Raw genomic sequence first — 144,179 nt, 5'->3', positions numbered from 1 at the left:
ATTTTTTTTTATTGCTGTTATGGGTTTCATAATAGATGTGGAATATGTCTACATAGTGTCCCATATTTAATAAAAACTGGTTTTTGGATATTTAGTTTGTTTCTGTTTTTTCATACTAAGACGAACATCCTTGAATATAAATGCTTTTATGCGTATCTTTCTGTTTCCTTAGGATATATTTTTAGAAGTGAAATTAATTAGGTCAAAGGCTTTGCACATTTTTTTAAAGGTCATATTGCCTCAAGAGATGATCCAGTTTTGTTTCTACCAATAGTGCAAAAAAGTCCCTGTTGCCCAACCCTTACCAACGTATTATTAGATATTTAATAACTTTTAATTTGATTGGTAAAACATTAGTGTTTGAAAGCTGGTGAGGCTAAATTTTTATACGTGTTTTTAACCATTTGTATTTCTTTTGTGCTTTACCCTTTGTGAACATCAATAGTTTCTGGCTCATTTCTTCCTCAGATGTATTCACTAAGTAGCTTTTAGGTTCAAGTTAGAGCCAAGTTTCTTGAGAACGGTTCTTAGGAGAGTCATGTGTGTGGTATGAGGCCAGGGTGGCAAACAGGAAGTGAAAGGGGCAGCTAAGGTGACCCAAGCCCAAAGAGATGTGTGCTAGAGGCCAGAGGAGTAAGGCTAAAAAGGATGGATGCTGCAACTCATGGGAAGGTGGGAGAAGAACCAGATTTCCAGGCATCAAGAAGACAGGCACCACCATGAAGCACGCAGGAACCCATACACACCCACGTGTGTCCACTCCAGTGTTCCCACCTGGATAGCAGTTGTGGTAGGCATCTTGTGCTCACAGAACCCACTTTCAAGTAGGGAGAAAAAAGATCTTTTCTCTTAGACCTCTCTTTCTCTCCTTCTTTTTTTATTTTTGGCACCAGGGCTTGAACCCAGGAGCACTTAACCACAAGTTGTTGGGATTATAGGAGTGCACACCACAACCAGCTCTAGACCTCTCTCTTAACAGAGGAAGAACTTTCCCAGAAGTCTTGGGCAGATTTCTCTCTACTTCTCATTGGCCCAAAGTGAGTCACATACCTATTACTAGACCAGTCACTCATAGAGGGGAATAGAATTATCCTGACTGGCTTAGACCAATCACCATTAAACCCCAAGGACCAGCCTGTGGTCACTTAAAACCAACTTCTGTTAGCAAGGCAGAAGAGATGAATGGCTATGGGGTGGGCAGTTGCCAGTATCTGCTACAGATCTGTTTTCCCTCCTTGCTTGATGCAGTGGATTGAGAGCTGATAAAGGGAGGAACAAGGACACCGAAAGAGTTATAAAGTAAGCGAAGCACACAGCCCCTTCAGGAAACTTATACCAGGGAATATGAAACCAAAAAGGAAACATACATGAGGATATAGAATGAGAAGACTAGGAAAGCAGATACAAGAAATAGAGGAAGGCAGTGGAGTGTAGTAGACTGAGTGTAGGCTAGGAGTTTGAATATTTTATGTTTTTATTTTTGCAGTGTTGGGAATTGAACCCAGGGCCTTGCACATGCTAGACAAGCAAGTGCTCTACCAGTGAGCTAAATTCCCATCCCTTGAGTACCTAATTTGATATGCATATAACTATGTGACTTTCAGCAAGTATGTTAATCTTGGAGTCCATCTTATCCTATGAAATGAGACTATAAGAATCACCATTAGAAACTAATGGGAAGGATAGATACGGTGGTGCAGAAGTTCAAGGGCAGTCTCAGCAACTTAGTGAGGCCCTAAGCAACTTAGTGAGACCCTGTCTCAAAGTAAAAAGTGAAAAGGGCTGGGGATGTAACTCAGTGGTAATGCACCCCTGGGCTAAATCCCAAGAAAGAAAGAAAGAAAGAGAGGGAGGGAGGGAGGGAGGGAGGGAGGGAGGGAGGAAGGAAGGAAGGAAGGAAGGAAGGAAGGAAGGAAGGAAAGAAGGAAGGAAAAAATAGTTTAGCAGTTCCTGAAATGGTTACATAGAGAGTTACCATATAATCCAGCAATTCCACCTGTAGGTATCTATCCATGATAAATTAAAATATATGTCCACATAAATCTTGCATACAAATGCCCATAGCAGTGTTTTTCATAATAGATCCCAAATGGGAACAATTCAAAGTCCATCAACTGATGAATGGATGAATAAAATGTTGTATCCACACCATGAATTCTTATTTGTCAATAAAAATAAACACAATACTGTTATATGCAATAATGTGAATGAACCTTGAAAATTTAATGCTAAATGAAAGAAGAAAGTCAAAAAGGACTGCATAGTGTATGATTCCATTCATGCAAAATATCCAGAATAGGCAAATCTACAACACAGCAGAGACGAGTGGTTGGCTAGGGCTGGAAGAAACAGGGAAAGAGAAAGATGATGGTTAAAGGATGGAGGATATCTTTTTGGAGTGTTGAAAATGTTCTAAAATTGATCGTGATGGTAGTTGCACAATCCAGAATTCATTGACTTGCACACTTCAGATGAATACATTCTGTGGAACGTGACTCACTATAAATCTATCAGAAAAGAAAAATAAGTGCATGTTGGAGCAAAACAGAGTAAGAGGATGTTTGGCCAGAACACCTGAGTCTATCTATGAGGTGGACATTTGTCATACTTTGGCAATGGTTCAGCATTTGAGGAGTGCCCCACACATCTTTGAGGATTCTTTTCCCATGAGAGAAGGTAGATATTTGTTTTCCCAGCCTCCCTTGCTACCAGGGAGCCTGCATGACACAGGCTCAGTCAGACACACCTTCCAGGCTCTGGAGTTGGTTCCACAGGAAGTAGGCACCATGTGAGTCCATGTAACTGGGAATGGCATCAGCCATGTTCACGTTCTTAGTCAATGGGGATGAGGCTCATAGGAGCATCCAGTTCCCCACACTGGGCTGGTAAGGGGTGAGCTGGAGCATCTGAATCTAGTAGTGGTGGACCAGCTGTCTCTACGGGGCCATATTTGTGGTGTGATTTGAGGTGTTATTCTTACTACCTCACCTCTAGGCCTGTTTCTCTGGTGCTCCCAGAGATTCTGTTAACTACCTACATTCTTTCATAAATCTCTCCTCTACTTAAATGAGCCAGATTGGGCTTCTCCTGTCCAACTAAGAACCATGGCTGATACAACTGGACCCTTTCTGCCTTGAGTTGCCTCTCCCTGTGAAAATAAGAAAGGAGAGTGGCCAGGCTATTTCCCAGGGAAATCAAGCTTCAAGCCAAGACTGACTTCTTTTTGCAGATTTCTTGACACAAGCGAGCCCCATCATAGTGGGGTGGGGAAAGATGGAGAAGGAAGAGAACAGGAGCCAATTTGGACTCAAGAAAGAAACAGAAAACAACAACAACAACAACAACAAAAAAAAAACCAACAGCACATATTCTGAGATTTTCAGCTGGGTAGAGTGACTAAACCGCTAGGCACAGTAGCCATTTAACACTCTCCAGAGAGTAGAGCTCCCCATGGGGCATAGAGTGGCCTGCTTTATTCCTGAGGGGACACTCAGGCTCTCTCAGAGCCAACATTAACTTTCAGGGGTGGCTTGGAGGGTGTCCTCCATGCAAGGAATTGGCATTGATTTAAAAATATCTTGATTTAATACTTACTAGGTGCCACACACTCTTCTGGGTGCTGAAACACAGTCTGGTCTGGTGGAAAGATAGGTAAACATACAAATATAAAATAAATTATGTCAAAGGTGATCTCTGGAGAAAAATAAAGCAGGGTCAGGAGATGGGAGTCCTGGGATGGGTGGCCACAGTATACTTTCCAAGAAGGCCTTTCTGAGAAGGTAGGTACGGAGAAGATGGGGGACTTGGTAAAGGGGTTGGTCATCATCACAGAGATGTTTTCTATGGCTGTTCTTTCCAACCCTCCTCCTCCTCCTTCCCACTGAAAACACTTGTCAGACACAAACATGATTGTGGGGACAACAGGGGAAATATTTGGAGGGAAACTCTGGATCATGTGGTTGTCTCACATTCTGGTGAGTGGGGATTAAGAGCTCCCTGGGTGACCTGGACCATTAAGCTGGATGGGGCCAACTGGGCAGGGCTACCCAGAGGAAGGAACTCTTCAAGACAGGTAGAGTGACCAGGCAGCCATGCTCACTGAGCAGGCAAAACTTCCTTTACAGCCTTAGGGACTTACTGAAGGCAGACACCCTCCTGGGTGTGAAAGGAAGTCTCATCGCTGTGTCTGAGTCTTTCGTCCCCTCCCCTGCAGTAAGTCTACAGATGGCACTGAGGACTTTTTCCTGGTCTCACTGCTCTGTTAAAACAAACACAGACAAATCCCCACTCTGGCTTCTCTGTCTGGGATCCTGATTCCCTCAGAGCCATTATGAGCCAGGCTGGCCCTTTGTTTCCTTTTCAGGCCAACTCTGCTTTTAAATCCAGCCAGTCTGGACTCCAGCAACTCCCTCGGATTCATCTACCACCTGCTGCCCCGCGCTCTCATTATCCCCATGACTCCTAAGAGATCTGAAGAAGAGAGACGCATGGGAGACATCTCCTGGAATGCTGATGAAAGCCGGAAAAGACGACGCCTGGGTTATTTGCAGATTTTTATTACTGAGGGACTCTGTGCCTTTGAAACTCTATATTATATGGTTTTATTGTTATCAGGAGCAATGCCTTGTACACACCACTGTACCTGGGGACATGATCTGACCCATAGTATAACTGAATCCAAAGTACCCAGTAGTGACTTGTAACCAGATTTTAATATATCTTCTCTCATTATCCAAGAGGAACCTTCCATCTGAGGGCTTGTTCAAGTCACAAAGAAATTCAGGGGAAGGATGTCCCTTTGGAGTAGGTCTTTTACTCCATCCCAGAGACTCATTTAAGATCTTCCCAGGTAATGTCTTAATTTCTTTGCCTTACACATGGTTATTGCTGGGGGACTCTGTCACTTGAAGGCCTTTTGAGAGGAACAGGAATTGAGAGGCAAATTGGTGTGATGTATCTTTTTTGCTTTGCAAAATTCTCATATGCAATCTAACTCAGTCATGCAAAGTAGCAAGATCTAAAGGCTTTGGATTTAGTATCTCAAGAGGACCAGGTGTCAGGTAAGGGAAAATGTTAGTAAATATTAAACTCCTGTCTACCAGCCTTGGACTAAATACCCATCAACATCAGAACTCATATTCAACTGATCAGCTGAAAAAATATCCATGCTTCCATCTACTGAAATTTATTGACTATATATTATGTAGAAAGGCTGCTGACCTTGTTTTTTATTTTTTATTTTTTGCTTTTGTTTTTGTTTTGGTACCAGATTGAACTCAGAGGGGATTTACCACTGACATCCCCAGCCCATTTTTATTTTTTATTTTGAGATAGGGTCTTATTGTTGAGGCTAGCCTCAAACTTGTGATCTTCCTGCCTCCACCTTCTGAGTTGATAAGTTTCCAGGTGTGCACCACCATGCCCAGCTTCCTTGGGATCTTAATCCATGTCCTCAGTGAGTTTTACATTTTGGCAAGAGAAGCAGGCAGACAACCAAGAAAGAGTGAAGTAAATGCTAAACAAAGAGGAAGAAGATGGGATTTCAATAGGTTGAATTGCTGCCTTCCCAGTCTTCCTGGTCAATAGAGAATGGCTGTCAAAGAGATGTGACCCACCTCCCACTCCAGACCAACAACACATTGGTGGACAATTTGTTGAGCACTGATTATGCGCCACACATTGTACTACACGTAATCATCTCTCCAATTTAAGCATCATGTCAGTTTTACAAATAGGTACTATTATTAGCTTCATTTTACAGATGAGGAAACTTAGGCTTAGAAAAATTACTTGCTCAGGATCACATAGCAAGTAGTTGCAGAAGTGGGATTTATAGCAAAGTTCAACACCAAGTTCTTAGGATTAGTATTCTGTGGCCTAGCTCTTCACTACTGCAAACCCAATTCCAGTGAAGGGCAGTGCAGAACAAGTGTAATTTGAACACTTCTTCTGGATGACTATTGTTGGTCTCTGGAACTGCATAGAACTCTCTTCCCCATGCCAGGGGTCCAGGGACTGAGGACCTGAGAAATAGAAAACAATTTTAAAGAGAATGAAAATGTTTATTTGCTATTCTTGCTCTGAATATAAGACTCCTTAAGACTGATGTTTGCTCCAACATTTCTGTGCTCCCATGTGGAGAGGGAAGGTGAGCTGTTTTGCAATAATTCTTTCATGTCTTTTGACTCTGACAACATGAGAAAAATATAAAGAAGCAGGACCACACCTTCCCCCTAGCGAGCTCAGCAGAAGATGAGCTCAGCAGCCTGCATTATTTTCTTAAAGGTACAGCTGCCGGATAGCCTCAGCTGCATTGGTTTGGAAACCCTGAAATGTGGGTCAAGACTCTCGGGCTGGTTTTGGCACAGTTGTTATTCCTGATCCCCTTCCGCAGGGAGAAGGCAGGTTGTGAAGACTGCAGGTGCAGGCTTTGGAGAGATAAGTACAATAACAGAGGATGGCACTGCCAAATTGCAGGCAGAATGCATGGGTGGCTCAGCTTCCTTGCTGCCTGTGTTCTCCTTTTGTACACCTCCCTCTCCCAGGCTCAGGAGGTGTCAGGAGGAAAGCTGCAACAGAGTTTTTAGCTCAGCTGTCACTGGGGCAACACCCAGAAGGTCAATTGCGGTGAAGGCAGGAAGTGAGACTGGATAATCTGAGGATGTAGACATCTTGAGAGCTTTCAATAAACCCTGTCTCTAAGGGCCAATGTCATATTTTATGGTCAATCTTCCACTGCCAGCACAGAAAAGGACCACGGGGCTTGTTGTTTCCTGTCTCTGGTCTTGCAGGTTTTATATTCTCAATGCCTAGCAAGGTACCTGGCACATAATGGGTGCTTAATTAATGCTTGCCAAATCTACCAAGAAGGAGGTACTTAGTGGAAGTTTTGAGGCCATTTGGATAATGGCCTTTTTGTTTTAAGGATTATGCTCTAGCAAAGGGAGGAGTTTCTAGATAGACTTGGGATCCACCACAAACCCTAGTCTGGGCCAGGTGTGGTGGTACATGTCCATAATCACAGTGGCTCCAAAAGCTAAGGCAGGAGGATTGCAAGTTCAAAGCCAGCCTCAGTGACTTAGCAAGGCCTTAAGTAACTTAGTGAGACCCTGTCTTAAAATTTAAAGAGAATTTTAAAAATGGCTAGGGATGTGGCTCAGTGGTGAAGTGCCTCTGGGTTCAATCCTTGGTACCAAAAGAAAAAAACCCCAAAACACTACTCTGGGTACTATCTCCATGGGAGATTTTAGGTGAACACAGAATGTTCTGGGGCTAGAATCTGTAAGGACTTTGTGTCAAGGTATGGAAATTCTACAACTAGAATTATCAAACCCTAGTACAATCTGGAGACTCAGCGATGTTTTCCCCTGAAAACTCAAATGATCTATATTGAGGCTCCAGTCCATTCATTCTGCCAGTAAACGTAAGGACTAGGGCACAAAGAGCTGGCCTTAAAGAATAGAATCAGAGCAGGAAGACGACTGAAGAAAAAATTCTGGAGGTTTCCAAGCCTTGTCCTGGAGAGAACACATCTGCCCAGCTGAGCAGCAGGTGCTATAAAAACACTCCAGGTGCTGAGGTTGTGTTCTCCCTTCTGTGTGACTTCTTTTAAGCTTCTGGCAGCATGATTTCTTTGTATCCTTTCTTCACAAGTACCTTAAAGGTGCAAGCTGAGTCTCCACCCCAGAATTCTAGGTGATTTAAGACTGACAGGTCTCCCAGGAAGAATAGCTTTCTTGTTTGAAGATTCCTATCAGGTCTCTGACAGTCCTGAAGTCTGATCTTGCCAGAGAGACAACTGGGTGAACCCTACCTGTGCTGCCTTGCACCACCTTGCACATGCCTTGGAGAGGACTAGCCTGGAACTTGCAGTGGAGCTGAGGCCTCTGAAGGAACTTCACTGTGGGGTTGTGCTGTTCAGTTTCCTGGAGAGAAATGCAGCCTGTTTGGAAGGTGTTCAGTGTACTGCTTCCAGCAGAGCACCTGGTAAAATTCTGACTTGCACCTGTGTTCAGGAAGGGCTTCTTCCTTCCTTCTTCTTTCTTATTCTCTCCACCTGTCTCCGGCCCTTCTCTTAGCCCCAAGTACACCTAGCCTTAACTTTGAACAGCATAACTGCCGCAGGGGAAGAAGAAAGTGCAGAGTAATCGCTCCAGGGACAGGCATCCCATTTAGTTTCACCACTTCTGACCTCAAGCAGATTCTGACTGCTGTAATGATTCCAGGTCTCACCGTCAGTTGCCCCGTTTAGACTTAAGATCTGGACTTCTCTTAAGTTCTTCCTGGCAGGGGAGCCAGTCTTGAGACCTAAATGTCTCCCTTTAATAGTGCTGAAGTTCCTAGGAATCTTGCAGCACTTTGAAAGGATAAAATCCTTGGAGGATTAAGACCACAATCACTAGTATATTAACTCATCTGAACCTTACCCAAGGTTCTCGAAGGAAGGGGCTTCTGGAGGATACTAGTTACCTGAGAGAGGGCCTAGCCCTAGGGAGAATTGCTCAGATGACAGTGACAAGCCTCCTTTTTCCTGGAAAGGTAGGCTCATTTCTACCTTTCACTCCCTGTCCTGCTTAAAGGCTCCTCTAAGAGAATGCCCCAGAAGCAGGCTGGTCCAGATTGCTTGGGTGTGGTTCCTCAGTATAATATTCCACCCTTGTGCTGGGGAGCGGGGTGTTGGACAGTTGAATCTGAGGTGCTCTGATGTAGAGGAGAGACTGCAGCATCCTGTAAGCATTGCCATCATCATTATGACACATTTCCCTGGAATTCATGGATTTGGCCTTCAGCATTCACTCATTTAATGTATCTTTTAAAAATCAAATATCTCTTCTGTGCATTATCTTAGGATAGGAGACAGAATAAGACAATGCCTCAATCTTTGAAAATATCTTGGAAGACTAAAATGGCCCCTGGTGGTTACTGTCTTAATCCTTGCAGGATATTATCCTTCTAAAGGGCTGGAGGATTAATGGAAATTTCAAAAGGGCTCACCTACCAGGTTGGGGGACATCTATAAAGCAATACTGATCACATAGGACAATTCTCTAAATTCTGACAGAGAAATCCAAAAGTGCTCTAGGACTATAGGTCCAAGGTCTATAGGTACCAAGGACATCTTCCCAGAGCAGGTAACCTTCATCAGAGTTTTGAAAGAATAATAGTTTCCCCAAAGATGGAAAGGAAGACTATTCTCAGGAAGTGGGATGCCTCCTACTCTTGAGAATATGGAGTTTGAATTGGTTGAACTTTACTCTTTCCTTCATTTAAAAAATCCTATTTTTAAAGAAGTAGGGAGTTATTCAGAGTATGTGAAGGGGAGGAGGGAGAAGTGAGGTTGAAATCAGACCTTCCCACCTTTTGGCCAGTCAGCCATGTTGTCTATTAATCCAACCTGCCAAATGCAATGACTCAGTGGCAGCTGTCAGAATCTGGGTCTTATATCCTCTGCTGTCAGTCCTTGTTGCTACCTGCTTGGCTCCTTCAGCCCAGCTCCTCATCTCTTTGCCACCCCTTTGTCTTTCTTTCTTTGCTTTTTTTTTTTTTTTTGGTACTAGAGATTTGACCCAGGGGTATTTTACAACTGAGCCACATCCCTAGCCCTTTTTATTTTTTATTTTGAGACAGGGTTTCTCTAAGTTGCTCAGAGCCTCCCTTAGTTGCTGAGGCTGGCTTTGAACTTATGATCTTCGTGCCTTAGCTTTCCAAGATTCTGGGATTACAGACGTGTACAACATACCTGGCTTTGCCGCCCCTTTCAACTGACCTCTCTGTCTTTAGCTTCCTCCCTGTCCAGTTCATTATTCATACCATTATTATTAACTTAGAAACATAAATTTCTTTATTTTAAATTTAAAATTTTTTAAATTTAAAAATAAATTTCTAAATTACAGGTCTTGTTTTCTCATCTTTCTGCATAGTGTATCCTAGTGCATTACCATTCAGGATAACCCTTAGAATGGCTTCTATGAAAGGCCCTTTGCAATCCTGCCCTTGCCTACCTCCTGAGTAGCTACCGTTCCCACCTGTACCTGCTTTGGACAAACCTAACTACAATGTGTCATGTTGTGCCCTGCCTTCAACTCTTTGGCTGTTCCCTCTCCCTGGAACACCTTTCTGCATCTTGTCCTCTCAGGAAATTCCTATTCATCTTTTAAACATGGACTCAAATATCACCTCCCTCCACCTTTCCATAAAGTCAATCATTGCCATTATTTATTTATGTTTCTATTGTTACTCCAGCTCTCCACGTTATGCTCTTCTGCAGATTCTGAGCAGCTTTAGGGCAAGAAGCAAGCTGATTCATTTTCACAACTCCAGCCCTAGCACAGGGCTGGGCTCATTATGGAGCTAAATGGAACAGAGCGAGCTTTGCTTTGCAGGGTGCAGGCTCCCAGGCCTGCTGCACATGACAATCACCAGAGGAGCTGTAAAAACACCCCAGACCAGTTCAACTGGAATGTCAGGAAGTCAGGGTGGATATAGGTCATTTTTTGGAAGCTCCCCCAAGAGATCCTAATGGGAAGCCAAGATTGAGACCTGTTGGGCGTGCAAAGCAGATGGAAGTGAAGATTGAAAGACTTGAAGGCTAAACACTGCCCCTGATTATTTTCACCATGTTGAGAAAATCAGTTATTTTTCTGGTCTCATTTTCTAATCTGTAAATTACAAGTTCTGAACCAGAAGATTTCTAAGGCCCATTTCACATCACCAAGCCTTCTCCAAGCATCATTAAATGTTCCTGGGTCAGAAGAGAGTAGTAAGTGCCTCCACCAAGGTTTGGTTCTAGTCTTTACCTCTTCCTGGATGGATGGCTCAGCCCTTCCTGCTTTACCCTGGGCTCCTTCTTCTCTCTTCCTTTCCCACAGGTCTGGGGATTTTCTGTAAGCCAACCTTGCCAGGAGCTGGGAGCAGTTCTGGCAGAAGACGACCTCTGAATGATGGTTGGCTCAGGATTTTGCACTGATAAACTGGAAAGGGATCACTGAGGGTCACCAGGTGGATCTCTTTCAGGACCCCGGAGCTGATGCCTTTCAGGAATGAACAGACTGTACCTATTGCGTTTTCTTTTCAAAATGTCATGCTGCATTTTTGAGAGCACATGTGGGAGTATATAATTAAAGTGTTAGCAGTAAAAAAATAAATACAAATGGTGCTTCCCTTGGACTTTGTGGTCTTATCTGTAGGAGCAGGATGCTGGTGGGAAACTCTACCACTGTGAGATCCATGCTTCCTGGCTGGGCATACGGAGATTCTCCAACACTTAGTCACAGCGAACAGGAGTGGCCTCTTTCAGCCCCTGCAAACAGTTTCTGTCACCCGCCATCCAATCTGTCCTAGTCATGGGCAAGACTCTGTCTTATGGTAATGAGCAAAGACAGAGCCCATGATGCCTCCATTTCCATTTGTAATAAATCATATCAGCCTGTCCCCGCAGTCAGTAGGAATTTGGTGCTTTGCAAATAAAAGCAGCTCTAACTTGAGCAGATACAATCCGTTATCCTGCCATCTGTTGTCCTGGTTTCCATATAGAGATGATGAAAAGATAGGGTTTTCTTGAAAGCTTGGCACTTTGGGAACAGAAGAAAACACCCTGCTTTGAAAGATATCAAACTGGCTCTCTCAGCTTAAATGCCGCAATCTAGCCGTCTGTCCGTATAGTCCCCATGTTGCTGAGCCTCTCATTTCTGCTATGTTGTGTTCTGCATGATGATTAGGAAAAAGCCACAAATTCCCCTTTGTCTCCTCAGTTACCTGCCATTTTTGAGGAGTATCCATCCCTCACTCTGATTGCACATTAGAATCCTGGAAGAGCTTTGAAAATATGCTGGTTCCAGGACTGTTCCCTCCTTTCAAGATTCTGATTTCATTGGTGCAGGGTGGGCTCCAAGCTCCTTCACCTTGTAAAGCTGCCTAGGTGATTCTAATGTGCCGTCAGGGTTGAGAAGTACGGGACCTAGCATTGTACGTGTCTTTATTTTATGAAAATTATTCGTTGAAGTTGAATATACTCTTGTGCATCTTCCAGACTCAACATTTATTGCACGTATGTGGACAGACATTATGTGAGATATGAGATGAACATAGCCAAATCCTTGCCTTCCAGAAATGATAATTTAAAATTGGTTTGTGTCATAATTTGTATATAACTAGCATTGATGTTTGTTCCTTAAAAATACCAATAAATTGGGTTGGGGATGTGGATCACGTGGTAGCGCGTTCACCTAGCATGCGTGAGGCACTGGGTTCGATTCTCAGCACCACATAAAAATAAAATAAAGATATTGTGTCCATCTAAAACTAAAAAATAAATATTTTTTAAAAACCCAATAAATAAATAAAAATTTAAAAACCCAACCTGAAAAGACTCCAACAAACCAAATAGAAATCAACAGTAACCAAAACCAAACCAAACCAAAACAAAATGAACAGCTCCCTGTGGTTATTTGGCAAAACTGCCTTAAGCATTTGCTATAGTGTGGATCTTACATATTCCCCAAAGGCCCATGTATTAAAGGCTTGGTTCTTACTTAGCATTTTTGGAAGGCGGTAGAAACTTTAAGACAGGGTCTAGTGGGAAGTACTCAGGTCACTGAGCGCATACTTTGGAATTGGTTATTGGGACCCAGACTCCTTCTCTCTCCTCCTCTTCCTCCTCCTCCTCCTCCTCCATCTCCTCCTCCTTCTTGTGGTTGGGCACAATATCTTTATTTATTTATTTATTTATTTTTATGTAGTGCTGAGGATCTAACTCAGGGCCTTGCATATGCTAGGTGAGCGCTCTACCACTGAGCCACAAACTCAGCCTCTTTCTTTTACTTTTTGGCAGTGATATTGAGCAGGGTTTCTCTGTCACATGCTCCCACCATGATGTGCTATCCCTCCTCCCAGACCTAAAAGCCATAGATCTGTCCAATCATAGACTGGAAACTCCAAAACTGAGCCAAAATAAATCTTTTTCTTCAGAAGTCAATTATCACAGGTTTTGTTACAGCAGTGGAAAGCTGACTAACAGTATTAAAATGGGTATACTTTCTACTGAAGAAATTCCTCTTTAGGAACTTATACTGAAAACAATAGAAAAGGTGTACATAATGAGGATGGTCATCAGAACATTGTCCTCCTTGAATCCTCCAGGGAAATGTTGGAAACTAGTAAAATGGTGAGATATTCATATCTTCTAGAACACTATGTATTTCTTAAAAATATAATGCAAAATATTTTTAATAGATTTTGGGGGAAGTTCACAGTATACTAAATGGAGAAAATCAGATTCTAAAGCAATATGTACAGTATCATCCTATTGAAGTAAAAGAACCATCATATATTTATAGAGGGGAAAAAACACTGAAATTGGAAGTATACCAAAGAGTTAACAGGAAGTGTCTTTGCACTGTGAGGCCACAGGTGATTTGACTGTTTTTCTTTTTTTTTCTTCTTTTTTTTTTTTTTTTTTAGAAAGATACTATAAAAGTAGACCTCGGAGAATTAATGAAGGCTGGCCAACTTTAGGAGTCCGAGGATTCTCTGAGGAGTGCAAATTCCTAAGTGTTGATGTACCACAGTGTGGGAGACCTGGGCTCTTACTCTGAATTTCAACTTTGTTCTTGGAGATAGCTATTCCCATGTCCCTGCAGTGCCAATGTGCAATCCTGGTCTGGCTTGAAACATGAGGAATGGTTACTTCAAACGGGTGGCTTCAGGAGGCTGGCAGTCTTGGAGGCCTTATCTTGGGGCTGAAAACTCCACATTCCTTAGATTGCATTCTTTCAATAGGCAGAATCTCTTTTTACAGGTGTCCTCATTCACATTTTATGTAAGACCATGAAAATATCAATTTTTTTTATGTTAAAGATTGTACCCATTATTACCATAATGTGGATTCCTGGGGAGAATGAAGAGATTGTGTTGGTTAGAGTCCAATCAGCAAATCAGAAATCACTCAGAGCATTTTATTTTATTTTTATATTTTGGATTAAGCCCAGGGATGCTTAACCACTGAGTCACATTACCAGCCCCTCCCTTTTTCCCCCCCACCGGCTGAAGGTTGAACCCAGGGGTGTTTAACCACTGAGCCACATCCCCAGTCCTATTTTATATTTTATTTAGAGACAGGGTCTCGCTGAGTTGCTAAGTGCCCCATTATAGGTGTGCGCCACCACTTCTGGTATTCATAGCATTTTAAATAGAGGGAATGTAATCTAACAAGTGTTAGATGAGATGGAGAAACCAACCAGAGGACAAAGAGACAACTAAAAGATTAGCAACAGCTGGATGCTACTACCATCCATAGCCTGGAGGGACAATGGAAGGGAGGAGGTGGGTTCCCAAAGCCCAGGGCCAGAAGTTACCTTAAATACAATATCTTTATTTATTTTTCTGTGGTGCTGAGTATCAAACCCAGTGCCTCACACATTCGAGGCAGGCACTCTACCACTGAGCTACAGCCCCAGCCCCAAAGAGTTACCTTAAATACACAGGTGGCCCTGCTGTAAGTGCAGCCCAAGGCAGAGGCAGATAAAAGAGTGGAAAGCACCCCAGCTGCCTTTCTCCTGCCTTCCAGTTTTGTGCTGGTCTCTTCCGTTGTCCACATGACTGTTAGAGAGTGGCACAGGAGTCTTCCTACCAAAGGAGCAGAGAATGGGGAAGGGGGAGGGATGGACCTGGGGTCACTCAGGCTGGGACTGTGTTATATAAATGAGCCAAGGATGGTGTCTGTGAATTGGCCCTTGGGGTTTATTTCTTCACTGGAGGTTGAGACCCTTTGGCACATAAGGGGTGCCAAACTAAAATTTTTACACATACAATTATTTTAAAAATTGCTCAAACAATTTTTAAAGCAATTTAGAGCCTACTTGCTTCGTATGGCCTATGAGAGTTCACCTGGCATCTGTTAGCCATTGATAAGATAGATATCTATGGTTATATGACCATAAAGGGCTATAGTCCTGGGCTGGGGATGTGGCTCAAGCGGTAGCACGCTCTCCTGGCATGCGTGCGGCCCGGGTTCCATCCTCAGCACCACATACAAACAAAGATGTTGTGTCCGCCGAAACCTAAAAAATAAATATTAAAAAAAAAAAGGGCTATAGCCCTTAAGAGCTCTCTGAGCCAGTGATACCCTGTCCCCAAGCAACTGTGTGACATCACCTGAACACGTCACCTCCCTGTCTAATAACCTTTTTCCTGGGATTTCCTTCTCCTTCTCTGTAAACCTCTGGGGAACAGATTTACCCTCTTGCACAACTCAGTAAAGAGCTGCTCAGTAAAGTTTGTGTGTTGCTGCTTCTAGTAGTTTCCTTGATCAGCGCCCAATCCCTTGAACTCCCTACAGACTGTCATGGAGGCTAAGAAGAAGAGCTAATGCCCTTGTAGTCTCTCTTCAGAGCCCCCATTATTTCTGAAGAATTAGTGGCATATGACTTCATGATACTACATAGGTAGAATCTAAATGGTAAGGAAAGAGCTGTTATTGATTTCTTTAAATTGAACTGTATGAATTCCCATTCCCATTTGCCAATACAAAAATGACAATTTCATATGGGTTTATCCAATGGTCTAAAGTTGACCTCTCTTTCCATCCCATGAGTCTTGAGAACTTGATTATATTCCTGTCATTCATTTACACATTCTATGGGTACATACTGTATACCTGCTTTGTGTGACAGGGTCTTTGCTTATGTGCTTCTTCACTTCTCTTCAGTACAGGCCCTGTGATCCCTGTGCCCAGATGATTACAATCTCCCTTTCCTTTCTGCTCCCGGAATCCAACTGTTTGCAAACTCTACTGTGCTCCTTAATTACCAAAGAGAGATTAGTTAAAATGCAAATTCTTAGATCTTCCTACTTCATTCAAATTCTATAGGTCCAGAGTGAAGCTCAAACACACTTCTTCATTGTAATAAGCATGAAGGGTGTTCTGATACAGGTGGGATGTTCATCACCCTGCAAGAAAGGCCATTCTGGCTTGTCGTTCCAAGAGCTGCCAGAATGATCTTTCTAGATGTGTTTCTGTGTCATTGTCCAGCTTAGAGTCCCATGATGGTTCCTCATTGACTACAAGATGAAGCCCAAATTCCTCAGCTAACAGAAAAGACCTTCCATGATCCACCCTTGGCCCACTTTGGGGGCTCTCCTCCTTCCACCCCACTTCTCCAAGAATACTTGCTGCTATTCTGTCGAATGCTTCCCTAAGTCACTCTGTGACTTGAAACTTTTATGTTCTGGGCCTGTGATTTTTAAGCCAGACCCACACACAGTGGCTGCTTCTGATAAACATGAGCCTGAGTCCTCTAGTTCTCCTCTTTGCACCTGTTCTGCCAGCTTCTGACCTGTTGACTTTGTCACCATCTGACCTGGATTTTGTCCCTATTGACCTCTCAGCTCTCTAAAGATTTGGCTGGTTCCTCTCTGGCTCTCCCCAATCCAGTTTTGCTTGCTTTTGAAGTTCCTGACCAGCTTGCCTGGCACATGCTCTGGAGGGGCCCACTCTGCCTCCTGGTGAGCAACAATTCAAGAGCTCTTGCTTTTCTCTTTCACCTGGAATGCCCTTTCCTCGCTGCTCAGCCAGGGGAGCTTCTCAAGATTTAGCTTAAGAGCCACATCCTCAAAGATATCCTTTCCAATGTCCCCAGGGAGAATTAGCTGCTGCTTTCTCTGGGCTCTCCTGGTCCTCTGTGCACATCTGCAAGGTTACCCTTAGCACATTATTGGTTTACAGATTTACCTTCCTCTTGGGACCAGAAACTTATCTTAGGTATTCAATGAATGCTTCCTAAATGTTCATGCTATGAAGAAGGGATTTCTAATTTCCATCTGCTTCAGGTTTACATTCTGGTTTTCATATGCTGGTTACCTAGAGGATGCTAACCACAAATTGTACCATTAGTAGCAGAACAAAATTTAGAAATGTGCAAAGCCTAATGAGGTCATGTTTCCCTCTTTCTAGGATAGGTTGTTCAAATGTGTTACAGGTATTTTTTGACCTTGTTACTAATGGTTGCCTTGTTATTCTATGTACTGCCTGCTTTGACATTCCTGTTTGACGTCACCTAACCCTAGGAATTAGTCAACCTTCTTAGAACTATATACTGAGTGGTATTCCCAGAGGATAATTACTAGTCTCTCTGCAACTTGTTAATAATTATAAATAGGAGGAAGCTTAACAATGTTTAGTATATGAATCCTTAAAATCTAATAGGTGATCCTTACAGATGAATGACATGGTTCTTATTCTCACAGATAGTTTTGACTTTTCCTATTTATCATTCACCTTACTAAAGGCTGACCTGTGAAAGCATGGGAATCTGTGTGGTCAGGTTAGATCTTTTTTAAGGCTTGTTTTTTTTTTTTTTTTTTTTGCTGGCTGTGCCCGGTAGAGCTCATTATAGGAGTTTTGCCTGTGACCTTGTCCCACAGCATGGCCTCCAAGGACAGTGCTAGGCCACAGTTGGGCTCCAGTGAATACTCCACAAAGTCACAAGGGGCAAAAAATGCATACAAAAGACCCAGGTCCTCATATAAGTTACAATACCCAAATGCCACAAAAATAGAAATCATGACCAGCATTATCTTTTTTTTTGCGGGGGCAGGGTGTACTAGGGATTGAACCCATGGTACTCTACCATTGAGCTAGATCCCTAGCCTTTTTAATTTTGAGATAGGGGCTCACTAATTTACTGAGCCTGTCTTGAAATTGTGGTCCTCTTGCCTTAGCCTCTTGAGTCTTTTGGGGATTATAGGTGTGGGCCACTGCACCTGGCCAGCATTATTATTATTATTATTATTATTTTGTACCAGGGATTGAACTCAGGGGCATTCGACCATTGAGCCACATCCCCACCCCTATTTTGAATTTTATTTAGAGACAGGATCTCACTGAGTTGCTTAGCACCTCACTTTTTCGAGGCTGGCTTTGAAAGTAGATGTTCCTGCCTCAGCCTCCCGAGCCACTAGGATTACAAGCATATGTCACCATGCCCTGCATGTTTTAACAGTTATTTGATATTCAGAAACTAGGACTAACTTTGGCTTAGAGATCAGGATATTGGCTATCTTTTCTCACCAGTAACCATGATGCCCACAAAAGAATTTCAATGACACTTCACATTTTATAGGCATTATTATAAACTCTGTTTATAGGCAAGGAGAACAAGATTAAACATTTTAACCAAGATCACAAGAAGGAACGACTTTGCAGGTAGGCACCCAGATTTAAAATCCAATATTTTATATGAAATGTTGGATTCTGTTTCTTGGGGAGCAGCTGGAGGTACTGGTTGGATTTTTGTGGACAAGGTCATGTGTTGTATGCACAACTGATTCACTTAGCCACAAGGAGAAAGGCTGTGTCCTTTCATCCCCACCAGTACACATGGTTTTATCAATGCATGTCATTGGGGTTTTAGGCAATTCAACTTTATTGAACATTTCCTATGTTACCAACTTTGTGCTTGGAGCTGGAAATGTAGTCTTGCCCTCAATCAACTCAGAATGTAATGGTAAAATCAAACACATAAAAATACTGTGATAAGGACTTTGATAGAGGCACACCTGGGCATGAATGGAGCCATATCTCAGAATGGGAGTTGGGGACCAGCAAAAGTTTTCAGGCATCTCCTGATCGTACAAGTCTTAACAAGTGTTTAGTTAGGGTAATTGGAACTAGCCAGGGGAAGCACTCTCCAGGAAAAGGAAGGAGAATGTGCAGACACACACTGTGGTAAAAGAGCATGTGATCCAGCATGGGAAGATTTCAGAGAGGTCAGTGAGAGGCAGGAGGGGCAGGCAGAGTCCAAACTGAGAAGGGGTGTGAGACCCACACTGGAGTTCCACTTTATCTTTATAAATTTAATGAGCCATGAAGGACTTTAAGTTGGAGTGGGGATATATGTTTTATAAAGCTCCTCACCTATTCTGATCAATTGCAGCAGTTCCTTCTTTGGGAGGTTTGTGCCAGGCTGCACCTCCACCCACTTCAAGGGGCTGTAGTGGGAGCAACCCTATGACAAAGTGGACCAAGATGCTGCTCCTGAGGATTTAGGAAACCAGAAGAGAATGGAGGGGAGGTCCTCTTTCCAGTGGATGAAATAGAAACTGCTGGTGGCCAGGGTTTCTGCCACTGGGAGAAAGCTGGACTTCAGGGAAGTAGGAACTTGAGCTCTTGTAGGGAGAAGCAGAGAGTGGCAGAGACGAGGTCCCTAGTTTTAGTTGTTTGTGAGGCTCAAATGTATCCCAGCCTTGCTTAAGACTGGATTCTCTGATTTTTCCTTGAATTCTACAAATGTCACTGGTATCCATATAGGACAAATCTTTTATTTGTTTAAGCTAGTTTGAGTTTAGTCCCAATTCATCAATTCCATCATGAATCCTCTAAAGAGTAATTGGCTCCTAGTTACAAAAACAGAATGACTTGGGAGAGATAAAAGGTAGCCACTAGGTGCTAAGCCCACCTCGGTATAAACAACTACACATAAGGAATCAACGAATAGGCAATATCTCAGCAAGAGAAAATGTTTGTGTCAGGTCTGTTTGAGACTGTTTTCCAAAAGGTTTATCTATCTTAGATGACTCATTGGTCTATGTAAACTGATTGGTAAAATGGGTTGACCGCTTCTGGCTCTCTGTGTTGTAGTTAGGTATTTGGATGAAGTGGAACTTCAGGGAGGGCTTGGTAACTACTCTTTCTTGTTATAACATTGATTTATCTTCTATTTTCATCCAACCCTCCATGTGGAAAATTAGCACTTGTTCATTAGAGGTTGGGGGTTGAGTCTTGCTGGTGCCCTGATATTGGAGTGTGGTCACAAGGCAGCTCCAGAGATAGTACAAGCTCAGTAATGAGAGCCATATGTGACAAGGGCCCACAAACAAGATGCAAACCCCAAGAGTCTCAAGCAGACAACAAAAAGGAGCTAGGGATCAGAGCCAGGTAGAAAACAAAGGTATGCTACCTAAAACCATGGCTGCTTATGGGACTGGCAAGCCCAAGACTCTCTCGTGTTTGTCTGTGACATGTGAGCATAGATGAGTCTATTTAGATGAAAACATGGGTTACAGGCGGACAATTCCAGCCACCACTCAAAAATTTGGTTACTGAATATTCAATAAACCATGGCCTTGGTACTGGACCTGGTCCATGAAGGCACAGAGGAAGGCAGCAGATTAAGCAAATAGATCTTTCCACAAATCCCCACCCCCAGGATGTCCTTTCCTTCCCTTTTTTCTCGGCTGTGGGAGTCACATAGCCATGAAGTAGAATACAACCCACAAGCTTTCCACTTCATGTCAATTTGTGTTAAAGCAACAGACAGGGAATTTCATACAACATCTTTATTTATCCAAACATTTGGTGAGTGTGGGTAAAGATAACAAGCATTATCTGGGCTCTCTGCGGAGGCTCACCATAACATAAATAGACATAGTTGCCCAAAAGCATGATTTTTGTTCTAATAGCTGTCTGGAACTCATCGGTCAAAGCAGTTGAACAAAGTGCTTCTCTCTGATACTATCAGGCATAGTGTCTGCATGTCTGTCTCTTCCCACAAAGAGCTTTTTTTTTATTCCTAGTGCAGAATTTTCCCCCTGCTTTTTGGCACTATGGGATTGAATCCTCATCCTCACACATGCTAAGCAGATGCTCTCCCATAGAGGTACACCCCTAACCCTCTAGAAATGGTAGTTGAATCAACAAGCCCAGGGGCTCTGCGGTGCTTTCCTGTAGAGAACTGAGTAGAGAAGGAAGCAGAAAGTGACCCAAACAGTAGAGGGAACCATGCTGGGCTTTGGGAGAAATGGCCATCAAAGGAAGGTCAAAGCTAGTTGGCGGGAGGTGGAGGAAGAACTTACCCAGTGAGCCCTCACTTCCTATTTGGGAAGCGGACCCCTGCAGTTCAAAGCTTAGCTCCTTTTGTGTTTCCCTTTGCTATAGACATAGCTATTTTATAAGTTGAATTAGGAGAAGGTTAGATCCTATTTGGAAGGCAAGATTTTTGTACTGTCTGTAAATTGAGAAGCATCCCTTTGTTTTAAGGGTGTGAACAGTGCAAAGTGCAATAGAGTCCGTGGACAACTCCATCCCTGTCAGCTATGGGAAAAAAAGTGGGTATCTGGGGATTCAACAGAAGCCTAAAACTTTCTTCCCAAAGCAGGATGTGGTAGAGGTGATGAGGAAAGATTTTTGATCTTTGGAAGGTCACCACTTACCTGGCAACAGCGCCACATGACTACTGCACAGATCCTTCATCCATTAGATCACATCTCTGGGGCTCCTCATTTGCTATAAGACAAGGTCTATACTTCTAGATGATACTTGCTGCTCTCCCCAGGGAAACACAAAAGGAGCCATCTGCCCTTCCAACTTTGGATTCCAGGTCCAGTGGTAGACAATTCCCAGATCACAGAAGGCTCTTCCCCCACATGCTTGCATGCAAGCTATCTCCCATAGCTGGGTTGCTTCTTGGTCCACTTGATGGAGATCCATGCATCTTTGTCTTAGTCTGTTTATGTGGCTATAACTGAATGCTATAAAGAATAAAGGTTTATACAGCTCACAGTTTTGGAGACTGAGAATGTCTAGGGTCCAACAACCACATCTACTGAGAATCTTTTTTTTCTGGGACTCTGTAGAGTTCTGAAGTGGCATAGGACAACATGTGGGTCTTTCTTTTTCTTCTTATGAAGCTACTAATGCAATCATGGGGATCCCATTCTCATGATCTCATTTTCTGATACACCATTATATATCTGTGGGTTTGTCTTTCCTACTAGAATGTGTGCTCCATGAGGGCAGGAACAGGCTTTCGATTCATTTTTTATATCCCTGAAAGAGCAGTATCAGTAATTGATAGGTAAATGGGTGGAATGGATGAGTGCCACTCAACAATGACATTAGCTTTGAAAGACACCAGCAAGTGATTTTTGAAGACATGCCAGACTTCTATGTCTTGGTCCCCTTTCTACCTCCTCCCTGTCGGCTCTGAGACTTCTTGCCCTGGCTCCCTCCTAACCCAGCTCACCACCTCCTTCCACGGGCCAGGAAGGGCTTAGCCCAGTGTTCTGCACCTTTGGCTGCCCATGAGAACCTCTGGGGAGTGTTAAAACATACTAAGGCCTAGACCCCACTCCAGACCAACTCGACCCTGTGTGTGCAGCTAGGGTTGTGAGCCTCCACCCCCAGGCCACAGAAAGCTCCACATCACATACTCTGAGGCAACAGGGTTTTCAAAAGCATCACTCCATGTGTACAGCTCTCCAAATCTTCCCTATACATGGAAAAGTCCAGAGGAGAGTAATAAAAAGCAGGGAGGGAGTGAAACCTATCTTCACATCCAGGATAAGCGCTGCCCTGTTGTAATACACTGGGCAACTGTATTGGGAATATCTACTGTGAGGTACTAGATGTACTTCTGCCCTGGAACTTCGGTCTTAAAATCAACTGTTGCCCAATCTCCCATGGACATTTCACCCACATCACTGTCACAGCACTCAGCATGTGACCAGCCTGCCTAGGCTCTACCGGCTCGTGCACTACAATCTACTATTGACTTACAGTTCAATGAAGCCCAGGCTGGCTACCATCCTTGTCAAACCCTGGCGACCTCTAGTTTAATTGGCATTGGCCTTCTCCCAGGAGGTCAAGCTGAGGTTGTGGGCTGATTACCCAAGGGCCTGTACCCACTCCAGAGGTCAGCCGGATAACTGCATAATTGCTGGGACCAATCCGTCATGCCCTGAGGCTGGGCCCCTGGCTTCTGAGCACACTGAGCAACCCAATTTTGACTTTTCTGCGGCTGTGAGGATCTGGAGCAGTTTCTATTTGAAAATTTACCCATTAGCCCTGTCTTCATTGGCTGTCTTTTCTCCAACTTCCCCTCTGCTAGAAGGCAAGAGATTTCATTAAAGACCCCTTAACCTTCCTTTAAACTTTTGGTTATTTTAATGGGAACACTTGAATTGGGTTCTGCCAGGAGAAACCAAGTCAAAAAAGCAGGAACTTATTATTTCTCAGGATCACAGAGTGTGAAAGAAGGAGTCAGATTTCAGCTATCATAGAGAGTCTTATGCCTGGCAATCTATTAGAAACACATGCAGAAATTTAAAAAGAGCTGATGGCCAGGTGGACTTATTGAGGCCCATCTCAGAGGTGGGCCTCAGATACTGGCATTTTAAAATCCACCTTGTGAGGCTAATAGTGGTTAGGGTTATGAACCATTTGCTAGTTAAAGTTCCTTTATTTTTATGTGAGAAAATTAGGACTGGAGTGTTTGGGATGAATTCTGAGCCATTAGCCATGCTTGGGTGTCCAGGTTATCTGAGGAACCAGAACTGTAATTAGTGACAATAATGTTCTGCTCTTTTCTGCTTGTCATATCTCTCTGGACTACTTGCATGTTCTCTTACCTTCCTCCCACTCCCTAATTTTCCATTTCTAGGTAAAATCTCAGAGGTTCTAGAATCTTCTTTTCTTTCTAAACCCCTGATTTAACTTTCACTGAATCGGTAGATAAGCTAGAGTACAGGATACCTTGCCCTGGGTTACCCAGCAAGTGACTGCGTTCCATTTTTAGTCCATAGTGGCATAGTGGGCTCTCACCAAGAGGCTTCCAGAAGGATTGATCATATTCAATTATTTTTCAAAGACGGATGTTGGCTCATAAAAATGTACCAAGTATAACTGGGGGGAAGGCAGACATTTTGGGATTATCTTGGCTCTTAAACAATTTGCAGGTGTTAAATTATTATGATAACACGAGGGTGGAGTGGTGAATAAGGAACAGGTAATCAGGCCAGGACTTGAGTGAGGCAAGCAATAGATGGAGGTGCCAACATTGAGGAGGCAGGTGCTCACTCTCAAGGTTGTGCAAGAGCCTCCTTCCAAACTGCGTCCTTGGCTTTCACATGCCTCACCCTAAACCTGTCTCTGAGGCAGGAAGAAGTGGGGGAGAGAAAGTGGAAAAATTCTACTTTAGCTGAAAAGTTAAATCTAGAATTTATTCCAAGTTAAATAGAGTTGGAATGCAAGTACACTAGCTTTAACCTTCCTTGGGCACCAAGTCCTGTGGAGACCAGAGGCCTTGCAAGCAGAGAAAGCCACAACTGGAAGCCACCCCTTCCCCAAGGTGCCAAGGAAGTCCTGAGGAAACTTCAGCTTTTCTTCTTCCTTTCTGGGACCTGTCTGCTTTACCAGTCTCATGGAGACTGCAGGTGAAGGAGGCCCCTAGAAAAGCAAAGAATAGGCATCCTCATAAGATGAATTTAAATAGTTAATTTATTTAATTCCTCTTGCTTGAGAATTTGTTTCAGAAATAAGCCAGAGTCCTGAGGCTTTATGATTGTTCCCACAATGCAGACCTAGTAGTGTGATTGGGAGAGGCTGTCTTCTTAAGCATGGAAACTAAACCTATGGGTCTTCTCATACCCAAGAGTCCAAAGTTAGAGCTTTACACCCTTTATCTAATGTAAACTGCAAATTCCTAGAGTTAGCACATGTATCAGTCATTCCTGAGAGCTGGAAGGTGTGCCCCACCTGCACCCCAGTCTGCCAGGAGCCAGCAAGGCATCCCTCCAGGGCCAGCTCAGGTCCCATTCCTTCTGAAATGATGTGCACCTTAGCCTCTGACCCAGGAGGATGCTCTTTTCACTGTCTGAATCTGATAGTTAACTGTCCTTGACATCTTCTCTGTTGACATGAAAATCTACGAATGTTGCTTGGAAGGTGGGCTCCTGGCATAAAGAACATTACTGGAAAAATCGGTCAAAAGTCTGAATGGAGTCTGAAGTTTAGTTATTAGTATTCTACCAATGTTAGTTTTTCTTGGTTTGGACAAATGTACCCTGGTTGAGTAAGATGTTAACATTAGGAAAAGCTGGTGGGGGGTCGGGGGATTATACAGGAACTCCATGCTCTACTATTTATCTTTTCTTTAAGTCTAAAATTATTCCAACAAACATTTTTTTTAAATGCTTTCATGTTTTGTCCTGTAGTGGAGTTGAAAGACTGAGCTTTAGAGCAAGAATCTTGGCCCAACCACTTACTAGTTGAGAGCTGTTGGGAAAATAAGTGAACTCAAGTCAAGTTTATTTGGCTATGAAGGGGCGATAATGCCTGTGTGGTCAGGACTGGTACTTGTCCACTAATATTGGTCCTCCACACCTATCAGTCATAGAACACGGTTGCCCATCTGGGCTATTATGACTATTTTGGTCTGGTGACTCTCTGGAAGCCGGTGATGGAGCTGACAAATACTAGATATATCACTACAGACAGGAAAACTCACATCTGTGGGAATGTGATGGAGCTTGGATTAGAGCAGTGGTTCTTTAATCCATTTTACTTCATATTAGATTGGCTGGGGAGCTTTAAGAAAATGTAGACCACACCCTTGTACTAATCAATTAGTATTTATGAAGGTAGGACCCAGGTATAGATTTTTTTTCCCCAAGTTCCCCAGGTGACTCCATTGTACAGCAGACTGAGAACTAGTGGATTAGATGGTCTTTAAAATTCCTTCCACTCTCAATCTTCCGGATATTGCAAAATCCATGTTTTGGCCTTGGAAATGGGTTTCTGTGTCAATTAGCAATGGGTGGATTTGGGAATTCAAAACACTGAGCAAAGTCAGAAGGCACATTCTGAAGGACTGATTTAGGGGGATTGGGAAGTTATGTTTCCTCTTTGTGATCCCCTTCCAGCCCTCTCTCTCTCTTCTCAGTGTGTGAAGTTAGCATAAATTTTCAAATGAAGAGAATCACCATGCTACAGAACCATCTTGTTCCCAGATTAGGGAAGTGATTAAGTAGACTCCTAGTAATTTAAGGCAATAAAGAGAAAAGAATTAGTAGGGTCAAGAAAAATTTGCCAAAACAAATGTGACTAGAAAAGTACACGTGCTAGTTGTAAACATTTGGTAAATATAGAAAAAAAAAAAGCAGGGCTGGGGATGTGGCTTAAGCGGTAGCGCGCTCGCCTGGCATGCGTGCGGCCCAGGTTCGATCCTCAGCACCACATACAAACAAAGATGTTGTGTCCACCGAGAACTAAAAATATAAATAAATATTTAAAAAAAAAAAGCAAAGAATAAAACCTACATCACTCATAATACGACTTTCAGAGACAGAAATTATTAACATTTTAGCATATTTAGGTCCATCCTTTTATTTTTATAAAAGTGGGTTGATAGTTGTTTTAGTCAGCTTTTTATCATTGTGAAGAAAATAAGACAAGAACAACTTAAAGTAGGAAAGTTTTATTTTGGCTTATGATGTCAGAGGTTTCAGTCCACAGTGGCTGGCTCCATTGCTTTGGGCCTGGGTTAGGGCAGAACATCATGGCATAAGGACATGGTAAAGAGGAGATGCTTGTAACCATCAGGAGGCAGAGGGAGGGGGGTAGAGAGCCAAAGAGAGGAAGGGGAAGGTGCTTGGGACAAAATATATTCCCCAAGGGCACGCTCCCAAAGATTCACTCTCTGATCCCACCTCCCACAGCCTCCACCACCTCCCAATAGTCCATTCAGTGTTCAATGGATTAATCCACCTAAAAGACTAGAGCCTACCTGATCCAATCACTTCTCAAAGCCCCACCTGTGAATATTGCTGTATTGGGGAACAAGTGTTCAACCCATGAGCCTGTGGGGGTTACTCTAAAGTCAAACCATAGCAATGGTGAATATAAAGTTTTTTTATCCTGCTTTACCACTTATTATTAGTTTTACACTAAATATTGTTGAAACCATAATTTTAATAGCTACATAACATTTTATCACATGATTATTTCATACCTTGATTTTTTTGGATCATTAAATATTTTTCCTTTTTCAATTCACTTTAACTAATGGATATTTTTGACTCAAATGATTTTTGTGGTGTGTGCGTGCCCACAAGTATACCTGTCCTTCAGATAACTGAGGGCTTGTTTTCATATGAAGTAAAAATCTGCTCATGCATATTGTTTGGGAAAGTCTTGTTTATTTTCTTAAGGAGGTCTGGAGGCCCTAACAAATACCTATGGCTTCCTTCTATTCATTTCATGTATTTTGTTCCAAAGATTTCATAATTCCATCTCCACCCCTATTATTCCCTAGGGTTATGAGAGAATAAGAAAAATATTTTTCATAGACCAGGAATTGTATTCTTTTCTTGGCATGTCCCCTCCCACAAAGCACCTTAAGTCTCTATATAAATAAATGACACAAATAAAGATCTTGTCGGGTCAGGGAGCATGCCTATTGCTTTTCTGAGGCCCAATGCAACAGTATTGTTCATATGTTTATGAATCGAGGCTGGTTTGTGCTATGAAATAGGACCAAGTAGAGATGTAGACACATGACATATTGATTTTCACACATAACCCTTTCAGGGAATTTGAGGAAGAAACTGAAGAAAGATGAAAGGGAAAAGAACAAATAGAAGATGAGGTAACAAGGGCCCTGAAAAAAACTAGAGCTCTATCTGATGCTCATTTAATTTCCAGCAGATCCTGTCCACATTCAGATTCAAATTCAGTGGGTCTGCAGGAAGGACCTGAGATTCTGCTTTTCTGAAAAGTCTGCTTGTTGGCAATGCTGCTGCTCCATAGACCTCACTTGAGAAGCAAGGGCCTAGCATGGGTTGCACCATTTTAGCAACAGTGCAAAGGCACACCCCCTCATTGCTGCCATTATTTATTTATTTGTTCTGATTCTCTGACACCTGTTATTGCCTGGTTCACTGGTGATGCTTTTTTTGTGTGTGCTCATGTAAACAATGAGGATGCTTTTACAAAGCTCTCTCAATATTGCACAGGACTCATCTTCTCTCCCAAGTTCCCTCCAGTAGCTTCTCCTTCCCTCTACCATGGTTTTTGATTTCTTGAGCTCATTTCCAGGCTTTTCTTGGCTTAGATGACTCATTCAATCAATTTTTCTGTCCTTTCTTTACACAAACTGGTTTTATTTTTCTAGAGATTGCAATGCACAATCTTTGCACCAAAACAGCCTTCCACCTTTTCTTTCTGGTTCCACCTAAGAATAAAATTACAAATGGAATCTCCCAACAGTGGATGAGTTTCAACTAGACTCAACTTAATACTTACAATCAGCTCCAAGATTACTTCCTCATGAAAATGGTTCACCACAATATATGGTTTCCAGACAGATGGGAAGGAGCACTGATGTTTTTCCTAGAATGCAATTTCTATGACACTGTGGTAAACAGGAATTTTCAGACTTGCAGTCAATGAGTGTCTTTAAAATTCTGTTTGGATGAGACTAATCCCCACGGCTGCCCAACCACCGTATAACCCAAATGGTTGGTTCTCTGATCTAAAAGCAATGATTTGGGTGTGAATCACTGACCACAAATTGTAATGCCTGACATCATCCCTCCAAACCCACTCAGGTCAGTAAACAGTGATTAAGCCGACAAGCTGCAACAAACCTTTCTAGCTTATAAACTAAGTATCCATTTAACTCATGCAAACTTTAAGCTATTTTGGTGACAGTCTCATTAGGTTATTCTGTAGTGCACAATTAAAAAATGACACAAAGTGGTAGATTGTTTGCCCAGCATGTACCAGGCCCTGGATTCCATCTCTAGCAACACACACACACACACACACACACACACACACACACGAAGAAATTCACAAGTGATGTATCTTTAAGAAACTATTTACGTGCCATTCTATTAAATGAAACTTTCTATTAACTGGCATCTGCACAGATGTATGGTGTAACCATGAAAGATGATCAGTCACAATGAGCCTGAAGCACCATTCTAGTACCTTCTAAATCATTAAAGACAGCTGTGACTTTCGTTTAATGCTTTTTGGTGTTAGATCTATTTGAAGTCCATTCTTGGGAAATTGATCTTCTGTGCCTTATAATAATTTATATTGGCAGAGTGTTTTCTGGATTATCCAGCATTTTCAACAAGAAAACGTTATAATCCACATCTTAAAGCTGAAGTAATTAAGGCTAAATGATTCGCCGGAAGTCCACAGGAGGTAGTGAGTAGAAAAGCCAGGACAAGAATTCAAGTCTTGGGCTGGGGTTGTGGCTCAGTGGTAGAGTGCTTGCCTAGCACGTGTGCGGCCCTGGGTTTGATCCTCAGCACACATAAACAAAGTAAATGAATAAATAACATAAAAGTATTGTGTCCAACTAAATTTAAAAAATTAAATATTAAAAAAAAAAAGAATCCAAGTCTCATATTTGGCTCACTATGGCTGCTTTATGATGGTTTGTTATTTGATAATTAAAACAATTGTATTACTTCTCTAACAACCACTGAAGAACAAGGTTGACCAGAGTTATCCTGGGTCTAAAGTATGACTTATAAACTAAAGAGACAACCTTGGTACAGCACATAGAGGTATGCATTGACAGAGTTTGCATGTCCAAAATTCACATGGAAGTTCTTCTTTAATTTATCTGGGGATACCAAGCATTATAACTCCATTTTTCTTTTCAGATATTTTGATGAGTCAACCAAGAAAAAAAATGGCTTGCTACCTTAGAATCATAGCCAATTTCAATTCTATTTGATTCAACAAACATCGGTTAAGTATCTTTATGTGCTTGCATACTGCTGGGCACTGGAAATAGAAAGGCTGACAGGACACAGTCATTTATCCTTGGAGAGATTCACAGACTTGTTAAATGGTTACTGAGACTACTGGAGCAGCCCAAGAAGAAAATGGTCAGCTGGAGGAAGCAAGTTGGAGAGGGGTTGTGGGGGAACAGTTGATTCTTAAGGATGAGAATGCAATTCCCAGGCATATGGCAGGCAGGTATTATTCCAGAGTCAGGAATGCTGAGGAGTAGTCAAGTAGGCCAGCAATCTGGACGCCTGAAGGTGAGAATTGGAGGTCATGTCAAGAGACAGGGTTGAGTCAAACACGGTTTTTCACAATAATGAACAATACTAATTGGAGTTTACCCATTAATAAGTGGAAACCAAAGAAGAATTTTATGTAGGAGAGTAACTGTGGGTGTACGTAGCAACTCCAGTTTTTGAACCACACAAGGGTTCTTTCTCTTCTCTTGCTAGTTACCCTTGCCCTCGATGAGATGTACTTTCTGCTGTTCAAGTTAATAACCAGACAGCTTCAGCAAAGACTCCAAGACCCATCCCAGTCAGGGGCCTCACATGCTCCCACCTCGTAGATGGCATGGTTTGGGGTCCTAAATCATATTATGCTTGATGACCTACTTTATTTACCTAAATGGTCACTCACATTACTTAAGAGTCAAGATAAAGAAAGTGAGGACTTCCCATGAATCAGAACAAAGTGTGAATCTCTGCTCCAGGTGGTTAGATAGCCTAAGTTTTGGGCTGTGCTCTTCTAGGTTCTCTAAGAAGAGTGAATTTTAGAGATCAGTAGATGGAATTAAGATTCCAAAAGAAAATCCTTACTTGCTTTCTGATCAGCAGGTAGACTAGCATTAAAAACAGAAATGTCTTCAGTTTCCTCTGCCCGTGGGGGTTCTGGTCTTCTTGAATAAGCTCCTAGTGGGGAAGAAACATGCAGTTCCACTTAATGCCTAAATGGCTTCCTTCCTGGTCATGCAAGGCCATAGAGCCTTTATTAAAAGCAATTTCCCATCTCTGTTCCTACATCTATCTTCCTACTTGGCTTCCCGAGTGTCCAATCCAAGCCCCTGAAACTGCTGCCCACCACCTGCTACTCCATTTACAATTATCCTGGTTTGGCATGTGTGTCCCCTCCACCCTGAGCACAATGCATTCAGACAAGGGACACCCCACCTTCCCTCAGACTCTCACAGTCAGCTCCTGCCTGGCACAGCAGGAAAACAATCATGGCATAATTTGCAAACTGTGAGAAAAGTAACAAAAGCATTCTCACTCTGGCTCAATTGCTTCATATTTGCTTTGTGCTTATTTGAGGATAACTCAGTATATTAGTCAGGATTCTCCTAATAAACAGAACCAATAGGGTGCATGTATTTGTGTGTGTGTGTCTAACAGAGAGAGAGAGAGAGAGAGAGAGAGAGAGAGAGAGAGAGAGAGAGAGAGAGATTAAAGGAATTGGCTCAAATGATTATGGAGCCTGACAAGTGCCAAGATCTGAAGGGTGATTCAGCAAGCTGATGACCCAGAAGAGTGGATGGTATAGTTCCAGTTCAGGTCTAAAGGACTGAGAGCCAGGAGAACTGATGAGGTGGTTCAAGTTAAAAGGGTGGTAGGCTTGAGACCCAAGAAGAACCCAAGTTCCCTGTTTCCATTTGAAGGCAGCCAGGCAGGAGGAATTCTCTCTTGCTTGAAGAAGGGCCAGTCTTTTATTCTCTTTAGTCCTTCAACTAATTGGTCGATTCTCACCCACTGTAGGTAGGGACATCTGCTTTATTCAGTCTACCAATTTAAAAGTTAATCTAATACCAAATACTCTTATAGCAATAACCAAAGTAATGGTAGATCAAATACTTTATTATTTAAAGACTGGACTCTATGGTCTAGTCAAATTGACACATAAAATTAGCTATACACCCAATATATCAATAAAGTTTATATACTGTGAAGTCATCCATGATTTGTGCAGTACGTAGAAAGTAGATTTATTTTACATGCACTCAGGGTTATGTAAACTTTATCATTTCTATAAGTTAAGTTTGTCAAGTAGACATGTTTTTTTTGAGACAGCATGTTTATTTATAATTTAACTAATATGCAAATACAACTTTTATCTACCAGTACCTTCACTAATATTTTAATTATCTTTGATTCTTTCTTTGAAGGATGAAAATTTTAAAAGTACATGCTTCATATTTCTTTCGAGCCTTTTATCTTACACCTTTCTTGCTTTGTAGATATTTTTAGGGAAATATATTAAAAACTGTCATTCTCAGTTCTAGTGGCTCCTAATGGAAAGGAGGGAGCTAGTTGCAACTGATACTGAATTAGAGGTGGAAGAGAGATAGCTAGAGAGAAATGGCTACAGACCATTCCTCCCCTGGGGAGGAGGGAGACCATGGTCCAAACCACTAAGCTGGAATAGAGCAGAGTTTGGTCCAGGCTGGCCTGGGCTGTGGGGAATTCTATCCAAACTGAACAGGCAGGGCACAAGATGAAATTTCTAAGAAGAGTTCAGATGCCATATTTGTGTTCAACATATTTATTCAAGAACCTATCTGTCTTAGGGATAAGACTAGAACAAATGGGGCTCTAGTCAATGTCTCAGAGTTTATGGATAGGCCCTAGATTCAACAGGCAGATGGAAAGGGAACAAAATCAGAAGCCATGGAAAACAGTAAGACAGAGGCCATATTCTGTGGCTTGTGATAGGGGGCTATAGTTCCATGGTCCTATCACTGGGCATGGGGCTTTTCTGGGTTGCCCTCAGCAGGAGAGAAGGCTCCATATACACCACAAGCTTAGCTTCACATCTGCTCAAGAACCAGGAAGAATGAGTATGAGCTTGGAGTTCCTCTCCATAAGCCGTAACTACCCACAGATATTATTGTCTTATATTTACTTTACAGTTTATGTAAGGGAAGTTTCATACATACTGCCTCAAACTGAATCTGATTCTATGTCAAGAAACATGAATAGATGGGGAACTGTTAGAGATGAGGAAATGAGGGTCAAGTAACTTGGACCAAGGTTACCTACAGTTAATACTGGTATTTTGCTCCCCACTCAAGTGCCATCTTTCCATATTTGGAAATCAGGTCCAAGGCATCTACAGGAAGCTTCTGGATTAAAAAAAAAAAATTGATGGTTCTGGATAAAGACACACTTGTAGTTCTGCTCAGGTTTGCACTGGGCCCTGGGAGCCTTATGCAGACAGGTTCCATGGGCCTCTGCTTCTTTGGCTCCCAGTCACCTAACTAGGCTTGCTCCAGATATTGTGATGTGTTTGTCTCCGCTCATCAGACCTACCTGCTCTCCTCCCTTTCCTTGAATGACACATCTAGATGTCTAGATTGGACTTAGATCCTCACAGTTTACCTGCAAAATCCTTACCTCACTCTTTATGGAAGGAAATGGTGAATTAGTTATCTCAAGATCCCTTAGGGTGAAGGTCTTGGAGAGCAGATACTTATGAAATTCCTCATGAAAGGGAATAAAATGTAGTTCAGGAAGGAAATATGTATTTCCTTCCTGGAAATACGTAATAGGTATTTAATAATAAGTATTATTATTAAGTAAGTAATAAGTATTTATTAATAAGTATTTTCTTATTAATAAATAATAAGTATTTCCTTCCTGCACTACATTTTATTCCCTTTCATGAGGAATTTCTTGTGTGTCCTTTAGATGATGTAAGAATTATGTCTCTTGTGTGGATGGTGGTCTTGCCCTTACAATGATCCTTGTCAGAAAGTCGTTGCTGTTTGTAAAATGGGGAAGTAAATCTCCACACCTATGCATGGAAGTGCTAAAAGGCGATGATTAATTTATTTAAAGCCATGAACCTAGTTAGAGGCGAGATAGGACAGGGCTCTCAATCTCTTTGCTCTGGATCTCTCTAAATGACAGGCAACACTGCAAAGCATGGATTCCTCTTCTATTCAACCCGCACAAAGAACTAGTTATAAATCTCCTGTAGGTAGAAAGTGACAAGAAAATGATCAAAAGAGACATGATGGTATTCTTCATTCTTTCCTCATCCTTTGGCATCTTTCTTAACATCTAAAGCAAAATATTTTGAGACAACACAAAGGTGATTGGTTACTGTGGGGGTTTTTATAAAATAGCCAACAATCTCCTCTTTAAACCTTCCAAGTGCCTTACACTTATTCCAAAGGTACATATGATTTTTATGTAGTGTGTATTTTTGTAGTGCTGGGGTTCAAATGCAGGGCCTTGCATGTGCTAAGCATGCTCTCTACCATTGAGCTACACCTCCCACCAACTCCACTTATAATCCTTAATCTGTAGACTTTGTCTGGGGCTCAGGATGAGTCTCAGACCAGTTTGCTGGTCATAGGATAAATATACACATCTCTGTAATAGCCTAAGTGTTGGCTTCAGTGGGTCTTGGAGACTCATAACTTTCTGAGTATCAAAGTGGACCAGACAGGCTTTGGTATAGGAAATAAATGGCACTTTTCTGATAACTCTGTGTCTTAGCTTGGACACCCTAAAATCTGAGTCCTAGATGGACTCAGATGCACTTCAGAGAGTGAAGCAGGATATGACAGGAAAAGGAATTAAGCAAGGATGTGATCTCAGGTGGAATCTAACTTTGGTATGATCCCAAAGAAGAAGGAATTGTACCACTGAGCTGGTCCCACCTTTTGGAAGGGGTGCAGCTTTTTGTATAGGGGACCACTCCCCATCAATCAGGCAATGCGGACTGTCTTGGAAGAGGGTGGTGTTGTAAACTTCAGGACCAAGGGCTTCTGTGCAGTAAAGGCAACTCTCTAAAGAAGGAGCAAGCTGTGAGCCCTTCACAGCCACTCAGGAGGGACACAGACAGGGTCCATCTACAATATGGGCTAAATATCAACACAGGGCATTGGCAAAGCCAAGACAATAGAGATGCCTGTGAAATTCCGGGAAGAAAATGGCTCCCTGGAATTAAGCAGAGCAGGTATTACTAGGAGATAAATCCAGGTTTTCAGGGTCCTAAAGCTTGTTAAAAATTGAGAAACTCTTTCTAAGGAGAAGAACACAGCCCATGCACATGAGGTCCTGAAGCTGAAGCTTGTCAGCTTCATCCATCTGTAGGTATTTTAGTTTCCAACACAGAAGAGAAAACTGGGTTCAGAGTGTAAGTGAAATTGACCAAGGACATCAATCAAGGAAGTAGCTCTGTTTCTGGCTCATAGTCCAGCATCTGCTTTGTGATAACAGTAGCCATACCCACCGCAGCAGACTTCTGGGAGAGCCAGGAGATAACAAACATGCTTTGTAAGCCCTCCCTGAAATGCCATGTAGCTGTAAGGCATTAGTATTAAATGGACGATTGATCTGTGAGGTGAAATGTTGCCAACTTGAATAATTTGGTCAAAGGGGATGTGTGTGTGTGTGTGTGTGTGTGTGTGTATTCCCCCCACCCCTCCTGAGTTTGATGCAGTTCTTCCTAGGTTTGTGCAATGCTTTTTTCCCCCCCTCAGCATCCCTGGCTTGATTCAAATTTGCAAACTTCCAAAGTTGGCATAAGTAACAAACTGATAAATCTTCCAGGCTCAAGGTTATTTGCCTGAGCATGGAAACAGAGAATGGAGGCTTTATCATAGAAAACAAGAACACACTGCCTCATCACCCTACCAGAATAAATAGTTGAGGAACATTCAACAGTTCTTAAGAGGCAAGGTTGAGGAGCTGAGAGAAGGAATGGTGGTCTCCTGAATTCTGATAGAGCAATAAATTCCTAAAAATAATTCTTGATTCAAAAACTATGGCCAATTGGCACAGCTGACTCTAAGTCCTGGATATTACAATTTGTGCCCAATGAGTTTTCCCTCATCCAAATTTTCATCATTGATAGGTTGGAGGGGTCTCTCATCCCCTGAAGGTAAGTGGGCGTCATTTAGTTCACCTTCTTTTCTGTAAACTGAGCAGCTCTGTTGAGTTGTGGGACAGGAGCCCACTGAAAGAGTTGAACAGCTCTGTTGAAAATAAATAAATAAATAAAAACTTTCTTTTAGAAAGTTCTTATTCTTTCTCTTGAAGATAGGATTTAAGAATGCAGGAGTACAGAATTGGAACTGGCAGAGAGTGCTATGTGGGAAGCTCCTGTGGAATGTTTCTGGCAGGTGGTCAGCCAGCCTCCAATCAAACCCTTCTAACAATGGGGACTCACTTCCTGATGACTCTTGCCTCAAACTGGGAGTTCAAGATGGCTCTTCTTACTCCACCCTGTAATCTGACTTCCTTTTACTTCAAGCCCCTGATGTTTTACCCCTAAAGACTCATTCTGTAACCTCAGGAAATAAGACCCATGACTTTGTCTTGCCTCCTTTCTGTACCTTGCAAGGATTTGTTTCAGATCTGTCTTTCTTGCTACGCTGTGCAGACACATTTGACTTCTCTAACACCTATCTCAGTGTCTGGCACATGGTTGGTGTGTGGGATATATTTGTTGGATAAATTAAAGAGTGAATGAATGAAATCCATTTCTTTTACATTACAGATTTTAAAATATTAAAAGATGGTTATTAGGCTGTTCCTCTTGTTTCCTATCTTGTCCTTTTTTCTAACAGACTAATTATTTTTCAATAGTTTCTTGCAATTTCAGAACCACCTGGCCTGTCTCCTTCCCTTTCCTTTAATATTCCTATTAAATTGTGGCTTTTACAAGTATTTGAAATACCACAGAAAAAGCCTTAGTAGCGTGCAGTAAAGTGGGATCATCTTGTGGGCACAATGATACTTTATCTGAAAGAAGGCTCCATGAGTTCTTTTCAGAGATAATGAGATAGGAGGAGATTCTATCCCCTGACTCCTACTCAAGCAAAGGAGTATATCTCATTTACTGGATTGGAGTCAGACATATGTAAGTTTGTGCTGGAATTCTACCATTTGAAACTAAATATACCCTTGGGTAAATTACTTTTCTGTACTTTAGGTTCAACATTATACTGTGTTGAACACTGGAGATAATTGTATAAGTTGTGGAGATAAAATGAAATTATGTATGTAAAGTTCCTGACACATTTTCTGACCCATACACGGTAGACAAGACATGAGAGCTATAATTATTTTTCATAATCTCTGATTAGGGTAATATTATGGGAGTCAGATATAGGCCAGATTTATATTTAATTAGACTTCATGGTGTTAAAGTATGATAATAAGCAGAGACTCTCAGAACTTTGGGTACAAAAAATAACCAATAACATATTTTTCATTCAAAAAGCAATGTGTATGTTGTATAAGATCACTTAAAGGCAATATGACAGTAACCTGAAATTTCCCAGAAATCTTTATATAATCTATAAAGTCCAGGTAAGCCTGGATTCATCCAAAGGGATACATGGGCAGGATAGTATATAAGGTAATGTATACCTACTAGGTTTTTCTGCTCCTATGAGCTACGAGATTATAATACTGTCTAATGTAGTTTCTAGTTGACAGGAAGCTCAGGATGCAGCACCAATATCAGTCATTGAAAGAACAGACATTGTGAATCCTTGGAGAATGCAGAAGTGTGTTTCCTGGAACTGATCTTTTCCTTTTCCATTACAATTGAACATAGACCCAAATTCATGCTCAGAGAGCTCTGCTGAGTACTTGCAGAGGATACCTAGCCTTGGCCCCCTGATCTTTGCTTTGGAGCACATGGAACAGAAAGAATTGCTCCAAGTTTCAGGCTGCAGCAAGATAGTGGATGTTTTTAACTACTCAGATCCTCTGCTCCAATGTACCTAACTCAGCCAGCTGAGAGAGGCTAACTCTTGGTTGGTCTGTTTGATAACAGAGGACATTCTATATTCACCTCATTTGTCCTGTAAGATCAGTAGAGAAAAAGGGCACAAAGATTTGGAAATCAGTCCTCTTCTATTTATGTCACAAGCATAACTATTTTGCATGAATGGAAATTACAATTGGCATGCTATTTATTCATCATCTCTTACCCCTTCTTGGTTTTCATACTGCCTGGCCTTGGAGAAGGCTATTTAGGGCCAGAAGGGGTTGAGAAGGATGGAGAAATGGCTATGAATGTGGGTTCATGGTATGATGAAGCACGGAAGGAGAGAAGAATGCGTTTTCACGATCATGGGATTTTAGAATCTTGTTGGCTTAAAATATGGCTTTCATTGCCATATTTGATCCCTTGAAACAAAAGTGGGTCAGGCACTGAGGCTGAGACATGAACCAAAGAGGGAACCCACTTCTTTGGAACCTTCCCAACTTTCCTTCTTTTTTGTACATTCCAGGATTCTAGGTCAAGGCCTGCAGTTGACAACCACTTAGATGTTATATTTAATGAGGTACCACACTAAGAATTTTAGAAAATAACCACAAAACTGTTTGTAAGAAATTCCAAGAATAGAATAGTGTTGTTCAGACCTTTGTCCATGGCAGGGGACACTGCTTACTATAGCCAAAAAAATAATAAAGAAAAGCAAATAGGGCTGGGGATGTGGCTCAAGCAGTAGCATGCCCGCCTGGCATGCGTGCGGCCCGGGTTCGATCCTCAGCACCACATACAAACAAAGATGTTGTGTCCGCCGAAAACTAAAAAATAAATATTAAAAAATTCTCTCTCTCTCTCTCTCTCTCTCTCTCTCCCACTCTCTCTCTTTAAAAAAAAAATTTAAAAAATATTAAAAAAAAGAAAAGCAAATAGATTTTATTATTCTTTTGAAACAATGGAACAATAAAGGATAAGAATTAAAAGGCTTGGAGTTTCTGTCTGTGCCAACTCTCTAACTTTGGCCAAAATACAAACCACTCATATCAGTAAAATTGAAAGAACAACGAGTTACCTTTTCACCTAAATCTGGGGTGAATGTGAGGATTGTGATTAGAACTTACTGAGATGGAAAAGAAAAAAAAAAGGCTACTTAGATTTTTTTTTCCCCTATTGGAAACATTAGGATTTGAGGTGATGCACTTAGGCATGGCCTCTATGGATTGGGAACATTTCTTCTCCCTATATCAACATTTTGAACACTGATCCTATGGAAACAGGGTGAGTAGGGCAAAATTCCCAAAACAAGAGCCCTTCTCCTTGAATAATAATAGAAGTAGCAAGAATCAGTGTTTATTGAGCATGTGCTGTGAGCAGACACCATGGTAAGAGCTTTCTCAGTATTATCACTTGCTTCTCACTTTAAGCATCTGGATTATCATAATTTTTTAGACAAGGAAAATGAGATTTGGGTTCTCACAGAGCTAATAGAAATGTAATTTTTTCATTTTCTCTAAAGTCTTATTTCCTCTGATTCATATCTGCAATATTTATGTGTATGTGTATATATATGCAAACATAAACATATACATATATAACATATAATATACAATATTTTATTTTACATAGAATTCTACAAATTTGTCTTATAAATTTATTTATATGAAACACACACACACACACACATTTTTTGCAGTGCTAAGAATTGAGCCCAGGGCCTCACACATGCTAGGCACATACTCTACCACTGAGCTACATCCCCAGAGCTTTATGTTTAATTTTCAAATTGCACATAATTATATGTATTTATGGAGTACCGTGCAAATTCAATACTTGCATATAGCATGTAATGATACGATCAGTATAATTGGCATATCCATTACCTCAAACACTTATCATTTCTTGAAAGTGGAGACATTCAAAATCCTCTCTACTAGCTATTTTGAAATATACAATTAATCGTTGTCAAACATAGTTATCCTACTAATGAAATTTCAACTTTAGCTAGCTGCTAATTTCACTAGCATATGTACAAGTTTAAGTGCATCCAGTGGGATAAATCCTACTCTGTTGCAAACTCTGTTAAGAATGAGGATTTTTTTAAAAAATTAGCTTACACATACACCAGAAAAAAAAAAAAAAAAGAATGAGGATTTTTACCTGTCGTGCTTACAGCTATGTCTTCCATTGTAATAGGAATTCTATATGTATATGTCATATGAAAGATTTATTATTGAATATGTGATAGGTCCAGAGAAACTCAAATCTAGGGATATGCTTTTGGGCTGGGATCAGGCCTCCTGAAGCTCTTAAGTTTGAGTGGGCTGTCCATGGGAAGTGTTCTTTGGAACTTGGTGGAATGGGCAGGGAAGTTGTCCCCAGGTCAGACCTAATGGACTACAGATGCAGTATCCATCTAGAATATGTGGCTGGGTTCTGAAGACTAGCAAGAATGCATGAAATCCCCAAGGTAGCATAATTGTTTGTTCAAGAGAAGTATGTGTACCCTGGATATTAGGACCAGAATAAAACTTTTCCCGAGGCTTCTCATACACACTCTCTTGCATAATGAATACACTGTATCTTGAACACATCTGTAAGAGAGATTTTATGCTTTTCTGTGGCTGCTCTCAGTAAAGGTGGATGACAGTTTCTGGACTACAATGACATTATCAGGCCCACCCTGGGATGTCATTGAAGAGAGAGCTCCTCCCTGTTTTAACCATTCCTTCTCTTCTATGACTCATTGTATGGGATGCACTTCTGGAGCAGGTGGGCACCCTGGAGACACTTCATTCTTGGATTGTTCCAGAAGCAGCACTAGGAATTTAAACACATCCTCTGCTTATTCACACACACTCTGCGCTTCCTCTGTGGCCCATTACTCACCCCAAAAGACACTAGATTTAAAAGACCATTTCACTTGGAGAAAACTCAAAGGCATGAAAAAGGTCTTGTTATTTTCTAAATAAGATGATGGAAAAAATGCAAAACAAACCCAGCAACAGCCACCCAGTTTGATGCTGGTGCCCTTTATTTCAATGCAAATTTAAGACATCCACAGCCTAACAAAGAGAAAGGGTCCACACAGGACCTGATCCCCCCATCCCCATGCAAAATTTCATTCTTTCTGCCATGCACCACTGGTGTGGCAGAGCATTGAAAAGGCCAGTTACCCAAAAGGAGCACTTCTAAAACTTTTGAGCCCACAGGAAGTCTTATAATTTTCTCCAGAGTCACAAAATAAATTTCAGACATATCATTTTGTCACTGAAAGTCGCCAAATCTAGGGCCAGAATGATTAGGAATGCTGGCAGAGTTGCAGGAAAAAGCCCTCTCTCCCAAGGCTTTGTTCTGTTTCAGGGAGCCTGCCAGTTCTGCCTGCTGTCCAAGGCCAAGATTGTGTAATCCCGAGGCCCCGGGAGCCTAACAACCCTGAAGGAGCCTGCCTCCTCCTTCAGCCTGGCCTGGCAAGACCTGAAAACAAAGAACCACTTCTTGTCCATAGGACCAGCTTGGACCACCGTGTGCTGGATTTAAAGCTCTAATCTACCCACCTACCTGGCACAAGTAGCCCTTTGACTCATCTAAGTCAGGATTTCTGAGTGGTGTTTGGGTTTTATGTTTTCCATTCCCCTCATTTATAACAAAAGAGAAGACATAAAGGATATAGAATCATGAGAAATGTAGGCTACATTAAAGGAAGAGTCCCTCGCCTGGGCAAGTGGCAGACACTAGAAATGAACGCTGCTCCCTGAGACTGGTATAAGGGAGTGGGGAAGCTCCAATTTCCCCTTTAAACCACGTCAGGTAGACTGAACTCCCTCAAACTTAGGATCTCAAAGGAATCAGCCAGATCCTGTCCCCAAGTCTTTATCTTTTATATATTTCCACAGTTTCTATTTTGTTTGTTATTAAAAGCTGTTGGGTCTTAAAGAGTATATTGTTTTTTTTTTTTTTTTTTTTTTTTTTAAAGATAGAGTGAGAGAGGGAGGGAGGGAGAGAGAGAGAGAGAGAGAGAGAGAGAGAGAGAGAGAGAATTTTTAATATTTATTTTTTAGTTCTCGGCGGACACAACATCTTTGTTTGTATGTGGTGCTGAGGATCGAACCCGGGCCGCACGCATGCCAGGCAAGCGCGCTACCGCTTGAGCCACATCCCCAGCCCGAGTATATTGTTAAAATGTATTTACCTTGTGGGGAGTTTTGCCTGAAGTGTGACCAATTTTCTAGTAGGGACAATGACTAGCAAGGAAGGAAAAGCTCTGAGGAGGACCACTGTGAGGGTCAAGGCTTAGATTGGGTGAGAGGAAGAGAGGCTTGAAAAAGAAGGAAATCTTTTGTCTCCAGATGGTCCTGCCCCTAAGGGCTCTAGCAAGACAAAAACCATACCTGTGCCACGAGGGTGCTGAGGACATAGGCGGTTCTGGGAAGGAAAAAGAAAGAAGAGAGGAGAAGAAAGGGGGACATAAAAAGACTTCAAGCACCGGGAGGGAGGGTTTAGCCTCAGCAAGTTGGTTGGAGGGGCCATGCCCACTTGCCCCAGCAAAGGGCTGCTGACCACTGGCTCATGGATGTGTCTTGGGCACAGGCAGAGTGGTGAGGTGGAAGTGGCACTGTCCTGGACTGCAGAGGTTTAAGTCCTTGTCCTGTAGCAACTGGCTGTTTGACCTCTGGAGTTTCTTCTTATCTATCACAGAGGGGGTTGGCTCTATGGTCTCAAAGGTTGCTTCCAACTAGCACAGTTCTGGCATTGTGAAATGGTGTGGATTTTGAAGAGCTCACGGAAGAGAGCCACACCTTACCCAGAGGACATTCCTAATTAACCCAAAGGAGCAGTTCACTCTGGAGGCCTGTTCCCCCTGGTTTCCAGTGCTGTGTCTCCTTCTCAGTACAAAGTTTATAGGAAAAGCCCTTGGAAACTGCTGCTTTTCTTTGCCCTTGAGATAAGAACCCTTTTGTTTGGGTCTCAAGCATGTCTCGAGTTATGTAACTCACTTTTATTAAAACTCTCCCTGACTGCTTTATATTCAGCTTCTTAGCTGCCCTGGTTTGCGGCTTTAATTAAATAGGTGGCCTTGTATTTATGCTAATTTTTTGTCTTTTTCAGATCTTGACAGGATAATCACATTGGTTTGTTTAGTAAACACTGAGACCAGCTTCTCCATCCAGGGCCTGACAAATGGCCTGTGACTGCTCTGGAAAAGCTTTGCTCCTGATCCAGGAAACATTTTCAAAGGAACAAGCCCCCAACCAACCCAAATCTGCCTCCTTTACAAACCTATTCTCCTTGGAGAGCCAGACAACTTCTTTTTTTTTTTTTTTTGAACCCTGGGGACAAGAGTAAATCATCCATTCTTCAGAGTGGTTGTCTCTGATGTCCTATCCAAAGTAGTTCTCTTCCCCTACCTGTTGTCCTTTTCAACTTGTCTTCATAACACATACTATTATTTGAAACCAGCTCATTTACTTACTTTTGACTATAATGACCGTTGTGTTCCACCTGCCACCAAAGCATGAGCTCCCCCTGCCCCTGTCTTCAAGAGCAGGGAGCTAACAATGGCCACACCCATGTCTTGCATGTGGTCGGTACATGATCAAGTAGCCAAGGATGACCTGTAGAGTAGCGACCTAGGCATTGGGCTTGCTGGGATAAATGAATCTATAAAACCAAAATGTGTTATATGTTTGGAGTTGTGTTGCCAAAATCAGAATTTCCTCAAACCCTCATAATTTCTCCTGCTGAGTAATGGGAGGTCCCCACCCACTGATTCCCACTTGGTGTTGTGCAAGGTGCTGGGGGAAGGGTGAAAAAAGGCAGGGCATCAATGAGACAGGCTTTTGAGGAATTCACAGATCTGGAGTGGAATGAGCTGCAGGAGGAAGGCGGGCTTGTAAGTGAGTAACTGTGAGGTGATGGGATTAGAGCCTTGAAAGGGATGGAACCAACACTAAGGAGCAGTGACCAAAGGGACAGAATGAGAGACTTCACTTTTCAGAGCCCGAGGGTTCAGGAAGAGTTTAACAGGGGAAAACAGGAAGAGCACTGAAGGCACCAGGAACAGTGTGTGCAAATATGAGAGGATTTGTGCGTTGCCAGAATAAGGGCAAGCTGTGCACGGGTGCAGGGAGGGCCCTGGAGGTGGAAGAGGGACGCGGTGGGGAATGGGACTGGGAAGGTCAGCTAAGGGGGACTGTGGAAAGTGTGGCTCAGGGCCTTGATGAGGAAAAGGAAAGTGAGAAGGGCGGCCTGTGAAATGCTGATGTCAGACTTCCCGGCTGGGTGGGAGGACTCTGGCTCCTGACTTGCTCAAACGTTGATACCTGAAATCTGCAATGTCATTTGGGTACATTTAGAGGTAGGGTCAGGCTTGAGGGGAGTTCTCTTAAAGAAATACTACAAAATTTGATTCAAGAATGCTGGGGTGCCTTCTAGGGGCTCATACAGGGAGGCTTTATGAAGTTAGTACTTCATTAGCTTTGCAGTGAAGCCACCTCTGGAGGCAGGGTATGGCCTTTGTTAAAAATATTCTAAGTCTGATGTAAGAGCTGATTTTGTGAACTCACAATGATTTTCCTGGGAGAAAAGTCTTTTCTTGCCAATTCTTCCTTTACTATAAACAGGTCTGAGTTTTGTGCCTTCTTTTTCTGTTTATATCCTCTTTCCAGGTGACCCAGCTGCCTAGATGGATCATGATATCCTTTGCAGTCCTGCCTTTGCCTGTCTTTCTTCTTTTTTTTATTTTTATTTTTATTTTTTAAAGAGAGAGGAGAGGGAGAGAGAGAGAGAGTTTATTTATTTATTTTTAGTTTTTCGGCGGACACAACATCTTTGTTTGTACCTGGTGCTGAGGATCGAACCCGGCCGCACGCATGCCAGGCGAGCGCGCTACCGCTTGAGCCACATCCCCAGCCCCTTTGCCTGTCTTTCTGACCATCCTTCTCACTATTCTTTTTCTGCTCCCTCCACACCAGCTTCTGCCTGGTGCTTGGGAGTTTGAACTCCCTCGTATCTCAGCACCTTTGCCTTGGTGGTTCCTTTACCTGGAGCTCTCTCTCCCCCAAAATTTCATCCTCACCTTCAGGAAGCAGCTCAAATGCCACCTTCTCAGAGGTTCTCAGAGACCTTCTGTAGTCATTCAACCCAAGGACACCTACTAGTCACTTTCTAGTAGCCTCTTTGCTCTGTTCAATTTTCTCCGTAGTACTTTCCTCTATCCAAAGTCATCTTTGTGTGTGTTTGCCTTCTTACTCTGTCCTCTTCTATCAGACAGCTGTTTGACAGAGGAACTTTGTCCTGTTCCCTTTGCTAGATCCTCCCCACCTGGAATGGTTCACAAGGACATTCATTTGTAAAAGGAACCTATCAGAGCCTACCGACAGCATTCTTGCATAATTATAAAATTTTGCATTTGTACTTTTCCCCCTTCTAGTTTTCAAGACAATTTTACAGACATAATCTCACTTCCACTTCAAAACAACCCAAGGAAGCAATCAAGAGAGAGGCTGTTATACCCATTTTAAAGATGAGTATATTGTGATGAGGAGATGGAGAGGTGGAACGACTCTTCTAAATTTTTCCAGTGAATAAATGACAGCATCAGGTTTGCCATCCAGACCAAGCCTTTCCCAATTCTATCTCATATTCTTCAGTCTTGTGATTTCCCCTAGCAACCCAGAAAGAATCCATCCTTGTGAGGAATGAGAAATCACTGTGTCTTATTCCTCTAAGAGGAAACGAAAAGAGAACTTGGCTTCTGCGTGAAGATTTATTTCAGCCAGCCCAAACTTCTCCTGTGGGTTCCCAGAGCATTGAGCTAATTTTTACATAGTGATAATTAAGTTCAGGACAACAACAACACATTCATTCCCTTGGGGCAGAAGAGTTTTGTAACTTATCATGACAATGGTGAAGGCCTTGAACTTTTATTTTGATTTAATGTCTAAAGTATCTGCTGCTTTGCAATTTCATATATTTCACTTACTTAAAGGCAAATCAGTTTGATTGGGAATGAAGAGTGAGAGTCAACCTTGCTATTTTAAAGAGGTTAATAGACTAATGTTTTTCTAAACTTGCCTACAGAGACAGTAACAAAATAGATCAGAGAATTTAGAAGCCTGAAATTTCTGGTTCTATTCAAAGACAGTTGAAAACCAGCTTCTACAACCTCCTGAGCTTCAAATCTCCACTAAAATCTTTAGGAAATTTATAGGACTCAAATGAGACTTGTATCAATTTCTTATTGACAGATAGCATACATAAAAAAGCATGCAAATCTTATGGGACCCAATGAATTTTCACAAAGTGAACTCATTCATGTAATCAGCTTGGATGCTCAGAGGTAAAAATGATTATGAGAGTGTAACCCCATCAGTTGATTAATCCTTTTGATGATTAATAATTTGAATTGATTACTGGGTGATAATTATAGCCAGGTTGGGTGTGGCTCCTGGAGGAAGTAGTGTTATGCTCGAATTCAGGACCCTCAAAAGACTACTGTTGGTAAAGATGGCGCCCAGAGTGCTTCTCTTCCGGGAGCTCAGGTCCATGACCCACCGAATCGCGCGAGAACCGTCACCTCCAATCCCTGTGAATGGCGCGAACTTTGAATTGCGCACTTCCAATCCCTCAAGTGGCGCAAACTCTCGGCCAATGAGGAGGTAACAGCCCACTTGAATTGCTCCTCCTCATGTTGTGTTAAGCCCATAAATATCAACACCCTGTTCGTGCTCGCTCTCTCTTACTCTCCCTCTCTTACTCTTATTCTCTCTTACTTTACCTCTCTTCCTCTCCCTCTCTTCCTCTCCCCCTCTCTCCCCCTGCCCCCTCCTCCCTCCCTCTCTCTCTCTCTCTCTCTCTCTCTCTCTCTCTCTCTCTCTCTCTCTTTCTCTCTCCCCCTCTCCCCCCTTCTCTTCTGCAACTGGCCGCTAAGGTCCTGCTAATAAAATCTCGGACAGGTTTTGTTTTGGCTTGTTGAGTTTACGGAGCTTTTTCCACTGTTCTTTACAACCACCAGAGACCAAGATCCATGTAAGAGGCAAAGAGGTGTTTATTGCTAGCTAGCTCCATCCTCTGCATGCACACAGCAACTGGTGACTCTGAGAGGCTCAGAGCCCAGGGTTTGCAGCAGTTTTATACACTCTTTGGGGAAGGCAGGGACTTCATATACATCATAGCACCTCTTAACAAATCATCACACACCGCGGGAAAATCATAAAACAACTCTAAAACATGATTAGCTCATTCACTGGTGGGAACAAGTTAGGTAAGGGTGATTGGTTAGTACAAGAGGGGGATTCGTTTGAACTGATTGGTTTAAGCCATGAGGGGAGTACATGCTGAACTACATGGTTTCCCAACATGTTATCAACCACCATAAACTACTGGGAGGGTCATCTGGCATCCCAGGTATTTCCCTGTCTCATGCTGCTAGGGGGTTGCTATGGCTCCTCACCAGGGACACCTGGCTCTGCAGATCTCCCCTGTTATTTGTAGATAAACAACTCAGCAGGGTGGGTATGTGCGTTGGACAGGCTTTGCTCTGAGGTAGAGGCTGGTTCCTCAGTAGGACTCTGGGGTATGGCCTTGGACTGTATTTTGTCCATGGTTCCTCTCTTTCCCTATCTCTCTGCTTCCTGGCTACCATGACCTGAGTAGCTTCTCTCTACCACACTCTCCTGCCATGATGTTCTACATTACCACAGGCCCAAAGCGATAGGGTCTGCTCATCATAGACTGATGCTTTGAAAGCCATGAGCTCCAAATAAACTTTTCCCTCTTAGTTGTTCTTGTCAAGTATTTTGATCACTGCAATGAAAAACTAACACAGATAGTTTCAACCCATTCAACAAGATGGCAAACTTCTTAAGGTCAAGAGTTTTGTTCTATGCATCTTTTATAGTTGATATACCCTTAGTGCAGTGCTGGGCACATAGTGAGTGTCCAGTAATTTCTGATTTAATTGGGCTGAACTAAATGATGGAGGTGAACCCGCCAAAGTCAATGGAATATCTCAATGATCACAGTTCCCTGCCTAATCACTTCCCTTTTAGTTCTTCTTATGGTGATAAAAGGACCAGGAATGAGGTTTTCTACAAAATGTCCAGTTTCTCTGTGTTCCTCCCGAGCCCATGTCACAAGCTCATTAGGTAGAACAAAATCTTCTATTTTCACCTGGATTTTCCTGAAGCATGTTCCTTACGTCACCAGAAAGTGGAACAACAGGCAGAGTGTCTTGCTTTAGGTGGCAAGAGAGCATTGTTTGTGTCCTTCCATGGTGTGTGTGTGTGTGGGGGAGGGTGCTTTGGACTCAAAATGTCTGATCTTATTACACTAACCTGATTTCCCTATTGCTGAGTCCAGTTTGATAGACATTTCTCTAAAGGCCACAAGAATCTCTAGGATTCTAAGTTCTCCATTTTGCTGATTTGAAGCAAATCTGACCGAATTTTTAAACACTATTTCTGTCATCTCATAAGCTAAGGATCTGTACTCAATTGCCCATTTCAACATGCAGTGAGAAACCAGCCTCTACCTCAGAGCAAAGCCTGTCCAAGGAAGGGGGCATGACCCTTGTCCTTGGAAAGACCCACAGAGCACTCCTAGGCACTTACCCACTCTGCTGAGTTGTTTATCTCCAAATAACAGGAGAGATCTGCTGAGCCAGGTGTCCCTGACTCAGGCTAGGTGAGGAGCCATAGCAACCCCCTAGCAACCACCAATCAGCATGAGACAGGGAAAATACCTGGGATGCCAGATGACCCTCCCAGTAGTTTATGGTGGTTGATAACATGTTGGGAAACCAAGTAGTTGTGGCTTAAACCAATCAGTTCAAACGAATCCCCCTCTTGTACTAGCCAATCACCCTTACCCAACTTGTTCCCACCAGTGAATGTGCTAATCAATGTTTTAGAGTTGTTTTATGATTTTCCCGCCATGTGTGATGATTTGTTAAGAGGTGCTATGATGTATATGAAGTCCCTGCCTTCCCCAAAGAGTGTATAAAACTGCTGCAAACCCTGGGCTCGGGACCTCTCAGCGTCACCAGTTGCTGTGTGCGTGTGGAGGACCGAGCTAGCTCGCAATAAACACCTCTTTGCTACTTACATCGATCTTGGTCTCTGGTGGTCTTTTGGGGGGTCCCGAATTCGAGCATAACAGCAGCATTGTGTCACATTAAGCACATTTTGCTTATTTTGAATATTGGCTATATATGAATTGAGATTCTGAGATGTTAAGTAAGTACATTTTAGTAGTTTTGATTTTCTTTGGAATTAGACACTAGATGAATCTAATTGGTAGAAATCTCTCTCCTGGCCTTTTCCTGTTTTTCTGTGACAGTAAGAAAGGTGGCTTTTAATGGGCAGAATCATAAACAGGGAATTTAAAAAGGAAGAAAATATTAACCTTGAGAAACATGTAGAAAGTTGATAAAACTAAGTCTATCTGAGTGAGTTTTCAAACTCCAAGTGGGCCACTTGCCATCAAGCATATCAACATAGGATGAGTGAGTTTGCAAGAAGGGGTTGGTAGAATTAAAAAAAAAAAATTCCTAAAAAGAAAAATTGTGGTAAGATCCTGAAAGCATATCAGATAGTAATTGTACACTGTCACTAATGGGAACAGGCTTGTTTTGAAAGTAGAAATCATGATCATCAGGTAATCAGATCTAGTGTCCTGGGTCTCTCATGACACAGTGATTGTTGTAGACTAGACCAAGAAACAATGGGATGATTTATTCTTTCCTATTAGGGTTGGTCAGCTTCCCAAGATTTGTGAGAGGGAGGAGGGCTGTGAGATCCACAATGTTTTTCCTTTGGGAATGGGCCTCAAGTCTCAGATCTCCTGATATTTTTCTCTCTTCATCTATGTATTTGCTTTTCAATATCAGATTGAACTGGCTATGATTATTGAGTTTATTAAATTCAGGTCCATTAGGAAATTCTATGGGTATTTTTGATTAGGTGCCAGGTGAGCTCTAATGGTTGGGGTGGAGCAAGCAGGGAGCATAGCATGAAGTGGGTCTTTGGTAAGCTGGAGAATCTATTTCCTGACCTGAAGAGGGTCTATTAGCCAGCATCAGATAATGGTCACTGTGTAGGTGAAGTGACCCAGGTGGTCAGATCTTCTGATGTTTTAAGAAAAACCAGAAATACATATATTTTAAAAATGTGGATAAGTTTCTGATTTTTAACTGTTTTAAGTTAAAGAAATAAAAGAAAGTCACTCTGTAAGTCAACTATATAAGTACCAAACAATAACAACAAATCTGTGGTTCTTATACAGCTTCCTGACCTTAGGCCTCCTGGTTATACTGATTTTCTAGAGTGAAAAATTCAATACTTATTCAAGTCAGTTCAAGTTATAAAGGACTAAATAATAAAAACATATGTGGCAATAAAATAAAATAAAATTTCAACCAAGCAACTAGGTCTCCTAGAAACCCAGGAACTTTATAAACATCCTAGATTAAGGGAAGACCAGAAACAGCACATGTATGGTATTGAGGGATGACTGGAAGGTCCTTTACCACTACCATGGTGGAAACTTTCAGAAGTGGGGCCTAATGGAAGGTCTTTAGGTCACTGGGGATGTGCCCTTGATGGGAATAGTGGGACTTCCTCTTCTTTTTTTTTTCTTCCTAGACATGAGGAGAGTGGTTTTGCTTTACCACATGCTTTTGCCACTACTTTCTAGCACTCCAATCAGAGGCCTAAAAGCAATAGGTCTACCTAATCATGGACTGGAGCTTCTAAAATTATGAGATGAAATAAGCTTTTTCTCTTTTTAAGTTGATTACCTCAGTTGTTATAGTAACAGAAAGCTGACAAACACAGGTGGCATGTTTTGATATAAGCTACCTATAACTCATATTCATTTCTCTGATAATTGCAGAATTTTTGGTTGGATCTCAGAGCTTCTTTTTTTTTTTTTTTAGAGCTTCTTGTTGTAAAAGGACCTTCATTACTTCACACAGGGGTAGTGGTGTTTTTTTTTTTTTTTTTTTTTTTTGTCATAGCAAGTGGATTATTGGACGGGAAAAGGAGGAGCTAATAAGTCAAGGTGTGTTTGGAAATTGTGCCCATTGTTCTTATCAATGATAGACCCTATGGAGTACCTCTCTATCAACATTCCTCCCCTCTTTCTTACTGACAATATCCCAGTTATGTTCAGGTATCAGGCAACTTACATGCTTTTCTAGTGGTGAATGGATTCACATTGGAGACTGATTATAATACATCCAATTTCTTCTCTTTTGTTGATTCCTGAATTATTGTTGCCTAATATCCCTGTCCTCCCTCTTGACTCACAATGGGCACTGTTTTTTCTTCCATTGATCTTTTGTCACCTTCCCAATTCAAATATCTTCTTAGTCCCTCTTTTCCATACTCAACTACTCACAGTTATCTCCTTTATCTCATAATATCCCTTTTCCTGTCTTTTCACCAGAGTCCTCCTCAGAGCATCTGGATCTGCAGTGGTTTCCTGGAGCTCTCTCATATTAATTTTAGGAAATAGCCATGTATCAGTTTTTGGCATATAATGCTAAATCTCCTCTATTTCCAACTCCCCACGGGATGGTTACCGGCTCCAAGGTTCTCATATAAACATGATGAAAGATATTAAAGTCACTTGGAGCTGGGCATGGTGATACATGCCTATAGTCTCAGTGACTTTGGAGGATGAGGCAAGAGGATCACAAGTTCAAGGCCAGCCTGGATGATTAAGCATGGCCCTGACACAAAACAAATAATAATAATATTTTTTTTAAAAAAGGCTGGGGATATAGCTCAGTAGTAGAGTGCCTCTGGGTTTAATTCCCAGTACCACAATATATTAAAATCACGAAGGAACCTAGGAACTTTGGGCAAAGGGGAGGAAGAAAAGGGGAGGGGGCATGGGGGCAGGAAAGATGGTGGAATGAGATGGATATCATTACCCTAGGTACACGTATGACTGCACATGTGGTACGACTCTACATTGTGTACAACCAGAGAAATGAAAAGTTGTACTCCATTTGTATATAATGAATCGAAACGCATTCTGCTATCATATATAACTAATTAGAACAAATAAAAAAATCATGTGGGAATAGGTTTCCTTGTCAAAGTATTAGACTGAAAGAATTTGGGATTTTAAAACTACAGCAAATTTTATGGTGAGAAGTAACCTGCTTCTCTTATGAAGAACAACTACCCTACCTACACTCACGGTGGGTTTCCCATAGCTTTTCTTCATTGACCTCTCAGTCACCATCAACTAAGGATGGAATAAAAGAAAACACAAATGTATATGAGGAGAGAGCCCCCAAGATGAGATAGAGGGTTTTAATCTTGACCTTTGGATTTAAATTTGTCCACAAATAAGAAGCTAAAAAATGGTGATTTCATATGTGGAAATGCACATGTTTGATTCTACATACTTAAAATAAGAATAGGAGGGAAATATTTAATTCATATTGAAATTCCTAAGTCTGATTATTTTAGACATTTATTATGGGGAGACTTGGAACTACTGAGTTTAGCTAGATGGGACAATATTTATCACTTTTGGCCCCTGCTCCCTCCTCCCAGTATCTATTTGTACCCATTCTGTCACTAATGTACATGGTTTTGTGCTGGTTGATACAATATCCAATGCTCTTGGGAGGAGAGGTAGCATTTGTTGAGAGCAGGACCCAAAGGAAAATGGGGAAGGAGGCACAGCCTCTGTTCCTTGTATATCCTCTTGGAAGGGGTTTGAGACTCCTAGTTAGAGGAGTGAGGACAAAACAGAGGAATTGGCTTCTTGAGACTTTGAGGCATTCTCAGCCAGGGAATGAGAGTAATAAACTGCAAAAATATTCATGAGTATGGGAATCCTTTGGCACAAACAGAACTGCCTAGGAAAAAAGTGTGGCCCTGCAATTCTTCTCAGTAGTGGTACCCAGAGGACCAGAGACACTTGGATCATCAGCATTCTACCCAGTTGGCCCAGACCCAGGCTTTTTCCTGGGGAACTGTCAGCATGAGCTAGGATATAACTGTCCTCAAGAGCTCTGAAAAAAATAGATGCTAATGGGAGAAAGGTATTGGAGGGAATAGCAAGACTGGGCAGAGAAGGACATTTAACATCAACACTTGTTTAAGAAAAGAAAGAAAAGAAATATAGATAGATCTGACACTCCTCCATAAAAGAGACCTCATAGAGGTTTTCCCAACTTTGGCAATAATCTAAAAAATTTATATGACATTCACAATAAAATGTTATGCACCAACCAGCCTATAAATGATTGCAGTATGTTGCACTCCTGTTAGTTTTGCAAAAATAAAAGAATAGAAATGTTAAATATAGTTCAAAGAGTTTATGTCACAAATCTGGAAATGGAATCTGAAGATGTTGCTGCTCCAGTTTCTGGATTCTTCATACCAAGTGTGGTTATTTCTGAGGATGACTTTCCATGGATTACAATATGTAACACAGAGTTGTGCTCAGAGTGAGCATGTCTTTGAGAGAGGCTTCTCAATTGGAGCAGGGGATGGGTACAAGGTGGAGGAAATAAGTTGGCTGTTTTCAACACAGTCCCAACGTCGGATCCACAGAAGAGTGACAGTAGATGTAAATGCTTCTCCAGTAACAATGTCCTTCCCTTAAGCAGTTTGGGCTCTGGGTTTGAGAAGCAGACTATACTGAAAACATTGGAGCAGCACTTTATCTCTGAGATCTACCACTGATGTCACAAAAAAGCCCAATGGTTAATTAGAACAAACAGTGGAAACACTATGATATTCAACCATGGCCTTGGACTCAAGAGTGGAGAGAATACAGTCTTTAACTTTGGATCTTTTGTTCATCCTGGAAAGGCACAAAACCCTACAGAAGGAAGAGTCTTTTACTGGGGAATGATCCGGCCAACCCATGGAGCTGTTGGTATCATATTCCAGAGTTCTTCAGATTGCTACAGGCAACAGAATTTAGTAGTTTGAGTGCGAACTCCAAAGTTCTATCTGTGGGGTCAAAGTCCTGGTCCACTATTTTATAAGCTAGGTGACCTTGGGAAAATTATTAAATGTATATTTGCTTCAGTTTTCTCAGTGTAAAATGTAAGAGTACCTTTGTTTTAGAGCTATTGTGAGGCTTAATTGAAAAAAAGTACTATATTATTATGGCAATACAAATTGCCTGGCATTTGTAAGTATCTAATAAATATTAGATGCTATTATAAGTATTCGTGGAGGATTTCAGGGAGTTTCCTCTGTGACTCGAGAATCTGATTCCAGTATCTTATCTCCTAGAACAGTACCTAAAGGAACAGGGTTGCAGACAGTTGCAGTGAAGCAGGCCTTGGATGCATGTCTAGATCCCAGTGCTCCTATGTGGGGCCTCACTGGGCTCTCCTATGAGATTCTTACCTTGCATCTTGCACTGGAGTCTGTGGAGTTAGTTGGAATTGGCTGTCCTGTGCTTTGTTCTTTGACTTGTCCAAGACCTGGTGCTCCTTTCTGCTAAGGTAATATTGGTGTAGCATACCCATCTGAATCTCACCTACAACCTCCATCTGATTCCTGGGTTAGATTGGATAACCTATATCACTGCCCTTAAGCCTGGTTCTTTATTCAACTAGCTTTCTAGTCCTCTATGGTATGTGTGGTGACCTCTGGGCGGGCCCCAGCAAAGGGAGGCTCAGAAGGGAAAACTGAGGCCCATTTTCATTTCTATCTAACCATTATGCACCATCATTTTTAATATGCTACACTATTTCTTAATAGAATAAGGCTATCATGTGGAGCATGGGTTTCATTAAGAGTTCCACATGGAGAAGAGGAGCATGAAATCCCTCTACTTTCTGTTTTCTCTCAATCTCTTTAGCATTAACTTCCAGGATGTAAGCTCTACCAGGGAAAATCAGGACACATGTGTCCTTGTCTATTTCTATGTTCTCGGGTTCAAAGATGATAGGAAGATGTGTAAGTTCAGAGGCGAAAAGTATTCAACAGTTCCCAGAACCAGTATATGTATGTGGGGGGAAAAGACAATATTAAAAAGTGTCTGGAGCCAGAAACTAGTCTATGGAAAAATTTTTCCAAAACTGGTTGGGTTTAATTGTAAAAAGAGGATTTTGTCCTCATCAATGATAATTAAAAATGAAATTTCTCTCATGTTACAAATGCAATTATAAAGGCTCCATACATTTTCATGTCAAAGATTAATTGAGGTTGTCATGAAAAGAAAATTTGATATCCCTGGGACCTGAAGCTCCTATAGGAAAGACACTAGATTGAGGTTTTCCCAACAGTTGACAACATTTTCAAAAATTTATATGACAATAACAGTAAAATGCTATGAAGTTGAGAGAAACAGAGAGAGTTTTCTATGTGATCAACAATAAGAACTTTACTGACTATGCCACAGAATGAAATAAATTGTCTTTTAACCCTCTTTTCAGAAAACAATTTCCCCAAAATGGTATAGTGTAAAAAGTCAACCAAAAATTCAACAGTTAAAAAGTCAGAAAAAGTGTTTTAAGAAGATATAATCAATAAAGAAATTTTTTTTTGCCTGTGAATTTGTGGTATGTTAGCTTTACAAATGTTGTGATTTTAAGGGGATTCTTTTTTTCTTTTATCCCAAATAAACATTTCATTTCATAATTTATTTTTATGTAGAAGCTTCCCCAAATTTGTAGATAGTTTAGCGTCACAAAATCTGGATCTTTTCTTGACGGGAGCTACATGGTCCATAATCTAATTAACAATGACCATCAATGGATATTTGGGTATGCCTATGGGAACATGTTCTGTAGGTGCTACATATCATTTGTATTAGTCAAACAAAACAAATTAAGAATCACTTATTGACAACAAAAACAAATAGGTAACTTTACCAAAGAGCAATCACCAAGTGTTTATTATTGTTATGTATTTACTTATATGTTTACCACATATATATTTATGTATGGGTATTTCACCATATGTATGTGTTCTGATTATCTATTTTTTTATGAAAAAAATTATACCAAAAGGTACTATGTTAACCACTTCATTATACTTTACTCTACCTCACTTGGAGGATAATCGAGAAAAGCTTGAAAGATAAATATTTGCCAAGCAGATTAGGTGGCAGTGTCATTACATACCTATATTTTAGCTGGAACAAAGAACTATTATGGGAAATGGAAAGAAGGAACTGATAGTCTGAGTAATTATAATTGAAGACAGACCCAAGAATCTTGGGGAAAGGAAGAAATGGCATGATACTGAGATGAAGTGTCAGAGAAAACTGAGATTCAACTACCAAAATATAATGATGAAACTATTCTAGTGGCAATGAATCCAAGTATTAAAAATAGGTTATAACAAGGACATTGGATTCAAAGTATATTGTCCAGGTGGAGTGTTTCTGTCTGTCAACGAGCCAGTGAATTTTTAGGGGTTTGGAATCAGGGTTGGGTTGTGAGATGGAAAGAAAGATTTGGCTGTTCTTCAGTTACAAAAAGGTATGTTGATTGTAATAAGGCCAATGTAGATGTTGTCTTAATCTTAACAGAGGCCAAGATGTGCAGTTTCTTCTGTGAAGTCTGGATTTCCCACTGACTTCAAAGGCATTCCTGGGGGCAGGCAAGCCATGGGAAACATGTTAGGTGTTGTCTGGATAGTGGCCTGAGGTGGATACCATTCACTACTCTGTTCCCAGAGGAGTCTAAAGCATATGGCAAGGGTTGCGTCAAGTTACAACCACATTTTCTGTGTCGTGGTGGCTACCTTTGCCCCACCTCCAGAATTATTTTTGAAAAAATGCGATAGAATATGATATAGTTCCTAGAGAGATCCTACAAGCATTTTTTTTCTTTTTTTGTATGATGGTTGTACTTTTTTTTTTTTTTTTGCAGTGCAATAAATTTGGATTTTTATTGATCCTATAAACTAAACTATTTTAGTGACTACATGACACCAATGAACTCTACAGGAATTGTTTGATAAGTAGGTGATCCCCCACCCTATCCAGGATAGTGCTTAACTATTTTAGTGACTACATGACACCAATAAACTAAACTATTTTAGTGACTACATGACACCAATGAACTCTACAGGAATTGTTTGATAAGTAGGTGCTCCCCCACCATATCCAGGATAGTGCTCCCCTGGTGCCCAGGGATGCTCTTTTTTTTTTTTTTTGTGGGGCTGGGAATTGAACCCTGGGCCTTGTGCATGCAAGGTAAGCACTCTACCAACTGAGCTATATCTCCAGCTCCCCTAGGGGTGCTCTTATCCTTAACCTTGTTAATACCAGCCATCTGAAACAGTCTAGACATCTGGAATGATGTTTCTAGCTACTTAGTGGCCAGGATAAATGGTTCTGGCATAGAATTTTCGGTGCCTAGCCATAAGGACAGTGTGCTATCTGGAAATACATGCTTAAGAACATGGGCAATTCAGGCAGACAGAACTGGGTTGAAATTTTGGCTCCTCAACTTACTAGCCATGTGGCCTTGAACAAATATGTAATCTTTTAAGCCTCAGTTTCTTCATTTGTAAAAGGCTGATGATGTAGGGACAGATGAAGCAAGGCACCAAAGACAGCAGGAAACAGTTATTTGGCTGTAGCCAGGTTCAGAGGGCACAGCTTTTGCTGTAATCAATTAATCCCCTAAACCCCAAGCTCAAGTAGTTTTAGAATTTTATACCGAGCATGTCAGGGGAGGGGCTCAGAAGTTCACATAAAAGCAGCTTTTTCTTTCACTGTTCTGGGCAAGTTAACCCTCCAAGGACAACACCTGAGAAGGGGAGAGCTTCTTTTTCCCTTTCTTTTCTCCCCCTGCCAGCAGTTACCATGGAGCCCAATTGGTAACTTCTCTTATCTTAAAAATGTAGACTTCTCTGTGAAGCTCCAGCTCAAGGCCAGAGGCCTTGTTAAAGGATTTTTTAAAATCATATTTTGCATTTGGAAACACACTTCTACAAACTACTATACGGGATACATGTTTGTGAAAAACAAGTAAAGGGGTGTTCAGCACCTGGTGTGCTGATTTCTTCCCAGCCAGTGACCAAGTAAAATAGAGCAACAGGAAAATAGGAAGTTTAACTACATTGAACTTTTTTTTTTAATCTTTATTCTGTTTATTTATTTTTTTATGTGGTGCTGAGGATTGAACCCAGTGCCTTACATGTGTGAGGCAAGTGCTCTGCCACTGAGCTACAACCCCAGCCCTACATTGTGCCGCAGTCTGGCTGGGCACAAATCACTAGCCACTGAAGCAGGAACAAACTTTATTTTTAAACTGTAGGAAAACACTTCACACAGCTCCCGGGGAATCGTCCTGAACGCCACGAGGCTTGTCCAGGAACCCCCAGCCGGAAATATCTCTCCCGGAAATCCCTCCTCCTGCACTTCCCCAACCAATGGGAACTCTCGGGGAATCCCCGGAAATCCCCACGAGAACTCCAAAATAGTGCGAGAACTCAAAAGTTGCGGCAGAGGCGGATAGTAATGCCTCGCCTGTCAATCAATACTGTTGGCAAAATGCCAGGGGCCATACAGACTCAGCCGTGGCTCTCAGCAACATTGAACTTCTTTTATAGATTGTTTTGCTTATAGCTCTAAAATCAATTATGGTGAAGATTTCTGGGGAAGCTTAGTTAAGATTTTTTTTTTTTTTTTTTTTTTGGAGGAGGGGGTGCCATTACACTCACAGAGTTATTTTGTAGGTTAGATGATATTATGAATAGGTATCTTTATTAATTATGCTCCTGCTCTTCAAAGGGAAGATCTTAGACTTGATAGATCTGCTTCATTGGAGCAGTAATCATGATGTCTATTATTTATTGGCATGTGCCTGTCACCGGGCAAAATATTTACATTCACTGTGATCCTAAGAGAAGAGAATTTTACTTCAAAGCAGAAGAGATCAAGGGTCAGGGAGGGTAATCATCTTTCTCAATCTCATAAAACCAAGTGAAAGAGCTGGTGTGTGAATTCCAAAGCTGGTGTTCTTTTTACCAGCTTGAACTGATGCTCATGTGTAAAGTCATTGTGTCTGAGGTTGAATGTAGATGGGGGAATCATGAGTTTCCTCTTACATTCATGAGAGACAGTGGACCCTTGCTGTAGAGAAAAATGGACCCCTAATATTAACCAGCAAGGCCAAATGGAAATCTATGGAAAAACTGCTTTCAAGATGGCGGTAATTCTCAACCAGAGACAAACAGGGTTATGCCAGGGAGGCATGCACCTGTGCTCAGGCTCCTACAATAAGTTTTAGACTCAAGAAAACCTAAATGTTCTTGATTTTATTTATCTTAGTATAAACCAATAACCCTGACTCACCAGTTTCCTATAAATACAATCTTCCTGCACATCAATAACTGCTATAGTTTGGATCTTAAGTATCTCCCAAAGGTCTATGTGTTATAAGCTTGATTCCCAGGGTAGTGCTTTTGGTAGGTGCTTAGGTCCCTGGGGGCATGCTCTTGAAGAGCGAGTTCAACCCCAGCCCTCCCCTCCCTTCTTTCCTCCTTGACTTGTTATAAGGTCTGTGGTTTGCTCCACCATATGCTCCCTACCGTTGCCACCATGTACCACCACTAGAGGCCTAAAAGCAATGGGTCCACTGGATCACAGACTGGAATCTCCAAAACTGTGAGCCAAAATAAACTTTTTCTCTTTATAGATTGATTTTTTTAGGTATTTGTTATAATAACAGAAAGTTGACTCACACAATAACTCAGAGACCTTTTTTTAATTCACATTTACTCCAGCAGGAACTCTGATTTCCCTCTGCCCCTGCAAAAATTTCCTGCCTGGCTTCTCCAAGATGTTTAATTCCAAAGAAGTCTCTATATAGCAAATCAGTTTATTTACTGTAGCCGTTGTGCAACTTCTGGGTTTAATCAACAGCCACTGGCCCCTGAGGTCAGGGAAAGTTGCCTGAAGAGTCTGTCCTGAGTATGACAGTGACTGGGCCAAATTCACTGCTTTCTGTGCTTTCAGTGTTGCCAGTCCTCAAGGCCAATTCCCCAGCAGCCCCTACATTTGTTTCCTGGACCTTGGAGCAACAGTGTCCAGATTCCATCCCCCACCCCACAGTTCAGGCAAACACTTGCTCATCTTTATTAGTCACTTTTGCACATTCTTGCACACATCTTCAGGAACAACAATTTGCAAGAACAGTGTAGCTGAAACAGTACTTTCAGAAAACACATCACTGAAATGATAATACAGCTTTACATGGAAGGCAGTTTACCCCCAACATAGGCATCTTTTCATTGCCAGAGTGTTATGCTCGAATTCGGGACCCCCCAAAAGACCACCAGAGACCAAGATTGATGTAAGCAGCAAAGAGGTGTTTATTGCGAGCTAGCTCGGTCCTCTGCACGCACACAGCAACTGGTGACACTGAGAGGCCCTGAGCCCAGGGTTTGCAGCAGTTGCACTCTTTGGGGAAGGCAAGGACTTCACATACATCATAGCATCTCTCAGCAAATCATCACACACCGCGGGAAAATCAAACAACAACTCTAAAACATGATTAGCACATTCACTGGCAGGAACAAGTTAGGTAAGGGTGATTGGTTAGTACAAGAGGGGGATTCCTTTAAACTGATTGGTTTTAAGCCAAGAGGGGTGTTTGTGCTGAACTACAAGGTTTCCCAACACGTTATCAACCACCATAAACTACTGGGAGGGTCATCTGGCATCCCAGCTATTTTCCCTGTCCCATGCTGATGGGTGGCTGCTAGGGTGTTGTTATGGGTCCCCACCTAGCCTTAATTGAGTCAAGGACAGCAGATCTCTCCTGTTATATGTAGATAAACAACTCAGCAGGGTGGCTATGTGCCTAGGTGTGCTCTGTGGGTCTTTCCAAGGATAAGGGTCATGCCCCCTTCCTTGGACAGGCTTTGTTCTGAGGTAGAGGCTGGTTTTTCAAGAGCAAGCAGTTTATTTCATTTGCGCCACAGTAATTTCTCACACTTTTTCTATTGTGGTCACCACTTCATATTTATTTGTCTACCTGTTTCCCCAGCTTAACCCTGCCTCATCTAGGTGATATACTCCAAATCAAGGGAATGGTTTCCATGAATGGAGATCCAGTTTTCTGCGTGTTATAGGGAAGACCATTCCTTCTTTCTTACACCATCTTGGCAGGGGTTAACAAGATAACAGGGTGAATTCCAGTCAGTTCTCAGACTCTCTATGCCCTGTGCTTTCCTTCCCCATAGAAGGCTTGTTAAGAAAATATGTGTCTGACAAATGGCAGTGAAATGTTTTCTTTAACATTCACTTCACCCTCTTCTTTTTTTGGACAGCCAATTTTTTTTTTTTTTAAATAAGAGTTTGACCTTATCTTGACTCAGGTGTTGTAACCACAGACTGGGGAGAGAGTGGGTTTGGGCTCTAGGATGGGCAGAACACCTAAAGAGAAAAGCACAAAAGAGAAAAAAGATTTGATTGATATCTATGCAGGGATAGTAGACTAGATAAATAGATTTGGATTCCTTCAAGGCGGAGGGAAGAAAACCATAAAGGGTGCTATTCCACACCAGATGACTGCATCTTCCTCAAGAATGCTTATGCTAAACTGCAGAGGCTTGGATGAATGTTACAAGCCAGCAAGTTTGTTACCTTGGGCATCAAGCCTATAACACATAGACCTTTGGAGGATACTTAAGATCAGATCCAAACTATAGCAGTTATTGAAGATTTTATTTATAGCCAACTGGTGAGGGTCTCATTGGTTGTTTAGCGCCTTGCTTTTGCTGAGGCTGGCTTTGAACTTGCGATCCTCCTGTCTCAGCCTCCCCAGCTGCTGGATTTACAGGAGTGAGCCACCATGCCTAGCTTGGTCTATGCTTTTTTACATTAGAAATGATTTCTTAAATATTTTAATTTCTAAACATCTCATTTGTGAACCATTTATTTTTTCTATGTATCTCTGCATTTTTGGTGAGTAAATGACAGAGTATACATCTTTGAAAAATCATCTTTTTAAAGTTTTTTTCTTTTTTGGTCTTCTCATTTAAAAAGAAAACACTATGTTCTTGGGGCCAATAATAAAACAGAAAATGTCCACACAAAGTAAGCTCTCCAAATTGTACAATCATAAACACACAAGAAGAATGCTGCTTCACAAGTTAACAAAGAGCCTACCAATTCTATGAAGGAGAGGGAAGTGTAATTGTTCTTGGGATGATGGTGGTGATTTAGGTCCCAGATTTAGAACATGGGTTATCAGAATATTGTTAAGAGCATGCATATGTTAGAAGATCATGCATATGTTAGAAGGCCCATGTGGTTGTCATCTCCTCCTTCTCCTTCTCCTTCCTCTTCTTTTTTTTTTTTTTTTTTTTTTTGGCAGTGGAGAGTGAATCCAGGAGTGCTCTACCACTGAGTTAAATCCCCAACACTTTTTGTTTTATTTTGAGACAGGGTCTCACTAAGTTGCCCAGTTGGCTTCAAACTTGTGAACCTCCTGCCTTAGCTGAGATTATAGGCATGAGCCACCACACCCGTTCCTATTACCTTTAACATCTCTTTCCATTTTTTTACACATCTACACATTTTTATGGGATTGAAGCTTTTTCCTCTTTGACATTATGAGTATTTCCTCTATTGACAAATTGTTAATGAAAGTGATTTTTAACAACTGTATTAATATGTGAAATGTAAGTTTTTATTGATCTTTGATCAAAGGCATTTTGTTTGTAAAAGAAATAATTATTTTATTTTTACATTTTTTTTATTGAGAAACCCAAACCTTTCTTGGGAATAATTTCAAATTTATAAAAAAAAAAAAAAAAAAATTCAAGCATAATACATAGAACATCTGAATAATTATTTATTATCTAGATTCATGCATTATTAACATTTTACTTAATTTGCTTTATCATTTGTTTTCTCTGTTTCCCCTTCTCTTTCTTTCTCTATATACATATATTTTCTGAGTGATTTGAGAAGAAGTGGCATACATCATAACCTTTACTCCAAATTGTCCCAGATTTGGCCAGTGGGAGCCCTTTCAAGTTACCTTGTGTTTGGGTGGCATATCTTACTAAATTGTTGAGCAACAGCTTAAATTCTGTCACAGAAACACCAAACCTGAGACATTTCTGGGATCAGCCCTTTCTCCAAGGACTCTTGGCTCCTTTAGAAAATGGCACTAAGGACCAAGACTGGGCACTGTGTGATAATTGCTACTTTTTGCTGGGGGAATGTGCTGGGGACTGAACTCAGGGTCACTCGATCACTGAGCCACATCCCCAGCCCTATTTTGTATTTTATTTAGAGACAGGGTCTCACTGAGTTGCTTAGAACCCCACTTTTGCTGAGGCTGGCTTTGAACTCATGATCCTCCTGCCTCAGCTTCCCAAGCCATTGGGATTTCAGGAGTGTGTACCCAGCTCATTGCTACTTTTGATGTCTTTGCTAATAGGCCTAGGTGAGTTGAGAAATATATATATATTTCTCATATATATGTACACACATATATACACACATGTGCGTACACAAATATACAACTGTATGCACATATTTACATATTTAAACTTTCATATACCTATTATTTACTTTAGAAATCTTGAGTCCATGTCAATACCTGCAACTTAATTCATCCCATTGTGTTCATCTTGCTTTTTTCTTTCATTATCCGTATGTCCCATCTTCCCTATTGAGAACACTGGCTCTTAACAGTATCAAGATAGTCACTAATTTGCTCAATCCCATAGTACATCTAAAATAAGTTCAGAACTACTTCGCCTGTTATCTCTATGAAAACAAGCCTACTAAAAAGGGGTCTGATTTTTTTTTTCTGTTCTCTCCTGATTCTGCACAAGAGTGAGACATATTTATGATTTAATAGTATATTTTCAAATTACTTAGATTGGTTGTCTTTCTTTTTTTCCCTCTTTGGAATAGTATGTTATATCTTTTTGTATAGATAAGTAGATATATGTATACTTTGTTATTTCTTCTCTTCACAAAAATGGTAGCATACTAATATGCCCTTTTGCTTTTTCCACTTAAGAAAATTTCATGGAAATTACTTGATATCAATTCACAAAGATCTTCCTTTTTTTCCCCTTTATAACAGCTGCAAAGTGGTCCATCATGAGTATTTATCATAGAATAATTTAAACAACCACTTATGCTTGAACATTTACATAGTTTGCAATGTTTTGCAACAGCAAATAATGTGGCAATGAATAACCTTGTGTAAATGTATTTTTTGGTACTGTTGGATTGTATCTACAGGGTAAATGCTCAGAAGTGAGATTAGTGGGTTGAAGTAAAAGCAAAATAGCTTTGTTGGTTATTGCAAATTCCTTTCTATAGGAGACATATCATTTAGCATTCTCAGTGTATGAGAATAACTTTTTCCCACACCTTGTCCAACACACTGTAATCATAAGCTTTTGAGTTTTTGCCAAATGGATGAGTGGATTCTTAGTGTTGTTTTTGTCTGCGATACTCTTTTTATGAGAGGAAGTAAACATTTTTTATTTGTTTAAGGACAATTTTAAAAACTTTTCATTGAATTGTCTGTGGATGTCTTCTGCTGATTTTTTCCCCTCATGGGATTTTATATATATATATATAAAATTAATTAATTAATTTAAATTATAATTTACATTAACTGAAGGCAGAACACCAGAGTCCCTGGTGTGGTTAAGCTATGGATTCTGCTCTCCAGACACTCATAGTTTGTAAACACTATCACAGTGGGAATGAGCACAAGTTCTGTAATCAGATTGCCTGTCTTTGAATGCCACACCTGCCACTTAAGCAGGTTATTTGATCTCCGATGCCTCTGTTTATCTATAAGATGAGACTAGTAATAGAATTTACCCCTTAGGATTGTTATAAAGGTTAAATGATAACATATATAAAGTATTTTAAACGGTGCCTGGAAGAGTGAACATTCCATAAATGTTAGCTGTTTATAGTCAAGAAATGTTCTCAATTAAGAAAATGCTCTCAATCCATTGTTTGATTTGATCCCATAAAAATGCTGTTAATTGGGCTGGGGTTGTAGCTTAGTGGTACAGCACTTGTCTAGCATGTGTGAGGCACTGGATTCAATTTTTAGCACCACATAAAATTAAAATAAAGGTACACTGACAACTAAAAAAATTTTTTTTAAATGCTATTAATTGTAAAAAAAAGGTGAGGATTTTAGAAGTTTAGAAGCATCAGGTCAATCAGTGGTAGAATCATTCATTTATTTACTCATTTGTTCATTCCACGGGTTTTGATTGAGACTCTACTATATACCAGGCATTGTCTAGACACCGGAGATAACCCTGAGCAAGACTGACCTTTGAGCTTCCGAGTTACTCTCTTATCGTGGAGGGCTCTGTGTGGGGTTTGGAAAGAGACAAAACCCAAGGAAACCTATTTTGTCTTGTTCATTATTTGTCTCTTCAGAACCTACAACAGAGTCAAGATTTATCTGTTAAATTAACACATGAAAAAATGAATGGTGAAGAAGGAGGCTCAATATATAGTAGAGGCTGAATCAAAAGACTTTGCCAACTATTCTTTTTTTTTCATTTTTTTTTTTTAGCTACACATGATATTGCAATGATCTTGGCAATTCATACATTTGAATCATTGGGGTATAATTTCTCATTTTTCTAATTGTACAGATTGCAGAATCACATTGGTCATAGAGTCACCTATATACATACAGCAATCATAATGTCTATTCTATTCTGCTGCCCTTCCTATCCCCCCTACGCCTCCCCTCCCCTCCCATCATTTCTCTCTATCCAATCTAATGTGACACACTTTTTTTTCTTTTTCTCATCACAACATCATACATATATTCTGTATAATGATGAGGTTCTCCTTCCATCTTCTGTGCAACTCCCCTTTTCCCTCTTTTTCCCTCCCACCTCTCTTCCCTATTTAGTGGTAGTCTTCTTCTCATGCTCTTCCTCCCTATCCTATTTTGAGTCACTCCCCGTATATCAGAGAAGACATTCGGCATTTGTTTTTTAGGGATTGGCTGCCAACTATTCTGAAGAACTTGATTTAATTTGCAGCAGATAGACCACATGATCAAATCTGCATGTAAGAAAACTCAAACTGGAGGCTGTGTGGAGGACCCAAAGGAGGACAACCAGTTTTTACAGTATGTCTAGTGGGAGCTGATGAATCAAGAAGGAGATTCAGGGGATAGAGGAGGTGAGCAAAGGAGAAATTCAGAAGTCAGAATTGACTTCACATGGGACTTTTGGGTGTAGAAGAAAGGAGAGAAGGGCTGGGGATGTGGCTCAATCGGTATTGCGCTGGCCTGGCATGCGTGCGGCCCGGGTTCGATCCTCAGCACCACATACAAACAAAGATGTTGTGTTCGCTGAAAAACTAAAAAATAAATATTAAAAAAGTTTCTCTCTCTTTCTCTCTCTCTCTCTCTTAAAAAAAAAGAAAGGAGAGAAGTCTGGAATAATGTTGAGGTTTCACTGTGATAAGAAATCGAGGAGAGATGACTAATGTGGGAAAAATGGAAGAAAACTCTTAAAACATGAACTTGAGGTGTTGGTGGGACCAATGATCATTCTCTTGCCTGCTTGCATTTGGCTTTTTGGAGTTAGGAGCTGTGAATTTGTTGGGGCACTTAGTAGCAACCTATGAGACTAACAGTGTCTAATAGCAGAGAGGACACTAGTTAGGTGACCAACTGGCCAGCAGTGCAACCTTGGGAATCACCCTAACTTTCTCAGTATCGTTGATGGGGTATGCTCAGTGCTACGTTAACTGCTAATAGTGAATGGAAGGTAAAAATATTATCTTTGCATCTTCTCTTATGCCCGAGATGATGCTTTGCACAAAGCAGAACGGACAATATTAAATAAATATCACATAGGAGATGGATGAAAGAAAACACTTCATCAGACAAGTAGCTGCTTAGACTTCTCCAGGAATCAGAAGGAGCTCTCAATCTCTTCCCTTAGTGGTAAAGACAGAAAACAGATGACTAAACAATCCCCAACAGCCCAAGAAAAGTCCCTCTACAATGGTCCCCTGCAAGCTTCTATGATACCAATGTTTTTCTAAAGATCATGCAGGATGAAAGGCTGTGAGCTTCAGATTATGAGAAGACCTGAACAAGGCATTTATTTGAATACGTGGACACCTGTTTTTACCCAGAGAAAAGGAGTTTCTAATGAAGCTGAGGATGTGGTAAAAATCCAAGAGAATAGAGACCATGTTTCGCAGAAGCTAACACAGGTTGACAATTATTTCAAAAAGTCACCTGAACTTTCTATAGGATGTCACTGGATCCCCACAAGAAGGTTCATCACAGTTCAGAAAGGACCTACTACAATTCATTATCTGATCAGAGTGCTTTCTGGTTTGCCCCTGCAGAGTGCCAAGAACAGGAGGGTAAGGTTATGGTACGCGCAGTTAAGAAGACAGGAGAATCTCCTAAGTAATGGGGAGATGGGAAGCTAGTGCAAACAAACTGTATGATGGTGGTAGGAGAGGAAACAACAGTACGGACTTGCACGGGTGACGAAAAGATAAAAAGAAGAGCACAAGCAACAATTTGCTGGGTGAAGAGGGCGATAAGGGGAACAGCTGCGGAGGCGGTCGTGGGAATGGAAAGGCGAGAAGGAAAGGGGTGTGAACGCAACCTCACGTGCAGGGCACGAACCAACACTAGAGATGTAAATAGAATTGGGGAACTGAATTGGGAAGGAAGAACTTAGTCCTCAGAGATACCTTATCGGTTTACACAATCCAGCCCAGAGCTAAGGGGGTGTGGTAGGTAGCTCAGAAAGGTGGGCGTGTTAGACCGCGGGGAGGGCGGTGGCGCGCCCCCATTCCTGCCAGAAACGCTGGGCGGAGAAATCCCCGTCGCACGTCTGCGAGGCGGAGGCGGAGTGAGGGAGCGGATGGGCGGGACGGGGGCGGGGGCAGCACGAGGAGGCGCGGGCTGAGGGCGGCGCTAGGACCCGCTGGCCGCCCCGCCGGCTCCCGGGAGGTTGATAAAGCGGCGGCGGCGTTTGACGTCAGTGGGGAGTTAATTTTAAATCGGTACAAGATGGCGGAGAGGGACGAGGCAGCGCGAAGGCAGCAGCCGCACCAGGGGCTGAGGCGCCGGCGGCGGACCAGCGACCCTAGCGCCGGGGTTAACCACGTCTCGTCCACGACCTCCCTAGGTACGGCCCGGCAGGACAGAGCCCGCAGGGCTCGTGTAGAAGGAGGCGGCCGGCAGCTCGGGCTTGCGGGCACCGGCCTCAGGCGGCGGGGTCGGAGTCCTGGGCTGGCTCCGCTCTCCTCCCGCCGCTGCGTCTGCCCGCCGGGCCTAGCCCCAGCCGCGCCCCGTGCTCTGCCGCGCGCGGCCTGAGAGAGCGGCGTGCGGTTCTCGCAGCTCTTGCAGCTGTCGGGTGAACTGGCGGCATGCGCGTCTGAACCGGGCCCGGCCCCCTGCCCGCTCGCCAGCCGCGTGGCTGCGGCCGTGTCCGCCCCGGCCCGAGGGGGCGGCCTTGAGCCAGGGTTGCGGGCTGGGACTTGGGGAGGTCGGCGGCGCCGCCGCGCAGTCCTTCGATCTCGGGCGCGGCGAGGCGACCCGTCACCTGGAGGGCACTCTCTGCCCTCTGGGCTTCGCGCGGACAGAGAACGAGGGGCGGCCGGGGCGTGATGGGCCCCTTCGGGGAGAAGGACGTGAGGAGAGCGGACACCTCGCTGCCAGGTCGGAAGGCTCTCCCGACACACTTCTTAAGTGAACCCAGTATGCAGGCCGGGGTTGTGCTTGGGCTCGCGTTCCGGGGCGGCGGGGGGGGGGGGGGCCCTCAGTCCCCGACCCATTTGAGCGAGTTGCGCGTGGCAAGGGTCTCAAGTCTAGATTTAGGTGTCAAACTGGTGTTTTGAGCCTAGGGTTCCTAGTCATTTGGATCAGACTGAAAGTGTGGTGTTAAGTCACCTGATCCTTCGTTCCCCGGTTTTGCTGAATGTGAGCTCCTACTGTACGTGTAAAGGCGCCCCTGCCCCCTCGAAGGCGCAGTTGCGTTGGCAGCACGGTGTTGTGTGTTTCTTTCACTCATAGCACCCCTATTTTTAGGAGTTTAGCATTTGATCTTTCACTGTGGTGTGAATTAAATGTTTGGAATCCTGATTGAGAATTTTGATGTTACTTAAAGGCATAAAGTTTCTCAAAGGCTTATAAATAGTAAAAGCCTAGAGTTAAGTACGTCGAGCTAAGGTAAGAGTATATTAAATATACTGAATGTGAGCACGTGCTTTCTGATTTTTTTTCACAATCTGATAAAAGTTTTACTGGATGAAATTTAAAACATTTGAATTAAATATTAAACACAGGTATTCACTTTATTTTGTTATTTTTGTGGTATTGAGAATTGTACCCTGGGGCACTCTACCTTTGAGGGCTATCCCCGACCCCTCCACACCTCTTTGTCTTGATTTTAAAGTTTTGAGACAGGGTCCCATCAATTTGCCCAACTTGGCCTGGAACTTGCGATCTTCCTGCCCCAGCTTTCTGTGCTACCGGTCTGGTAAGGATTCACTTTAATAAAAAAGTTTATTTAGAATAAATATACTTGATCATTCATGGTAGTCCTTGGACATATATAAGGTGATGATGACAAACTAGAATTTTCCTAAATGAAAAAGAAAAGAAAATGAAGCTTATTGAGTTATTGTTTGCCAACTACAGCACTTGACTGAACTGTTTATAGTTTATAGAAAGAAATACTTCCGGAGAGGCTTTGCCTTATATCTGCGGGTTGTATATCTCAAGTAATTAGCTGCCTGAAATATGAATGGATTAATTTAGTTCTTTTGGGCCCTAGGAGAGGGGGATGTATGTGCTCCTCACTACCCCAAACTCTTTTAGATATAGTTTCAAAGTATTTCATCTACTTGCCTTTTTAGGAGAAGCATACATTTTGACTCAGTTATGGTTATGAACATTGTTTTTGTGTTGCTTATTGAAAAGAGAGAAGACTCAGGAGACTGTTGATAAATGGGGCCTACCACTTACTAAAAGCTCTTGACTGCTACTTAGAGATTTTGTCTTTCTTCTGGTTGTGGTGGTGGTGAGAGGGGGAAGAAATTAAATTGATAGCCATTCCTATCAATTGACTGCCTAAAAGAACCCCTGCACCTTCTAATTTGTTCAGAGACACCCATTACTGCATTAAAAACCAAATAAACTTGTTAGGATTTGAGTTGAAGATAAGAACAAACAAGTTGTGAATTATTAGGGACTCATCTTTTTTTGATCATGTTGTATAAACTCTTTTTTTCCCCCTCTGCTTTCTGGAGAAGTAAAGTTGAAGAGTTGAGTTGGGGTGAGTCAGGTGTCACTTTAGTAGTTAGGAAGATGCTGTGTTTCTCTTAAGAGAAATGTTTACTCTTTTAGGAATGTAGGATCTTTAGACAGCAAATAAACATCTCAGTACATAAGCATTATTGACTTTACAGGTTGATAGGATTCTGTAGATGTGATTAAATCTACTTAGTAAAGTGTTTTGAAATTCTGTGAAATTTTTCTTTTGTGGGGAGAAGAGCTACCTAACAGTAAAGAGACATTTGTTACAGGGAAAATAAACTGTGGTCAAAAATTAAGATTCTGGCCTTAAGTTTAGTGCACATAGGCATGCAGTATTTCAGAATATTGTTTGTGTGTGTGTGTGTGTGTGTGTGTGTGTGAGAGAGAGAGAAAGAGAGAGAGACTGTATTGTAACTTTGTGATAAAGTTTTTGTTTTTTGCTGTAACAACCCCCCTCCCCCACCTCCCCACAGCAGGGTATCAAACCCAGGATCTTGTACATGGTTAGGCAAATGCTCTACTACTGGGCTACATTCCTAGCCACAATGAAATTTAATTGTGGCTAATATTAAAGTTTAATATTCACAAATAAAAACTTTCTTGAAATTGTTAGACCTTTTCCAAAATTAGGCAACTACTTGTACTTGGAACACTGTCAACTAGTATGATGATGCTGAACTACAAGATATATTTTTTAAATTGTGGGACTTAGTAGCAAGACTCATTTAAACATCCTCTTTTTTTTTCCCCAAAGAGATAATGTGCACTTTTGACTGACTTGGATTTGGTCTTCTGACTAGTTCATGTAGAATCCAGGGGATTCCCTTGCCAACCTACCTGCTTAGTAAAACTTATTCATAACTTGTGTTTCTATGGTTGACATAAGAACAATCAGTGATTAGTTGAATACACTGCCAGTTAGTAACTCTAATAACTACTGGAGAAATATGTAACTGATGAAAGATGCATAGTAGGATCTCTCTAATACCTTTTACCTTTATTGCAAAATATGGCAAGATGTGTTTAAAAAATTGTTTTTGGTCAGTTAGAAGGCTTGCTTGACATGCAGCTGTTTGGCAGGCTCTCAATGCCAAAAATGGAAAGGGAGTAGAAGTTAATACTTTTTTTTTTTCTTTTTTCTTTTTTCCTTTAATGGTGATTTATAGCTCTGTAAGAAAGAGGGCTATCTCTGGGGTGAAGACAAAGAACAACTACCCCCCCCCCCTCCTTTTTAAAGTGTGGTGGTATTCTGATTTTGTAGCCATTTTGAGATTTCAAAAGCCAGGTGTGTTACTTACTTTCTAGAAAATTTGTCATTGATAGATGTGAACATAGAATAACTGAACTTGATCCTACAATAAATCCATTACTCAACTAAGTTTCTTCCACCCTAACTGTCCTTTGCCATTCACCATACAGAAGAACAGTTGAGGGCTTTCTCTATAGTTTTAAAAGTGTTTAGCCAGAAGGAAATGCCAACCAGAAAATACAGTGGCAACAGGGTAATTTTTGGGACTTTATAAAACACTTTAAAATCTTGTCTTGATTTTATTTCTTAAAACCTTTCTGTGAAGGAATTCTGTTATTCTCATTGAAGAGAGTGAATGTGATTTCTCCACAGTCTCAGAAACTACTGAGGCACTCTTAACAGACTTGGAGGAGGCTAGGGGTCCCACATACATTGGACATTATCACATATAACTAGGAATGACCAGGCTTTGTTGAATAAACAAAATTTGAAAGCATAAACTAATGAAGGAGAGAGAAGATTGGGCCATTTAAAAAGGAATGAGAAGGCAAGTCACCAAGTGGACTAGGAAATTTTAAAGTAGAAAGGGAAAAGGTAGATATGAAAGAGAGTAGAACAATTGGTGAAGAAAGTATAACAGTTCTGCTCATTATTGAGTAGCATGAAATGGCTGGAAGTGCAAAGCCAAAGTAACCATTTTGCAAATGATTTCTTAAGTTATTGGTAAATATATCTTTATGTGCTTTGGTGTACACATATATTGTGGATAGAATTGTAACACTGCGTGTCAGCAGCCATCTTCACTACTTTGGAAAAAAATGGCTATACAGTAACTAGATGGGCAGATGATAGCTACTAGAAACAATACTGAAATCATGAAAGACTCATTTAAACATCCTTTGTTTTCCCAAAGAGAAACTGTGCTCTTTAGACTTACTTGAATTTGGTCTTCTGGTCAGTATAGATACAATCTAGGTAATTCCCTTGCTAAAGTACTAGCTTAATAAAACTTATTCATACAACTTGTGTCTCTGTGATTGACATCAGTTAGTGATTAGCTGGATATCCTGTTAGCTAGTAATTCTAATAACTAGTTGGAGAAATATGTAATTGATGAAAGATGCATAGCTCGGGTCTCTAGTACATTTCATCTTTCCCTGCAAAATGCTGATATGGTAGCAATGTTTCTTTAATCATAGAGAAGAAAATGTGGTGGAAGAAGAACAAGGAGTCATAAGCTGAGTGACTTAAGCTCTCTAAGCTTTGAAGCCCTCATATATAGTAGTAATGATAATTTCATAACAAGGCTATTGTGGGAAGCAGATGATAGGGTACAAGTGTTTGTAATACTTTACAGTTTGTAAAGCTGTGTATAAGACATAGTAACATGTAAGAATGTGCCAGTTTCACTACTTGTTCTATTATGTGTAAAGTACATTTGCAATCAAAAGTTATAATTTTTTTCTTTAATGTGTAAGGAGGTTTAGTTTGGACAAGGGTGGGGGAAAGTTTTTAACTTTATCTGTGAAATGTGGATAATATGTTCATTATAGGGTTATTTTGAGTATTAAATGTGGCAAAACTGCTTAACCCTGTGCCAAATATTCTTTTGGAAGTAGTTATAATGTTTGATTATTTGAGACTTTGAACTTAAATTAATTTTTAAAATAGATGATTTGTGACTTGGAAGGCCTTTTCAGTTTTAAAAATAAAATATAAGTAAATATAAGTATACATATTTCTTAACTCTTCATTTCAGTAAGCATGCGTTTTAGAGACTCAATCATGTGACAAGGTCACCTTCTGGAATTAATTCAATTACAGAATTCAGTATGAGTTCATTTCTTAGCTTAAGGTCATGGCAGTTTCCAAATATTGGCTTTTCAAACAGTGATCTGCAAAATCTACTTCAGCCTGTCATATACAAGGAATGCCTAAAAAATGATTGATTTAAAACCACATAAACAGTGACTTCCAATTCATTTAATCCTTTTTGGTAGAGTCATGGACAGCAATTAGAACTGTATCCTTAACATTTAAAAAAACTTTTTTTTTTTTTTTTGGGGGGGGGGGGGGTACCAGGGATTGAATCCCTGGATACTCTACCACTGAGTTATATCCCCAGCCCTTTTCCTTTTATTTGAAACAGGGTCTTGCTTCATTTCCTAGACTGACCTTGATTTTGTGATCCTTCTGCCTTAGCCTCCAGATTCATTGGGATTAGGGATGTGTACACATCACCATACCCAGCAAGACTTGAATTTTAATTTTAGGACTATAGTGTTTATCTGTAACATTTGTGCCTTCCTGATGGTTAATATCTACCCTATTAAATTTATAGGTCTTTCCTTTTCCTTCCTTTTTTGGGGGTGTTGGGGGGAGGCACTGGAGATTGAGCCCAGGGGTGCTTTACCATTGGGCTACATCCCCAACTCTTTTTTTTTGAGAAAGGGTCTCACTAAGTTGCCTATGCTGACTTTGAATTTGTGATCCTCCTGCCTCAGCCTCCAGATTTGCTGGGATTACAGGTCTGTACCACCCTACAAACTGCTTCTCCTCCCCCAACTCCCTCCTGTCCTCTTTTCCCTTTCTTGTCTCTTCCCTCTCTTTTTTCTTCATTAAAGAGGTATTATCTATTTAGGCACTTTAGAAACTCTAAAGCATTCTATATAGAAATTCTTGAAAGAGGAAAAATTTGCACATAAGCTGTGCAAATTTTCACCATTCTAATACACAGATCAATGAGAAAAAAAGTTGGATTAAATTCACTTTTATAAAAATGGGAGGACTTTATTTTGAATGACAAGTTGGAGAGAAGTTTTTTTTTGCAGAAAATCACCCTTGTTCTTAGATTTTTTTTTTGAAGACAGTTATTGATAAAAATTTCATAAATTGCTGTTGTATTTTCATCAGCCTTTTTATTTCTTAATAGATATGACAGTGTGGACTGGCTATGTGGAACTTTTTGTATAGAATTGAGAGGCTTTTACTGCAGAAAAAGGGCAGGGTACTTGGATGTTGTTTCTCAAAAAGTAGCTAAACTTTGAAGTATGCTAGAAATTGAGAAGGTTGAATGATATGGCTGGTGCTAAATGTTTTTTACAAGTGGATATTATGATAGAAATTTGTCATGTATAAGTTGTAGCAAAACATGTTACTGAACAGGATGATCATAGATTTTTAAGCTTACTGTGTGTAAAATGGTAGCTCATGGTCCTAGCTTTTAACTTTTTAAAATTTTAAAAACAGCAAATCTTGCTGGTGTGATGGTGCACACTTGTAATCCCAGTGACTCAATTGGGAGGCAGAGGTAAGAGGATTGATTACAAGTTCAAAGCCAGCCTCAGCAACTTAGTGAAGCCCTGAGCACCCTAGTGAGACTCTGTCTCAAAATAAAAAATAAAAAATAAAAAAAGAGGTGGGCATGTGGCTCATGATAGGGTAAAGCGCCCCTGGATTCAATCCCTGGTATTAAAAAATAAATGAATAAATCTTGGAAAACACTTTGAAAAATACAAATAAAGAAAAAGAAGAAAATAAAAATACCTGTTAACGGTAACTAACCACTGCTAGTATTTTAGTGAATATGTTTTAGTTTATGTTCTTTTAAAAAGGAATAATTTAATTTTTCCTAAATTGAGACCTCATTGTAATTGTTGTAATCTGCTTTTTTGTTTCATATTTTCCCATATGATTAAATAATCCCTACAGTATGATTTTTTTTTTTTTTTTTAATGGTGATGTAGTACTACTTAGTTAATTCTCTTTTTGGAGATGGGGCTATTTCTTGTGAATAATGTTGGCTAAATGTCTTTGCAGATAAATCACGGCCTTTAGGATAGATTCTTAAAAGTAGATGACTGGGTCAAATGGCATGTACACTTTTAAGATTGAAGCTATCCCTGGCCAAATCCATTCACAAAGGTTACACCTTTTCTTTCTCCAGTAGGGTAAGGTTTGTGTTTGTTTACAAATGTCTTTGTTCACAATGGGTGTTAGTTAAAAATAAATGCCTGTAATTCTAGGTACTCTGAGGCTGAGGCAGGAGGGTCTCAAGTTCCAGGCCAGCCTCAATGACTTAGTGGGAACTTCTGCAATTTAATTAACCCTGTCTAAAAATAAAAAGGGCTGGGTATGTAGCTCAGTGGTAAAGCGGCTCCAGTTCAATCTCCAGTACCAAGAAAGGGGGGAAAATAGGCCAACACATAAGTAAAAATGAGCATTTTACTGTTTTAATTTGTAATATGTACATATATATTTTTGGTGGTACTGGGAATTGAACCCAGGGCCTTATGCATGCTTGGTAAACATTCTAGCACTGAGTTACATACCCAGCCCTTTTTATTTTTTATTTTGAATAGAGTCTCCCTAAGTTGCTCAGGCTGTCCTTGTACTTGTGAGACTTCTGCTTCAGCTTCTGGAGTTGCTTGAATTACAGCTGTGTGCCACAGTGCCTGACTGATTTGTATTTCTTTTTGCAATTGATGTTGAAATATTGATATCACAATTGAAATATGAATTCTTTTTATTAATTGCTTCTTTGACCATCTCTCAGTTTCTTTTATTTTAAAATCCCTTTTGTATGTAATAAATTATTTTTTATAATTGCCTTTTAATTTTATATTTTTTTGGTAAGGATAGTATATTTTTAAAAAATTAAAATAATTTCTTTCACATGAATATATTTCTTAAATTGGCAACTTTTGAAATACTGACTTTAGTGCCAACCTCCTCTTTAGGTATGCTGTTGGAGTGCTTTGTTTTTTTACTGTTCTAAATTCTTTGTGAAATATTGATTACTTGTGCCTGTCTCTTAATTGCTAGACTATGGGCATCTGCTTTAGTGCCCAGAATTGTGGTAGAAGAAAATAATGGATAGGTTCAGCTCTGTTTAACCATCAAGCTTCAGTTTTTTTTTTTTTCTCCCCAATGTCATTTTAAACATTTATTTTTTTAAATTTGTTATTAGTTATACATGATAGAAGAATGCATTTTGACACATAGTACACAAATGAAGCACAATTTCTCATTCCTCTGGCTGTACATGGTGCAGAGTCATACCAATAGTGTAAGCTTCAATTTTGTAACTTAAAAAACTTACTTTAGAAGTTTAAGATTAAAATATAATGCCTTAAAAACATTTGGCATGTACTGAGTGTTCAAAGTTATGCTTTTTGTGGATAAGGGGGAACATGAAAGGAATGGGATTAGTTTTCTTTTGGGATAGAGAAGGGGTGGGTTGGGGCAGGCAAATTGAAGACCATACTTGGGCAGAACTTTTTTTTTTCCTTTTATGCTGTTATTTGACGTTTCATATCTACCTTATAAGCAAGGTTTTTCAGTTGCTTGTGAATACCAGCATAGAAAAGTATAGAGATCCCTGCTTCAAGCTTTCATGTAAATGGGAGATCAGGGAGACCTTAGCATACTTGTGAGTTAAGTTTATAATTTCAGAAGTAGAATTACTGTGAGTGTTGGTGAAGGAAATTCATGGAGAAGAATTATTTGATAAAAAGAAAAATTATTCGATATGTTGGTAACCTTACAAAATTAATTTAAGCACTTGTCCCTGATTTTAAAGAATTTTCAGTCTAAAAAGGATGCTTAACAAGTATTTAAAAACATAATTAGAGGTAACTGGAAGAACAAATAGTGATAGAACATGTTTAATTAAAAAAAAGGAATATGGGGCTGTTTTTCTGTAGCCAAATAGAGCAAAGAATTGATTTAAATGACTGGATAGTTCCTGGAAAAGCTGTCTGAGTAGCCCAAAATGTGACTTAAAACAGCAGAGTTGTGTTCCCCTTTCCCTCTGTTTTTGAGCTTATGTGTTTATTTACCACAAAGAATTCTAACACATGTACCCTAAAATTGTCTAACTAGAGAAGGGACAAAAGGAGAGTGTAGTGGGAAACTCTCACTTTCCTATTCCTTTGTTTTTTCAAATTAGTCACATTTTATCTGGTTGGAGGGATGTTTATTTGTTTTTGGCACCATTCCCTTCTTTTTACAGCTGCTCTTGTAGTAGGAATTTTGCCTATTTTGAGACAAGTCTGGAATTTGAATACTTTCTTTTTTTAAACTGCTGCTATAACAGTTATCTGAGGTAGAGAGATGTAGCAAAATGGAATTTAGTGTCTTATTTCCATGGTCTTGGCAAATGCCTTTTTGAAATTTGTCATGATAACCCTGTTCTAAATTTGTGTGTGTGTGAGAGAGAGAGAGAAAGAGAGAGAGAGGGAGGGAGGGAGGGAGGGAGGGAGAGGGTTGGGGGGCAAGCAGGGGGAGATTCTCTTGGTTGTCACAATTTTCCTCTTACCTGTCTGCTTTAACTTCTACAAAGCTAATTTTAGAGCCAAAATGGGAATGATTAAACTATTTGCCTGCGTTGAGGAAACCTACTCTGGTTTTGATGGATTCTTGATCTGTGTGTGACAAAACCTTGGATTCACTGTGCGAAAAATACTTTTGGAAATGGAAATGGAGTACTTTGTCACTTAATAAAGAAAAGAAAATGTCCCTTATGAAAAATATGGAATAGTTTATTATTATCTGTTGTCTAGGCCAAAAGATGGATGTTAAGAACTAGCTTTTGCATACATCTTTTCCCATTTTTATTGTCAGCTTGACTTTGGGCTTCTCATGTCTAGGCTCTTCAAATTGCCTTTTATCTGATCTCCCTGTTCTTAGTTCGTTACACTTCTTACTCATTACTTTTAGTTTATCTCTGCAACATAGGTTTAGTCCTGTCTCTGCTCCAGAATTTTCAGTAGCTCTCTCCTCAGAGATAATGTTTAGCATTCTTAGCCTGTATTTAAGGTTAGCCTTAACCTGATGTCCAGGGCCCGAGAAATGCAGCCATCTCCAGGATGTCTTCATTAATGGCTCTAGTTTATGTAATCCTATATAGTATGGCTTTTGTTTTACTCAGTTAGATTTTCTTTCTACTATCCTTTTATACATTTTTGTGTTAGAACCTCTAGAGTAAGGGTATTATTGGTGAATTGTGCTTTTAGTATCTAGTATGATTCTATGTTTTCTAATTATTAGTCTGAAGTAGGTAGGGTGGGGGGCCTTCTGCAGTAGTAGTTGTACTGAATATGAAACAATGAGTTGTAAAATATATGCAGATATTGCCAAGGGCAAATATCCTTTTATTGCATCTTAAAGATCTGCAATTTAAAACTTGCCCTTCTAGAAAATTTATGAAGAAAAAACTTGTGTTCCCAATGTTGGAACGTGTATAAATGATTTGTTGGCTATATAAATGATTGAGTTTAGACATGGAAGTTTTGGAAAAAATAGCGGTGTGCCAAAAATTTGTTATAAAAATGAGAGCATCCTTTTTATGTAAACATATTTAATTTTTGGTAATCTTTTTATTTTTCCAGGTTTCTAGAAATCCTAACCACATAAGAATTCAGATCTGATTGTATTCATCAGATATGCTCCTTTAATAATGCAGGTAGACATTGACCGAGTTTATTCAACTGATATTTTATTTTAGTAATAAAGGTGGAGTTTGGCATAGTTGTGAGATGATAGATTTGATAATCACAAAGACCTGGCTGAGCATCCTTACTTGACTACATACAAAGTTTGTATTCTTGCAGATTATTTAATTTGAGCCTCACTCAGTGTCCTCCTTTATGAAAACAAGGAAACTTGTAACTACCCCACAAAGTGATTTTGAAGATTAAAAAGATAATACATGGTATAAGCACAAAGTAGACACTCTTAAGTGTTTTCCTCTCTTCTGTAGTAAAAAAACTATACCACCTAAAATTATTTCCCGCTGGGCACAGTGGCACAGCCTGTAATCCCAGTGGCTGAGACAGGAAGATCGTGTATGAGTTCAAAGCCAGCCTCAGCAAAAGTGAGGTGCTAAGCAACTCAGTGAGTCTGTGTCTCTAAATAAAATACAAAATAGGGTTGGGATGTGGTTCAGTGCCCCTGAGTTCAATCCCTAGTACTCCCCCCCACACAAAAAAATAATAATTCACATGGTAAATTATTTTGAGTGATGAGAAAGAAATTAATAATGTTTTCCTTTCTTCTCCCAGATGTGTACCTCATTCACTTTTTCCGCTCAAATGTTTCCTTATTGGAGAAGGTATTGCTGATTACTCTTAGAAAATAGCAATACCCTGTTCTGTTTCTCTTAACCCATTTGTATTTCTCTGTGCTACTTAACACTAGCAGGCATTGTGTGTGTGTTCTATTTCTCCATCTTTAGAATGTAAGTACCTAAGAGCAAGATTTTTATTTTTATTTTTTGCTAGTGAATCTTCAGTTCCTAGAACCATGTTGTAGGTATTCAGTGACTGCTTATAGAAGGAATAAAGGCTTATGTTCCTCCAATTCTAATTCTTTCATCCTGCACATCAGAATTACTTTGGCGGTTGTTACTGGATGCTTGTTAAAAATGTAGATTGGGCCCCATGTCTGATGAGCAGAACCAAATTCTGAAGGTGAGGTACAAGAGTCTATATTCTGAGCAAGCCCTTGGATGGCTCTTAAACTTTAGTATGCGTGGCACTCATTGTTTTACCCTGTGGTTATGGCTAATTAAATACTGATACTATAACTCAGTTGTAGACCATTTATAACTAAATTACAATGGGTTGACAATTCTGGAGCAAGAAGACCTCCACTGTTAATGAAGGGTTATGTGTATCTGTAGTTCTGATTATTTTGATTACTCTAGTTATTGTCCAATAGTCCAGTTTTATCTGGAATGTTAGGGATCTAGAAATCTCAAATACTAGAAGTTAGGAAACTCACTTTTTCCAAACAAAAACAAACCCTTTAATCCTACTTATATTCTGTACTTGTCTATTTTTACTCATAGTAGATGAGCTAGTATTAGGATTCATTTTAAATGTTGTTTTCATTAAAAAATGTGGTCTGAAAATGGAAGTATTAGGGAACAAAATTAACCAAAGTATATTGTTATATTATGTGCATGTACAAATATGTCACAATGAATCTTACTATTTTGTATAACTATAAGGCACCAATAAAAAAAAAATTTGGAGGGGGGAAAAGCAGCTCCCAAACAAGAGAATAAAAAAAAAAGACTTGTAGGGACTCATTTGACTGTTTTGAGCCTCCTTACTTTATCTGTTTATGCCACTGGGGAACAATGAGTGATATTTATATAAATTATCCTTTAATATTGAATAACATGAAAAGGCAGTTTTAAAATAGCATTGTGGGCTTAATATAAAGTAGAAATCGTGATGTATGTACTACATTTTAGCTATAGAATTTTGAAGAATTTTTTTAAAAAACTCTTTTGAATCTTCCTCCATCTGAAATTGGGATGATAGCTAGGTCACAGGGTTGTTGAGGATTACACTCACAGGGTGAAAGTCATTGAGTCTGTGACTGTAAGTTCCCTCTTTGGGGAAGTAAATTCTGAGACAGTATGTTTCATTAAAAACAATTGTAATATGCTTCAAATTTACAAACGTGACAGATAAAGATACAGTAGAGCTCAGGTTCCTATTGCATACAACTTATTACATATTTGCCATATCAGTTTTGAATCCTTTTTTGAGGGGAGTGGGTACCAGAGATTGAACACAGGGGCATTCAACCATTGAGTCTCATCCCCAGCCCTATTTTGTATTTTATTTAGAGACAGGGTCTCCCTGAGTTGCTTAGTGCCTCACTTGTGCTGAGGCTGGCTTTGAACTTGCCATCCTCCTGTCTCAGCCTCCAGAACTGCTGGTATTACAGGCATGTGCCACTGTGTGTGGCTTGAATCCCTTTTAAGAGAGAAATAGGACAGTTAAGGAATTCACGCAATACCTTTTTATATACATACCTATCCTGAACATGGCATATATTTCTGGTTTTTAAATAGTTTTATGATGTGTATGTGTGTTTCATAAATAATAGATATAAAAATTTTTGTGTTTAAAAAATCATAGTAAGTGGCTGAAATCATGTATTCTTTTGTGGCTTGATTTGTTTTTTCATTAAATATTGATTTATATCAATATTTAGATTTTACTTATTAATTTCAATTTTCTGACTTACGGTTTATCCATGGGTATTTAGGTTGTGCTGTTTTATTTCTTTCTTCCTTTTTAAAGGTTTTAATCTAGCCCTTTTTTTTTTTTTTTTGGTTGTTGATAGACCTTTGTTTTATTTATTTATATGTATGTGGTGCCGAGAATTGAACCCAGTGCCTCACACATGCCAGGCAAGTGCTCTACTGCTGAGCCCCAGCCCCAGCCCTAGCCCTCTTCCTTTTTTTTTTTTTTTTTTTTTTAAATACTTCAGTGAACAAGAAATCATGTTTCTCTTACATATTTGTGCAGGAATTCCTCTAGGATATATAAAAAATAACTTCCTTAAAAATATTAAACTAAAAAGTTCCATTGTTTTACTCTCACTTTGGGCAACAGAATAAAATTATATTACTTTCCCACTTCCCCCAAAATACCTGAGAGCAGATGTAGGACCCTTTTTATTTCTTGAGATTTTCTGTAAGACTTCTCTTTGGAAGAAAATGGAGAACTACTTTAGTGAGAGGATTTGGAGAACCTAAATAGAATGTTGCTGAATTTTTGTGCTGTTGCCTAGAGTCCTCTGAACCATCACTTATTCTAGCATCTCTTAAATAGTCAACAGAGTTGACTTCATGAACTGCAACCTTACTTCATATATCTTTTAAATTAACTTTTGTATTTTCTTTAAAGTACACTTATATTCAAGTGTGTGCTTTAAAGAACTGGTTAATATTTGATGGCAAGCTTTGGGAAAATTGCTTTTGAGCTAACATATTTATAATCTATTTTACATTTTTTCTTCATCTATTTAGATAAATACATAAAAGCATTTTTTTTTTTTTATGCCGTAGTTTTCTTTAAGTTGGAACAGCAAAAATTGTGAGACATCAGTGCTGGTTACTATGGAAACGTTAGATTTCAAGTATAAAATAATATATGAATCTTACAGGAAAAACAACTCTTTTTTTTCCTGATTCAATAGTAATGGAGGAAAGAGATGAACTATATTATAGCCTCTTGAGAGCATTTTTAAAAGCATGGGTGTTTTAGGACAACCTGTTGTTGGCCAAAGAGGCAAGACTAGTGGGGAAAAGTATGATAACTGACATTGTTAATAGGTTCGTCTCTGGAGTCTTCAGAGTTTTTGTTTTTGCAGGTTGTTATTTTATAGGTCCAGTTTTGTATGAGAGAAATTTAACTTGATAAATTCCTACTGACATTATTTTATAAGAGAAAAATTATGGATTAAAACTTTCTTATATTTCCTGATTGGCTAATAGCTGCTTCTGTCTTACTGAAGTACATGTTATGCTTTGTCAGTATTTCTGTTCCAAGCTGCATTATCCTGGGAGGCAAGGCCCAGTATTGTCATAAAAGCTCACCTATGTGACTAATGATCACTTTTGACCTTTAGTTTTCAACCCTAGTTGTGTATCATAACACTTTATAACATTTTCTCCATCTATTTTTTAAAAATATTTATTTATTTTTAGTTGTAGTTGGGTACAATACCTTTATTTATTCATTTTTATGTGGTGCTGAGAATCGATCCCAGGGCCTCGCACATGCTAGGCAAGCGCTGTACCGCTGAGCCACAATCCCAGCCCCTTCTATTTTTTTTTTAAGTAGTGATAGTTTTACGTACCCTGTCTCTTGCACAAGAATCCCCAATAGGTAGTATGAAATGTTAGTTGTATCAAGAGTGTGTGTGTGTGTGTACGCACATCTTAGGATGGATAGAATGTTATAATTTAGCTTGATTTTTTTTCCCCCCCTTCCTGAACACTTTGCTTTAGCATCATTAGGCTACATGAAATAAAACTAAATGTATGGCATTTACACACTAAATAACCTGTAAAATATTGTGACCCTTGTTATTCTATACATGTTCTGAGGACCAGGAGTGTAGTGTTGGCATCATTTTGGAGTTAGCTAGAAATGCAGTTTCAAGCTGCACCCCAGATTTAAGGAGTCCAAATATACAGTTTTCAGAAGATCTTCAGTTGAGAAGATCTTATTTATATTAAAATTTTGATTATATTAAAATTATATTATATTATACATTTTATATTTATATATTATATTATATTAAAATCCTGGACCAGCTCCTCCTCCCTACCCCCTGTAGTGGTCGAGTTGTGTTTACTTTAGAATGAGTGAATAGGCTGCATGATCTCTAAATTCTTGGTGAGTGATATATTTAATTTTAAGTATCGAGGCTAATTTTTGAGCATGTGTACTAGAACTTGAATGTATGCCTTGTGCATCTTGATATGGTGTATATTCTAGGGAGCATTCTGACATTCTATTGATGCATAAAACACTTGTAGAACTTAGAAAATGCCCTTTGTCCCCATTATGAAAAAATACCTCCAGAGTTTTTTAAGAAATTAAGTTATTAGTAACTTCATAATCACTTTTTGTTTTTTAACCAAAATATCTAGGCATGTTCAGGTACTGTATTCACAGTAATTCATCCAGAAAAAAAGGATTTGTCAGCATTGGAGACATTGAAATTGTTTTTAAGTCCCTATATTCAGGTTATAAAAAAATATTTTAAATTTAATTTAGTGAAAGAATTGGAAGACAGCTTCAGTTTTTAATTACATTGGTATAACTTTCATGGGCAATTATCCTAGAAGCAGACAATACACCTATAAAATATTGTGACCCTTAGAATGTTTTTGTTCTTGAAGGTGATTGATAAATTGGTTGTATTGCTTTAATTCTTGTGTTTGATAAATGAAAGAGGTAAGAAGAATAGATCACATCTGATTTTTAAAAAGTCTGTCTGTTGAGATGTAATTTATATAAAACTCACTGATTTGGGAGCACAATTTGAATTTTGACATATTTGTAGTTTGACCTTTTCTACAGTTGTGATACAGAATATTTCCAGTACCTCAAAACATTCTGTAATGTCCTTTCATAGTCAATTTTTTCTTTACCCTTGCTCCTGATAACTACTGATCTGTTTTCTGTCAGTATAGTCTATACTTTCTCTAGAATTGGACATAAATGGAATCATACGGTACAATAGTGTGTGTGTGTGTGTGTGTGTCTATGTGAGGCTTCTTTCACTTAGCATGTGACTTTTAGATTTACCTGTTTTTGTGGGTGTATACACACGTATAAAATTCTTTTCATTACTTTTAGATTTACATGTTTTTGTGGGTGTATACACACGTATAAAATTCTTTTCATTTCTATTATGAATTTAACACATTTATTCATTTTCTAGTAAATGAACAAATGTTTGGGTTGTTGCCAGTTTTGGACTCTGACAAATAAATCAGCTATAAGCGTTTGTGTTCAAGTCTTTTGTTGTCATATGTTCCAAGGGTGATTACTGGTTGTTTTTCAGGCGAGCGCGCTACCGCTTGAGCCACATCTCTAGCCCCATACTGGTTGTTTTTCAAATGTTTAATTTTTAGAAGGTTTTGCCAAAAAGTTTTTTTGAAGTTAACTGTATCATTTTACACTTCTGCCAGAAATATATATGATGGCCGTGTTTTCTTGAAATGTCTCTTACTCCATTCTTTTGTTGGTCTTGTGTATTTTAGCCATTTTAGAGGGTGTGTAGTAATATCTTACTGTGGTAATAATTTATATTTCCCTAGCATCTAATGGTGTTGAGTATATTTTCATGTGCATGTTTGCTATTGATATATTTTCTTTGAAATGTCTGTTAAAAATCCCTTGCCTATTTAAAAATGGAATGGTTCTTATTTAATTCTAATAGTTCTTTATATATCCTGAATACTAGAGTTTTGAAAAAAAAATATTTGTAGATGGACACAATACCTTTATTTTATGTATTTATAGGTGGTGCTGAGGATTGAACCCAGTGGCTCATATGTGCTAGGCAAGCACTGTGCCACTGAGCTATAACCCTAACCCCCTGAATACTAGATTTTGATTAAGGGTTTTGTTATGTGTTCACGAGGGGTATTGATTTATAGTTTTGTTTTCTTGCAATGTCTATCTGTGGTTTTGGTATTAGTAATAATACTGACTTATAAAGTGAATTGTGAAACATTCTCCTCTCTCCCCTTTTTTTCTATAAGGCTTTGTAGAATTGGTATCATTCTAACTTAAGTGTTTGATAGAATACACTAATGAAAGTCATCTGGGCTTAGAGTTTTCATTGTAGGGTGTCAAGTGGATTTGATTTTGAAGCTGATTCTTTTCAGTCTTCCATACTAGTAAATGAGTACCTTCTTTTAATCAGTCACCTAATAATGAATCTCTTAGGGTAGAGTTCCTCCTTCCAGAATATAGGAGAAAGTAATTACCGTGTGTTTAGAACTATATTTTTGAGTAATATGTTAAGGGGTATGGTGGAGTAAATACAGAATTTTGTAATCACACGTCTTGTATATTTTGAAAACATATTTGGCCTTTTGTTGGTACCCTTTCCCCAACCCCTTTGCTTTTGTAATTTATTTGTTCAGGTTTCTTCAGTGGAATTATCTATATTTTGGATATTTCTGTAGGGATGTTTAACATGTTTTTCTGCCTCCTGTATTTCCTTCCTTCAGGTTAGAGCTAGAACTTTGATCAGATTTAGGTTTCTTGAAAATTTTTTCCACCATTACATCTTGCTATGCTTCTTGATGTATCATATCAGGAATATGCAGTGTCTGATTTTCTGTTTGTCATGTTAGGATTGATTCAGGGGAGTTAGGTGTTGATCTTTTTTTTTTTTGAAATTAATTTTTTTAAGAGAGAGAGATAATTTTTTAATATTTATTTTTTAGTTTTCTGTGGACACAGCATCTTTATTCTTTTTATTTTTATGTGATGTTGAGGATCGAACCCAGGGCCTTGCGCATGCCAGGCCAGCGCGCTACTGCTTGAGCCACATCCCCAGCCCCAGGTGTTCATCTTATCCATTATAATGTACAGCCTTTTACCTTGTAGTCCTATGTGTTGTTCATTGCTGCTTTTTTGAAGTTCCCATTTCTAGGGAGTGAAGATTGAGTTTTTTTTTTTTTTTTTAATAGAAGACCTTAGACCTTACCACTTAATTGGTTCCTGGATAATAGTGTTAAGTCAGATTATTAGTTTCTGTAAATGCATTATTTCTCTTTGGGATTCTTTTAGGAAATCTATCTTATTCTGTGTTGTACTTGATCTTAAAGATAAATGGAAAAATCATAAAAATATTTTACATACAAATTAAGAACAAATATCAGATATTTAATATAAGCAAATCCTTATTTAATAATGATTGTGTGTACACTAATGTAACTTAAAAGAATTTTTCTTTGTTAACTAGGTTGAAGCTTTTTAGATCCTCTTTTTAAAGCTCCTTTTCTACGGACAATTAAAACTCAGGGTCTGTTTCCCTGGTAGATTTTGCTTTAGCAACCATAGGAGGACTATATTATTCCAAAGATTTTACAATTATTTCCAAAGTTGTTATCATCTGGTTATTGTTTTTCTTGTTGGTGCTCTATAATTTTGAATAGTAAATACTAGGGGAAAGACATTTTTCTTTAATGATTCTTGTTTTTCCACTTGTGAAGTGCTTTGTTGATGAGATCTCTTGGGTAAGATTCTAATATTCAGCTAAGTTTGTTTTGAAACCTGCATTGCTCTTTCTTGGTATTGTAGCTTGTAACATTTTGCTGAGAGCATTCGTGTTCCAAAAAATTCCTTTTTTATTGATGGTGATCTCAAATCATAGTTACCTTCTTAACTTCTAGGAAACATTATTGCAAAATTCCTCTGTACTTCTGTGATGGCACTTCCCACTGAATTTCAGTGTCTGCCTGTTCTCTTCCTAAACCTCTCATACCATTTTATGTGCTAAGAATATATTTCTTTGATCCAATTTTAAACATTTGATAGTGTGTCTAAGAAAATTGTTGCTTTGGTTCAGAGTTTTATAGATTTTTTTCATTTACTGATATGTTTAATTTACGAAGTTTTTTTTCACATTTAACAAATTTACTGGTAATTGCACTAGCCTAGAGAATGTGCTTCCTTCAGTTATGTTTCCTTGTCCTTCACAACTGTGCTTTGTTGAATGTAACTAAACCAGGATGACAATTTATACTCTTCTCATTTTTTTTAGATTTAAAATGCCATGCCATCTTTTTAGAGTGGCAATTAAAAAAAATTTCTTTAAGCAGTTTGACTCTTGGTAATTTATTTTTTCCCCCAAGATCATAGCTAAGCCAAGAAATTTCAAAAATTGAAAAAAAATTACAAAAAACAGAGCAGAATGCATACCTGTACAATTCTGCATACCTGCACAATTCCAGAATTTTAAGCTGGATTGTTAGCCCCGGCAGATTACACAGTGATCCTTAGCTTATAGTTGCTAATAGTGTTTAGATTATAAACACCGTGAATCTTGATTTATAAAATTGTAAATTTATAAATTTGAGCTTTGTTTGTGGGCATTTTAATTATGGCAAAGGTCATGAAATCAGGGTAGGGCTTATTGAAGACAAACCTATGTTTGAGGCTTTGCTTATTTAAATAGAGGCTGTGATGGGGCCTTATAGATCTTGCTGTCTGTGGTCTGTGTTTATAGCTAGTTCTAGTTTTTTTTATCCCTCATTCAGTTAAGAGAACCACATTTAACTATGAGAAAAACAGTTTGTGTTACAAAGTTAAGTTGAAAGTTGCATTTCTGATGGAGGGTTCTGTAGGAGTCATAGATTATAGAAGCAAATAAATAGTAACTATAAACTTTTAAAATTAGTTTTCAGCATTAAATTATTTACTTGTACAAAATACCTCAGTAGGGCTGGGGATGTGGCTCAAGCAGAAGCGCGTCTGGCATGCGTGCGGCCCTGGTTCGATCCTCAGCACAATATACAAACAAAGGTGTTGTGTCTGCTGAAAACTAAAAAATAAATATTAAAAAATTCTCTCTCTCTCTCTTTAAAAAAAAATACCTCAGTAAACTCTTAAATTTTTATGCAGTACGTAAATTCTTTTGAATTTATAGAACTATCTGTAAAATGCTATTAAAGCATTTGTTACTATAGAATTCAAGGGACTTTTGGGTGATAAACTGCTTTACTTTCGTAAAGCTATCTAGATTATGAAAAAATCATCTATATAGGATACCAATATGTATAGAGAAATAGTCAATTAGAGCAGTACATATTAAAGCAATATGGAGAGCATGAAGAACAGAATTTGATTTTAATTAATTTACATTTAAAAAGTTTTGTTACTATATGGATGCAAATAAGAGTATAATTTTTTTGATATTTAATTCAGTTATTTAGTAGAAAACTATATTTGGAGCAACTTGTATATGTGAATGTACTCTTTCGTTGTAAATGCTATGAAACATAAGTGATATTTCTGATAAACATTTTTGTCTGGGGATGTGGCTCAAGCGGTAGCGTACGCACTTGCCTGGCATGCGTGCAGCCCGGGTTCAATCCTCAGCACCACATACAAACAAAGATGTTGTGTCCGCCGGAAAAAACTAAAAAATAAATATTAAAATTCATTCTCTCTCTCTCTCAAAAAAAAATCCCCCAAACAAAAAACAACATTTCGTGTCTGAGTTGAGTATATTGTACATGTTAAATTCACAGATTTGAAGACAGTATGAGGGAAAGTATCAATTTTAAAAGAATTTCTGTGTTGAAATGATAATATTTGGAGTATGTTGTTAGTAAATATAAAGAATTATTTATTTTTGATTCTTTTTGCTTTATAATGTGATTACCAGAAAACTGAAAATTTATGTATCTGATATTTCATATGCATTGGGCTGTCTATTCTCATTTAGTGTATTTACATTTGATGTTATTATGGATTTAGTTGAGTTTAAGTTTGCCATCTTATTTATTTTTCCTCCTATTCTGTCCCTTTGTTTTTGTTCTTATCATTCCTTTTGGGTGAGGTGAGTATTTTATAGTATTCCATTTTGATTCTTTACTGCTTTTGTAGCTATACCATTTATATTTTTTAAAGTCATTGTTGTAGGGCACTTCTAAAGTGTAATTTCATTTACTCATATTTTTATAACATTTGTCTTATTTTTTTTTACTTCTATGTATATTATAAACCCCACATTACAATTTATTATTTTTGCTCTAAATGACCAGTTATCTTTTAAGAAATTACTGGAAGGAATCAATTTTTTATATTTGTAACTATTGACTACTTCTGATTCAGATCTATATGAAGTAATTAAGAGACTTTCCAATAAGTGATATTATGTTTTAGCCTGAATTAACATCATTTTGCCTGTTATGTAGTATACATCTGCTGGCAACAGATATTATTAGCTTTTGGTTATTGTGTTTATTTTGCTGCCCAACTCTCCATGCTGGGATTCAAATCCAGGACCTCTTGCATTGACCTACACTCTCAACCCCTTGCTTTTATTTTTGAATGTTAGTTTCTGGGTTTGATACGTTTTTCTTTAAGGGCTCTGAAGATATCATTCCATTGTCTTCTGCTCCCCTATTTCTTCTGATAAGAGGCAGTTATTTGAATTATTTCCCTTTGTGTAATATGTATCATTCTTTCACTCCACCCTCTAGTTTCTTGAAAGATTTTCCCTTTATAGTTAGTTTTTAGCAATCTGACTTACCTGGTTTTCTTTATATGTATCCTAACTTGAGATTTGCTGAGCTTTTTGGGTCTGTATTCAAATTCGGTAACATTTTAATTATTCAAGTATTTTTTCATCTCTGTTCTTTGTCCTACTTCTGGTTTACTAGCTACATGTTAGATGTTGCTGCATAGTTCTTTTGAGTCTGTTTTTCTTCATTCTTGTTTCCCCTTGTTCTTCAGATTAGAGAATTTCTGTTTTCAAGTTTACTGACCTATTTTGTTTTTTAAACTACCTACAATCTACTTAAGTCTATCCAGTGACTACTTTATTTAAATTATTGTAATTCTCAGTTCTGGAATATTCATATTCATTCTCTCTCTCTCTCTCTCTCTCTCTCTCTCTCTCTCTCTCTCTCTCGCAGTTAACCGCTGAACCACACCCTCAGCCTATTTATTTATGAGAGAAGCTAAGTTGCTGAGGCTGGCTTTGAACTTTGAAGAGGGATCCTCCTGCCTCAGCTTTCTGAGTCCCTGGGATTACAGGCATACACAATTGTGCCTGGCTTCATTTATCTTTTAATAGTCTGTTTCTTAGATGAGATGTTCCGTTTATTCATTTATTATTAAGACCTTATTTGTTTGTTTGTTTGTTAAGTCCTTGAATATATTTACAGTATCTACTTAAAAGCTTTTCTCTGCTAAGTTCCCAGTCTAGGTCATTTCAGGATTAGTTTTTATTTGCTGTTTTTCCTTCTTGACTATGGACTACATTTTCTTCTTTGTATGTCTAGTAATTTCTGATCATGTATATTACATGTTATGCATTGTGAGATTCTGTTATCGAGATTTTGTTGTTGCAAGCAGTTCAGTTACTGGTAGATCTTGACCTTGTGTAGGCTTGGCTCTATATTTCATTACCGAGGATCTGTGGAAAATTTAGAAGACCTTTCCCCATCCTCCCAAGTTGTCTGTACTAAATCTTCAAACTGTGTGTCATGCAGATCATTCCAAGTCTTGATTTTAGGTTTTGCTTTGAATGGTCTTTCAAAAGGCTTTATTCTAGAACATGGTCCGTAGTTCTAAGATGTGGCCTTTCTAGTGTCCCAGCTTGATGCCACCTGAATTGTAAGATAACTCCACTCTGACTGGGTCAGAACTCCACAGTTTCTCAGAATTGTTTGACTTCCTGTGGCCTTTTCTTTCCTAATCCTGTAGTAGCTGTCCCCTTGGTATTATTTCCCATGCTGAAGACTCTGGGCACACATCTGCACAACTCCTTTTCCTCCTGCACCCTGCCTTACAGATTCCTATTATGTTAGTAATCCTGGGATCTTTATTTGCTTGTGTTCTAGTACATCATGCTGTGGAGGGAATTGTTCCTGTCCAAAGAACTGGGGGAACAATTCACCTTGTGTTGCCTTAGGGGTTACTGTTTTATATTGCTTGAGTAAGGGTTTGAAAATAATGCCTTAATTTGTTATGTCTAATTTTATTGCTGCTTTTGGTAGAGAATTCTGGTACCAGTTGCTATAATGACTTGAAGTCTCCAATCTTCTCATGCCCCATTTACCTATATTTTTATAGGTTCAAAGCAAAGCAAAACTGGGGATAATCTATATTTGTAATCTACCTTTTTCCTACTAATTAAAAAAAAAAACACTCCTATTAAGAGTGTTTTTAAAGCTGTGTAATATGGCTCAAAGTTCAGCCACTTTCCATTTTTGAGATACTCAGCATTAATCTTAACTACCAGAAATAACACTGGTAAACTTGTACATCTTTGTTAGTATTTTTGTTTATTCCTTTAAAATAAATTCTTAGAAATAGGTGTACCTAGGGCTGGGGTTATGGCTCAGTAGTAGAGTGCTTGCCTAGAACGTGTGAGGCACTGGGTTCGATCTTCAGCACCACATAAAAATGAAATACTACAACTAAAATATAAATATTAAAAAAAGGTGGACCTTGATGTAACCTCTTTAAGGTTTTTAAAAATATGTGCTAGAATGAACTATTGAATGCTTAGCTCTATTTTCATTTGAATATATGTTATAAAAGTTTAGGTCTTAGTACTGGACTCTAAAACATTACTTTGCTTTCTTTCAGATAACTGGTTTTATAAATGGACTAAGTAGACAGAATTAAGGTTACTTTCCATAAAAATTTGAGATTTCTGTTTGAAATATGAATAATAACCTAAAATACACTTTAATTGCTTCTGAAAAGCAAATTGATTTTTACTTTGTTCTCTTCTTGTAAGTTTAGTTTTGAGTTGATGTAATCTAATATTAGTAACAGTTTATTGTAATGCAGATTTGTAGCACCATTTTATTGTCTTATCTAAAAATTATGCTTGAGGTTTGCTGACAGATCTAGGTCAGCTCTAAAGTGTAAATTTTGCTGTTGGAATCCATGTTGAATGTATGAATTTGACAGATTTAAGATGAAGTATGATTAAACAGTAAAAAGACAGGTGTCTTTTAAAAAAAGTAGATTTTATTTTATTAGAGCAATTTTAGATTCATAGCAAAATTGAGCAGAAAGTACTGTTCTCACATTCCTCCTCCTTCCTCTACTACCAGCATCCTGCATGAGAGTAGTTCATTTGTTAAAATTGATTAATCTTCCCTGACACATTATTATTATCGAAGTCCATAGTTCACATTAGGGTTCATTCTTTTTTTAGGGAGAGAGAGAAAGAGAGAGAAAATTTTTAATATTTATTTTTTAGTTTTCGGCGGACACAACATCTTTGTTTGTATGTGCTGAGGATCGAACCTGGGCCGCGCGCATGCCAGGCGAGCATGCTACCGCTTGAGCCACATCCCCAGCCCCCTAGGGTTCACTCTTGAGGTTGCGTATTCAGTGGGTTTTTGGAAAATGTATAACATCAGGTATCCACCATTATAGTATCATAGAGAATTCATTTCTGTGCCCTAAAAAAATTGTAATTCATCTTTCCCTCTCCCTTAATCCTGGCAACCATGGGTCTTTTTAAAGATAGGTGCCTTTTTGTAGGACTTGTGATGAATAGATTATTAGATATACTTAGTGCTAAGGTAAGGAGAGAGAGAGATTTGAGAAACTGGCAATCATCTAGTTGTCTTTTAGCTTTAACCTTGAAAGACCCACTTTGGCGCTGAGTAGGGAGAAATGACTTGGAACTGAATCAGGAAAAATACTGTAGGACTGAAATCTACTCGTTCCGGTACTTTGGCATATAAGAATGGAAATATAATAAGTATTCTATACACAAGACTTAATTGACATTTAAAGTATTAGGTTAATACTAAATTCAGAGACTTGTAATTGTAGGTAATCACCAGATGCTGATATTTACAGGTATTCTAATGAAATTTACCTATAGTTCTCTTTTATTCAGTTGCCTTTATCAGTGTTTGATGAAATATTTTATGTTTATTTATGCCAAATATGGTGGAGATATCATCATGGAGTTAAGGTAGGTGAATCACATCATTGTGTTTTCCATGATACCTTTGAAACATTTTTGCCACACTTGCATTTTAAAAAGTCTTTAGCCTCTGTATGTGTTTATCTGAGGTGCATATCTTTATTCATGTCTATGAAAAAAACTTAGCCACAAGGTAACTATAGCTAACTAATCCAGGTAAATTTTTATGTTAATAAAGGCTTTCTTCCTAGGGTTTTCCCCCCCTCTCTTTTTCAATTAAGGAAAAAAGAAAACTAATGCTTTCTTTACAACAAGAACAAAATTGTTGGTTTTTTACAAAATCACCAATCTCCACATTTGGTTGTTGTGATATTTTAGTACTTACTAATTTTAAGTTCCTTTAAATCAAAGTGTTTTACTTTGTGGAACCATCAGTTTTCATTGTAATTTTGTGGTCAATACCCTTAACTACTCTTGACTTGCTTTGATTTCCCCAAACTAATTAATTATTACATTTGCTTCTAAAATAGATAATGGTAGATGTAAGACTTCTGAGTGAAATGCTTAAATATATTCTTTCAAAAAGTATTAAGCATCTTCTAGGCTAAGTGTTAAGCATTGATTAAGGTACTGGAAGATAGAATGAGTGATCAACAAGATGATTAGTGTTGAACACTAGAAGATACAAATGTAAATAAATGTAAAAGGGTTATTTTAGATATTGAAAAGGACTATGAAAAAAAACCCTTTAAAGTGTTAGGGATGGGGTCACTATTTGGATTGAGTGGACAGGGAAGACCACACAGAGGAGATAACATTTGAACTGAGGCCTGGGGTGGGGCGGAGGTAAGATACCACGTGAATTTTTAGGGATAGAGCATTCCATTCAGAGGTAAAAGTTTTGGGCAAAGATTCTAAGGTGGGAAATGGGTTTATCCTGTTAAAAGAACAAGAAGAAGTCCAAATGGCCCAGGGCTTTGGGAATGAACAGGGGTGTGTAATAAGAAATAAGAGGGGAGGCAGGAGTCAGATCACATGGTACTGTGGAGGTTGTGGTAAGGAACTTAGAGCATGGGTGTTTTTTGTTTTTTTTTGGCTTGTTTTTCTTAATACTCTGGTTATAGTGGGACGATAATAATTGAGTTTCAAGCAGTGGTTTGGCACTATAGAAGGGGAGACATAATAAATATGTACTTACATAAATATTAAAATATTGTATTAATATAGAAGGACTAAACTTGGTTAGGAGTCTCAGGGAAGATTATTGTTCTTGGGAAATGACATTTAAACTGAGAATTAATGAATAAATATGAATTGATTAGGGGAACACCATGGGAAAGAGTATTCCAGGCAGAGAAATGCCACAAGTAAAGTCTGAGTCTAGAGAGAACTTAATGGCATAAGTATCTAAAAAAAAAAAAAAAAAGACTAGTTTCGTTTAAAGAGGGGAAAGTAGCACCAATGCAGCCAGAGATTGGTAGCATGTACAGGATCTTGTAAGGCGTGTATAGGATTTTAATCATTAGTCTTCTGTAACAGTGATTTTAAGAAAGAGAGTAACAATCAAATTTACATTTGACTACATTATTTATTTCCTACTCTGGAGGTTGAATTGGTTTAGGGGAAGGGAGTAAGTGCCTTAATGACAGAGAGCAGTTGGGTACTACAGTCTAAGTGGGTCAAAGTAGTGGTGATGGGAATAGAGATGCTATCAACAGAAATTGTGACATGAAGGTGAAGTTAAGAATGTGGCTATTGATTAAATTTAGGAGTAATGGAAAGGAGAGGTGTTTCAAGGACAGCTCTCAGATTTGTGCCTGAGCAAATGGGTATATGGTGGTGTAGTACATAGCTACGGGGCAGATGAAAATTACTGTAGTGTTTTGGCATTTCAAGGTGTAAATTAAAGCCTCTCCTGTTGGATTGGTTATTTTAAAACTACTGTTATATAAACTTATTATGTACCATATATGTTTCAATTTATGTAATCCTGATGACAACTTTGTGAGGGAGGTGCTGTTATGATCCCCATTTTACAGATGAGAAAACAGAGAAGCTGTGACATTCCCTGAGGCAGTTTTGCCCTCTGGCTTGTGATCTTAACCATTGACTAAGATTGGAAGCTTTTAATCACAATTTGCATACTGTTTTATTGTTTATCTGGACTTTCTAATGATATATTAACTTGGAATTTAACTGTATTGTGTCTTTCCTGGAAAGTCAACTTTTTGTGCATTTATTTATTTATTTGAATTTTTTTTTTAAGTTGTAGATGAACACAATACCTTTATTTTATTAGTTTATTTTTATTTTTTTAAAATGTGGTTAGGGTAACAAACCCAGCACCTCACGCATGCTAAGAAAGCACTCTACCACTGAGCCACCTCCCCAGCCCCAACTTTTTGTGCATTTAAATAACATATTTGGCTATAGTGGTATGACAATGAAACAGTGATAATATCTTCTTTAATTAAATATTGATTTCTTTTACTTCCCCAAATTTTGCTTCTGTAAGTTTCTTTCTCTCTATAATGCATTGTCATTGTTTGTAGCACATTTTGAAATAGTGTTGTTGACTTCCTTTATAAAGAATTTAATAACGGCTATACTACTAGGTTACTTTTTTTTTTGTATTGGGGATTGAGCCCAGAGCCTCATGAATGCTAGGCAAGTGTTTTACCACTGAGCTATATCCTCAGCCATATTAGGTTACTCTTACAAAATTAGGGACTTAGCTTTATGGTGGCATTTTTGGAAGCTTCTTAGAACCTTATCTTTGCCCTTTAAATTCCAGAATGAATTCATATATTCAAAATTCCAACATTCAAAATTCATATATATGTTTTAGTCTTTGTAATGTAGAATAATTTTCCAGGGAAAATTGGAATCTGAAGTATCAGGAAAAATTGATTTTATTCCCTGTCAGTTTGTATTTTCTTGGTGCATACAGTAGCAAAAAGCCTTTACAGAAGGATGCAGTGCTCAAGGGGTAAATGTGACCAGCATTCTTTGTCCTATTACAGAAGGAGCGGGAAGTCCAAAAGTACTTGACTCTCTCTTTATTAAATTATTCTCAGATGAGAACGGGTGGTGGGGGGTGCATTTGAACTTTGGCTGTAGATGTGGTTCTTAATGAAAAGTTTTGTAATACAGGGAATAAAGTAATTTCTTTCTTTCTTTTTAAAATTCTAGGGGAGGATTATGAAGATGATGACCTAGTAAACTCTGAGGTTATGAAGAAACCATGTCCAGTACAGATTGTCCTTGCTCATGAAGATGACCATAACTTTGAGCTTGATGAAGAAGCTTTGGAGCAGATACTGCTACAGGAGCACATACGAGATCTTAACATAGTTGTGGTATCTGTGGCAGGAGCTTTTCGTAAAGGGAAATCATTTCTGCTGGACTTCATGCTTAGATATATGTATAACAAGGTGAATAGTGTCTTTTAAGTTGAACCTAATCAAAACAAATAACTGCCAACCAGTTATTTAAAAAAAATATATATATATACATATATATATATATACATACATATATATATATATATACACACACACATATATATATAAAACAAGTATTGTTTCTTTAATTTTACAGAAATATAGTTCTTTAATTAGACTTCTCTATTAAGACAGTAATGTAAGTTTGAGCTCTTGATTCTTCTTTATCTCTGTTGTTCCTTTTGGGACATAATACATATTGATGCATATGCTTGAACCTCTATATTCTAGGCAGTATAGTAGTAGTCCAACATGTTTGAGTGTATCCTGAAAATATTGGAAGTACTACTTATCTTGTCTCCCTTTTTATTATTTCTTCACTTTCATCTTCCTAGATACTTTTACTGTTAGTGAAGTTTTCTGATAGAAACTTGCAAAAGTATACTTGTGTTTCTCAAATAAGTCACTTTTAGTGAATAAAGTCCAATTCCTTAGAGTGGCTTCTATGGCCTTCCATGGTATCTGAGCCTTACTGCTTGCATCCTTACATCAAGTATACTGTAGTGTTTGCTCTTCTCCTAGTATGTCATGTTATTCTCAAATATCCTATTCTTTGCTAATCTTTTCATAGTAGGCCTTTCTTGATGTCCAAGTTTGTTAATTCTCTTCCCAGCTCTCATGGCACGTTTTATTAATATTACTTCAGTTTTCTGGCTGGTTTACCTTTTTGTTAGTGGTGGGACTTACATTGATTATCCTGTCTCCAGTACTTAATGCTACTGTGTGTTGTTGATGTCTGTTTGCCGGATGAATCTCCCTCCCTCTACACACTTTTGCTTTTAAATATTTACTATGTTCTCCCTGACTTTGACTTTCAAAGTCAAACACAAAACAAAAAATAAAAACCACTTGACTTAGTGTTTTTCTAAAAGCTGGAGTCAAGTGGGAGGGATTAAGTTTGATAGGGACCAAGAAGAAGGATTTGAAAATTTTGGAGTGGAACACTTAGGATAGGTGGCCTTACAGGAATTTTTGACATAAGCCACTAGAAATAAAACTTTTAACAGAATTATGTAATTATCTGAGTGTTCATCTTTTTAAGTTCTGTGTAAATCTGAGTTTGCCTTGAAATAAGGTAAACTTTCCCAGTTGGTTTCCCAAGAAGCTTTTTACTAAAGTCTTTTTATAGGTATCTCTTTAGACCTTTTCAGGTATGCCTGAGTATCAAGAAGGTAGTTCATATTAATGAATGACATTTTATGTGTTTAGGAAATTAGGAATGGAATGTTAACGATTTTTCATTTAGACTTATTTTCTAGAGCTTAATATATGAAATAGAAAATGTATAAATAGTGGCATATTTTTAAAAAAATCTATAATTTGGAAGATATTAAAGAATTTTGATGTTTTTTAACTCCTTAACTTCTTGTGTATTTCATATTTATCTGTTTCTGAGCTGTTCACTGTAAATGTATTTGATTCCAAGTAGGTCACAGATAGTAAGTAGAATGTTAGAAGGGGAAAGAAGCTTAGATTGCTTGTCTAGGAATGACAGAAAAGTTTCACCTCAGGTAGCATTTCTGATTCCATCTCTGGTCAAATTAGTGACTGTTAGAGGAGGAGTAGCAGCCTACATTTGTCATTCACAATCGTGGAACTAACAGAACTCCCCCTTTCTGGAGGAGGCACTGAAGCGGTGGAAAGGTTCTGATGACCTCAGGAAGGTTATATACCTAGTTACTGGCTTCTGTGGTGAAATTATCTTTATGCATTTTAACTTATAGAGTTTTCATATAGAATTTCTGATATAAGTCACCTTATTCTGTTAATCAGAAATTATATTACATAGTGTCTGATTTGGGGGATCACATACTGATCTTTTCCCATGAGATGTAAGTAAAGAAGGAAAACCAATAATGGGATAGATTTGAATACTTTCCCTCAACCTATATACCTGCAAAGATGATATGCTAGCTGAGAGAAGTAGAAGAGCAGCAGTTTGTATCATCTTTTAGTGTCTTCTCTACTGACATGAGTCAGTTTATGTAAGTGTGTGTTCACTAAAGGAGCTAAATGTGTAAACCTTTTACTTTATAGTTTAGAAATAGATGAGTATTTTTATTTTGAGTAATTAGTAGAGGAATACTAACATAAGGCTGAATGTGAGCTTTTTGTTAGAAAAATTCAAAAACTTCAGTAGCAAGCTTTTAAAATCTTAAGATTATTTTGAGATTTCTATTTTAAATCTCTAAATATAGGGGAAATTCTGATTTTTAGGTCTCATTTTCTTGTGAAGTTAATACCTTTTTTTATGGTTTCTTTTTGAGCTACTACTTGATATTCATATTCCCACCACCCAGATGAAGATATAGAGCATCCCTCTTTGTTCTCTCACTCAGTTAATTTTTATCCCCTCAAGTAACTATTATTCTGAACCTCTTATCATAAATTCTTTTCTCCCATTTTTGAACTTCTCAGGAATAAAATCATAACTGTAGATATTCTATATATGGCTTATTTTGTTACAGTTCTTACTGTAAAATGTACACATCTCACAGTTCATTATTTTTGTTGCTTTAATATTCTGTTTGATGATATTGTGCTTTATTTAACCATTAATCTGTTGATGATCTAATTATTTTTAGTTAGCTGATTTTTGTGACATGTTTTCAAAGTGAAATAGATTACTCTAGTATCAATAGGAATTGTTAGAAAAAAGCTGATCAACTTGTCACATGGCTACCATAAAAGTACTTTCAATTCCTGGAATCAGTTTACAGAAATCAAAAATTAATGTATTGAATTAAATTATGTAATATATGTAATACTTAATACCGTGCTTAATATATTGACACTGTAAATGATAGCTGTTGTTGAACTTATCTAGTGATCTTAATTCTATGCAGAGTTGCTTCTACTTTATATCATTTCTTATTTTTTCTTTTAAAAACTATTATAAAGAATTTTAGGGCTGGGGATGTGGCTCAAGCGGTAGCGCGCTCGCCTGGCATGCGTGTGGCCCGGGTTCGATCCTCAGCACCACATACAAACAAAGATGTTGTGTCTGCCAAAAACTAAAAAATAAATATTAAAAATTCTCTCTCTCTCTTAAAAAAAAAAGTTTCCTTTAAAAAAAAAGAATTTTAAACACATGTCAGATTAGACAATCATATAATGAATGCCCACATTCTTATTTTTAGAAATCATGAACTCTTATCAATCTGACTCCACACCTGAATGCGTTGTTTTGAAGTAAATCCCAAGCATATAATTTCATTTGTAGATGTTTCAGTGTCTCTTAAAGAAAAGGACATTATAATAATGTCATCATACAGAAAAGTAGTAATAATTTTTTAATATTGTGAAATGTTTACAACCTTTTACTTGCTACAGATGCTTTTTATGTTTTAACAGTTTGAATCCAACCAGATGAGATCTACATTATGACTTGATGTTTTTAAATTGTTTTAAGCCCTGTTTCTATTTTTCTTGGCAAGTTATTTGTTGAAAAGACCAATTGTGCTATAGAGCTGCACATTTCTGGATTTGCTAATTTTATCCCATTGGTGTTGATTCTATAGACTTGATCAGAATCAGGTTTTATTCATTTTCGGCAAGAAGACTTCATAGATGAAGATATATTCTTCCTCAGTGTCTTTTCATATAACAGTATTTGAGTATTCATTGAATTCTAGGTACTGTGATTATTAAGCACTTAACAGGTATTATTTTATTGAGTATTCATAATAATTCTACATAGTAATATTAGTATTTTACTAATGCTAATATTACTAATATTAGCATTAGTTAAATTTTAACTTGCTTAGTTTAAGAAATGAGGTTTAAACTAAGTGGCAAGGCCAATTTCATTATTTCCCCACATATTTCCAGTATGTAGAGGTTCCATATAGGATGTTCCTACACTATATTGCTCTTTTATAAATGTTTGCTTTTCACTGTTTACTTCAGAAGCTGAAATAGACTTGACAGAAGAACATGTGCTAGTGCAAATGTAGTAATGTTTCTTGCTGTTCACTAGTTTCCAAGCAAAATGAATGAAGGATCTTTGCTTTGTTTGGTACATAAGAGTTTTGACTTTTCCATAGCATATTTTCAGAAGATATTTTAAAGAAACTATCCTTTATGTAGTTTTTATTCTTTACTATTTAAGGACTTGCTTCTAGAATGCTGCCAAAGAGCAGGAATAAAAACTATATTTAAGCATCATATGCAATACATATAACTCACCTGAAACATGTATGAATCAGCCCTATGGATGTTGAATTTAATTTCACTTTCCTCTCCAAGGCTAACAGTGTCTGAGTTGTAAGACTTATGGGAAATGTGTGAATACATGACGAAAAACTTGTTTTGTTTCATGTTCTTTTTCCAAGAAAGAAATGTACTTGGAGGAAGAAAATATCTTAAAAAGCCTCTTCTTGGTCATTTTATTTTTTTATTGTGTTATAACTTAAATGCAATAAATGCATAAACCTTAGTATAGCCAGTTAATTTTTAAATAAGTATGTTTTTTAACCACTACTTCAAATCAAGACAAAACACTTTCTGCATTTTAAAAGACTCACTTATTTCTCCTCCCAGTTATTACTATTCCGGCTCTCAAAGGCCACTATGCTGACTTTTATTATCTTAGATTATTTTTGTCTATTTTGGAAGTGACATGATTTGTAAAAGTATGTATATTTTGTGTCTGATTTCTTTTATTTAACATTAAGTCTAAGAGATTTATCTGTGTTGTTAAATGCATCAGAAATGTCTTTTTGTTGCTAAGTGATATTTCATTGGAGGAATATATCACAATTTAATTACCTCATCCTCTATTGATATACATGTAAGTTGTTTCTAGTTTTTGTTTCTTCTAAATAAAGTTGTTGTGAATATTCTCATATATATATATAATTTTTAAGAATTACTTGGGAATATACACAATTCTGTTAGGTTTATATCTAGGAGTAGAAATTTGGGTCATATGACAAAATACCTTTTTAGCTCTACTAGTGGCTGCCAAATATTTTTGCAAAGAGGTTTCACCAATTGCACTAGGCAATATAGGAGACTTATAGTTGTTGTATTCCTTGTAAATGTCATCTTTTAAATTTTAGCCATTCTGATAGGTGTGGATTTTGTTTATTTTAAAACATTATTATACTTTATACTGGTTCATTAGTTCATTGAACTATCTTCCAGATTTAATCTAGAGGTTTAGCTTATTCATTTAACCATTTCAATTGAATTTACTTTGGAATATTTCACTTGTTTTAAGTGAAGCATTGTAACTCTTATGTGATAATCTGAAATTTTGAATTTTCTATCATTTTTACCAATGTGAGAAACAAACAAAATTTGATCAGAATTTTAAGTCCATAAGGAAAATAAAAATTGTAGGCTTGTTAGAGGGTGTTGGAGTTGGCTAGATAGCAGTTTAATAACTGGTGGTGTCTCCCTTTTCTGTTTTGGTACCCCTCAAGGCCACCTTTTTGTTTTTAAGTTGTGGTAAGATAGGCAAAACAAAAATTCACCACATTAGCCATTTATAAGAATACAGTTCAAAGGCATTAAATTTATTTATTAATTCTGTGCAGCTATCACCAACCACCTTTCATCTTGAGGACTTTATTTTCACAAACTAAAGCTGTGTTACTATTTAAATGCTAAATCCATTTTCCTCTCCTCTCAGCCCCTGGCAATCACCCTTCTACTTTCTGTCTGTATGCTTGACCACTCTAAGCAACTCATGACTGAAAACATAACATTTCTCTTCTTGTGTCTGATTTATTTCACTTAGCATAATGTCTTCATGGTCAAAGATGCATTTAAGCAGAACTTACATTATTAAATTTCTCCTTAGCAAATCTCTAAGTTCTTAGAAATGTTCTTTGCTTGACTTTGTGACCCGGGTCAGTTGTAATGCCAACTATTTGTCCAGCCCTGGAAAGAGGAGTTGGACATGAGGCAGGGATGGGAGATCAGTAAGATTAGACACATTTTAATTATTTCAGAATTAATGTTCCATGTTTTTTTTTCTGGGACTTGAGTTTTCTCACATTCAACTGAAAATACTAAGCTACAATCAATGGTTAGAATGTATATACTAGTTCTCTCCACCAGTTTGGGTATTGAGTGTTAATAACCTGTCTCCTGAATAGGTACTTATTTTATACAGGTTAGGATTTTCATTTGTGGGGCTTTTAACTAGGGATGATCTCCTCCTTTATTGTAATGCTAATTGGGTCTTAGTTTTATACTTTTTTGTCTTTTACTCCAATCCAAGCTGAGTTATTATGGCTTCTGGATGGACTTTTATTTTTTTAGCCTGGCTGTTGTGGAAGGAGTCAGCAAATGGGAAGCTGGTGTGTTCTGATGGTTCTGGGCTTGTCTGGGCTACCAAACTCTGGGTCTAAAGCTTATATAGCTGTTGTTTCATTTTGTTGCTACAGACAATTACTGTTCCTTTGGTGAAATATGAATTTGTTTTTTACTATTTAGAGTTTATTTATTGCTGGTAAGTTACAAAGACAAGCCTTTTTTGGCATGTGCTGTGTTTATTCCACTATTTGACTACATTTGAAGTTCAGATGACTTCAGATTGCCTTTTGCAATTGAGAGTTATTCTATAAGATCTCCTCTTTTCCTACTATTTTAAATTGAAAGAATAAGGTAGCTTTTGGAAATCTGTGAGTTTTGAGGGTTTTTTTTTCTCTGTAGTAGTGAATGGAATCAGATTAGTGTTTTTCAAGTTCCAATGTTTGCTTTTAATAAATTTAATAAATTTTGAGATGGGGTCTGTAATTTTTGAGACATAATCATTGAGACTGTCTCTAGAACCTACTAAAATGTTCTTGGAGAGGAAAAATTTTGTTCTTGTTCATTGCTCTATCTCTAGAATCTAGAACAGTGACTGGCAATTGGTAGAGGTTCAGTAGATTTGTTGAATGAGTGAGTGAATGGATGAATGAATGTATTTTATGAAAGCTTTAATGTTCAGTATGTTAGAGAAATAACATTTCAAAATTTTGAAAATCTGATTAACTTGGTTTTCTGATTTACCTTTTCTTTTATCTTTTTTTTTTAAAGAGAGAATGGGGAGGGGGGAGAGAGAGAGAGAGAATTTTAATATTTATTTTTTAGTTATCAGCGGACACAACATCTTTGTTTTGTATGTGGTGCTGAGGATTGAACCCGGGCCGCACGCATGCCAGGCGAGCACGCTACCACTTGAGCCACATCCCCAGCCCTCTTTTATCGTTTTATTAACTAATCCATTGAATATTTTACAATATTCCCATTTACTAAGAAGCAATGATACATAGTAGATTTTTATGAGACACTAATTCTTTTAAAATTTTTTTTGAAGGGGGGTTAACAAGCACATTAGCCTATGACTTTAGTCATCCATAGTTCAAAAATTTTATTTTTACTGCTTTGTCTACATAATTATATTGTTTCTAGAATAATAAAGAAGCTCATATTTCTTCTGCATCTATTACCCATGCTCAAAAGGGAGCACAAAACTTTAATGTTTTGAATACCTAACTACAAACCAGGCACTATTTGACCTGCTGGGAATTCATGAGAATGAAACAAAACTGCTGTCATGGAAAGTAATTTTGTTTAGAGAAGTAGTTTTGTTAGAGAAGATATAGAGAAGCAAGATAAGTAAAATATGACTAAAAGTAGACTTCTCTAAGAGGATAGTGTCTTTTAACTTATTTGTGTAGGTTACACCTTTTAAAAATGGTTCATTCAATACCAGATTTCTTTGACATTTCGAGAGAATGAGTAGGTTCTCACATGTGGCATCTGATTCCCCCACCATGTCAAAAAATCTGAATCTAGGCAGAGAAAGGTGTTGATGGCTGAACAGTGTATGCATTTGGGAAATGGTGATATTTTTTTCTTCTTCTTTTTTTGGTGGAGGGATATGGTAGAAACTGGATATGTAAGTATTGGTTGGGAATATCAGAAACAGAGAAAAAATAGATTAAAGGGGCATTGTTATGAAACAGGTCTCTGGATGGATGGTCTTATAGGTAATGGGGAAGCGATAGATGGAGTTTTAGAAAGACAATGACATGATTACATTTCTTGTGAAAATTAGCTGTGACAAGAACTGGGGTAGAGTACAGCAAAGAGGTACAAGAACAATTTGGAGCATCTAAAATATAGGCCAGGGGCAGGACTACCAGTTGTCTATCCTCAGGAAGGGTACTTTGAAATATGGTTCTATTGTATGTACTATGAATGGAGTTGTACCATGTGGCAGTCTGTAACCAGAAGAGGTGAGGGCCTTTAGTTGAAGTTATTGGAACCTGAAGAAAACAAATAGAGAATTTTATGACTTATAATATAAGACTGGTAACCTACTCGAGATGAGAGTTTTGTGAAATGATGATTATAGATTGTTTAAAGTTTAAGGCTGTATTGTCATATTACATTATGGTCTGGATGACTTATTTTTGCCACTTTATACGTGCTCTTCCTGAATTGTTTCATCCTTCATCGATCCTGCTTTAAAACATCATCTTCCTACCAGTAATTTGAACTTTATAATCTATTTTGGATTAGATATTAAAGCTTACCAGAAGTATTTCTGAAACCAAATCTTTCCTTGGAGATATGTTGATTAAAGGACTTTTAAGTATACTAAAATAGTCATCTTGACATCTGTCAAAGGTATTCATTTATGTCCCACATTTAATTTTCTAGATAAACTACCTTATGATTTATTAACTGTTATATTATTTCTTATTTATTTATGGTGCTGGGGATTGAATCCAGTGCCTGTACATATTAGGTGAACACTCTACTAGTGAGCTGTACCTCCAGCCCCATCATATTTAATTATAGTAGTACGGCCTGTAGTTTAAAGAGGATAGCATTATGAACCCCAGCATTATATACATCAACATTTTGCTGGTCTTCTTTCATCTGTTTTCTGTATGTGTATATGTGCCTTTTGAAATATTAAATGCCAGGCATATCCTTTTACCACAAATACTTGAGTATCTAACATACAAGTATTCTTTTAGCTATTTCTTAATGCAACCATGACATCATTCATATCAGACAATCATATTTATCCCAACTGATAATGCAGTCTGGGTTCAGATTCTGTTCATTCAAGTAAGGCTTTTTTATTCTTGGATCATTTGAATCAGGTTGCAAACAAGACTTGGTTTGTTTGTTTGTTTGTTGGTGGTGGTGCTGGGGATTGAATCCAGGGCCTTATGCATGCAAGGCAAGCACTCTACCAACTGAGCTATATCCCCAGCCTAAGACTTGGTCATTTTTAAAGTTGATTATGTTTTAAAGGTAACAAGGCATCATAAAAAACATTTAATATAAGCTCTTCTAAGAGAGTGATACTCTTTTTTGACAGTCATTCTTTCTGAAACTTAGTTTTACTTTTCTGTATAAGAAGATATAGCTGGTGTCTGATTTTTGTTTTAAACATTGTAGGAAATCTTGCTGAAGAGGGTAAAATGGGTGTGACCCCACTCACCTAAAAGCCCACAGAGTGGAAATTTGAACTGACTTGAGAAGGTTCAGGTTTGAAGGAAACTGCATCCCTATAGAAAACCACATAGAATTTAGGACTGCTTTTGTAACTACTTGGATGATGTTACATAGTGTATTTTATCTTTGAACTTACCTTCCTCATCTGTAAAATATGGAATGGGTGATTTTTAAAGTTTTTTTATTCTTTTGATTTTTGTGTGTTTTATTTTACATTTATCTTTGACTTTAACAGGATTCTCAAAGTTGGATTGGTGGAAACAATGAACCATTGACCGGCTTTACATGGCGAGGTGGTTGTGAAAGAGAAACAACAGGCATACAAGTTTGGAATGAAGTATTTGTGATTGACAGACCTAATGGAACAAAAGTAAAATTTCACTTATACTTTTCTATTTTTAATCTTCTATATTTTTTCTTGAGCTACTTTCTGTGTTAAAAATCAAAGGAACAGGCTGGGGATATAACTCATTTGGTAGAGTGCTTGCCTTGCATGCACAAAGCTCTGGTTTCAATCCCCAGCAACCCCCCCGCACCCCCCCTCCAAAAAAAAAAATTCAAAGCAACACAGAACTTAATGTCTGGCAACTTTAATGTATAGATTATTATGTTAAAATGTGTAGAGATAAGTGTTCTTGATTTAATTATTGCTTTTGAAATTTACCATTTAATATATGATTTTTATATTTGTTTTTTGTGACTGTTTACTAAGTATGATAAACTTTTGAATTCCTAGGTGGCTGTGCTGCTAATGGATACCCAGGGTGCCTTTGATAGCCAGTCAACTATTAAAGACTGTGCAACCGTATTTGCTCTGAGCACTATGACCAGCTCTGTGCAGGTGAGATAGGGATTAAGTGATGACATCAGTTTATATGATCCTGGTACCTTCAGCTGCTCCTCAAAAATGCCTTTTGATTGAAGAAAAATTTTAATATGATTAAAGTTAAAGAGCACATTGATATTTCTTATTGGTTATTTACATTTCCATGCCTACTGTTCTGGCTTATAATGTGAAATTTTGTATTTTGGATAGTTACAAAGGAAGCAATATACCAGAAACCAGTTCCTTTGAATTTTTTGTAGACTCTAGGCTTTTAGCCTTAGAGGGCTGGCATAATGGCTACTACTCACTAAGTGATACTATCTGGGACCCTCAGAAATCTCTTTTTCCCTTCTTGTTTTTTTTTCTCTGCTTTTGCAAAATGGCACAATTGCAATAGTATAGAAGCCATCTCTTCATATTTGCCTTATCATAGTGTAGCCCCTCAAGTAAGCTGGCAGTAGACCTTGCCTTAAGTTATAATGAGGGAGTTCTGTGTCTTAATATTTATTATTGGGGTTCAAACTTGGGGTTCTCTTGTTTATTCAACTTTTTAAAGATCTGTCTTTGGACAGTAACTTAAAAACTATATAGCCACTTTCTTACCTGCAAAATGAGGGTTTTACCCATTTTGCCTACCTCATGTGTGGCTGTTGTTAAAGAAGAGATCGAAATAAGATAATGCATAAAGTGCTTTGTAGACTCTACAAAACCAAGAAGATTAGATATCTATTATTGCTTTCTTCCTGACCTTGGAGGTTAGTTTTCTTTCCTTAAATAAGTTCTAGCTGATAAATCAATAACAAATTGACCTTGTCTTTTATTCTTTCAAGAAATTGTTAGCACCTATTATATCCAGGGTAGTATTCTAAGTACTAATGATCTAAGATAAACAGGTCTCTGTCTCTCTTTACTATTTGCCTGGCCCTGACAATGAAAAGATCTGGACCTGTTTTCTAAAAGCTAAGGTCCACTGGATGGATAAGAATAGATTAGTCACACTGTCAGGTTTTACTTTAAATCTGAAGTTTAATTACCTCAGTCATTAATTACTTTTAAAAATACTCTTTAGAATTAATTATGACTTGAGACTGACTTGAGACTATCATTTTAGGTTTGCTGAACTTATAAGCATCAAGTATATGTGTTCTTGACCTCCAAGTTATCTGTATTTCTCCCTTTGGAGTACCCTTATTTTCTTAGATACAAGTTATTTCTTAGCAGTAGGTGCCCATTCTTTTCCAATTATAGCCTGAGTTCTCTTCTGAAGATCTGTCTTGGAAGGACTGGACCTAACTAATCTTTTCTCCAATTTCTCTTTTCCTGAGTGTGTACTTTAGAGCCTCTACTATAGCTCTGGTCTGTTTTGTCTTTGGAAGTCTTCAGAAAATTCTGGACAGGACAAGAGTGCCACCTACTGTTACTTTTGTTAGTTTCCAGAGGCTGCTAAAATTTTTCTGTTAAAATTGTTTAGACTGATAAGTTTTAAGTAAAAAGAGAACTATAGTAGAGTCAATGTTAGATGAGATTCCCACTGATCAGTTATATACTTTTGCCCCTCACATTAACCAGCTTGGAAAAATGGTATATAAACAACCTTTACTTTTTAGTTTTCTTTCTTAAGTTATCGTGACATGAAACTTTGAGGAGAAAAAGAACCTATTATATAATTTTTAATTTTTTTTTTTTACTTTTTAAAATTTTGTTCTAATTACATGTGAATGTAGAATGCATTTTGACACATCATACATAAATGGAATATAACTTCTCATTCTTCTGGTTGTACATGATGTAAGATTACACCGGTCATGCAATCATATATGTACATAGGGTAATAATGTCTGATTCATTCTACTGTCCCTCCTCCTCCAATACCCCCTCCCCTCCCTTTGCTCTCCTTTGCCTAATGTTTTCCCAGGGAAAATCAGAGGTACTTTACATTAGCATCCACATATCAGAGAAAACATTTGGCCTTTGGTTTTTGGGGACTTGCTTATTTCACTTAGCATGATATTCTCTAGCTTCAACCATCTACTGACAAATGCCATAATTTCATTCTTCTTTAAGGCTGAGTAATATTCCATTGTGTTTGCATACCTCATTTTCTTTTTTTTTTTTTTAAATATTTATTTATTTTTAGTTTTCGGTGGACACAACATCTTTGTATGTGGTGCTGAGGATTGAACCCTGGCCGCACGCATGCCAGGCGAGCGCACTACCGCTTGAGCCACATCCCCAGCCCTCATTTTCTTTATCCCTTCATCTTTTGAAGGGCATCTAGGTTGGTTCCATAGTTTGGCTATTGCAGTACACTTTTTTTGTCAAGTATCTGCCAAATTTAGGCAGTGTATATGCATTTATTCTTGATTTTCACATATTTTACCACCACTCCTTCCCCCTTAATATTTTTTCACTTGACTATTATGAAAAAAGAGAAAGTCCTTTTTGTATGCCACTGATAGTGGCTGAGTGATTAATTTGTGGTAAGGCATAAAATAGTCTTAATTTTCACAAGGAAAATTATGCACAAGCTGGGTATTCAAAGTAAGACACTAATAAAAACAAAATGAATTTTGTTTTAATAGGTATATAATTTATCTCAGAATATTCAAGAAGATGATCTTCAACACTTACAAGTATGTATGTCTCAGAATATATGCTAAAGTTTTAAAATTGAATTGTCATGTTATTGTGAATTTATACTTAGAAGCCTATGATGTAATAACAAAGTTGAATATTATATGGTTTAAAACTGACCTGTGATTTCATTTTTTTTCTTTGAGTACTGAGGTTTGAACTAAGGGTCACTCAACCACTAAGCCACATCCCCAGTCCTATTTTGCATTTTATTTAGAAACAGTGTCTCACTGAGATGCTTAGTGTCTTGATTTTGCTGAGGCTGGCTTTGAACTTGTGATCCTCCTGCCTCAGCTTCTTGAGTCACTGGGATTATAGGTGTGCACCACTTTGCCAGGCCTGTGATTTCAATATATACCCTGTGTGTTAGAAAATTAAATACTTAGCTTTCAGATGATATTAAAAGTTCTGATAGCTTGTCCTCTGATATAGAACAATTTTATAAATGTCTCTGTCAATTTCCCTGGGGACATTAGTTTAAATAACTTGATTTTACAGTTATTTACAGAGTATGGAAGACTTGCAATGGAAGAAATCTATCAGAAACCATTTCAGGTAAGTAAGTGTTTTATCATTTTATAAGATAGACTTATGAGAAGCTCACCTCAGCTTTTAACTTTGGAGATACAGGGTATTATGACAGACTCATTTGTAGCAATCAATTCAGTGGAGTTAAATCTAAATATTGGTGATGTCGTCACCAACTTAATACCAGTTTGAGGCCAACAGAATAGGAAATAGAACAAACAAATCTAGTTTGATTAAGGGGGTAATCCTTCTCTTAGATGTTACTTAATTCCAAAACTTAAGACAGTGAGAAATTGAATAAGACAGTTATATCACATTTCTTTTATATGTGATACACTACTAGAAAATGTTGTAGGTCTATTTTTAACTTAATTTTATTTTGCAAAGATATACACATTTATTTTAGCAATTCAAACAATATGGTTTTATGTAGAGTAAAAAGTGAAATTCTCTTAAAATGACTCCCTCACATTAACCAGCTTGGAAAAATGGTATATAAACAACCTTTATTTTTTATTTTTCTCTCCAAAATTATCATGACATTAAACTTTGAGGGGAAAAAGAACCTTATTGTATAATAATAGGTGGGCCCTTAATATAACCATGAGTAATGTAACTTTTCTTTCCAAAAATAAGGGTCAGTTTCTTTTTTTGTGGTATGTTATAAGTCGAAGTTAGTCCTGTTACTCTTTATTTTGGTTTAATATGAAAAAGTTCCAGGTAGTTTTTTTTTTTTTTTGGTACTGGGGATTGAACTCATACTTAGCTACTGAGCCACATCCTCAGCCCTATCTTGTATTTTATTTAGAGACAGGGTCTCCCTGAGTTGCTTAGCACCTTGCTTTTGTTGAGGCTGGCTTTGAACTTGCCTGCCTTAGCCTCCCAAGCTGCTAGGAATATAAGTGTGTGCCACCACATCCAGCTACTTTATTTTTTGAAGCAAGTACAATTTGCAGGTTGCCATTAGTACTGTTTGGTCAGTTGCAGTTAAGGTGGGGGAGAATAGGAAATACAACAAAGAAATCTAGATTGATTGCCCATCAGTGTGTGAAGTCCTTCCTCTGATAGCATTGCTAGTGATTATTAGTGGGTTTACATCAATTGTGTCTCATTCTTGTCTGCTGTTCTGGTTAAAGCAATCACTTTTATGAAATGATTGGGCAGGTTTATGGCTTCCTTTTATGTATATGAATAAATATATTATCTGTGAGTTTTTCTGAACTAGGGTAATTTTGCCACCCAGTAGACATTTGCCCATGTCTGGAGACATTTTTTGTTGTCACAGTTTTGGGGAGGTTAATGCTACTGGTGTGTAGTGCATAGAAGCCAGAGATATTGTTTAATATCCTGTAATGCACAGGACAGCCATGCACAGTTAAAGATTATTTGCCCCAAAATGTCAGTAGTGCTGAGGTGGAGAAACTTAAGTGTATGAATTAAAAATCATTCTGTGAAATTAGTGCTATTGACACCAAATCTATAATCCGTGTAGAATTAGCCATCTTGATTTGGTTGGTCTTGTAATTATACAACCTTGATTTAAAATTATGATCTAAATGCCCTGCTCTGCCTTTTGTTCCTTTTAAAAATCATGTTATTGCTTGGGTGACTTTTTTCCTTATATGAAGTGAAATTCAAGTGGAGGTGATTACTTGGTATGGGGGTTGAGTATGTTGTTGGTTTAGGTGGGCCCTTAATATAGCCATGTACTCACTTTTAGTAAGAATTGTTTAGGGGAGAAAGGAGGTGTTAACTATTAAAGTTATGGTTTTTTCTTAAGATTTTATAAGAAGTGTTTTGTATTTTTTCTGCGTGTAGACATTAATGTTTTTGATTCGAGATTGGAGTTATCCTTATGAACATTCATATGGTTTGGAAGGTGGAATACAATTCCTTGAAAAGAGATTGCAGGTAAGCCCTGTGTCCTGGAGAGGAGAGCATAAGCACCACACCAGGCAAAAGGCTGGGCTGCCTGGACTGTGCTTACACTGTCAGTTACTAACTCTACATAAGTGGTTACATGTGTTTTCTCTCCTGAACAAATTGTCCCTCAGTAAATATTCAAAGGATCAACCTTCCCACCTTCCCTCCTTCCCCGCCTTCCTTTCTCTTCCTTTCCCTTTCCTTCCTCCTTCCTCTCCTTCCTTCCCCTCCCTCTCCCTTCTCCTCCTTCCTCCTACCCCTTACCCCATTTCTTCCATCCTTCCTTCCTTTCATTCATTCTGGGGATTCCACCCCTAGCATGCCTGGCAAGTGCTCTATTACTAAGGTATTTTTTGAGCCTTATTTTGATGTTTTTTCAGACAGGATCTCGCTAAATTGCCCAGGCTAACCTCAAGAATTTTGGTATCCTCCTACCTTAGCTTCCTGAGGATCAATATTTTTTAAGGAGATTTTGGTCCACTTAGAATATTCACAAGTCTCTTTCTGGTCAGCTCAGCTTCTCAACGTTTGAGACAGGCTGGTTAATGTTTACGTATTGAACACAGATGATATGAGAACCTCTCATATCTCTGATAGAGTGACAACATATAGAGCTAGAAAAGGGATTTTAAACATATCCCTAACCTTAACCCTAACCCTGAACATATCTAGTTCATCCTTTTTTTCTTCATATTTTTTAGTTATAGTTGGACACAATACCTTTATTTTATTTATTTGTTTTTATGTGGTGCTGAGGATCGAACCCAGGGCCTTGCATGTACTAGGTGAGTGCTCTACCACTGAGCCACAACCCCAGCCCCTCCTTCATATTTTTTATTGGAGCGTTATAATTATTCACAATGGTAGGATTTGCTGTTACATATTTGTGCATGCATACAAATTCTCTAGTACTTCTTTTCCTCTTCTCCTTTCTCTCTTCTGTCCCTTTTCTTTGCTCTACTGATTTCCCTTCAGTTTTCATGAGACACGGTGTTCTATACCTTTTTTTTTTTTTCTTTTTCCTTTCTAGCTTCCACAGATGAGAGAAAACAAACAACCCTTCTAAGTTTGGCTTATTTTGCTTAATGTAATATTCTCAAGTTTGATCCATTTTTTTTCAGTGCAAATGACATCATTCCATTCTTTATGGCTGAATAAAATGTCATTGTGTATATATACCACATTTTCTTTATCCATTCATCCATTGATGGATACCTAGGCTAGTTTCATAGTTTGTCAGCCTTTTTTTCTTGTACATTGTTTTAGTCAGCTTTTTTGCTGCATGTGACTAAAGGACCTGATCAGAACAATTGTAGAGAAGGAAGAGTTTATTTGAGGGCTCCTGGTTTCAGAGGTATTAGTCCAGAGAAGGCTGGTTCTCTCTATTCCTTGGCTTGAGGTGATACTGAACATCATGGCCGGAGAGTGTGGTGGAGGGAAGCTGCTCACATCATGGTGATCAAGAAGCACAGAGAGACTCTACTCTCCAAATATAAAATATATACCCTATAGCCATGCCCCAATTCTTTTACTCTCCAGACACACCCTACCACTTCAGTTAATCCCATTAGGGATTAATTCACTGATTAGGTTAGGATATAACCCAATCATTTCTCTTCCAAACCTTTCTGCATTGTCTTACATGTGAACTTCCAGGGGATACCACATCTAAACCATAACATACACAGTGAAACTGGAGCCTGGAAAAGTAACTTGCTTATGGTCACTTAACTAATTATTGATAACTGGGTATAGGATCCAAGTACCACTCCTTTATGATATGCCACATGAAGCCATTCCTGGAAAATAACCTCACCAACAAGATCATCATCTTTTATCCTTAAAGTACCTTCCTGTGAAAATAATTAGGAAACCTGCAGGTCAGATAATTACAGATTACCATCTGCTAACATATACAATATATATATATAACATCTCTATGTGTAGAGATCCCTTTATTAATATAGTAGGTTAATAAGATTTTATTGTCTGTGGAATGATGCACTTGGTTTCTCAATCACATTCTAAGACTTGTGGTGGAATAGTGTGATTTTCTTATTCCTAAAATGAGATTAAGACCAATTCTTTACTCTTGGATTTTCAGCTCCTTCAGATAACTGCAGTTATCACAGCTTTTTTTTCTGGTTTGTTTATAAGAAATTAACAGACTATATCTGAACTAGGTACCTCAAAGCAAGAAGGATTTTAAACTTCTTATCGATGCCATGCATGTATTCATAAGATTGCTCAGGTCATAATGTGTAGCTTGGTAACTTTGTAGAAAATAAAACGAATATAGCCATAAACCTACACCCAGAAGCACCACCTCCAGGTACTTACTTACCCCCACCTAATCCTTACCATTATCCTTTTAACAGGCTTTGTTTTTGTACTTTTTATGAATACAAGCACTTACACATATGTTCTTTTGTATTTAGCTTTTTTGCCTAATATTTTGTTTCTGAGACTAAAACATGTTGTTGCATGTAGTTTAGTTCATTTATTTTCATTGCTATTTAGAATTTCACTAATCGAATAGACAACTGTTTTTCCATTCTGTTGCTGGAGATTTAAGTGGTTTCCAGGTTTTAATTATGAATAGCACATGTTTTGTTACAATGACCATTGAGAAGAACCTTTTGAAGAGTGTGTAAATTATCTATCTCTAAATGAGTTAATAATTATTCAAAATGTTTCTAAGATTTTCTTCCAGAAAATAAATATCAGTATCTCTTTTCTAAGCTCTGATAACTAGCATAAATTATAGATAATCACATAAAGAGAGTCCTAAAATACCATTTCTAAGGTAGTTGGGACTACACTGGAGCTTTTTGACCTGGCTTTTATTCTGGTCAGGTGCTAACCCTTTTATTTGAAGGCATATGAGTATTTTGTTTGTTTCATTTTGTTTTGTTTTATTATGACATTATAAATACTTTAAAGGTAAATCTTATTTATAAGTCACAGCCACAACTTGTTATTCAGACATTAGATACTATAATTGATTGTTATTTATTTATTTTTTGGTATCTCAGGCAGCTTACTTAGGAAGAAACATCTTTTCTGGTTTTAAGGAAATGTGAGGTCTTATCAAAGTGTTCAGAAATGGGCCTTTAGAACCATCTGAGTTGAATGTATATACATGCAAGTATACATGTAAATTTCCTTTTTTAACATTATTTTTTTTTTCTCTTTGCACCATTACCCTGTCTCTTTCTGCCCTCAGGTAAAACAAAATCAACATGAAGAGTTACAGAATGTAAGGAAGCACATTCACAATTGTTTCTCAAATCTGGGTTGCTTCCTTTTGCCACATCCTGGTCTTAAAGTTGCAACTAATCCTAGTTTTGATGGGAGATTGAAAGGTGGGAATTCCCATTCTTGCTAAAATCAAACATTTTTAGAGACTGAAAGTTTTTTCAAATACATGATTCCTTAAATTTCCTGTCTTATTGATAAAGGATATCATGATGTATTAATACTAATGTGCTTAGAATGCTCTCAGTGTTCTTTCTAGCTTTTATTGGTTTGTTTGCAACCATCTAGCATATTGATTAACCTATTTTATAATGTGTTCCTTTGCTCTGGACTGAAGTCTTGAGAATTTGGAAGGCTGAAAACATTTTAATATTTTATCTGCTAAAAAGCTCTAACCATTTTATTGTATTGATGCAATTAGACTTAAATTTCTCTGTTTCATAGTTGATAGCATAATTTTTTGTGGCTTTAGAATTAATCTAAGTGTGATAGCAAAAGGCTTGAGAATTAACAAAAGTTACAGTATGGTTAGAAAAACAAAATATAGTATTAAAATTTAATTTGATCTCTTAAATTGTTTGCCTCTTGAAAAGGATGCTTTAGTTTTAATACTTGATGAAGATATTGTTTTGGTAGTCCAAATTTGAACTGAAAGAATTATGGGGGTGTGGGAAAACGGTGTACTAGGGTAGTGGGGATTTTTGTTTTTTCCTAAGAGATATGGCATTTTTGGATGAACTTTAAAAAAAATGATTGTATTTAAGTGATAATTTGTCCTCTTACAAAGTTATAAAATAGACCTTATAAGTTCTTATCATTGAAGACTTATTTTTTTTTTATTTTGTTGAACTAAATGTTGACTAATTTCATGCTCACCAGATATTGATGAAGACTTTAAACGAGAGCTTCAAAATCTGGTTCCATTGCTGCTTGCCCCTGAAAATTTGGTGGAAAAAGAGATAAGTGGATCTAAAGTCACTTGTAGAGATCTTGTAGAGTATTTTAAGGTAGGCAAACTCTTAAATTGAATGACTATCTAGGATAGAAATGTAGCCAACTTAGAACTCATCTGTATATATAAGAAGTTTCTTAACCTTTACTTTAAAACAACAACAAAAACAACCCATATTTGGGCCTCTGGGTGTATCGACATTTAAGGGTACTTAAGAGATTGTAACAGACTACTTGTATCTTCTAGAAAATGATTTTGTTTGTTCACAGAATTATTCTACTTTTCCTCCGTCTGACATGGAGAGAAGAGCCATTTATTATACTGAAATACTGCTTTGTCATTTGTGAGTGACAATAGGGATTGGAAACATAATTCTGTATTCTGAATTCTTCAAAAAAGCATTCTCTCAGAATTCTGAGGACTCAAGAAGAGCATCTGAAAGTATCTATTACTGATTTTTGAGTTCAAATGATTTTTTCATTGGTTTTTCCCTCTCCCTCAGTTATTCTTTAGCTCTTATAGTTTGCCTGCCAGGACAAGACCATTGTAGAGGGTTGTACTATTATTGGTCATTATAGGTAGGTGGGAAGGAATAGTTAACTAAGAATGTATTCTTGTTCACTTATTGAATGCCTGATCATTTTCATACTGTATTTGTTTAGTTATAGATTAATATTGAGTCAGTAGAAAGTTGAGATGAAAGACACCTGTATGGACATCAGAACATTTTTTCTTATTAGGTTTTTTTTTTTCTTCTTAAGCTGAGATAAAATTTAAGTTAGTCAAATACTGGGTTAAAATATTTTCTAACATGTTTATTTGAAAAATTGACAGTAGGACTGGGGATATAGCTCATTTGGTAGAGTGCTTGCCTTCCATGCACAAGGCCCTGGGTTCAATCCCTAGCACTACCAAAAAAAAAAAAAAAAGATTGACAGGGAGAATTATAGATTTTTTTTTTCATTAAGCAATGGCATTTTATGTATAAAACTTTTAAATATGAGATACAACTTATACAAGTTCAAAGTACAGGTAGCAACATTTCTTCCAGGTGTTATTTAGCTGCATGTATTTAATAGTTTTGAGAATGTGATTAATTTTGTTGAAATGAGAGTATATTTCCTTTTAATGGTGCAAATTTTCTTTGGAGATGTCAAATCAAATTGTGTAACCTACAGTATAATGAATCTTATGTCTTTTTAGGCTTACATTAAAATTTATCAAGGAGAGGAACTTCCACATCCAAAGTCCATGCTTCAGGTAGAGAGAGATTAAGACACTGTGTGTATGTATAAGGCGTTGGGGGAAGGGGCAGGAGGTTGTATATATCCTTATTTATGAGAAGAAAAGTCTTTGCTTTAAAGAGAAATTCTGGGAATGGCAATGTGGGGAATGTTCTTTTTTGCATGGAAATACATTTTATATATTTAAGGCAGTATGTGTCATGAATTCTAAAGTCTTTATATGATTTTTTTTTGTAACTGCATATTGCAGACCTTGAGCCATGTGTAGGCTAATAGAAATAAAGCCCTTTATACCTTCTCTTCAGATACTTAGTGTAGGAACATTTCTATTGCATTAGATGGTTTAATGTGGGCCTTTCTGAACTAAGCTACTTCTGTTCTTTGAGTCTTTGACAAAGATTGTTTGAAAAAATGCTTATTTTCATTTGCTATTGATTTAGAGCTGCTTCTAGTGAATAGGCTCCCCCCTCCACACACTTTAAATTATGTTCTTTTATTATGAATTAGTATTGTTTAATTCAGGTTCTGTTTTTTTAAGACTTACTACTTTGGGCAGCTTCTCAGTTTTATAGTGGATTAAATAGTATTTTCTAGTAAAATTAATGTAGTAAGCAGTTTTATAGGTTTGAAAATATGTCTTGTGTGAATCTGATTATGAAAGAACTATATGTAAGGAAGGAAATCATGATTCCTTACATCTAGCACATTTTAAGATTATATCTGTATCTGTCCATTTCATAACACATGGTACTTTCTGAAAACCTCTTTAAGCATGAATCTAAGCAAAATAAATTTAGGCAACTATCCTTTTAAAAATCTATATCATAAGCTACTGATATACTCTCCTAAAGGAAAGGAAAACTTTAAGTTGATATTTTTTATGGTTCAATTTAGACTTGTTCACTGTATATAATTTATTATGTTAATCAGATTTTGTAGAGTCATAGGGTATTTTTTGAACAATAATTGTGCATTAAATTTTATTTTTTTAGGCAACAGCTGAAGCTAATAATCTTGCTGCTGTAGCAGGAGCAAGAGATCTCTATTGCAAAAGCATGGAACAGGTTTGTAACTAAAATTTAAATTTGATACTAGGGGGATAGGAGACTTTTATATTTAAAGTAATGGAGCCAATTACTGTTCCTTACATATTGTTATATTGTTTCACAATCCCCCTTTATAATCTCTGTTGGAAATAAACTAAGAGAATAATTCACATGATTAGAATTCAGGTGGTAAGGTATTGCATAACCTCTACTAAAATGTTTTCTGGCTTGTGATTTAGAGCACTGTTCTTAGCCTGTGATAGAAGTTAACATTGGCTTAAGGCTAGTAGCAACTTCTGCCCTAAGCTTGTTCTGTGTCTTTTATCCACTCTTGTCAGCCACCTGATGTATTAGTGGGTCAGGTGAAGTCAGGTATCAAGTGTAGTGTAAAATTTTTTTACTTCAGTTTTAGTAGTATTATTCATATTTGGAAAATTACTTGAGTTAGTTAAACCTGTAAGAAACAATAGGTTATATTAATCTGCAAAGTATTACATACAAATTTAAAAGTAAATCATGTAAGTGGTTTGGTTAAAACTATGAGCAGGGAACTTCCTTCAAGTGTTAATTATTTCTGGCATGTAATCTCTCCTACTGTAATTCTGTCTGTACAGGTATGTGGTGGTGACAAGCCTTACATTGCACCTTCAGATCTGGAGCGAAAACACTTGGATCTCAAGGAAGTAGCACTTAAACAATTTCGTTCTGTGAAAAAAATGGGTGGAGATGAGTTCTGCCGTCGTTATCAGGACCAGCTTGAAGCTGAAATTGAAGAAACCTATGCAAATTTTATAAAGCACAATGATGGCAAAAATATCTTCTATGCTGCTCGTACTCCTGCCACACTGTTTGCGGTCATGTTTGCTATGTATATAATCTCAGGACTGACTGGCTTCATTGGCCTGAACTCTATAGCTGTCTTGTGTAACCTTGTCATGGGGTTAGCACTGACATCCCTTTGTACTTGGGCATATGTTAAATACTCTGGGGAGTTCAGAGAAATTGGAACAATGATTGATCAGATTGCTGAAACACTATGGGAACAGGTTGGTATCTATCTTTTGGTTTTTCAGTGACTAATCTCATTTTCCCCATGACTCTCTTTATTCCCCACCCCTCCCCTGCAGTGTTTACATATCAACACAACTACTTTCCGTTGATAAAAATATATTTTATGTTTTGTTTGGATACAGAATGTACTAATTAAAAATTTATTTTTCTTTAAAGTCATAATGTATTTTGGTTAGCTTAAATCTGTAATATTCTCAGGATAGATTCTTAGTTAGTCATAGGCCTGATTTTACCGTCAGTCGGTAGGACCAGGATCTCTAATAATATATTTTTGTTGAGAAAATAAAATATAATCAATGAATAGTTTTAAAGGTAAGGAAAAGAAGTTTGGAAGTATAGTCATGCTTTTGGAAAGAAAAAGAAGTTTCTTACACCAGCAAGAAGCAGTGCAGGAAAAACATTGGATGACAGACACCTGTCATTGCCTTCCATGAAGAAAGTGGTGATTTATTGATGTACTACAAGAAGCAATCCCACAGAGAGTTTTTTCCAAAGAAACTTTGACTTCTGTACCATGGAAATACTAAAGGACAAAGTAAAGCAACCATGAGCTGAGAAACCAACTTCAGTCATAATCTTTTACCTCAAATTACAATTCAAAGTCAGGCTGTGAACTCTTGTCCAGCAAGTATCTACTAAGGAGTGCGTTTTTATATATCTGCCACCTGTATGTTGGATTTGCCTGTGTAAAGATAATTGTCCTTAAGGATGTCATTAAAATGATCATCATGAGATACCTGAAAATCATGTCAAGGACCAGAATAAAAGCTGAGGTTATTATCAATGAATGATGTGAAGGAGCATTTTCATGCTCCTTCTGGGCCAGTAAGGTGTTGAACCTATTTAAAGATTTAGGATTTGCAGGTGCATGTTTGTTTTGGCTTTAAAGACTGAAGAAGCAGACCATTTTTTGAAAAAAGTTGATTAGATGTTGACTTTTCTTGTAATAGTGTGTTAATTTGGGTTTTGCCTTTTCTCTTTAGAAAAGTATTCTATTTGTGTTTGGATATTTGTTAAATTTTAGAATTTTATTTCTTTATAAATCTTACTACTTCATGGTCCTTTGATAATTGCTAATAGAAGATGGATTAAAAGCTATCACCACGTCACTTTTTATAAGAGTGTGATCTACTTATCATTTTGAATCATTACTGATTTTCTGCAACATGAATTTCAGTAATTTCACGTTGTCTTTTTAAAAAACACTTATCTGTCTAGCATTGATTATAGGATTTTACAGGTGCCATATTACAAAACAATTAAATGATGTGCAAAAATTATTTTCAGTATAGTATTGTTGAGGTAAGGTGCTCACTAGTCAGAGAAGATCTGTGTTATGTCAACAAACCTTGTCTAAAATGTATTGCATTTCTCTTTTCTTTTGCTTCAGAGGAGTCCCAGGAAGGTGAGAAACCTACAGTCTCAAATTCTTGTAGTCTTAAACTCTTTAGCATCAAGGCACTCTTGAGTCATTCTCCTAACAAATCACTCCATGTTTTAGGTGTTTTCCAAACTGTTTGAAGTTACTAGACGTCGAATGGTTCATCGTGCTCTTTCATCAGCACAGCGACAGAGACTGTCATCCAACAATAACAAGAAGAAAAATTAGACAGTATTTTTAACTTTTTTCTCTATCTGAAGTGTTCACACTCACACATGTAGGACAATAAGCAGGACCGTCTGGGCCGGTCTGCATAAATGCTGTATACATACCAGATTTGATGCTGCATATAGGGTATGGAATTGCACATCCATCTCATAGGATTTGTAAATGGTTTGAATAAGAGGAAAGTAATTTTTGTTGCATTATAAAATGTCTAAATGCTTTACTTGTATCATCATAACTTTTTTTTGGGAGAAACATCTTTTTATTTCTCACATTCCTGGTTATTTTTGTCATTGCTTTGAATTGAATTTTTATATCTATTTTTATATGTAACTCTTTTTTTACCTCATGTTTTGTTTGTTTTGCACATTTCTCATACCACAGGTATTGAAGCCCCTGGGTGATAATTTGATGGAGGAAAACATAAGGCAGTCTGTAACAAACTCTATCAAAGCAGGCCTGACTGACCAGGTGTCTCATCATGCCAGATTAAAGACAGACTGACAGTTCATCTCCTCATGGACTCTACTCTCCCTTTTTTCATGCTTGCTGTACAATGAGAACTCAAATAAAAATAAACCAAAGTTTACAATCAACTGTAGAAGTAGTTTAGTATAACTGGCTTCACAGATGGCTGCCACAGAGTGTGAAAATTGTTTGTTGGTTTTAAGCATTCATTTAAAGGCTCCTAAGACCTGGAGATTGGGTGAGGAGCATTATTATATCATGCACATTTGTGCCATGTTTAGTTCTTTTTTTTTCTTCTTTTTACTTAATCTAATGTTAGTGAAATTTGTCTTATGTAAAAGGATATTTCAGGGAAATGTTTTAAGAAATCTATTTAGAGTCTCTTTAACACAGTGTCCCATTGAAATTTTAATTTTTAAAGAATTTATGAATCACTGTATCAAGAATCAGATCGGAATGACAATGAAGCCTTTATTGAGCCACTACATTAAAAGTATATATTGCTTTACTGCCTTCAATACCAGTATTACATAAATGCATGTATCGGAAATTTCACAAAAATTACATGGCAACTCTTGTAGCTAAGAAAGTTATTCTGAGGTGTACATTTGTCTTGCCTTTTTAAATTTATAAACCTGCCCTAAAAGGAGATGCATATCTGGGAAACTGAACTGTCTTTTTGCAGTTTAGCCTTCATGTACATAAAATATGCCATTAATTTTATTGGGGGAGAAATTCCATCCAAAAATGTTGCCTACAGCTATGAGTTAAGAGTGTCTGTACAGTGTGTAGCTTTTATTTTCTAAAATCACAGATAGGGCATGTATATGAATTATAAATATATAAATACGATTTTGTATTAAAAGTTTTGTAGTTTATGGCAAAATCTGGTTCTGTGGTAGGCTAATAAGTACAGTTTCTGTGAAAGGAATGTTTGTGGCTCACGTCAGTGTGTGAATGCATAGACAATTTGAAGTTTTTGATATATTTGTGATATTTATCTTCCTTGAGCACTGCAATTCTCACCCCACACCCCACCCCAGGGAATTCAATGGGAATGTTTATTGTGACTTGTCCTCTGTTGCATTTTAAAGTTATTTCCTGTAATTTATTTTCAGTACATAATTAAAAATTTGTTGTATATATAAAATGAAACTTGTGATTCTTTTTTAAGGAATTCTTCAAGTATATGTTCCACCACATAAACCATATTTGTTTATACTGAAAAGAGCATGAGCAGGAAACACTCAAGTGAGAAATCTAAGGTATTGTACCTTGAAGCAAAGCCTGTAAAGTTGTTTTTTTTCTGTGTCTGTCTATGTAAGAGAAAACTTGTGAGTAGCTTAGGTGTAGCTGAGGCTTATTAATTTCTCCTCTCCCTTTCTCTCTTTGTTTTTTTTTTTTGGTACGTGTTAGTGTAGTATATGCAAGGCTGACCTTTTAAAAATACTTTTGTAGCTTTCTTTACAGTAAAACACCTACTAAAGCACTTAGTTTGGTTTTTAAGTAAAGAAAATTCAGATGTTGAGTTGCATGCATGAAAGTTCTAAATTTACTTTGGTTGGTATATCTTCTCTCCCACCTCCATTCAAATCTTGTTTTTATATGGATTGTATTTGTTTTCCATCTGTATTAAATTACTGCCTACTCACCTGTTCTTAAACATAAAGAATCCACCTAAAAAGTGTATCTCTTAATTTCTTCTACCACCCTGTTTTATGAATGCCATGGACTGTTTTTATGAATGAAAAAATAAAAATTTGTTATAATAGCAATTGTTCTGAAATATAAGACTTAGCTTACCTTTAAAAAAACTTGTGAAATCTAGACCATTTGATTTCTTAGTATTTTTTGTTAGAGTGTTTTCTCCAAAGATGGTATAATTCTATACAGAATTCCAAGAAAACCCTTCAGTTTCAGCTGAAGGACTCCGATTGTTAACCAATAAGCAATAAAAGGGATTAAAGACAGACTCAAAATTATTGACTAAAATAACCCTTTTGGTGTTAGTATTTCTGTGGTATAATTTTTAGTAATCAATATTGCAACTTAGGTTTTTTAAAAAGATGATGATAAATTATTTCTCTTCTTAATTAAGACACAGTTTACTTTTGTGAGAGGGGCAATCATTTGTGACCCTGCTGTTGAGTATGCCTTGTATGTATATTTCTCATGAAAATAAATGGCTAGTTATTTTTGCCTCAGTGAAAATATCCTGTTTTTAGAATTGAATACCAGTATTTCACTTTTGAGGGTTATTTTCTACAAACTTCAAGATGAAGTTTATTTTACTTTCAGAATTGAGCTGGTCTAGAATTGGGTGGTCTAGAAACCTTATTCCTGATGTAGGCATGAGTGCTATTAGTTTTAGTTGGATTGCTTCATTATTATGGATTTTTTTTTTAAAAAAGAGTTTGGGTATTAATTTGGTTAAGACCCATTAAAATATTCCATCAAATTTCCAAAAACACAGATGTCACTGTTAAAGGTTTGCTGTGTAAATATCCAAAATGGCCTTGTGTATATATATATATATATATATATATATATATATTTTTTTTTTTTTTTTTTTTTTTCCCCCGGCGGACACAACATCTTTGTTTGTATGTGGTACTGAGGATCGAACCCAGGCCACACACATGCCAGGCGAGCGCGTTACCGCTTGAGCCACATCCCCAGCCCCCCAAAATGGCCTTTTGGAAAGCAGTTCTTAAGTTGTTGATTTCCTGGCCAAATAAAGCCAATTTGGGAATTCCCCAAATAGCGTGGAATCACCACCCTCTCTACCTAAGTCTTATATTATATTCCAGGAACTTCTCTTCTCAGATTTGCATTTTTTTGGAATTTAGGCTGTGGAATTGAGCTGTTCCTAACATTCTGCAGTAAAATACAACTTTTATGTTCTTTAAATTTGTGACTTTTTACAACTCCTTGCCTGACCAAAAATACCTTAAGACTTAAGGAAGAGGATCTCACCTGTTGCATAGTTTAGTAAAATATTTCCACATATATATTTGTACTTTTCACATTCATGACAGACCTGTGATATTTATAGGAAATCACATCATCAAAAACAAAGTCTTAGGTATATCAGACTTGCAAACCTAGGACTCAGATCCATACATACCTCCAGATGTTTGAATCAGTATGAAGCTTCAGACACAGGTGAGTAACATCCCTAACTCAAGATGCAAGATGCAAACTCTTTCTTGGCTGCATTCTAAAAAGCACTAAAAAGTAGAATATGATTTTACTGAAACAAGGTGAAAATTACCCATAATATTACCATGTAAAAAAATAAAGAAGTCAAAAATCTCCCTGTCCATTTGATTTGAATGGATACCTCAGAGCTAACCATTATTTAGTTTGGTATATGTACTATTGAAATCTGTGCTTATTGACATGTCTGAATGTGCATAAAACATACTCTTGGTGTTATTTTACACAATGGGATTATCCTGTATATTTTTTATATAACATGGACATTTTCCTAAATTTTTAATTATTTAATATTCAAATGGTTGCTTTGATTATTCTGAGAGGGTAGATAAAATTAAAAAAAAATTTTTTTTTTTTTTGAGTTGCTGTCTCACACATGTTGCCCAGGCTGACCTCGAACTTCTAAGCTCAAACGAACCTCCTGCCTCAGCCTCCTGATCTATAATTATAATTATGTGCCACCATGCCTGGCTGGTAATTGGGGTTTTGAGGAGAGAACATCAGGTCTTGTATTACTGCTAAGAGGTTTTTTTTTTTTTTTTAAATGATAGTTTTCCCACTGCCACAGGCTCGAGAGAGAATCAAATAGTAATATGTGAAGGGTGCTTGGCAAGCAGGTTCAGGAACAGAAAACTGCACTCTCAATTTTGCTTGTGTTAAGGTTCCATCTGTTGACTTCGTTTGGCCCTCTGTACTTCCTGACGCTTGTTCATAACTTACTTTCCCCCCACTTTGTCATTTAGGCTGTTAAAGATTTTTGTTTTATGACAGAGACATCATAAAAATGTGTAACCTAGAGTAGAGGAATACTTAAATTGCAATTCTAGGAAAGGAAAATGGACCTTAGTTAACTCAGGTTTAGTTCCCAGCACAACCACTTCTAAGCTTTGGGAACTTGAAAAAAGGCCAATGTAACAGGTGAGCCTCAGCTGCTTTGTCTATAAAATTGGGAATAATACCTGTCTCGCGGATCTCAGGAGAATGTAATGAAAATGTATCAAAACTGATGTTACTGGGCTGGGGATGTGGCTGAAATGGTAGCGTGCTTGCCTAGCATGTGTGAGGAACTGGGTTTGATTCTCAGCACCACATAAAAACAAAGATTGTGTCCACCTAAAAACTGAAAAATAAATATTTTTTTAAAAACTAATGTTTCTTTAAATCCTTTGTGTGGGGATGATATTTGTTAAAAAATGCATCTGTCTTCCAAATTATACCTATTTTTAACTTCGTACCTCCTGCTTTCTAAAGAGAATAAATAAGATGAAGTTTGGATGATAGCGGCCATTGCTGTTTTGTCTATGGAAGAAAGCATTTATCAGTATTTTCCTCAACTGGATTAAGCTTCTTGGAAAGAAGAATTATACTGTATATGTAGTTTTATGAAGTGTCTTTATACATAGTAAATGCATGAAGTTTTTGAAAATGTGCTAGAATAGTCAACTTGATCCTCTCTACCTGCCTGCCTGCCTCCCTCACACATAACATCTGTGGATGAGTTAACTGGTTGTCCAGCAACCCGTTTTCTAAATATCAGTGGTTGGGTTTTCTCCTTTTGGCATCAAAATACTAAGCAACATGATCATTCACTAAAATTTGTGGTAATATAACTTTAGAATTTCAGTATAGCATTTTGTTTTAATGTAGCTTCTTAAGCATCTACTCCTAAATTCTCCCCCAGTCGGGCTTACAGCTTATCTGTTGAGAAGATAAAATCCTTATTATAGGTTATTGTGTATCTGTAAGAAGTTCATATTATTTTGGACAGGCTACTCCTCTTTTTGGGCGAAGAGTGAGTGTTTTATAGGGGGAAGAAATCAAACACATTTATTATCCAAATGCTACCCATTCCAGTGCAATAGCTAAGAGTGAGTATTTTCATCTCTGTTTCTTATAGAAAAATTATCTGAGGCTCAGAGTTTGGTCACTTGGGGTGGGAAGCCAGGCCTACAATGGTGTAGGGTGACTACACCAGAGATGGATGTCGCAGTGGAAATGAAGTTATACAGATGTGGGCCAGATGGTGAAGGGTCTTATGGACAATATAAGGGGATTGATGTTCAGGTTAAAGATACATTGATGGTTCTTAGGAAAGCAGAGGAGTTAAGCAGTAATTCTAATACTCTAGGATAGTTTCTTAAAGTATGGGTTTGCTTTTATTTTTAATCAAAATCACCAGAAGTACCTGTTACAGGTGCATATTCCTGGGTTTCATCCACACTGTATGAATTTAAATGTTTCTATTAGTCTTCAGATCATTCTGATACATATTGCAATATAAGATGCAGTATTTGAGAAATTTCATAATGGGTAGTAGGCTTATGGATTTTTCCTGCTGTTTTCTGCTTTTCTGATTAGGGAAGGTTTAAATGTTGTATTCTCTTTTTTCCTGAGAGATAGAGAGGTGGGGGCCTCTGCTGGGAAAAACAGATACTTCTTGGGCTGGAGTTGTAGCTCAGTGGTAGATGGCTTGCCTAGAACGTATGAGGCACTGGATTCAATCCTTTGCGTAAATAAATAAATAAGTTATTATGTCTATGTATATTTAAAACACTAAAAAAATTATAAACGTTTACTCTTGTGCATTAAAATAGATGACAGATCCATCCATTCTCCCTCCCTCTCTCCCTCCCTCCTTCCCTCCTTCCTTCCTAATGATATTGAGCACCTTCATATATCTGTTCACCATTTTTATGTTGTCTTTGGAGAAATGTCTATGGAGGTTCTTTACCCAATTTTTAATTGGGTTATTTGCTTTTTACTATTCAGTTGTGAGTTTCTTATATATTTTGGATATTAACCCCTTTTCAGATTCATGTTTTTTGCATTATTTTCTCCAATATGTAAGCTGTCCTATTATTACATGTTAACATTTTTATGATAATTTTTAAATAAATATTTTGATAAAAATGACATTGTTTTATACTTTTGAAAATGAACAAATGATAGGCTTATCAGAAAACAGCTGGATTCTCATATCAGCTTCTATATTCATGTTGTAATATATTGGTTTGGTTGAAGTATATGAAGAAAATCTGACCTCACAGGTAATATAGTTAGAAATGAGGAAATTACGGAATCCCAAAAAGTGTCTTAGGGGCTCCCAGAGGTCTCTGAATTATATTTTAACAACCACTGCCCTATATTAAGAAGTATCTTTGGCAGGCAATGCTAAACAAGGACTCTAAATGACTTTGAAAGGATGTGGTGTCTTCTTATGATTTATTTCCAAGTTTTGGGTAATTTTTCTTGATACTTCAAAAATCCTGTCATGCTTCTGTTGCCAAAGACAGGTTGGTTCAGACCAGGTTCCACTTGTAAACACTAGGGATCGGGACTGTATTATAAACCCTGTTCTTTAAAATTCCCCTTTTTTTTCTTCAGTATAAAATGTGTGTTATACCAGAAAATTTTAAAGTATAAAAGAAGGTGGTTCTAAGGTCTGGGGAATGATTGTGGGTATTATTCAAAAGGGGTAGAAAGGAGGCAGGTATGATGGGGAATTCCAGGACAAGGGGTAGAACAGTAAGAGATGAGGTCAGCCAGGTAGAAAGGAGGCCAGGTCATGTAAGTCCTGTCAGCTGTTTAAAGGAAATTTTAGTAGGAGGAAAACTAGGTACCATTAGGGCATTTTGAGCAGAAGATAGCTTGACTGGATTGTTTTCTCTATTGTGATGAGAATATATTTGGGAGAGGAGGGGACAGGGTCTTGAAATTTCATTTAGGAGGTGACTGAAATAATCCAGGTGAAACAAAATGATGACCTGGATTAGATGGAAAGAAGTAGATTTGGTATATTTTAATGAAATAAGTCATGATTTGACTATTTCCTAGGTAATAGATACGTTTGCGTATTCTTTACAACAGTGCTTGTAAATTTTCAAAGATGAGGAAAGAGAGAGGCAAGACCAATCTTGGCTATTAAACTTTTTTTTTTTTTTAAGTGAGAGAGGAATTCTTTTTTTTTTTTTTTTTTTTTTTTTTTTTTTTAAGAGAGAGAGGAGAGAGAGTTTTTTTAATATTTATTTTTTAGTTTTCGGCAGACAAAACATCTTTGTTTGTATGTGGTGCTGAGGATCGAACCCGGGCTGCATGCATGCCAGGCGAGCGCGCTACCGCTTGAGCCACATCCCCAGCCCACTATTAAACTTTTCTAGCAGGCTTTTTAGTTTGTTTTCTGTTTTCTTTGGTGCTGGGGATTGAACCTAGGGGTGCTCTATTATTGAGCCACATCCCCAGTCCTTTTTTTTTTTTTTTGGGTACCAGGGATTGAACTCAGGGTTACTCAACAACTGAACCACATCCCCAGCCCTATTTTGTATTTTATTTAGAGGCAGTTCTCACTGAGTTTCCTAGAGTCTCGCTTTTGCTGAGGCTGGCTTTGAATTCATGATACATGACTTAACCTCACGAGCCACTGGGATTACAGGCATGCGCCACCATGCCTGGCTCTCAGTCCTTTTCTTTTTTAAGGGTTTCCTTAAGTTACTCAGGCTGGCTTCGAACTTGTGACTATCCTGCATCAGCCTCCCTAGTTGCTGGGATTTCTTGAGTGTGCACTCTGATGCCTCAGGCCAGCCTTCTTAGTTCCAGCAACAGAATCCACTTGATATAATTTAAGTAGGAAGAGAACCACAGAGGCTAGAAACTGGCGGAATTTTTAGAGAAGTTGGGCATGCCTTCTTGGAATAGCTCCAAGTGGAAGGGAATTGTGGCATGACATGGTCTCTGCTGTGTGGATGAAGATAGCCGTCATCACCACTGACCATTACCATGCTGCCTTGGCTGCCTGAGTCTTACTGCTTTTTCCAGAAAAACTCACTTCCAAAACAAGTCGTGCACCTGGAGATCTTGTTGATAGAAACTAACACACCTGTTGATATACTAATTTCTAAATTTCAATGTGCACACCTGTTGATATACTAATTTCTAAATTTCAATGTGCTCTATAAAAAATTCTGTCTGAGGAAGGTAGGATTCATACTTGGAGAATTATCAAATTGAGGAGAGTATTTTGGAAGACTTGTGGTAGCTCTAAGTGACACACTTCCCTGTAGCTCACCCTCTCTGGGCGTTCAGCATTGATGCACATTTTTTTTCCATCTTCAAATCTCTTACCTGTACAATACAATGGAACTATTCCTTGTACGAAACTTGCTTTCTTCCTAACAAGGGGAATCCCCAAATCCCAATTAGGATTTGGTTTGATGTTCATTCTCCTAAGCACAATAGCTTAATTCTGTGAACTGAGAATGAATTACAAAATGAATCAACAGCCAATCTAAAATAATCAGGAAGGTAGAGGGTATTAAAAATAATTAATTCATGTACTTATGTATATAACTCACAAAGGAAAGAGAAAAATAAGTCTGCAGTTGATATTTTCCCATTTTATGTTCCCTTTGTATTTAGAATTTAGCCTTTATCTAGCAGAGTGACCAAATCGTTAATTCCTGAGGGATTTGAGTCTCTGGTGGTCCTTTATTCTCTAGGGTTGCTCTAGTCTGTTAACTTTCATTATTAAACAAGACAATAGAAGGATATTCCCTCAAAGGGTCTCCTAGTTTCCAAATGTCCCCCATCTCATGTAGCATCAATCCTTCCCTTGATAACAAGTATCAGTGGCCTCTGTTAAAATAGTAAACATCCCCCCCACCTGGCCTTTCACTTGCTTATTTAGTAATGTGGTGTAAGGAAACTCAAGTGGCCATAAACACCTGGTGGGAACATTTTATCTCTTGTACATCAATATTTCTAAACCAGCAGTCTAAAATCATCAGAATGGCAAGTGACAATTGGTAAGTGGATCAAAACATTAATGGGAAGTTATCACACCTGCTTTTATTTATCAATTCCCAGAAAAATACTATCATATTACTGTTGAAAAGCATATCCTACACTTGGTAGGACAACACCCAGTTCTATATAGTGTTGTCTCTTGGCTGGTACTGGAGATTTCAGAAGACCATTTCTCCATCCCATAAGGTCACCTGCTTCACAGTGAAAGCTTTCACTAGTCTTCCCACATATCCTGGAGCATCAGCTTATTGCATCATTACTTTTCTTTGCAGTGGAGGGGGAGGATACTGGTACTGGGGGTTGAACTTAGGGGCACTTGGACGCTGAGCCATATCCCCAATCCTATTTTGTATTTTATTTAGAGACAGGGTCTCACTGAGTTCATTAGGGCCTTGCTGTTGCTGAGGCTGGCTTTGAACTCGTGATCCTCTTGCGTCAGCCTTGGAGCCACTGGGATTACAGGTGTGCACCACTGCACCGTACTGCATTATTACTTTTGTTGTCAAGTGAGTTCCTTCATAAAAAACACCTTTTTGGGGGAATATGACCACAATTAAGGTATTTAGTATGCCCAACAAAGAACAGCATGCAGAGAAGACAAATCCAGAGCCAGAGTGAGTGTGTGTCCCAGCAAAGACAAACGAAGTGTGTGATGAAAGGGGTCCTAAGTAATCACCTATCCAGATGGTAAACTGGTCTCCCCTCTTCCCCCCACCCAACTTGAGTCTCAGAGTTGCTCCAGTTGACAGGTGAGGCCCTCAGCCATGCATATCAGACTTGGTGGGAAGTCTGTTTCTTAAGCCCAGACATAATCTCTGTTCTTTCTTTTATGGCTACTGAGTTCATTAAATTATTGAGCGAACACTGAAGTGGCTTAGAAGTAGTCTTTCACATTATACTACAGAATTTCTGGCATCCCTACTGTATTTAATGGAGGCTACTGCAGAGTCCAGATTTCAGGACACAGATAAGCAAACAATTAGAACCTTTTCCCAGTTTGCTTATTTACATTTAGAATCTCTGCCAAAGAAATCCTTGTCAAAAGTTTAGCTCAGTCTACATTGACCTAGTGTCTCCGAATCTATTCTCATGAATGTTATATAGATAAATAAAAAAAACTTGAAATTTTCATTTGATAGGTATTCTCTCCGGGGTTTGATTTTTGTAGTTGGTCCCATGGAATAAGTGGATGTCACTGTAAAAAATAACAGGAGGAAAACTGGTGTTTTATTGACATTAACTGTCAGAGTATGCTAGATTGGATCCGTTTCATGAAAAAAAAAAAAGCCTTGCTTCTCAAGAGTGGCTCAGGGACATGCTCAGTCTGTGTCTTTACTCGGCCACTTGCCCCAGTCTGAAATGCCATTTCCACTTTTTTAGGTTTATTTGATTCATGCATGTGTTCCCTAAAGCTCAGCTTCTTGGAGAAATCAGGCCCCTACCATAACTCATTTCACATTTAATAAGTGTACACTAACAGGATGGTGTCTGTATTTTTCCCATTCTTGCAAGACCTGTGGATAATCACTGGAGGTCTGGCAGCTGCAAAAGTCCCCTGGAGCAAGGGATGGAAGATGACGGGGAACTTTATATGATCTCTCAACAAGTTCTGCTTTATTGGAGACAAGTCTATGGTTTTCTTCCCTTGTGTATTTTAGATCCTAAGCTTTCAAAGAATTATTTCTTGGCAGTCATATTTTAAAAATCTGCCTGTATCTTTAAGTGTTAATATTTTATTTTAGCTAGTTTGTAGTCTAGTGGAATTATTCAAGGGTTCCAGGTTTGGGATTGTTGGGAACGCATGCCCAGTGGGCACCATATTATTTTCAAATGCTTATGAACACTGCATTGCAAAACATTTACATTTTTTTTTTCTTGGACTGGTAAATTTTGGTATTACACCTACTCAGGAGTCTGTAAGCATACCTTCCTTACCTGTATATTCATTCACCTAGCACATTTATTAAGTGTATATTGTATGCTACATGCTGGGGACACAGTGGTGAACTACATGCCCTATTTCTGCTACTACCATAGTCTTTACATAACTGCCAGGAAAGTTACTACCTGTCAAGTAATCTATCTCTGGATGCTAAATTAGGAAGTCCTGTCATTCACCTAGAGTACAGCAGGGGGCAGATGAAGTCCATCTTACAAAAGTGTTCGTGGTAGTCCAGCATTTCCAACACAGATTGTTAACTCAGTTCAGCTTTTGAAGGAAACTAGCATCTGATTTTGCATTTATGTTTATTGCTTACCTGACTTTCAGTGTCCCTGTTGTCAAAATCTGGAAAAAAAAAACCTACACATACATTTCTTCTTTCAGAGTAAATATTTTTTGGGGGATAGTTACATTTCGGATGTTTGTGAAAGCCATCGTAATAGCAACAGCCCCTTTTTGTAAATAGGAAGAAAACCAATCTAGAGATCATCATTTCAATTCTTTGATTCAAGCTTCTTCCAGAAGCCAGAGAACTTTCAACACTGGGAAATCAAATTGATGATTCTGTCTCCAGAAGAAAATCAATAATTGCTCTCTGAGGCAGACAAATTACAGGAACCACAAGTTCCACTCTGTTTCGTAATCTCATGACAAACACCATCTGAGTTACTTACAGTTCTTGGGTGGGAACCTTTTCTTACTAGGATCCCATTGACCATACCCAAAGCTGGCTATGTCTCCTCTCTTAGTTTTGTCACTTTGCTCAAATGACTTGTTTGTATTCTGGCCTGTTGTGATCCTCATCTCGTGGTTTGGTGAATTTCCCAGTTCTCCAGCACCAGCCAATTTCCACGGAGGGTCCTGGGAAGCTTCTTGGACTGGCCACTAACTGTTGGCCCTCAGCTCTAGCAATAATGTGCTAGGCTGAAGGCTTATTTCGTTGGAAAATTTTCCTCGTTTTGGCTCCACCTGTTCTGCTCACCCCAGCTGAGAAGTGTCCTTGTGTATCCTCGGGAGTGCCACTGCCATCATCAGCTCTGGAATTCAATTTGCCCTGAGCTAGAGAAGTGCCCCTGTGTCTACTGCCTCAGAAGAGTGTCTGTACCTCCGCCCTTATAGGTGGCTTTCCCTTCTCCTGTGGGTAAATTTGTACCTGTTACTAAGAGTCTGTGACTTGTTTCTCAGCGTCTTTATGAAGGTTATTTGGTTGTAAGGAAAAGATGTTCTGACCTCCGCCCAATTTTGTACAATGTCAAGGGAAATTCAGAGAGCCAGGGACAAGACTGAGTTCAGCCACTTGGAAATGCCACTGGAATGTTGGGAACTGAGTTGTTCTATTTAGTTCCAAGACCCACATCTCTCTCTCATGTCTTTCTCTCTGTCTCCTCTTTCTTTGGTGGCTTCTGGTGCTTGAAATGCAACAATATGGCTGTCCCAGCTTTGTTCCACATAATATTTCAGTTCAGTCACTTTCATCTCAGGATTTATTATCTCTGTGACAGTTCAAATACTGAAAGAGTATGGTGCTTTGTCAGCCAATTGATTGACAGATTTTTAAAAAAAATTATTTTAAAAATAGACATTATTATTGCTATATGTATATAGGTGTCTGTATGACCAATGTGATTCTGCAACCTGTACAATCAGAAAAATGAGAAATTACACCCCATTTGATTCAAATGTATGAATTGTCAAGATCATTGTACTGTCATGTGTAACTAATAAAAAATTTATTTTTAGATATACATGACAGTGTATTTTGATATATTATACATTCACGAGTATAACTTATTTTAATTAGGATCCCATTGTGATTGTACACGATGTAGAGTTACAATGGTTTTATATTCATATATGAACATAGGAAAGTTATGTCTGATTAATTCTACTATCCTTCCTATTCCCCTCCCCCTCCCTTTCTTCATTCCCCTTTGTCTAATCCAATGGACTTCTATTCTTCCTTCCCTCTCCCTTTATTGTGTGTTAGCATCTGCATATCAGAGAAAACATTGGGCCTTTGGTTTTGGAGAATGAATTATTTCATTTAGCATGATAGTCTTCAGCTATATCCATTTACTGGCAAAAGTCATGAAGTCATTATTTTTTATGGTTGAGTAATATTCCATTATGTATATATACCACATTTTCTTTGTCCTTTCATCTACTGAAGGGCACCTAGGTTGGCTCTATAGCTTAGTTGTTGTAAATTGAGCTGCTATAAAATAAACATTGATGTGGCTGCATCCCTGTAGTATGATGATTTTAAGTCATTTGGGAATATACCAAGGAGTGGGATAGCTGGATCAAATGGTTCTATTCCAAGTTTTTGAGGAATCTTCATACTGCTTTCCAGAGTGGTTGCATCAATTTGAAGTCCCCCCAGCAATGTATGAGTGTAAATTTTCTCCCATATCCTCACCAACATTTATTGTTATTTGTATTCTTGATAATTGCCATTCTTTTTTTTTAAAGAATTTTAATATTTATTTTTTAGTTTTCGGCGGACACAACATCTTTGTTTGTATGTGGTGCTGAGGATCGAACCCGGGCCGCACGCATGCCAGGCGAGCGCGCTACCGCTTGAGCCACATCCCCAGCCCTTGATAATTGCCATTCTGAATGAAGCAAGATGGAACCTCAGTGCATTTTTAATTTGCATTTCTCTAATTTCTAGAGTTGTTGAACATTTTTTTCATATATTTGTTGATTGATCATATTTCTTCTTCTGTGAAGTATCTGTTCAGTTCTTTTGCCCATTTATTGATTTGGTTATTTATTTTTTTAGTCTTAAGATTTTTGAGTTCTTTATATATTCTGGAAATTAATGCCTCTATGTGAGGTACAAGTGGCAAAGATTTTCTCCCATTGTATGCTGTCTCTTCATGTTCTTGATTGTTTCCTTTGCAATGAAGAGCTTTTTAGTTTGATATCATTCCATTTATTGGTTCTTGATTTTACTTCTTGGACTTTAGGAGTCTTGCTGAGGAATTTACTTCCTAGGCTGATATGATGGAAAGTTGGGCCTATATTTTCTCTAGTAGGTGCAGGGTCTCTGCTCTGATGCTAGGTCCTTGATCCACTTTGAGTTGAGTTTTGTACAGGGTGAGAGATAGAGGTTCAATTTCATTTTGCTACATAAGGATTTCCAGTTATCCCAGCCCCATTTGTTGAAGAAGCTGTCTTTTCTACAATATATGTTTATGCTACCTTTGTCTAGTATGTGATAAACTATGTTTGTGGGTTTGTCTCTGTATCTTTTATTTTGTTCCACGGGTCTTCAGGTCTGTTTTGGTGCTGATTGATGAACTGAATCAGAAGTCAACCTCTGTTGTAATCAACTTTGGCCAGAGGGTAGGTCCATGTGATAGGCATTGGCTAAGGTCAGTTACCCAGGAACTATCTAGATCACATTCCTAGGCCTTCATGTGTACATAAAGCCCAATAGTTCACAAAGTACTTTTAAACACACTATTTTTTTTGCTTTTTTAAAATTCTAATTTTTATATATGATAGCAGAATGCAATTCATATTACACACACAGAGCACAATTTTTCATGTCTCTGGTTGTATACAAAGTATATTCACACCATTCGTGTCTTCATACATGTACTTTGGATAATAATAACCATTACATTCCACCATCATTTCTAACCCCATGCCCCCTCCCTTCCACTACCACCCCTTTGCCCTATCTAGAGTTCATCTAGAGGATCTCCCTATCTAGAGGATTCTCCCTTGCTCCCCCTCCAAACCCCATTTTGAATCAGCCTCCTTATATCAGAGGAAACATTTGGCATTTGGTTTTTTGGGATTGGCTATCTTCACTTAGCATTATCTTCTCCAACGCCATCCATTTACCTGCAAATTCTCTTTTGTTGCTGAGTAATATTCCATTGTGTGTGTGTGTGTGTGTGTGTGTGTGTATCACATTTTCTTTATCCATTCATCTACTAAAGGGCATCAAGTTTGGTTCCACAGTTTAGCTATTGTGAATTGTGCTACAATAAACATTGATGTGGCTATGTCCCTGTAGTATGCTGTTTTTAAGTCCTTAGGGTACACACTAAAGAGTGGGATAGCTGGATCAAAAGGTGGTTTCACTCCCAGTTTTCCAAAGAATCTCTATGCTGCTTTCCATATTGGCTGCACCAATTTGCAGTCCCATCAGTAATGTATGAGTGTGCCTTTTCCCCCACATCCTCGCCAACACTTATTGTTGTTTGTATTCTTAATAGCTGCCATTCTCACTGGAGTGAGATGAAATCTTAGAGTTAGTTTTGATTTGCATTTCTCTAATTGCTAGAGTTGTTGAACATTTTTTCATATATTTGTTGATTGATTGTATATCTTCTTCTGAGAAGTAAACACACTATTTAATTTGCTTACTTCTTGAATTCATTTGTTCATTGAGCATTTATTGAGCATGCCCTATACCAAGTACTGAAGAAGGTAACCCTTACTTGGCTCCATGGTCAGATAGGAGTGTGTCCTTCTAAAGACAGTTGTATCAGGAGGGGTTCAGGTTTAACAAAAATGCAGGAATGTGATATAAGTGCAGTGGCAGAGAAAGTTAGCTTGCTATGGACAGATGGAGAAGAATATAACTGGGATAGTGGTAAGGCAGGCAGCTTACTGTATGACTTAGTGATATTTACACAGCATAGTAATCAGGAACTTGGCAAGACAAGTAAAAACATTACCTGACTTGGTTGATGAGATTACAGCCTCAAAGGGGTTAGATGATTTGCCTGGTATTATACAGCACTGAAACCAGGACCAGGGTCCAGATGTCCTGCCTGACATCTAATCCTCACCTGAGGAGGTACAGCCCCTCCCACCCTAAGTCTGCATTTGGGATGCATTGGTAGGACCCCTCAGTGAGGTGCTTGGAGACTTGCTTTGGTCATCTTCTCAACACCTGCTGGTCGTAGTCTATGCAGAACCTAGAATTTTCAAGGGTAGGGTATCAGGAGAGGGTGGGGAAGGGGAAAAGTAGTTGGGGAGGTTGCCATCACTTTGCTTGGGAGGGGGAGATTGAAGGTCAGAATTCTGCCTCAGAATTGTGACAGGGGTTGTTTGATTCATATGACCATATGATTAGCCTGGTATGGTGGCACAGGCCTATAATTCCAGCTACTAGGGGAACTGAGGCAGGAGGATCACTTGAGCACAGGAATTTGAGGTTAGCCTGGGCAACATAGCAAAACAAAACAAAAACTGAAACACACACAGTGAGGGTGGGTGGGGAGGAGAAGAAATCAGATCCCCCGTGCTTCTCACAGGTTTCTAAGATGGAATTTGCAATATTGGAATTTGCCCGGGGCAGGCCCAGCTACATAGACCTCACTGGATGGCTGTGTCCCAGTAGGTGTCAGAGCTATCCCTGGTAGTGACATGAATTTGGGTGAGGAAGTGTTTTGGTGGAAGTCAGGGCAAGAGGAGGTTTCCTGTCCTTTCCCTTTAGCCACTTCCCTCGCAATTGGCTTGCCTCTTGAGCCACATCCTTTTTTCTGTTGCCAAGTAAGAGGTGAGGACCGTGTCATATGGACCACAGTCACAGAATCACATGCAGTTGTTAGAATTCACCCTATTTCCTGCCATTAGGAAAAATGCAATTTCCTTGAGACTCAACTCATCCCATTTCTTGTTCTTTTTTCTTTGCTCTTTTTTCTTGAAGCATGAGATCACCTGGGCCTGTTTTTGTTAAGAAAGAAATAGGTTAGAAATATAGAAAACGCCTCTTTACTGGAAATAAATCAATACCAGGGGCATGATCCATTGCAACGGATGCTGAACCTTTGTGTTGAGGAGGCCACAGGTGGGGCCTAAAGAAGATGTGTTCCCTTCCACAAAAAGCAAATTGGTTCTCAGTGCCAGGGAGAACCTGGGGTCACTGGCTCTATTTTTTAAAGAGATGCTAGAAATCTGAATTGAAAAAAAAAAATCGGTATAAAATTGGCGCACACTTTCTTAAAAATATAAAATGTAACAAAATAGAAGAGGATTTGGCTTAAAGGCAAGTTGGTTTGTAACTTGGGAGCTACTTCTTTTCCAAAAAGAAATCCTTCCCAGGCACTTCCCTCCTGGGTATTCTTTCTGAAAACCCAGAATCCTCATCGAACCATGAGACATTATTATACAAAATATACATCCTACAAAATATCGGAACAGTACCCTTTGCAAGTAGGAAGGTCACAACAAAAGAGGAAAGGCTGAAAAAAATGTTGCAGATCCAAGGAGACTAAGGAAACATGAGGACTAAATGCAGCGTGGGATCCTGGACGGGCTCCTGAACATTAGTGGGAAACTTGATGAAGTCTGAATAACTGTCTGGAGTTTGGTTAATGGTGTCTATTTCTTCATTTGGACACTGTAGCAGGGAAATGAAAGGTGTTAACATTAGTGGGAAATGGATGAGGGGTATGTGGGAACTCTCTACTGTATTTTTAACTTTTTTGTTATATAACAAATTACTCCAAAATAAAAAGTTTATGAAGAAGGAAAAGTCCCTTTCAAGCTTGAGATAAACTTTGGTTGTTATGGTCTGAAAATGAAGTCAGATTTCTAGGGTCAGAACAAATGCTGTGTCATTGGCATCTTTCTCCCAACCTGTGTTGAGCTCAATGGTCATTTTCCCTTGAATCTAATGGTAACAAAGACTCCGAGCGAGGGCCTTGGGTTAACCCAGAAGCACAGAGGTGGTCATGTAAGTGTCCTAGGCAAAATGACATCTCCCTTGCTGTTAGTGAAGGATGGTCTGTTTAATGTCCTCCCTACCCCCACCCCCACCCCCACCCCGGACTGTCCTATAGTGGCTAGAGTTAATTTGAAATCTATAGAGTTTAGGTGCAATCTGAGGGCTGACATTTTGCGTAAGAGTATGGTGGGTTAACCTGTCAGATTGTGGGCTAAATGATTTTCCAAGCAGCTTTGGGCTTTGTGTGGTGAGATCCAAGGAGGCCTCCTCCTTTCTAAGAAAACATTCCCAGTGTCAGGAAAATTGATGAGGCAGAAAGGGCTGAAGTGAGCCATGAGACGAAAAGAAGGGACCAGCATGGGAGCAAAGAGCCCCTTCCATCTAGTTTCATCTCTCTGGAGGAGTTAAGTTTCTCCGAACTTGTGTTCCCTCCAACTCCACAGGGATTATATCACTCTGTAGGATTCCCAGGCAATTATTCCTCCTCGAAAGGCAGAGTCTCTCCTTTCAGGACCCAATCAAGCGACCACAAATCAAAGATAGCTTGGACTCGTTCCACTAATAGCATGGAAAGGCATTAGTTGAAGTCATTTGCAAAGGGAAGTGGCTCAGATATCTCTGGTCTCACAAGAAAAGCTTCTGTAATGTCTGATTACGGTTACAAGAGGCTCAGTGGAGTGAGGCATCACATTTCTCATAATGAGAGGTTATTTATTACCCACTGAACCAACAGACTCTCTCTTGCACGTTTGTGCAAGATAAGATAGAATGCTCTCAAGTTGAATTAATTCTAAAAGGAAAAGCAACACACATGTTCTCGGCTGATGTTTATTTATTTATTTTTTTAGCTTTGGTTGTATAGGGAGGGTGGTCTGAGGGGCTGTGCATGGCTCTCCTTGCCCTGGTGTTTAATGCTTGAAGTTGGACTCACTGGGAACATTCGTTTTGGTCAACACACTGGATCCGTGAGAGACTGTCAAAATGTTAAGAACCTGTACCATTCACCATCATTAATTTAACAGTTACTTCTTCCCTGTCCCCTTCTTTGTGGCTTCGAGTAATCCTTCTGGCTACAGTAATTGGTTCAAGAATGGGCAAATGACAGAATCTGGGCCACTCAGAGTCGTTCCTAGGATTGTGCTAAGAAGAGCTGGGAGTGAAGACATGCAACTCAGGGGGGGTGGAGGGCTGTTTTCAGCCACACAGAGAAAGCCCATCTTTACTGAAAAAAATGAGAGGAGAAAAGGAGAAAGGAAAGAAAGAAAGAAAGCATTGAGGCTCAATGCTAGGTACTGAGAGCCCAGATGTGTGTGTGTGTGTGTGTGTGTGTGTGTGTGTGTGTGTGTGTTTCTTCCAGTAAAATCTCCTTTCAGTAAGTCCCACTTTAATTAAGCCCCTTCTCCTGGGCTTCTACCACTTGCAGGAACTCACTGGTTCACACATTCGTCAACGTGCCTTTCTGCTACAGTTTTTCATAAACGCCTTTCCTAGATGGGCAAGAGGAGGCCTGCCTTCGGGCCTGCATTTTCTGGTTTTAGAGGCCCTGGCCACCATATTTGGGTTCTGGGATGCCAGGAATCTGTGCTTGTCAGGAATGAAAAGAGAGTAAAATAGAAGGAAAGTAAAAAAGGAAGGGGGGAAAAATGAAAAAAAGAAAAAGAAAACACCTTGGCCTGGTAGAAGGGAAACCAGAGAGCTGAAGTGTGGATTCCTCCTGGGTTTTTACAGGTTTTGCCCATTTGGCTTTTTCATAAGAGACTTTTGAAGAAAGGGCTCTGCCGCGAGAAGAGTTTCATATTTACAGGCTTAGAAGATCTCTGCCTGACTTTCCAGGTCTAACCTTCTTTATTATTCCACTTGCCTGGTCACCTGGCTTGGAACTGGCTGTGTTCACAGTCCAGAGCTGGCTCAGCAAGAGATGGAGGGGGAGGGAGGGTCATGTGGGCTGAAACAGGACTAAGCTCACACGAAGGACTCACAGTGGCCTCAATTCCTTGTCCCCCACTTCTGCAGGCCCCTGCTGAGATAAGCCTGGGAAGAAGTCAGCCATGTCAGAGTTTCCGCCTCAGCTGGCCACCCGGTCACTCTTTGATGCACCACTGCAGTTAGAAGGGCGCATGCGGGTGTGCAGGTGGTCTGCGGGTCTCTGGTCCAGCAGGGAGGCGGCCGTCTGCCAGGCAACAGGTGCTCTGAGGCCAGGGAACCTGGAGGGCCTGCTGGGAGTGAGGCAGGGTGTCAGGTCGGAGGAGAAGCACGTGGGGGTGGAGAATAATAAACTCCTTTATGACTCTAAAGGCTCTTGGAGCCTACTTTTCAATTATAAATAATCCCAGGATTTGTTCGGAGCTCAGCAGTAGCCCCTAGTGCCCTGCAGCTGGGCAGAGCAGCCCACGTGACTTTTTAGATCTTACTCGTGTGACAACCTCCCAACTCCCAGCCTTTAACAGTGTAGGAGAAGAAATTCTAGAAACACAACCGAAACACATTCACCAACTGAAATCAAAGTGATAACTGTATTTACTTCCTGGGTTTATGTGCAGGTATGTTAACAAGGACTCTGTGCTTACTGTAAGGAACTTTCAATGTATACAGCAAATATTTATTGAATACCTAGTGTGTGCCTGTATACCAGTCCTGCACTAGGCAGTCAGGTGGAAGGGGAGGCATGGATGATAAATTCTTGAGTTATAGTTGAGCTGGAGAGGCAAACACAAGAGCCTGTTGAGATGCTAGACTCTAGGCTTTGTTCAAATGTTCTAGAACAGGTTGCAGAGCAATGAGCAAGCCTCCAGGGGATGCCTTTGAACTGGTTCTTTCAAGAGCAATAAGAGAGCTAGAACTAATTCTGAGTCCCTGCAAGAGAGTCCAGGAAGCAAATGAGAATCAAAGGCCAGCACGTAGGAGCCAGAGGAAAGAAAGAATCCCCTCCCTCAAAGCAAAGGAGGGCTGTGTGGGAAAGTCTGTACAGGACCCAAGGACCAGAGGATGGTGCCTGTAGCTGCCCCTAGCAGGAGACGGGAGGGTGGATCTTTTGTAAAACCTGCTGCTAGTGATGATCTGGAAGCAGCCTGATGGCTGGAGAGGGCGATCCCTGGGGTGGGAGGCACTTCTTCCCCTGTTGCCCAATCACAGTCCAAACCTGCCTCCCACATTCCACAGTTAGCTATAGCCTGTGCTGAAAATGCTTTGATTTGAAAAGAAATACTTTCCAGGCAACATCAAGAAGTCTCAGAAAACATGTTATTCAAAGAAAATGTCTTTCAAAAGTTTTGATATAGGTAGAGGGAAGACGGGGGAGAGTTCGAAGTCATGTTCAGGAACATGATGTCCTTTCAAAGCTGTTTTGGGAATGCCCTAGGCTGGAGGGGAAGATAAAATGATCTCACTGTAATTTGAGGAAAAGAGTCTTATTTTCTTCTCAGTTTCCTCAGAAGTGAAGACAAAACTGTGTTAACGCATGTTGTGTTGTGTGTGTTGCAGGTGCTAGCTGGACTACCAGATGATAGGTTGTCTAACAAAGGATTCTCATTTGTGCCTTGGAAAGAAATTCTTAACATATTTCAAAATTAGTGTTTCCAAGCTCCCAGCAAAGATTTTACCAAGAGTCGTAGGAAAAGACATCTTTCTCAATGCTGTTCCAGCAATCTTTTTTTTTTTTTTTAACAAAAAAGCCTTTATTAAAGTTTTTTTTTTTAAATTAGAAAAGTATAAAAATAAAGTAAATTTTAATAGTCTGTGTAATATAGCTCTAATAACATTAACAATATAAACAAAGATGTGAACATGGCTAGACAAGCTGATCAATGTGTATATCTTGAATATACATCAGTAGGCTGAATTCCTACAAGCAGAGTTATTTTTTTCGAAGGGTTCGTGTTTTTACAAATTTAGTAGATGTCACAAAATGCCTCCTGAGCAGGACATTAATTTATAATTCCCCCAAAATATTTGTGTATGTATGTAGTTTCTTTGTTAATTTGCCCTTTTAAAATATTGTTTATTTACTTTTAACTGACAGAATAATTTTGTGTATCTGTGGAATACATTGTGATGTTTTGATCTACATACACATTTTAGAAAGATTCAAAGATGTTAATATCATCACCTCACCAGTTTATGACTTTGAAGACAACAATAAGTGTTGGCCCGTGTGGGGAAAAAGGCACACTCATACATTGCTGGTGGGACTGCAAATTGGTGTAACCAATATGGAAAGCAGTATGGAGATTCCTTGTGAAACTGGGATGGAACCACCATTTAACCCAGCTATCCCTCTTCTCAGTCTATACCCAAAGGACTTAAAAACAGCATACTACAGGGACACAGCCACATCAATGTTTATTGCAGCACAATTCACAATAACTAAACTGTGGAACCAACCTAGATGCCCTTCAGTAGATGAATGGATTAAAAAATGTGGCATATATACACAATGGAATTTTACTCAGCAATAAAAGAGAATAAAATCATGGCATTTGCAGGTAAATGGATGGCACTGGAGAAGATAATGCTAAGTGGAGTTAGCCAATCCCAAAAAACCAAATGCCGAATGTTTTCTCTGATATAAGGTGACTGACTCACAGTGGGGTAGGGAGGGGGAGCATGGGAGGAATAGAAGAGCTTTAGATAGGGCAGAGGGTTGGGAGGGTAAGGGAGGGGCAGGGGGTTAGCAATGATGGTGGAATGTGGTGGGCATCATTATCCAAAGTACATGTATGAAGACACAAATGGTGTGAATGTACTTTGTATACAACCAGAGATATGAAAAAATTGTGCTTTATATGTGTAAAGAATTGTAATAGTACACTCAGAAAAATGAGAAATTATATCCCATCTGATTCAAATCTATGATATGTCAAGGTCATTGTACTGTCATGTGTAACTAATTAAAACAAATTTTAAAAAGAATTGTAATGCATTATGCTGTCATATATTTAAAAAATAAAATCAATTAAAAGAAATAAAGAAATGAAAGGAAAAACCAAAATTTAACTCCTCCACATAGTGACCACAGTTAATAATAATGTACTTTATATTTCAAAATTGCCAGAATAGTTCTAGCACTCTTGTACTCCTCACCTGTAATGTCTTCATAGAAAGCAAGATAATTGTCTAAGGAAGGAAGATTCAGGACACTGCACCAGAACTCTCTGTTCTCCTACAAATCCACCTCTAAAATTCCTTTTC

At 38.5% G+C, this 144,179-nt stretch overlaps 1 protein-coding gene across 3 annotated transcripts; it reads left to right on the top strand.

The window, feature by feature from the left end:
• Positions 1-67,312: 67,312 nt before the first annotated feature.
• On the top strand, positions 67,313-121,463 carry Atl2 (atlastin GTPase 2). 3 transcript variants are annotated; one of them, XM_027933486.2, is made up of 14 exons: positions 67,313-67,446; positions 95,992-96,233; positions 106,015-106,149; positions 106,516-106,620; positions 109,188-109,238; positions 109,738-109,794; positions 111,586-111,678; positions 114,917-115,055; positions 115,828-115,955; positions 117,104-117,160; positions 118,137-118,208; positions 118,805-119,236; positions 120,652-120,666; positions 120,763-121,245. In XM_027933486.2, exons 1-14 carry the CDS (start codon positions 67,329-67,331, stop codon positions 120,868-120,870), a joined length of 1,752 nt encoding a protein of 583 aa, XP_027789287.1. In that variant the 5' UTR covers positions 67,313-67,328; the 3' UTR covers positions 120,871-121,245. The 3 variants fall into 3 exon arrangements, with proteins under 3 accessions (XP_027789287.1, XP_027789286.1, XP_071457608.1); XM_027933485.2 differs by lacking the exons at positions 120,652-120,666; positions 120,763-121,245 and adding an exon at positions 121,252-121,463; XM_071601507.1 differs by lacking the exons at positions 67,313-67,446; positions 120,652-120,666; positions 120,763-121,245 and adding exons at positions 67,802-67,979; positions 121,252-121,463.
• The last annotated feature ends 22,716 nt before the right edge of the window (positions 121,464-144,179 follow it).

This window comes from Marmota flaviventris, chromosome 14 (assembly GCF_047511675.1).
Source record: "Marmota flaviventris isolate mMarFla1 chromosome 14, mMarFla1.hap1, whole genome shotgun sequence".
NCBI classification, from domain to species: Eukaryota; Metazoa; Chordata; class Mammalia; order Rodentia; family Sciuridae; genus Marmota; species Marmota flaviventris.
Note: the sequence above shows the minus strand (reverse complement) of the source record. Positions and strands in the feature narration are given on the sequence as shown.

Bases quoted from the DNA above. Each gene is read 5' to 3' on its own strand.
- Atl2 (XM_027933486.2), top strand. From the start codon at position 67,329: ATGGCGGAGAGGGACGAGGCAGCGCGAAGGCAGCAGCCGCACCAGGGG. The intron at 106,150-106,515 runs GTAAAATTTCAC...TTGAATTCCTAG, and splicing joins ACAGACCTAATGGAACAAAA to GTGGCTGTGCTGCTAATGGA. The intron at 115,956-117,103 runs GTAGGCAAACTC...ATGTCTTTTTAG, and splicing joins ATCTTGTAGAGTATTTTAAG to GCTTACATTAAAATTTATCA.